General features: G+C 38.9%; 3 protein-coding genes and 1 long non-coding RNA gene across 4 annotated transcripts; all 4 read right to left on the minus strand.

The window, feature by feature from the left end:
- Window positions 1-19,572: 19,572 nt before the first annotated feature.
- On the minus strand, window positions 19,573-21,274 carry LOC124256996. The gene is made up of 2 exons (XR_006893156.1): window positions 21,110-21,274; window positions 19,573-19,624 (listed from the first exon to the last, which is right to left on the minus strand). It is a non-coding gene; the product is annotated as an uncharacterized LOC124256996 (long non-coding RNA).
- A 778-nt stretch (window positions 21,275-22,052) lies between these two features.
- Window positions 22,053-26,069, minus strand: LOC124257002 (sodium-dependent proline transporter-like). The gene is made up of 5 exons (XM_046690968.1): window positions 26,024-26,069; window positions 24,625-24,737; window positions 23,682-23,813; window positions 23,282-23,381; window positions 22,053-22,213 (listed from the first exon to the last, which is right to left on the minus strand). Exons 1-5 carry the CDS (start codon window positions 26,067-26,069, stop codon window positions 22,053-22,055), a joined length of 552 nt encoding a protein of 183 aa, XP_046546924.1.
- Window positions 26,070-31,006: 4,937 nt separating this feature from the next.
- Window positions 31,007-56,908, minus strand: LOC124257014 (sodium- and chloride-dependent creatine transporter 1-like). Its single transcript, XM_046690980.1, has 4 exons — window positions 56,868-56,908; window positions 34,964-35,172; window positions 34,142-34,273; window positions 31,007-31,317 (listed from the first exon to the last, which is right to left on the minus strand). The coding sequence occupies exons 2-4, from the start codon at window positions 35,157-35,159 to the stop codon at window positions 31,007-31,009; spliced, it is 639 nt and encodes a 212-aa protein (XP_046546936.1). The 5' UTR covers window positions 35,160-35,172; window positions 56,868-56,908.
- A 5,654-nt stretch (window positions 56,909-62,562) lies between these two features.
- LOC124257022 (sodium-dependent proline transporter-like) lies at window positions 62,563-112,322 on the minus strand. Its single transcript, XM_046690991.1, has 11 exons — window positions 112,083-112,322; window positions 110,045-110,177; window positions 109,123-109,257; window positions 108,286-108,389; window positions 67,557-67,681; window positions 65,683-65,795; window positions 64,884-65,015; window positions 64,224-64,323; window positions 63,320-63,420; window positions 62,879-63,052; window positions 62,563-62,661 (listed from the first exon to the last, which is right to left on the minus strand). The coding sequence occupies exons 1-11, from the start codon at window positions 112,316-112,318 to the stop codon at window positions 62,563-62,565; spliced, it is 1,452 nt and encodes a 483-aa protein (XP_046546947.1). The 5' UTR covers window positions 112,319-112,322.
- Between the last annotated feature and the right edge of the window lie 31,857 nt (window positions 112,323-144,179).

The following is a 144,179-nucleotide window of genomic DNA, read 5'->3' on the forward strand; positions in this document are numbered from 1 at the left end:
AATACTACTGATGTGACATATATTTAACTCACTCAGTCTTTTGGTCTTCTGTTTATCTCTAGTCGTTTGACCCTTAACTGTTCACTGTATCATTCTCGATAATCATCAGGGTATACGTTACGATCAATCTCCACTATACCCTGGATGCATCCACGGCTTGATTTCATTACCTCCCAATAAGGTGTCTACGCTGGTAAGTTGAGCGTACCAATCACGACTCACTTTCGCTTCTTAAATTATCCAACCGTTTAAACTTGGCAACACAATTGATGTAGAGGTACTCTGAAAGAGGTAGAAGGAGTTCTTTCATATAAGTTTCAGATCTGTCAATTTGTCAGTATGATTGCACCCAAAATCTGAGTGGCACTGCGAACAAACCTTCGCGACTGCGATCGCTATCTTTGTTGACACTGGCGTAACGGCGGCTTAGCTGATTGGATACTGTGAGAATGCAGAGCCAGCCAAGGGAGGTAATACAATTATCGGACCAAGCCGTGGATGCATCCAAGGTATAGTGGAGATTGATCGAAACGTATACCCTCGAGATTTTCGAGGATGTTCACTGTATGTGCTCTTAATGTTCCTAATACTGGTTTCCGCACCATATCATGGAATTCGTTCTGTCCATATATGTTTTTTTTATAAATTCAATGTTACTTTGCGAGTGTTATAATATTTGAGTCTGACTTTTGTTATTGAACGAGAAAATGTCATGGGAGCAGAGAAACAACGATTACGTGAAGGTGAGAGAGTGGGTGAGTTTAGTTTTACGCCGCACCCAGCAATATGCCAGCTATATGGCGGCGGTCTGTAAATAATCGAGTCTGGACCAGACAATCCAGTGATCAACGGCATGAGCATCGATCTGCGCAAATGAGAACCGATGACATTTGTCAACCAAGTAAGCGAGCCTGACCACCCGACCCTACCCTACATTCAATCCCCGCACCTGGTCAGTCTCCAACATTGCGGTTAGGACAAACAACTTTGTTGAAGGTATACATTTCTTTATAAATTATTATTAAATATATTAATAAAGATTATTATACTATTTTGGCATTTTCTAATTTCAATTTTTAAAATGTTTTGTAAAATGATGTGTTCTTCTGTTCAGGCTGGCGCAGGCGAATGACCAACAAGGTGGCAGAGCAGTCATTGGGGATTTACAGGCTCATCCCAGAGCTCCACTGTGAAGCCAGCCTCCTACCCTTCCAGACGAGGTTCATTTAAGAGGGACGTCTGAAGGCATACATCCGAAAGTCATCATCACAGCAAGACAGGATGAGGTCTTCCAACTGTTGAGTTTGTTCAAGGATGGTGACTTGTCTATGTCCAAAACTCCCTCTAGATGTTCTGTGATCCATGGGCCAATCATTCAATGAATGAATGAATATGACAATATGTGTAATGATGACGGTGCTGTTATAATCTTGTTGTTATCATCTTGCTAATGTGATTTTAATGAAATGAGTCAGTGAGTGAGTGAGTATGGTTTTACGCTGCTGTTAGCAATATTCCAGCAATATCACAGCGGGGAACGAAAAATAAATATATGAGTTGTTGTTATTATTATTATTATTATTATTGTTGTTGTTGTTGTTGTTATCTAGGTAATGTTATAAGGAAATGAAATATAAAACGCCATACTTTGTTTTATATATGTTGTTATAATTTTGCTATTGTTATAAGGAAATTAAATATAACATAAAAGTTCACGTCATACTTTGGTTTATATATGGTGCCGTTTTAGTCCAGAAATCAGTAGCCGTTTTCGCCAATATGGTGCCGTTTTCGCAAAATACAAATTTGGTGCCGTTCTGCTGTGGCACCGTTTTAGCTATTACTAATTAAGACACTGAAGCTGCATGAACACGTTCGTTCTACCCTTCAATGTTTTGGTGATACCAAATGTTTATGCTGCCTCATCTTATCTGTAGTGCATTGCTTTCAACTCTGTACCATATGTTTTCAGAGTGGAGTATGGCCACAGATACGGATAAAACCCAATAAGTGTGAATCAGGTGCACAGTTGGTTTGTCGACTTTCCTCGAACATCCGTGTCATCTCAGTTTTTGTTAGTGATTCATTCGTGAGAGAGATGATTATTGAAACGAATTTGTCGTCTTCGTTAACTGCGGAACACTAGACTGACTGACTGAGTTTAGTTTTACGCCGCTTTTAGCAATATTCCAGCAATATCACGGCGGGGGACACCAGAAATGGGCTTAACACATTGTGCCCATGTGGGGAATCGAACCCGGGCCTTCGGCGTGACGAGCCAACGCTTTAACCACTAGGCTACCCCACCGCCCCCTGAACACTAGAGGTACTGATAGTATAACTATAGTCACGTGACACAAAATTCGTGTCAGTTTTTCATCGCCCTGTCTTTGTGTAACCATACCCAACAAACCGCCTGCATAAGCAGCTTGGGAACTTTGATGACCAAAGAGTCACGCTATACGATTACTGTTTGGTGTGCACTATGTCTCGTACAGTAGTGTTTTATGATGAGAGCAGCAGGAGGCACAGACTAGCGAGCTCATATTTGTTTAGCCAATACGATTTTATTCATAACGTCACAGGCTCATGAACAACAATATAGACGACACAGATTCTATGGAAAACTCCCATGCCTGGTGTGTAACGAAAAACACAGACTTGCATAGTTAGACATGATGAATAATACACGGCTGAGAAATACAGGGCCAAATGTCAGCTCACATAAGGCTGCTGTAAGGGAATGAACATAAGATAATTGTTAAGGTATGTTCAGCACCCAGGTCTCAGCGGGGATGCTGAAAACATCTGAATGTTTACCACCGCATTTATGACAAATCGTACTTATCGTACGGTAAAACGCTGACTATAAATGCAGTCCATTTGGTAGGCTGATATGGCATTGAGTGATTCAGTGTCCATAATTTCATTCGGAAATAATCCATTTGTAATAGGCGGGGTTCTGAACAAACTCCTGTCGCCCAGTGACAGCTAAGTTAAATCAACCTCTTTGGACTTCTTGTTGTGTGCTTCTATTTTATAATGTGTTGCTCGCTACTCAAAACTCAGTGACCAGTTCATCATTATAAACCTTATTAAGCGTAAGCTTATTAACAGAGACAGACTGGAAGGTGATAATAGTTTATTACAAAAACCTGGTAGAAAAATAGAAGCAAAAACTAAACAACTTGTCAATGCCACAATGCTCTAACTCACATATACGAATCCCTTAAACTACTCTTAAAACACCATCCAAACCAACCCTTCTAACCCGAACATTACCCCACAACTACAGTCTAAAACTCATTTCGTTTCCTATGCTAATGCCTCCCCCCTTCAACACACACGCACGCACACACACACACACACACACACACACACACACACACACACCTGACCTAACGTTAGAATAAGATCACATGACACCCCCATATTGCGCTTAGCATCCTGCTTTATAACAGGGAGGGAATGATCCTGAAACATGACCTCGGGACATCAGTACTACTAGGAGACACCTCATATGATGTTCAAAGCTAGACACTGAATTCAGAAAGGCAGTTCACTTATACAGCGCTTATACAAAGGATGACCTTTGATGTGGGTCAAAGTTCATCTACTGACGTCTACGGACGTCTCCACCAATCAGCGCCTACCTAACATCCACGTGGCCTACCCATTGTATCCAGCACTTCGATGAACAGTAACACCAGACAGAAAGTAGTCCCTTAATTAGAGCAAGTGAAACAATGTTCTACAAGACTCTCCGATAAACAATTAATGTGTCAATCGTAATTACTATCTAAATATCCCTATATGAACCCCTGCCCCCTACATGTACTTACATTACTATTTAACAAAAAATGCGACACTGAATGCGACATGGAAAACGCGAATGCATACGCATGTGATAATGTTCAGTTGAATGCTAGGACTTTTGTTTAAACACATACACATAGCGCACATCATCTATTATCTAAAAGAGCGTGAATTTATTGTATCCTTTATATCGAGTTATCCCATTCCTTTCTAATGTAAACACGAAGAGAGACTAAATTGAAATCCCTGAAGTTACTTTGGAATTGACTGTTTTAAGTGGAGCTGACGGATGTGGGGTTTCCTATGAAGTGAATGCTGATGGAAATATATTGACATTAATCAATTATTTATACAAATCATATTTGCTTCATGCAAATGTACAGTCATAGGTTTACTTTAAGAATGGTTTCAATTTAACCTCGGTAGATATAAACGTGTTGGGGAGTGTACCCACAAGTTAAGCATTTTTACTCATTTTAAATACTACTATCATTATTTCAAATCACTTATATCACTATGTTCTCTTTTTTTTAGCAATTCAACACAATTCGTTGGCGAAGTTAACTAGTGCTCAGCCTACCCAGGACACTTGAAATGTTAAAGTGGGTCGTTTCCTTCACTGTGGTACCAATCGCCGTATGGTAAAGAGCCATTGCTGGCAAAACAAGGTAGCTACATGACCGCTGAAATACATGCTAATTTCTATGAACGCGGTAATAATCCATTTACCTATGATTGCTTGTTTCAGTTTAATTCTACGCCACTTTTATCAATATTCCAGCAATATCACGGCAGGGGACATAAGACATAGGCTTCACACATTGTACCCATTCGAACCCGGGTCTTCAGCGTGACGAACGAATGCTTTAACCAGTAGTAGGCTACCCCACCGCCCCGCAATTACCAATGACCATGCATTTTGGAGAGTATGATAAATAGGGTAAACCTGGTCATACAAGATTTGATTTCCAGGGTATATAAACCTGTGTCATAAACCACAACATTACAAATATTTCACACATTATAGATGAAACCGATGACCATATTTACACAACTCTGTCACATGAATTGTGTTCTGCCAACTGCACTTCTGTTTCGTGACCCGGATAAGAAATGTTTGACGGCCAAATGATACTGGCATTATAACGTTGGTCAATGACATATATTTCTCGCATGGTTGCATTAGGGAACTACTGTTCCTTCGTGTGGTGTTAGTCTCTTTACAGAAACCTCGTGGAAGTTTTAAAGACATGTAAATACACGATATGTAACAGCATTAGTTTTGCAACAAGGTCTTCCTGTTCGACGTCATATTGCATGCATAGCTGAAATCCAGCCATCTTGGCCTCTAAAGCCACTGCATCAAATGTCTTATGATCTCAAAGATGTCAAAACCCTTTTTCATTCCTTCGTAACATCCAAGCTTGATTACAGCAACAGGCTTGTATTTGGATACAGAAACAACAATTTGGACAAGCTCTAGCGAACACAAAAATCATCAGCTAGAGTAGTTACCCATACAAAGAAGTACGAGCATATAACACCTGTACACAATTAGCCAAGGAGGACATTACTATCTACGTCAACTCTCTTAGTTTCTCTCCCAGTCACACATACTGTCACACACGGTGATAGAACATTCTGCAAAGCAGGAGCTGTGTTGTGGAACACACTCCCAGCCTACTTACGTGATAATACCAACAAGTTTCCGACCTGAACTGAAAACCCTCATGTTCAAAAGAGCATACAACCTAGGGGCTTTGAGCATTTTTCTGGATTACGACGCTATAAAAATGCTCAACTTATTATCATTATAATCTATTTACCTTACACATTTCTATGCATTTCAGACGGATGAGCACCTACAAGTTCAGTGGCAGTGTCTCACATTTCCCCAGACAATGGTTACAATGACACAGGTAAAAATGGTCTACTTACCTGTATATCTAACTGTGCCACACGCTCTGTGTTCTGTGTACGTATGCAACGCTCAAGTCACCACAACTTGCCCTACTTAGATGAATTGCCGTTTGCATGAATGAACTGTCCTGTAACAAGCACGTTCTATCACCAATTGAATAGAATATGCAATAGAGCAATAAGCAGTCGTGCATGCAAATGTTTCTATGGTGCTTTTATGTAACTATATTCATACTGTATAAGCTAACAATTTAAAGAAACCTCTTTGTGCTGGAGTGGTGCTTTCAGTTAGCTCATCTATAGCCCGATTTTATATTATGTTGTTTTTAAATGATTTAACATTTTCCACTGAACTAGTTTTAATCAATTTGTGATATTCTAGTCGTTATACTGTCCTTCGCTGGCAGGTTTTTAAATAAGTATACATATGTTCATTTTTAGTACATAACTTTTTGCCGTCACAATATGGCTGAAATATTGCCGATGTGACGTTAATATGAACTCACTCACTCACCCATTCAGTTAACTCAAAATTGAAACTCAAGCGGATTAAGGGTAAAAGGAATTATAGCCTGTATCTGAACTGTGTTCACTTAGTGAAAGCTAACTCAAATAACTGAGTTCACCAGGTAAATAAAGTTTGATTTTGTGAACTGTGTTCACTTTGACTTTGATGGATTTTGATGAGATTTCTTACAAGGATTAAGAAGGCATTACCACAACGCAACAGAAATCACCTTCCAGTTGAAATTGTGCAGCAAAGAGCATGCACTGTCTGGTTATAAAATTCCAGATTACTTTTAGAAATCGGCATTCGTTTAGAAGGAGTTTCACTAGCCACGTCTTGACGCTGCGACACGGAAAATCGCCATTGAAAGAATGCACGCTGGAGATTACCAATCTTCTGTTGCCAGGCGTCTGAATGATAGTCTGAGCACGATATCACGGCTTACAAATCGTCACAACCAAACAGGCATAACAAATGACCTTCCCCATACAGGCAGACCTCGAGTCACCACTGTAGCCCAAGATCTCTACATCCGGGTACTACATTTACGTACTGCCACGGGTGAGAGGACAGCAGCCAAGGTGCCTGGACTTCGGAGGATATCCGGTCAAACTGTACGGAACAGGTTGAAAGAGATTAAACTGAGTGCCAGGAGATCCAGTCGGGCCCGTTCTACGTCGTCACCATGGCGCTCAGCGTCTTCGTTATCTAAAATTATCCACTTGGTTGTATAGACATTTCTTTCTTCTAAACCGATGCAAAAATTCATTTCTTAAAGTCTATTTCTGGACGAGTTATACGTATTTGAAAATACAACATTTTTGCAACAGATTTCCGAGTTATGCGTTTCTTTTGGGAATAGTATATATTATAAATAAGCAGTGTGTGTGTTTTATTTGTATTTTCGTTTTTTGTTGTTTTGGCTGTGTTTTTGGGGCAGTATTCTGAATCATTGAATTCTTCCATTTCAAGAGTCCTACATCATGGAAGTCATGCAGATTTGTAGATATTTACCCTTATATAAACAGGTTATGAATTCTGTCCTACTTTGATATGACTGAAGCATTTTCTGACTGTGTTGAGATATGCCAATTAAGCGTATTGTGTTATTACGGGATAAAACAGAGAACACGATAAATACCAGGGATGATACATGTCTGGACATTAATCACCAACACTATTATAAGTTATGCCGTGAGTTGGAACAAAAGGGAAAGGGAGTCAGTTATCCTTCAACCATCAGACCTGAAATCAATGCATGAAACGCCTATCCTTCCTTGTCAGTCAGCATCGTGTATACCTACAAGGATCATCAATACAGGCCCAAACACGAAAATGTAAAATGTCTGAACACAAAAAAAGGGATTCGACACTATTCTTTTTGTATAACCTGTTCAACTCATCTCCACAAGTAACTGAATCTGCACTTTACTGAGAACTGAATGTTTTATCCCATATATAACATATGATCTCTGTTTCAGTATATTTGTTGAAAAAAACGAGTATCAAAATCCATCTTCTAACAAACAGCTCTTTAGCAATTTGCTTTGCTTCACTTGAACGCCAGACCGCCTCCGTGGTGTAGTGGTTAGAGTGTCCGCCCGGAGAGCGGAAGGTCGCGGGTTCGATCCCGGAAAGCGTCATACCAAAAGACGTTAAAATATGGTACTTGTTGGTCCCTGCCTGGCGCTCGGCATTAGTAGGTACAACAAGGACTGGTCGGCTCGGAGTCAGTGTAATGAGTCTGAGTGGGGTATTGATGCTTGACTGCGGCATGGTTTCTCAGTGGGCTAACAATATAAAGCCAGCTTAAGTCTGGCCTAGTACAAGCAGCCGCACATACACATACACACGCATGCATGTCGTCATATGAGCGAAATATTCTCAAGCACGACGTTAAACCCAATTTCACCTCACTTTCACCTTACTTGAACGCCATCACGACTGTGACGAAATGCGCTAAATTTGTGTCACATTAAAGCGCAGTTTAATTTACAGGTGACCAAAGTGAACATTCACACCACATCACATTATTTTAACAACACTTAATCTTAAATATTTATATTCACCTTAACATCTTACCATCATGTATACCATTTCACACCACTGCGTCTTTTACCTCAACATTTCAATTTATCATATCCTACTCCTCACCCGTTTTAGTGCTCTTATCTATTTATTTGTTTACTGTCTCAGTGCTTACTGAAATGTGATATGTTGCAATTCCTATTTTTGTTCTGTCTTATGTGTTTTACGATGTAACCAAAATTTCCTTCGGGATAATAAAGTATTATGTTATCTTATCTTACTATAATCGTTTTTCCGTTGTTTTTTGTGTGCTCTCTCTTGAATTCTCATTGACTGAATTCAAACATACACACGTGTTTCCCCTCACAGTCAAACAAGCACAACACCCAAAAGATCATGTTAAACCAGCATGTGCGCACTGCATGCATTAGCCAACTGCACGTCCCAAACATATAAAGAGGTCACATATTTCAACACCATGTGAAGTTGTTTTCACTCTTCCCCGCAAAACAATATTTTAACAAATGCACCCTACCTTTTTGTTCAATATTTATTGTTCACCGAAATATACCCCGAAGATAATTAAAATGAACATAGCAAAGAGAACTCAAAATCGTATCACATAGTACATCAACGTGATCAACCAAAATAATTATTTCTTATCAATAAGTTTTCATATTATTTACAAAGAAGCAGTTATTTGTTACAGGTTGCATTTATCACAATAAGGCGTTTGAAGTTAATGTTTTGCCTAATTTGCCTCCACGAGGGTAGTCTTAGAGTTCGCCATTATGTTATCATGTTATTGAATTATTTGGTAATCCTGAGTTCACAGGACGCCATTCACCATCAGGTCCCAAGGCACCAAGTATACACTTTCAGCAAAATGTCTCTGTGGCTATTATAAAGTGAAAAGTCAACTCGCATTTGCGAGATATGTTCGTATATATATCAAAAGGATATATGGAAAAGTACCCGTGAAGATCCGGGGTAGAATAGGTCTTCAGCAACCCATTCTTGTCGTAAAAGACTTGTCGTAAAAGGCGACTAACGGGATCGGGTGGTCAGGCTCGCTGACTTGGTTGACACATGTCATCGGTTCCCAATTGCGCAGATCGATGCTCATGCTGTTGATCACTGGATTGTCTGGTCAAGACTCGATTATTTACAGACCGCCGCCATATAGCTGGAATATTGCTGAGTGCGGCGTAAAACTAAACTCACTCACTCACTCAATATTTGTAAAAGTAGCCTTTGTCTGGACGGTTTGCTTGGCCAAGCTGTCTTTGGAGAACATTCAAGAAACGTTTTGTGGTCCAAGGGAGATAACTATTTTTGTTTTAAACCAGCTGATCACATTCGTCACTACTCGTCCTTTTCCGTACCTTTGTCGACGAATGCTATGTGCGAAAATACGACAAACCAATCAGAACGCGCGTAATGAGTGCGGTACTTTGATAAAAAATAATCCTCAGTACATACTTAAATCGTTTATGGCATTATGTGATCATGAAAAATATGTATCAGCATATTAAAAATACAAAGATTATATCTAACAGAATTGTGTAGCCTGATGTGAAGTTATTAATAAAAGAAAGGGGCCATGGACGATGAGAGATTCACATACACGCGTTTAGTTACGTAGTGGTTGTCCTGGGCCCAGTTGAGTCTTTTTCTGACGAACTTGCAGGCTTGTTTTGGTGATTGTACGTGCGCTTTTCCGACATTTTTAGGAATCAAAATTTCATAAATTGCTAATTATAAATTGTTTCAAAACAATATGTTTATTTTATCATTAACTAGTAAACTTTAATCGTTACCACCGGACTTACATTTCACATCTTTGGGGATATTTTAGTCTGGCGTTTCCGGGGTCATATTTTTTCAGCTAATTCATTTGAAAATTCCACCAGGGATATGGCAGCAAGTTTACACGAATGTTTGGTTTGAGAAATATTTTAAAGTCATTTTTATGTATCTGTTTTGGAATTAAAGGTAGCTGAAAAATATTATTCTTTGACACAAATCCCATGTGTCATTCTTAAACCCTATTTAGCTGGTAATACTTACGTTAGAATATGTGTTTAACAAACATATTTCTCCTCTTAGTTGTATCCCTCCCGAGGGACACGAGTCGGTATTCAGATTGTCTCGGAATGACGCCAGTTAGTCACGAATGCGAACAACCATCTGAACTTAAATAAGCGCATGAAATTCCATATAAATCCTTCACAAAGTAACACCTGCGTCATTATCTTATATGCCGGCCTTTCCTCAACTGGACAAAGGATAGAAAATGTGAAACGTCTGATATCCGAAATGGGATTCGACACCATTCTTCTTAGAGAGGCTGACCCAACTGATCATTTGCTAAAAGTATGTATCTGTTGCATGCTGCCGAAACCAGTGACGTGGTGTTGCTCCTTCATGTATCATAACTTCTTTAAGTGGCATTTTTAGAAGTTGGAGAGTCAGAAAAGGATACACTTTATGGATGAACAACTTCTTTATTCAGGTGATTGAATGGTGCGCTATTCCTTTTATACCGATACATGTTGGCATGCTGCAAGTGCAGTAAACATTTAACTTTAACTGAAAACTCAACTTCCATGAATTGGTATAAGGTACTACGTCCATGCCATTACTTGTTTTGGTTGTTTAAGCGACATATTATCAACAATTTTGCAACACTATTTGGAGGTTAAACATGTCAAAGTCTTAGTTTGATAAATTCTTTAAAAAATGAATTATAGGTTTCGACTGGACCTTTGTTGCTGCTAGGTAAATATCATGTCACCGACTTCACTGTTTTTACCACTGCTATTATATTTTATACTTCTATTCTACTATGTACTACCATAGTTTAATGCAATTTTTTCTGATAAGTGTGAAGGGGTTTCTTGTGAAATGTTGCATTAAAGTGTGTATTATCCTTGTTGGAAAGTTGGATCTGAGTACAATAAAAACCAGGTTGAAACACCAGCGTTAGGCTTTATTGTTTGAACAGCAAAACGAAGATAGTCCTGCTAGTTGGTTGTTATCTTGCCGATTCATCCTGTAACCTTGCTGCTTCTGTAGTTCGCAGGTCGCCATTCATCATCAGGCATTAAGGCAAGACGTACACTCTGTCAATAAAAGCAATTTATAAGCAACAAATGTTTCATCCACACATACTTCAAGGCCAGTGCCGAACAGGACATTCTACAATATTTCTGTCTAAATTCTACTTCCCTGCTACCAAATCAAAGACCTTCAAATTCAAACGTGAAAAGCAGTGTAATGGATAACATAATCTGAAATGTCACCAGAATTCTTTAAGACGGAAGAAAAACAATGTATCATCTTCTTCAAGAAATTGGTCGCCATGTGCTTCCTGACAGTCAGGACCATGTAGAGGGGTATCGGTAGAAGGGGCAGCACTGCAATGAAGCAGCCGATTGTAGAGGCGTAGCTAGGATACACGTACGTGCCGTAGGTTGGTGGCTGGTAGCGGAGAAGTGTCAAGATGAAAGTGATCTGGATTTAAAACAAAGTGTCGTGAGGGTAACATGTATAATAAGTGTGTATTTGGCGCCGATACATTTCAGGAGACGTATTTATTTTTCGGTCTTTTGCGATGTTCTTAAACAAAATACCACTTTAATAATTGTCCTCGTCGGTGTAGGATACGCTCACCTTTTGGTGAGTGACTGAGGAAGTGAGGTTTTACGCCGCGTTTAGCAACATTCCTGCACTATCACGGCGGCGGACGCCTGAAATAGGCTTCACACATTGTGCCCATGTGGGGAATCGAACCCGGGTCTTCGGCGTGACGAGCGAACGCTTTAACCACTAGGCAAACCCCTCACCCCACACATATTTTAAACACATATACAAGGTATCATATGTCTATGTGAGACTTCAATGCCATCATTGTATCGTGCAGCTGCATTGTACTTACTATCAATATTGTCGGCGTTACCAGAGCCCAGAGGATCTTTACAGGCATCAGCAGTGGCTTGCCAATCATCATCTCAACGTCTTTACTAATTCGTGTTATACCTGACAGAACATATGGTCACACTGACAAACATTGTAAGGTAGCGTTCATAACTGAAATTGTATTAATATGTGTACTGTACCTACTTTCTGACAATGTTACGACTGGCTCTCTACCCCATGAATAAAAAGCAAGTAATCTATTTGTACAAAGTAAATACATTTTGAAGTTAAAATATACAGTGACAAACTATATATTGTCATCCATGATAAAGAAAGTTTAACTTTGAATACGTTTGAATACGTCTGTACCTTGAACATGTGTCTTGAAGACATACGTCTAGCAGCTGAAAAAAACTGAATAATAACTATGGCCATAAAATCCATTTGCCCATAAAATCGGCAGTTGACTTTACCCAAATTAAACGCTTGCTGAAGACCCACCTGTTTTCCTCTCATTACAACTAACTATGTATATCCTTGTGTGTTTAACAATGCGTGGTACAAATGCACATTTAATATCATTATGTAAACTACAAAGAACGAGTTTCGGGATTCCATCGACCCTTGCGGATCTTTCACTTCCAACACAATATATAGGGACAAAATTCAACTTGTTCATTGACAAGAAATGAGTTTTTTGGTAAATGTTTATAAGGAACTGTTGTATGCAAATGAAGTGAATAGAAAATCTTGGAGGAAAGAAAGTTTTCTGATGGTGACCTGTAAGTCCATTCTGGACCAGACAATCCGGTGACTGATATTGTGAGCAACGGCGACCACCAATTCACAAACAATTAATCATGAGCACATGATGGATTGAGTGAATTTTAAGAGTAAGCATACACACTTGATATCAATAAATAAATGTACGCACCATATATCCACGAAACGACAATACACTCCAGTGTACTTATCGCCATGGGCCCGAGAGACAATACATACCAGTCGACCAGCTGAAACATGTACGGCCCTCCCTGCAACAGGAAGTCAGCAAGTCCATATCGTCCTTCAGGCAATATATACTATTATGGTTAACAAATTTTACTCACTTTTACGTTTAGTACTGCCACTCTCGTCGCTGCCGCCTCTTCCTTGCTCTTATGTCTACCGGCACAGCAATAACTTCTACTGCTGCTCCTTTGACATTACTGCTATTACATCTTCAACTTGTACGACGGTTTCCACTCAAAATACCACTACCATTGCCACAGATGCCAATACAGTAACTCTCTCTACTACTACTACTTCTACTAGTACTGCTGCTGCTACTACTAACCTCTGACAAAACTACTACTGCTACGGTTGATGCTGCTTCTGCTAGTACTACTACATCTACTACTACACAACAGTCACTGATGCATGTTGTAATACATAACTCTTTGACTAATGACTCCCACTTTGATTTAATACCAGTATCACTCAGTGAGATCAGTGGTCCCGAACTTGGCAGGTATCTGCTGTGGTAATAAAGACCTGTGGACAAACAAAAGAATGATTCCATATTCATAATATTATTCAAAATAATCTTAGATGCATTGAAACCTTCACCAAAGCTATGAATATCTTTCCATTTGAAAGCTGAAAATTATGTTTCTGCCACAAGAAATATAATTTCTATTTATCCAAGCAAAGCAAAAGCTCTGGCTGACTGTCTTTTAAATTCAAAATCAATTTACCAGGATTTTTAAACATAGCATTCTTGTTATTTTAATTTTGGCTAACAGTTCTTACAATCGCCAACAGCTGAAGGGATGGTGTAAATGCAACTAGGCTCCATGCAGGTAGCAAAGGTACTGTAAGTCCCCATGGTCCCTAGTATGGTGATGTACCTTCAGTTGGTGGCAATCTATAGCCTGGTTTTATATTGTACTGGCGTGTATAGTTAAATGTTTTAGATTTGGTTACTAGTTTTAAATTTCAACCTGTGATAATCTAGATGTTTTAGTGTCCTTCGTTGACAGGTTTTTATAATGTACCTTTAATATCTATTAATCTGTAACTTGACTTAGTCACGATATGGCTGAAATATTGCCAAAGTGACTTTAAATTTTAACACACTCACTCAGTCACTGTCTTTTAAAGGGAGAAAACCTTTAAAAGTGACTAAAGCGTTTATAAAATATATCATGTTCCATAAGCTGCTTAAAGCTGTTTGAAATGTTTTCTTGCATTCTTTTGCACTATTCACTTTTGTGTAAAACCTTTTGTATAAAAAGGAGGTGTGTCAGAAAAACATGTACTTTGGGCTGGATGTCTGTTATACTGTAATTTAAAACTTGAATCTTGAATTAATCAAAACTCGATTCCTAATATAATTTATCTTTACTGGGATTTATCTAACAAAGTCATTCACATGAACAATTGAAAGAAATATCCCACTTCAATGCATCCATATGACTACGGGGATTATGTACGATAGCCGAATGGTTAAAGCGAAAGACCCGGGTTCGATTCCCTACATGGGTGCCCATCGTGATATTGCAGGAATGTAAATAAGGTGGTGAAAAGGCATATTCACTCACTTGTTCATTGGATTATGTCTTTACTATCTGTGTTGTGTAAATATCCGTTATCTTTAATATAGAAAACACTTGATTTACAAGCTAATAATTATATTAAAGCTTTCTAAATCCAGATCATATAGACGCCATGAAGGTCACAGCATGTCCAATAACTTGATCTGTCCCTCCCTGCAGGCTGTGTACGTGACTGCGCTGCTGCCGTACGTCCTCCTCATCTCCATCTGCATCACGACGCTGTTGCAACCAGGTGCTCTAGATGGCGTGTATTACTTTTTCATACCAGACTCTACAAACTACTTGATATACAGGTGTGTTTCAATTGACAGAATTCAAGTCTTTGCAATTCTATGTATTTCCTTACTACCCTCTTCTTCCAATCTTGATGAATACTGACCGAACACGCCTCACGTTCATTTATTTAGCAAATACAATAAAATATGTTACATTTGACCAATTTCTAAAATGGCATTGCGTATTCATTGATGAAAATAGTATTCAATTTCGAGTTTCTGAATTATGTAACATGCTTGTGAACATGATTCATGTCATAACTTCTGATGTTTTCCTTCTATAACATTCTGTGACTATGTTGAGAATATGCTGGGCTATTCCTGCTTCTTCGGATGCCTCCAGATAAATATCAACTCTCTGTTTAAATATATCATACATCAAGCGTGGTATATCTTTGCAGTGTTGATATATACACAAGCACGTCATTACCCTCTACTGAATCTAAACCCTCCACAAGTGATTACAACAGCAGGTCAAGTTTGATAACCAGTGATATTCACAAGAATGAAGGTCAAACCTAACATCGCCACACTTTTTGCTAGAGGAGATTTTAATGGAGAGTAACATATTGCCATCATCTGTTATATATCTACAAATGATATCATTGATTGTCATCAGCATAATTGGTCAGATAAAAAGGACTGTGTGGTCAGATGTTAATGACAGATCAGATACATATATAACGGGATACAAACCAGTGCATTTGTGACGGAAGCCAATAAGATCAAAGCAAAATCGATCAATTCTGTGTCCAAACAGGCTTGACATTCATTATGTAAGACAAAGCCTCGCAATGAAACGTTACATAATTGGCTAGTCCCATACCTTCCGCAAGATTAGAACAATTTAACAGTTGAAATGTGTGTGTTATGTTTACAGAGATAGTATCATACTGACGATTGTCTCAGAAGGAACCAGTATCATCTGTGGCCTGGTGACCTTTGCTGCTCTCGGAATCATGTCACAGAAAACGGGAGTTCCCATTGAAACTGTTGTCTCAGGGGGTAGGTAATCTGTTTTTATATGATAAAAACAAACTCCAGTTTTAAGAAAGAATAAAGGAAAGTGTTGGGTCTTCCTATGTAACTGATAGGTAGTACTCCAAAGCTACAAGGCTCGTATGATACTTTTTGATCCTGAAAAGTGTTTTAAAGGATTCCTCCTTGCTGAATACAATGTTTCATAACTAGTTATCAGAGTCCAGTGGTGTATTGTGTTTGGGACAGTTGCATCAGGGGGCACAGTATAAGGATACACGTTAAAACATGCAGAAGTATTTCCTCAAATGTCACTAAACATAACCTTCCAGAACGGCGGTAAATTTTAGATTTACAAAATGTTTGATTGTGCACTTACCTTGTGTTTACATGTAGATTATTTAAATAACAATATACAAAAGCGACCAAACCCGTTCCCTATCCATAATAAATCCCTGCTCAAGGCGCTTTTAGCTTATGAATCACTATGAAATAGTGATGATACTCGATGTTCGCGACAATGTGGGCATATCCTGCCCCTCCATGGGCACCCGTCATAAACAAATGCTAGGTTAGTTAATTGTTTACCTGAAAAAGCATGGTAGTGTATATACAGTAGCGTATGGTACCATTAACAACGGGAAGTGCATCAGACATTATTTGGTCATTGATGCATCAAACTGTAAAATGTTCTCAATAAATCTACCATAAAACACTTCCTGACATCTTGAATGTTGTAACCTTGACCCAAGAACTTCTGACCAAGAGGCACGTGAGACGGGATTGCACCTCAAAGGTTGTTAAATGTACACAGTAAAGGCTGGAGGTGTTGGAATATTGACAAAAAGGAAAATTTGTCATCCCTCTGAATATTTAACCATATTTTTGACACTGAACCTTTTTGAATGGATCTAAATGTAATGCAAATAAAGTGGTCTCACTGATACATATTATTGCAAGTTCAGGTGGGTTAATCAGTGGAAGGGAATTGGCTCTTTTCTTGCTATTGGCTGATAACAGATCATTTATATACCTGAAGTTTCAGTTAAACTTATTGTCAAAATTACCTACTTTCGATTAACAATAGACCCACGAAATGGCACGGCTGTGACATACAGGCGATGATACAGTGTTAATGATAACATATTGGGTAAGGTGCTTTCGTGTTAGGGCGTGTATTGATGTGCCTGGTAGGTATACTCGATACTGAGTGACACGTGTGACAGTCTGAAGGACTATTAGTGTTTAATGCGCTGATTTCAGGTCTGAAGGTTGAAAGATGACTGTTTCCCTTTCCCTTTCGTTCCAACTCAGGCCATAACTTGTAATAGTGTTGGTGATCAATGTCCTTTCCCTATACATGCATCATCCCTGGTATTGACAAGGAAAGACATTTCGTCCAAACCAAATAAGTATATTGCATATTAAAACGTATGGTAATTTCAACATATGCACGCATTTCCTAGATGCACACTTTCCACGGATATAATTGGCCTCTTACATGGAAGTCTAGTTTTATAACAAACTTTACAGTACTACCGTGTGATAAGAGGCCCTATGCATCACTCGAAACGTTTCATTTTTTTAAAGTGAGGCAAGATGTTTAAGTTCTCCTTTACATTTTTCGTGTATGGATGTTTTTCTTAACCTTTATTCTGTTTGTAGCATATAGTAAGCATATAAACGCTACACTATAGACGTCTCCATTAATCTTTATACGTTGGGCTGAGCATCACCAAAGCAATGTATTGTGCTGTATTGCTGAAGACCTCACACTACCCACCATGTAACAAAGCAATATAATTATATTTGTCAGTACATTCTTTGTCTTTGTAAGTTTGATGACGAACGGAGATTCTTCTGCGATCTTCTGAATGAACTTAATTTTATATGCAGAGATGATCCATAGGCTTGTCGTAATGGCCGTTCATATTGACTTGAATGGGTTTTTTTCACAATGAGTTTTCTTCTGCAATCATCTGTTAACCACAATAGATCAACCATTTATTTATTCCGAGGGATTTGATCAAAATAATAAATAATCATAGAAATGCTTTAAAACATGCTAATGCTTCCAGACTGTGGAATAAGGCACGATTGCTGACTAACATTGTTGCAAGGTGTTTTTCATAAATAAATATTTAGGCTCGAAATATCAAATGGTCGATCGCTGATGAAAACTATGAAATGGGCCAAATCGAATATGACTTTTTATTCGTTACAAATAAAGATTTTTGAAGAACTGAATAAATGTAACAAAACACAAACGTTCCAAAGTTAGACGTTACTAAATAATGCAGTTTGTTCAGAGAACTTGTAAACTGATCTGGGATTTACGCACGTCAAGAAAGGCCCGTGCTTCACTCACTTTTTAATACAAATACAGTACATGTATATAAAATTCAGTCATGATTGGGGAATATACTTCATCTTGATTTGACAATACGAGGTTGTTATCATGTGACCATTATCATGATCTGACGGCCATATCAACTCAGAAGTTAATGTTTACAGAACTCTCATGTCATGATATTTCAATTGCGCAGATGCTCATGTTATTGATCACTGGATTCTCTGGTCCAGACTTGACTATTTACAGACCATAGCTGGAATATTGTTGTGCGCAGCGTTAAGCAACACAGATTACAGTGTGTGTGTGTGTGTTATGGCAAAACAAGTCATAAATCGAATTGAAGGGCTATTTTGAGTGTCGTCTAGATGACACTTTTCTCTATCCAACAGTAAAATAATCTCTTCAGGGTCACATTGCCCCTTACTTGGTTTTAAACGTTGAACAAGGCTCAAATTTGTATTCTAAACAGCAAGCTGCCTTTTCAGTTGCAAATTCGACAATACAAAATTCGATTAAATCTTCATTTCTTCTGTTCTACGAATCACAGAATTCAACAACGCTCCTCCCAGAACCTAGTAAAGCGAGCGGGAAAACGCGGTGAAAAGAGATGACATGACAACCCCTAGGCTATTTAAGAAACTGCTCCTCGCTGCCTTTGTAGATCACTTCATACCATCTGTTGGGGCATTTGTGACTCAGGCTCCGCAATTAACAGTGCAGAGTTGCGTCCCTTGGGTATGCCATAAACCAATGACCATTCAGATACCAGGTCTCTCAGAAGCTTGATCGTGCCCGTGGTTTCACGAGCATTAACGTCTGAGACCTGCGTCAAGGCGTTGTTTAACTCACTCACTCATATATTTTGTATAACTCTGTATAGCTACAACAAAGGAAAGCGTATACGCAGAACATACATGTATAAACGCAACCAACAGAAAATGCCTCTTCATTTTCTGTGTATCAGCAAATGGTAATATGGGAATGATTGGCCGTTTTTTGAGAGGTGGCAATTATAGTATATTAACATTGTCGCGATGGACTGTTAGTGCACTTAGTCAATAATAAAGACGGCTTGAAACGTTAAGGTTCCATGTTTTTGTTTGAACAGCACCGTGAGCGTAGTCTTGAGAGGTGGTTGTTATGTTGTGGACTCATCAATGGAATCCTGCCGGCTTCTGGAGTTCGCAGGTCGCCATTCATCATCAGGTCTCAAGGCAAGACGTACACTCTGTCAACGAAAGCGAATTCCTATCACATATATCGTTTCATTAGTTCATATATGTAAATTGGCTTGTCGGTTTGATTTTTCATCTGTACTAAGTTTGCAAACTGGAAACATATATTGACGTTTCCGTTACCCTGCTGTTCAACGTATCCATTATAAATATTTTAAAGCATTGTACAGCTGTACACCAGTTGGTTAAAAGCAGAGTGGTACGGAAGCAGTAGCAAACTAATGACCTAAAGGACAGCCCAAGGATTGGATGACTTGGTGTGACGTCAAAGGGTCTTTGCAGTTAGTACATTTTTAAAAGAGAACACACAACACTGACAACTGTCATCACAGAAATCGAGCTCAATCGGGAATCAACTCATCAGTTTTGGGGTCTAGGGTAAAGCGCCCCATACTATCAGATCGTCGCCCTATCCACACTTTCGCAACTGTGCTAATAGTTCATACAACTGAGAGCTCAACAATATCATGTATATGTATAGCACTCTGTTTTATTGGCCATATCATAAAGGACAAGATCCGGCTTGGATGACCCTGGATACGACTGATGCTGTGTAAGGGTCTATTCAGAACAAAGTTATAGTGAGTGAGTTAGTTAAAACATTTATCGTCTCATCGGCAATATTTCAGCCATATCGGGGCGAGAACAATTAATTGTTATACATCCTATTTAATGGTAAATTATTAAAACATGTCAACAAAGGACTGTAAAATAACTAGAATATCACAGATATGAATCTAAAACTAGTAATACAAACTAAAACAGTTTTACTATAGATTACAGTAAAATATAAAAACAGGCTATAGAATGCCAACAACTGAAGGTAGATCACCATACAAGGGACCATAGGGACTTACAGTACATTTGCTTCCTGCATGGGCCACAAAGTTATAGTAATCAATTTCCATTCAGCACTCTTCATATTCTTGGTCTTACTGTGGACATTTGCCAATCAACAAGCACGGCGAAATAGGCCGTCGTGTCGCTTTAAATACTGTTTGGACCAAAACAGGAGTTAGTTGGTGAATGAATGAGAGAGTGGGTTAAAATTCCACATCGGCAGTATTTCAGCAATATCGAGACTACATATTAATAAAAGCCAACTTAAATACAATACATTCCTCCTTGACAGCGGTACAAGAATCTGTATCGAAACGTTGCACTCACGAAATAAACAAGTTGCTATCCATAAATGTTGTCTATATTGTACTCCCCAGCTTCTAAAAAGCCACTCAAAGAAGTTAATAAATATCTGAAAAACATAATGATCAGAGAATGTTTCTTAAAACTTGAACCTAACGATATGTTTACTCCAAAAACAACCACGGGGACCAGCGCAGGACATCCACTGACTAGGAGTAGGACAGTTCAGTTGAGCCTATAGCGTAGTCTACATTTCTTGTTAACATTGCGATGCAGGGTTGATGTTAATATCTTTATTTAATAGTCGATACAGTTTAAGAACAAGTGTGTGCTACCTTCTTCAGGGAATTGGTCGCCATGTGCTTCCTGACAGCCATGACCATGTAGACTGGTATCGGTAGTAGGGGCAGCACTGCAATAATCCAGCCGATTGTAGAAGCATAGCTAGGAAACTTGTACTTGCCGTAGGTTGGTGGTTGGTAGCGGAGAAGTGTCAAGATGAAAGTGATCTGGATATGAAACAATGATATCACAAGCAGACTTTGAAAAGGGTAACAAGTATAATTAGTGTGTATTTGGCGCCTGTATATTTTCAGACACGTGTTTATTGAGATAAAGTTTAATCTTAAAGTCGTGTTGTTAATGCGATGTTCTGAAACAAAATTAACTTTAAACTTGTTCCCGTTGGGGCAGAATAAGTTCACCTTTTAGTCAAGTCCCCATATGATTTTCTTTTCATATGATTAGTATATAATCTGATAAACGCACACAACGGATATACTCTAAATCGTGATTTATGGTGATTGAGTTTGGGAATGTTTTGTATTTTAACAACATCATGAAGAAGCCTGTAATGGCAACAGGTCCAAGAGTGAGTGTGTGAGTGAGTTAACATTTAAAGTCACTTTGGCAATATTTCAGCCATATCGTGACTAAATCAAGTTATAGATTAATATATATTAATTATTATAAAAACCTGTCAACGAAGGACAGTAAAACAACTAGATTATCACAGGGTGAAATTTAAAACAAGTAACCAAATCTAAAACATTTAACTATACACGACAGTACAATATAAAACCAGGCTATAGATTGCCAACAACTGGAGGTAGATCACCACACTAGGGACCATGGAACAGATCCAAGAGCACTTAATAACAGACTGTATATACAATATTCATACAACGAGCTGGCGGTGGTTGGAAAGCTGCTCAGACGAGTCATATGCTATCATAATATTGATGAACTTCTTTCACATACTTTGTAAGCAAGTATGTATCACATGTCTATTTGAGACGTCAATGCCATCATTGTACCGTGCAACTGCATTGTACTTACTATCAAGATTGTCGGCGTTACCAGAGCCCAGAGGATCTTTACGGGCATCGGCAGTGGCTTGCCAATCATCATCTCAACGTCTTTACTGATTCGTCTTATACCTGACAGAACATATGTTTACACATATGTTTACACATATGTTCACATTGTAAGTTCATGTGTGTTCATAACATATTATTTTGTGCAATTGTATTGATATTATACTCTATTAACATTATGACTATGCTACTACCGGTTTGCTCTCTACCCCATGGATACAATCCAAGTAATATGTTTACAATGTCCTTTTTCTTGTAAATAAATTTTGAAGTTTAAAGATACAGTGACGAACTATACTATTCACACTTTGCTAAGTATCAAATATTGATTCAACAGAAAAACTATGGTGTGGGGTCAAATGTGGTATATATATCTAAGCCTATTGTAATGGATCCAAGTTTTCAGTATGTCACTGCATCTTGTGGATCCCATACCTGCTATTGAAAGGTGTTGTGTACTTGTCAATGACCCGTGACGTGATTTGCAAAATGATTGGTTGGTGCCATGAAAACCATTTTATGGTTACTCATGTATCAAGTGCATACGGTTAGCTTAAAGTGGCTGTTTTCCTAAAGAAATGTTACCATATCATTATTTATCCAGTTTAAATGGATACAATTTCAAATTCTAAATCTACGTTGAAGTAAAGTTTCTTGTGATCCTTAGTAATGTGTGAGTAATAAATATATAGTGATCTACGATCAGGACATTTTATCTTCAGTTTGAATACGTCTCTGTCTTGAACATATGTCTAGAAGACATACTTGTAGCAAGGGAAAAAAAAACAAACTTGCTCAACGAATAAAAGCTACAGAGAACGCGTTTCAGGATTCCATCAACTTTGCGAGATCTTTTACATCTAAAACCTTTATTCTCTGTATGAAATGAGTGGTTTAGTAAATATTTTTAAGGAACTGTTGTATCCAAATGAAAGGAATAGAAAACCACGGGTGAAAGACATTTTCGTATGGTGACCTGTAAGTCCATTCTGGACCAGACAATCCAGTGATTTTTATTATGAGCAGCGATGACCGCTGACATACAAAAACTTAAATCATGACCATTTGATCCATTGAGTCAATTTTAACAGTTAGCATATATACTTGATACACATAAATTGATGTACGCACCATATATCCACGACACGACAAGACACTCCATTGTACTTATCACCATGGGTCCGAGAGACAACACATACCAGTCGACCAGCTGAAACATGTACGGCCCTCCCTGCAACAGGAAGTCCATATCGTCCTTCAAAAAATACCCAACGTCTACTGTCACAACAACAACAACAGCAACAACAATAACAACTACTACTACTACTACTACCACTACTGCTACTACTACTACTCTACTACTACTACTACTACTACTCCTGCTGCTGCTGCTGGAGAGCTGCTGCTTTTGCCCTTGACATTACAGCCGTCTACAGCTAGCACAATCGTTTCGTCTTCAAATACATGTACCACTGCCACAACAATGACCTTTTTGGACCTACTGAATTGTTCAGCAGGTAAGCATAGTGACCTGGGTACAGAAGATGAGTCCAATCAGAAATACTGTCAGGCAGCATCCTCCTGTTAGAAACATCCTCTTCTTGCTCAGCTGCCGCGGATACTGGTCAATCAGGGCAGTAATAATGACTTCAGTACTCAGGAACTGGAAGGACAACAGTGGACGGTGTAGCTCCATGCAAACCAGTAATATGTTCATAAACATCAGTGTCGTCCAGTCGTATTTTACTCTGAATGCCATTGTTAATATTGATATATTTAGCTGGAAATGTCGTTTAACATAACCTTCAGACATATTCCATAAATGGCATTGCTACTTGTAGATAATATACTGAACATGTAATCAGTCATTATTGTTTGTGCGTTTTCACTCCACGCTCAGCTTGAGATAGATCTTTGGAGAGAAATAAAAGTTTATGAACTTGTTCAGGATATGTGTACAAAAGTCTGTGATATCCGTTGTGAGTTTGGTGCTGTTTTACATCAGCACTGCCCAGGCCGCACACTATTCCACATGTGAATGTGCCATTTAAATGATCGAATCTGAGCCATACAAAGCATTGGTCTAGTTAATGCTTCAGAGAAGATGCTGTGCCCAAATGGTTACTACCAGAAAAAGCTGATGGAAACCTGGCTAGCTATTCTCGAAACGTTCGTAGACCTACGAACTACTTAAGCCATTCTTAACACATTGGCTACGATTAAAGTTAAGAATTCTTAGTGCTACGAACGTTTCGAGAATAAGGGCACTGATCTAAACTGGAATCCTTAATCCCCAGGCACTGACACTCACTCAATTTCGTTACTGCCAGAATAGGCTGTAGCCTGCTCTAATCTAGAATCCCTAATCCCAAATCAAAAAGGGCAGCAATATTCTGCCATGTTACATTTGGACCACATTTTTTCCCAGCTATCACGATGAATTAGAACATCGAATTGAACACTACATATTGTACCTGTGAATCCAAACCAACCATGAACAACATCAGAAAGAACATGAATGACCACAGCTGAGGGACCGGAAGTTGTGCGAGAGCGTCTGGATAGGTCACAAATCCCAATCCTGGACCTTCAATAGAGACGTAATATGCAGATATGGATCATATATAATTATGTATGGTATGGCCAGATATGGATCTATCGTTTGGGCAACAACGTTTAGTTTATAATCAAGATGGGACTGGTTCCATTTTACATACGGGCCTTGAGTACCTTACCCAGTATGTTATCATTAACACTGTATCATCGCCTGTTTGTCACAGTCGTGCCATTTCGTGGGTCTTTCGTTAATCGAAAGTAGGTAATTTTGCCAATAAGTTTAACTGAAACTTCAGGTATATTAATGATCCAAGAGCCAATTCCCTTCCACTGATTTTACGCACCTGAACTTGCGATAATATGTATCAGTGAGACCACTTTATTTGCATTACATTTAGATCCATTCAAAAAGGTTCAGTGTCAAAAATATGGTTAAATATTCAAAGGGATGACAATTTTTCCTCTTTGTCAATATTCCAACACCTCCAGACTTTACTGTGTACATTTAACAACCTTTGAGGTGCAATCCCGTCTCACATGCCTCTTGGTCAGAAGTTCTTGGGTCAAGGTTACAACATTCAAGATGTCAGTAGGGTTTTATGGTAGATTTATTGAGAACATGTTACAGTTTGATGCATCAATGACCAAATAATGTCTGATGCACTTCCCGTTGTTAATGGTACCATACGCTACTGTATATACACTACCATGTCTTTTGAGGTGAACAATTAACTAGCCTAGCATTTGTTTATGACGGGTGCCCATGGAGGGGCAGGGTATGCCCACATTGTCGCGAACATCGAGTATCATCACTATTTCATAGTGATTCATAAGCACATGCTCAGAAAATATTTGGAATTAGATAAAATCGACTCTGCCTTGAACAGGGATTTATTATGGATAGAGAACGGGTTTGGTCGCTTTTGTATAGTGTTATTTAAATAATCTACATGTAAACACAAGGTAAGTGCACAATCAAACATTTTGTAAATCTAAAATTTACCGCCGTTCTGCAAGGTTATGTTCAGTGACATTTGAGGAAATACTTCTGCATGTTTTAACGTGTATCCTTATACTGTGCCCCCTGATTCAACTATATCCCAAACACAATACGCCACTGGACTCTGATAACTAGTTATGAAACATTGTATTCAGCAAGGAGGAATCCTTTAAAACACTTTTCAGGATCAAAAAGTATCATACGAGCCTAGTAGCTTTGGAGTACTACCTATCAGTTACATAGGAAGACCCAATACTTTCCTTTATTCTTTCTTAAATCTGGAGTTTGTTTTACTCATACAAAAACAGATTACCTACCCCCTGTGACAACAGTTTCAATGGGAACTCCCGTTTTCTGTGACATGACTCCGAGAGCAGCAAAGGTCACCAGGCCACAGAAGATACTGGTTCCTTCTGAGACAATCGTCAGTATGATACTATCTCTGTAAATATAACACACATATTTCTACCATTAAATTGTTCTCATCTTGCGGAAGGTGTGGAGTTAGCCAATTATATAACGTTTCATTGCGAGACTTTGTCTTACGATTGCTCCGTCTCTGTGATTATAGAAATATAGATTCTCGAAGTTCAGTTTTATACCCATCTTTTGCTTATAATGCCACCGGAAGGTGACCTTCATACTTTGAGAAGGTTTCCTTGACATTGCAGTGATAGAACAAACGCCCATGTCCTAAGTGGTTGTTAGTAATGCACGCAAAAGTAATAACCAACCCTGTTGTGTTAATAAATTAATCATGTGAGATTTCAGTTTGATACTTTGTCATGTTACCGCACTGATGTGTTTGTAACTCACCGGAGACATGGTTCATGGAAGTTGTTGTAGCTCGCAGCAGTGCCAATCATCCCAAAGCCAACACCCAGTGAATAGAACACTTGCAAACATGCTTCCAGCCACACCTATATGAAGCGGTAGTGTAATTCATCGTCAGATAGTTCCATTGTTTCTATTAACAATCAGTAGATGGGAGAGGTCTGCTCGATACTATATTTAAACAGGGAGTTGATATTTAAATGAATAGTATTTTTTAGGATATAATGAATGTCAAGCCTGTTTGGACACAGAATTGATCGATTTCGCTTTGATCTTCTTGGCTTCCGTCATAAATGCACTGGTTTGTATCCCGTTATATATGTATCTGATCTGTCATTAACATCTGACCACACAGTCCTTTTTAACTGACCAATTATGCTGATGACAATCAATGATTCAGTTGTAGATATATAACAGATGATGGCAATATTTTACTGCACGTTGCTGTACCCGCAGCTAGGTGTTTGCACGTATTCACAATCTGGTCATATACCAACGGAATCGTGGGTTCTTTTAAGTGCACAGGGTTGTGTACTGTACACTAGCGGTTGTGACAACACTGAAAGAGTCTGCACACAAAGTTGACTCCAAGGTTTTTACACCCGGTCACAGGTGGGCTCGATCCCGGCACCTCAACCTCGCTGGATCACTAGCCTGACGCCTTAGCAAGCTCGCCCACCGCGCCATTTAACAGATGATGGCAATATTTTACTCTGCATTAAAATATCCTCTAGCAAAAAGTGTGGCGATGTTAGGTTTGACCTTCATTCTTGTGAATATCACTGGTTATCAAACTTGACCTGCTGTTCTAATCACTTGTAGAGGGTAAGATTCAGTAGAGGGTAATGACGTGCTTGTGTATATATCAAAACTGGAAGCCGAGGAAATACACACACTGCAAAGATATACCACGCTTGATGTATGATATATTTAAATAGAGACTTGATATTTATCTGGAAGCATCAGAAGAAGCAGGAATAGCCCAGCATATTCTCAACATAGTCACAGAATGTTATAGAAGGAAAACATCGGAAGTTATGACATGAATCATGTTCACAAGCATGTTACATAATTCAGAAACTCGAAATTGAATACTATTTTTATCAATGAATACGCAATGCCATTTTAGAAATTGGTCAAATGTAACATATCTTATTGTATTTGCTAAATAAATGAACGTGAGGCGTGTTCGGTCAGTATTCATCAAGATTGGAAGAAGAGGGTAGTAAGGAAATACATAGAATTGCAAAGACTTGAAATTTGTCAATTGAAACACACCTGTATATCAAGTAGTTTGTTGAAGTCTGGTATGAAAAAGTAATACACGCCATCTAGAGCACCTGGTTGCAGCAGCGTCGTGATGCAGATGGAGATGAGGAGTACGTACGGCAGCAGCGCAGTCACGTACACAGCCTGTAGGGAGGAACAGATCAAGTTATTGGACATATTGTGATCTTCATTGCGTCTGTATGATCTGGATTTAGAAAGCTTTAATTTAATTATTAGCTTGTAAATCAAGTGTTTTCTATATTAAAGATAACGGATATTTACACAACACAGCTAGTAAAGACATAATCCAATGAACAAGTGAGTGAATATGCCTTTTCACCACTTTATCTACATTCCTGCAATATCACGATGGGCACCCATGTAGGGAATCGAACCCGGGTCTTTCGCTTTAACCATTCGGCTATCGTACATAATCCCCGTAGTCATATGGATGCATTGATGTGGGATATTTCTTTCCATTGCTCATGTGAATGGCATTGTTAGATAAATCCCAGTAAAGATAAATTATATTAGGAATCGAGTTTTGATTAATTCAAGATTCAAGTTTTAAATTACAGTATAACAGACGTTCAGCCCAAAGTACATGTTTTTCTGACACACCTCCTTTATACAAAAGGTTTTACACAAAAGTGAATAGTACAAAAGAATGCAAGAAAACATTTCAAACAGCTTTAAGCAGCTTATTGAACATGATATATTTTATAAACGCTTTAGTCACTTTTCAAGTTTTTCTCCCTTTAAAGGACAGTGACTGAGTGAGTGTGTTAAAATATACTGAAAGGCAAAAGAAACGTCGTAATATTAGAAATGACATTTGAGTATCAATGGAGTATTTGAACCTATTTTTTTAAATATACACCAGAAGTCAAGTTTGAGGAAACATGAATCGTGGTCGTATAGCCTGCATTGCCCAATAAAGTATTGTTTGAGATTGAAGTTAGAAATGTTTTTGGTTTTTGGAGAGAGAAAAGTTCCCACAAATACAACATTGAAATCGAGATGCACGTGCATCATAAATGCATTCAGGCATAAATTGCCGGTTTGAATGGCAATCGTTCATTTGTTTTCTGAACACAGCAGCTATGACTAGGTTAACGAGAGATCAACCACAACCAGCTATTGGACGTCTGCACGCAGGTCAACATGCTCGAGTCATTGCTAATGACTTCAGTTGCAGCGTACGAACGATAGAACGTCTTAGAGTGCGATACAACGCCACCAGCAGCACTGAAGACCGTCCACGTAGTGGTCAACCCCGTGTAACAACACGTCGCCAGGACCGTCATATCGTCCATCAACACGTGCAAGACCTGTTCGCAAGGGCCAGAGAAACAGCTTGGGTGACCATAGGAAACCACCAGCGACCAGTCAGTGACATACCATTCGGCGACGTCTCCAAGCCAGGAACCTGTTTTGTCGATGTCCTGCCAGGAGACCCATATTCACCCAACGTCACCGCCGGGAACGTATCCAAGTGGACACAACAGCGGCAAAACTTTCGTGGGGGACAATGGAGAGGGGTTATCTTCTCTGATGAAAGTCGGTACTGCATTTCAGTGGCGTATTATTTTAAAAAAATAGGTTCAAATGTTCCATTGATACTTAAATGTCATCTCCAATATTACGACATTTCTTTTGCCTTTCAGTATATAAAGTCACTTTGGCAATATTTCAGCCATATCGTGACTAAATCAAGTTACAGATTAATAGATATTAAAGGTACATTATAAAAACCTGTCAACGAAGGACAGTAAAACAACTATATGTTCACAGGTTGAAATTTAAAACTAGTAACCAAATCTAAAACATATAACTATACACGACAATACAATATAAAACCAGGCTATAGATTGCCAACAACTGAAGGTTGATCACCATACTAGGGACCATGGGGACTTACAGTACCTTTGCTACCTGCATGGAGTCTAGTTGGATTTATACCATCCCTTCAGCTGTTGGCGATTGTAAGAAATGTTAGCCAAAATTAAAATAACAAGAATGCTATGTTTAAAAATCCTGGTAAGTTTAAATTGATTTTGAATTCAAAAGACAGTCAGCCAAAGCTTTTGTTTTGCTAAGATAAATAGAAATTATATTTCTTGTGGTAGATACATAATTTTCTGCTTTCAAATGGAAAGATATTCATAGCTTTGGTGAAGGTTTCAATGCATCTAAGATTATTTTGAATAATATAATGAATAAGGAATCATTCTTTTGTTTGTCCACAGGTGTCTATTACCACTGCAGATACTTGCCAAGATATTGCGATATAGACAAACATATTGGATGCCACTGATCTCACTGAGTGATACTTGTATTAAATCAAAGTGGGAGTCATTGGTCATTGAGCCTGACAACTCGATCCCGTCAGTGGCTTACGACAAGCATGACTGAACTCTGACTTGAAGTACTGTACTCCTTGTGAACATTGTACTTTGCTTCCTGTTGGTTCTAAAAGAACTCGTGCCCATTTTGTAACTTGTGAGATCTGAATTTGAAAGGATATATCCGTATCTGAGTGGATGTTCTGTTGAATAGTTGGCTCGTAATCAGTGTATTAAATATTGAAAGGGCATTGGTACAGATGTTGGCAGTGATATTTCAGTTCACATTGCTTACCAACAGACTTGACTCCACGAATGAGACATATAAAGATTACAACAACTGAAAACAAGAGACATCCAACTATGTGCCACTGCACAGACCCCACATCTTCCAAGCCAGTTGAGACACCCAAGACATTGTAGCTGAAAGAAAAATAGAGGGTAGGTGAGGTGAGAAGTGCAAGCAGTAGAGTATACATGAACTGCATTGGATTCTTACGTGACAAAGGGACGCAACTCTGTACAGCGAAGAGCAGCGGAAGAAACGAATCTTATAATTTGGGCAAATATATAAATCAATATCATGTACAAGCAAAAGGTCAACACGAGTCTACTACTCTGCGGACTTGTAAATCGATTGATGTTTTTATATGTCATGAATATGTAATTGATCATATATATCATTCGTCATGTGACTTTGACCGTCATGACAACAAAAACAACAACAGCGCCGACTCCGATGAATTTGTTGGTCTTTGGATAACTTTAATCAAACCTGACAGTTATGTACATTCATTTTAAACATGAACACCATGTATGTATACGGGAAACATATTTTGACAAAGCTTGTCCTTATAAAAATAACATGACAGATATATCGTACTGCCAAAACTCCTCCGCAGGTGTGTGAGCTAGAGTAACATTTTCCCACTTTTCGGATTTGATGATGGTATATGACGTATTCCCAGAAAGGGCTGTCTTGTTACTGCTATACGTTGTATTCCCGTAGTCAATACACAGGTCGGTGTTCCAGCTGTTGCCACAAGTTGTCCAGGGCAGGACGCTGGAGCAGGACTTCACCATGTAGTAGATGGGCCAGGCCAGATACAGGTTGTAATAGGGCATGTACGCGAATGCAACCACAACAGCGCCAACACCAACTCCTGCTTGGCAATACAAAAATATTTATACGCCTTAAGCCAATATGTAATAACCTGATCTGAACTTCGGTAGGGGATATACAAAAGACGAAACATGCACAATCATAATTTACGTTGCACTGGCCAGGTTTTTTTATTAACACCAAGGAATGTCATGTTGATGTGGGCCACAAACCGAGCTTTTGCAGGAGCTAAATGCTTCAAATTTGGTTACAATTACAGATTACGTAATGTAAGTGCGCTCATGCACTTACTGTAAAATATAGGAGCTCTCATTGACAGCCGCCTACAAGCACAAGCCGTCACCGCGAGCCATGGGACGTTCACGTCGTGAAAGAATGTCAGTACGAGGAAGGAAATATAATGCTTTTGTCAACTGTGGCTCTGACTGGTAATAAATTTGGCCAATTATGTTTATAAAATTTAACTAATGCATGAATGTGGTTCATGGAAGAGGATAGACATTCTCTTGACCGTCAAACAACAGTCGTTCACTCGGATGAAACTGGACCAAGTCCAACTACAAGTCTCGTTGCTGACACTTAAGAAAGCTGACAGAATAAACCATTTCATTGTTGAGAAAGATGTCCTTGGTTAGATCCGTTACGGTGTGTGACCCACAGTCTGTGGTAATTATGGCAAGAGCATCGGTAATATTAGTAGTATTAGTAGTATTGGTATTAGTATTAGTAGTAGTAGTAGTGAGTTTAGTTTTACGCCGCACTCAGCAGTATTCCAGCTTTATGGCGGCAGTCTGTAAATAATCGAGTCTGGATCAGACAATCCAGTGACCAACAGCATGAGCATCAATCTGCGCAACCGGGAACCGATGACATGTGTCTACCAGGCCAGCAGGCCTGAGCACCCAATCCCGTTAGTCGCCTCTTACGACAAGTATGGATTACTGAAGGCACATTCTAACCCGGACCTTCACGGGTAGTAGTAGTAGTAGTAGTAGTAGTAGTAGTAGTAGTAGTAGTAGTAGTAGTAGTAATAGTAGTAGTAGGAGTAGTAGTAGTAGTAGTAGTTGTTGTAGTTAAATCAAGTGAAATTTGGTTTTATGTTGCGTTCAAGAATATTGTGTTCAATTCATAGGTAGTTGTAGTTGCAATAGTTGTATGCCACCCCAACGCCCCAGTAGTAGTAGTACTTGTTGTGGTAGTAGCATTGGCACTGTTAGTAGATAGCGGTAAATGTAGCTGTTGTGGTAAATGTAGCTGTAGTGGTAAATGTAGCTGTAGTGGTAAATGTAGCTGTGGTGGTAAGTGTAGCTGTGGTGGTAAATGTAGCTGTGGTGGTAAATGTAGCTGTGGTTGTAGCTGTGGTGGTAAATGTAGCTGTGGTGGTAAATGTAGCTGTGGTGGTAAGTGTAGCTGTGGTGGTAAATGTAGCTGTTGTTGTAAATGTAGCTGTTGTGGTAAATGTAGCTGTGGTGGTAAATGTAGCTGTGGTGGTAAATGTAGCTGTAGTGGTAAATGTAGCTGTGGTTGTAGCTGTGGTAGTAAATGTAGCTGTGGTGGTAAATGTAGCTGTAGTGGTAAATGTAGCTGTGGTGGTAAATGTAGCTGTGGTGGTAAATGTAGCTGTAATGGTAAATGTAGCTGTAGTGGTAAATGTAGCTGTAGTATAAATGTAGCTGTAGTGGTAAATGTAGCTGTAGTGGTAAATGTAGCTGTGGTGGTAAATGTAGCTGTTGTGGTAAATGTAGCTGTGGTGGTAAATGTAGCTGTGGTGGTAAGTGTAGCTGTGGTGGTAAATGTAGCTGTTGTGGTAAATGTAGCTGTGGTGGTAAATGTAGCTGTGGTGGTAAGTGTAGCTGTGGTGGTAAATGTAGCTGTAGTGGGAGACGTAGTAGTTGCAGTATGTACGACGGTTCAACTGAATCAACAGAGTCAGTTCTGAACATACTCGGCGTCATTAATCAAGGGTCACACTATTGGTAACACTATTTCTTAAAAGTTGAAATAGATTCCACTGAATGTTTAGCAAACTTTCTGAACAGTATGTAAAATACGTCAGGCCATTCAAAGGTCATGCTTACGTTCTTTAACGTCCGATACATTCTGTTACAAATGGCTCATTGCTTATTCAAATTGTCAATATAGAAGGCCACCTGCCACTTAGTCGCAATGATTTGCACGTGCATGTCATTCTATCCATGGGAAGTGGAGAAAATGCACATGCATTGCAGCTTTTTTCACTGTTCAGTTACCTGTTTGAAATCTCAGGTTAAAATGAGACGTTTTTTGACACTTGCTGGAAGGGGTCTATAGACCTTTTGGAATCTGGTCAAACTGAGCGGCAGGTTGCTGACCGCTTTAATGTGAGTCAGAGTGCTATTGGTAGACTGTGGCAGAGATTTTGAACCAATGGGTCCGTGGAATATGCACGTCGACCAGGTCGTCCAAGAGTCACAAAAGTCCGACACAAAATACTGAATGACCGAGAGCTTCATGTTTGTCATTTTCATTTTGGTGGGTTGGTGTATACAATTACTGTTTGCTAGTGCTGTTTGAACATTTGTCTTTATATCACGATGGCACTCTTAGTTCTATTATTTCTGAAAAACTTTTCTTTACAAGTGCTGTATTTCATTTGACCCTTTAGTTATGACACCTAGTAGTATAAGCGTATCAATGTCAGTTTTGTTCTATATATAAAACCTGTCAGTGGACTGTAAACAACTGATAATAAGGGAACAAATCAGGCATACACATTTCAAACACGAAAATAACCCAACAGAAGTGATTATATAAAGCTCACATGTGAATCCCTGTCATTTGTATATAGTATATGCAATCGTATTGGTCAGAATATTGTCACTGACCTTTAAACATAGGACAGAAGCTCCAGACTTGTTTGGCAGCCTTTCCCGAGAACTGCGAGATGGTCGCCTCCACGAAGAATGAGGGGAACCCAGCGATGGCCAGGATCAAGACAAAGGGGATGAGGAAAGCTCCTGGGGGAATATGTAGTCATGTGTTCAGTAATGATTAAACTCGACCATGCTTCAAGGTTACGTATCTCGTCAGGCTTTTATTCCGCATCGAGTTGACACGTCGTGGTAGGAAGGGAACACGGTTCAAAGGGGCATCAAGCCAAATTAACTCACTCCATTCCATGTCAAGAATTCTCAACTGAATGGAACTATTTAAGGGGTAATTTTATGAGTATGTTACCTTCAAAGTCACCATGATATTTGACATATCCATGATATATACTAGGCGTAAACTTTCAGTTACTGGGTCAGTCTTGAATTATACACATCGATTATAATAATTAATGGAAATGTGTAAGAATATTCATAAATGATTTAATGTAACAATTTGTTATCTCCATTGACCCTAACATAAAATAGGATGCGTTGAGACCTCATCTTAGCGATCGCATTGATCACTGAGTTTAATCTGATGCCGTCCTTAAAGATGCAGACTAACCGTACAGCCATGTTGTTCTACAAACACATCCAAATCTTATTCCACAGAAATAACGTGGGAATGTAAGCCTTAAAACTATTCAGCTTTCTAAAAATGGTTATTTGCATATTTATTGGATCGTGTGTGTTTTTATGGAATCATGTCACAGATTATACAGGTATCGCAATTTGCTGTCTCCAAGAATCATAAGAAATAACTACATACAGTCTTACCTCCACCGTTCCTGTTGCAAATGTAGGGGAACCTCAGCAGGTTTCCTAATGCAACACAGTAGCCAATCATTGTCAGCATGTAGTCCAAATGTCTGCTCCATGATTCTCTCTGTGGTGTGGATTCACTTCTGTCACCTCCTTGACAATGTAACTCTGTCATTGGAACTCCTTCATCACTGTCCTCCTTGCTCGCCATGGCTAAAACTGATCTATCCGTAAAGCAAACATAATATATGTGTACTTAATGTTACTGATAAAGGATAAACATACACGGATTTATTTTGTTAGTAACATAATCTATGACCAATGGAAAATATTTGCAAGTAGGGAACTCCTACGTCACTGTCAGTACTTAATGTTGTGTCAACCGGTAAGGCAAATTGACAATATGGAAAGCAGTCTGCACAGTGACAGAAGGATAAAGATTAAAATACCACTATCACTCAACACCTAACCGTGGCTTTCCTGAAGATGTCCTGCATTTGTTACTTCCAATAAGGGTCTGTTTCATAACTCATGTTGCTATTATCTGATTTGACGATTTAAATAACAATATATGAAAACATTCTAAAATACTTCTGTCCTTATGATCTTCTCAAATGTCTGAAGGCATTAAGTCGGTCGAACATTGTGTCAAATACAAAGTGGGGAAGCAATCAGACAACTCTCCATCACTGTTATAGATTACTGGTTCGCACAAAATGGAACTATGGCTCCATTGCAAGAGTAATTTTAAAACAAAGAGACATGATCAAAGGTCTCAGATAATGATTGGATGCATTTCCAACATCTACTATTGTTCTTTAAAACAATGTCGCATTAAATTGTCCCTTCAGTACATTATTAAATTATGATCCAATCCTTCAAATCCTGCTTATAACCCTGTTTTTAATCCTGTCTGTGCGGAACACTTTCATAAGAAACCAAAGCTGGTTCCCTTCTTTGGATTCAGATTAAACCACATATTGAGGCTAAACGTTCGGCGTTTGATATCATCTCTCCATACCGACTTTTGTCGACTCTCTGGCGGTTGGTCAGTCCAGAAGTAGACATTTCCCTAACAAGTTTTAAAATGCCCGATACAAACCAATTAGTTTACATCAACAGGAATACCTACAACTACTAAGTAAATACAATCATCACCGTTCAATATTTACCAATGGATGCAAGTACGCTGGCAAAGCAGCTAGTACCCCGGTGTTGTGTTCAAAACAGCTATCATTCCGAGTTACAGAACTTTCCATTGTAGTATCTACAATGCACTGACCCTTAAACTGCCCATTGTAGTATCTGCAATGCGCTGACCCTTAAGCTACCCATTGTAGTATCTGCAATGCGCTGACCCTTAAGCTACCCATTGTAGTATCTGCAATGCGCTGACCCTTAAACTTTCAATTGTAGTATCTGCAAAGCTCTGACCCTTAAACTACCCATTGTAGTATCTGCAATGCGCGGACCCTTTAACTTTCCATTGTAGTATCTGCAATGCGCTGACATTAAACTACCCCATCGTAGTATCTGCAATCCCATGCTATTATTAACGCCTTGTTGTACGTCCATGTATGTCAACAGTTTTTAATATAATCTATTCCCTGTCTTTCTTTTTAACGATTTGTCTTCAACTCATCCAATTTAGAAATTGTAAAGCCATAAAAAGATCTTTCAACTGGCCAATACGACTTGTCATTTATTGGTTGCTCAGTCATGTCAGCAGAGCGGGTAACACAATGGCTGATGCTGCCGCAAGGGCAGCTCTAGAGAAGCCTGTGACACCAGTACAATGATTATAGAACTTTCATCAGATGCTACATTCGGGATCTTATGCAACTAATTGGGACACCCAAGTAGATATATATAAATTACACGCTATTACACCAACTACCGGGTGCACCAGTAAGGTTGTCAATCCAGATTTGAAGAGGTCATATTAAGACGATAGAGTATCTCTCGTCACGATATACTCATGACTATTTGTTGAAAGCTGACGATCCTCCATTTCCTTATCCAGTGAGATGAAAGAACAACGGTGAAGCATGTTCTGAATTTTCCATCAGAATTTTCCATTTCAAGGCTTCATCCATGAATGATCTTTTTCAGCATCAGCCCGTATTTAGTTTTAATTTGATATGGCATTGTTTGTTGTCGCATACTTTTGCGTTAGTGAAACAAATGTGGACAACTTAAAGCTGATGTATGGCGTTATTACAGCAAAGGCTGAGCGGGAGGAGAAATAACATGGTTTCGGCACTGTGAGACTATTAAGAAAGGTCACATGCAGCGCAATAATATTCCAATTATGTACTGCCCAAAAATAGTTTACAGTAGTGAGCTGAATAGACTTAAGAATTACGAGTTGGTACGTGTGGCATATTTGGCTGTGCTCTAAGAGAGACATCCTCGATAATCTCCAGGGTATACGTTACGATAACTCTCCACTATACCCTGGATGCATCCACGGCTTAGGGCGATGATTTTATTACCTCCCTTGGCTGGCTCCGCATTCTCACAGTAGCCAATCAGCTAAGCCGCCGTTACAACCGAGCATGCCAGTGTCAACAAGGATAGTGGTCGCAGTCGCGAAGGAAATAATAAAGACAAATTGACAGATCTGAAACTTTATAAAGTATATGAAAGAACTCCTTCTACCTCTTTCAGAGTACCTCTACATCAATTGTGTTGCCAAGTTTATATGGTTAGATAATTTAAGAAGCGAAAGTGAGTTGTGATTGGTACGCCCAACTTCCCAGCGTAGACACCTTATTGGGAGGTATATGAAAAATATATGAAAGAAATCCTTCTACTAACTCCAACTCCAAACAAATACTGTCTCCTCCGAGGTCCGCGCCTCCAGCCACCACCGATCCCCGCCACCACTCAAGCACCAACCATAAAAAACTCCACGGTCAAGGCCGCCCATAGCCCCTCAGTCAAGGCCAAGCTTACTACTGCCTCTCAATTACTACACTTGCTCAGCCTGCCTTGCCCCCTTCAATGCTCCCATACCACTCCCTCACCCCACCCCCGTTTAACCCCTTTTTCTTTCTTCACCCATTATTTAATTATAAACAGCTTAACTGTTTCCAAATCAAGCTCCCACTATGCTATACAATTCTCTCCCCCCCCTAACCAGCCCCACATTATATCCATCAGTTTAGTTCTATTCCTCATCTCTTCTCATCTAAATAAATACACATAATCCTGAAGAGGTACAAGTTACAAAGGGATATTAGTCCCAATTACGTGGATATAAATCAACAACAGCGAAATAATGGGTCCCTTCCGTCCTGTCACAAAACTATCTGCTGCTGTGTTAGGTTTAACAGTCGGGTTTTCGTTGGCGTCTATTTGTGTTGTGGTCTTTAAAATCCAACATTCTGACTTTCATTTCGTCTCATCTATTGTGAACACGGTAAATTCACAAGCTGTTCATGCAAGAGAGATGCAGAATCAATCGAAGGACCTACACGAAGAATTTCAGAAGTCTTTGGGACAATACTTGTCTGGAAATATCAAATTTGAGGACCTGCATCTCCATAAAGGTTAGTTCCAATTTGACAATGTAGTATTCCAGCCTAATCAGGTTTGCTTTAACACCAATGTGAACAGTTTTGCAAGCACATCAGGGTGTGTGGAATGAAACCTTGAAATAACGGTGGTCAAGTATGTTTCTGTCTTTTTGAAATTGGAGATGGTGTTGATCAACCCAGGATCTGACTGGGACTTCGAGGTAACGATCAGCGTCAAACGGAGGCAACTGTGAACAGTAAACTACCGTACGTTTTACCACTGTGTGCTCATTTTCGTGTTTCTCAATGCATCTGAAACATGAACATATGCATTTCTATTTATGCATATGATTCTCGGGCGAGTGGGTGAAAAAAATAGGTAGGCATAGAAAATGTATTTCAGTTATATCTAGAGTTGAAACGGGTAGTAACTGAAAGTACTCGAGTACTCGCCTTCAACTACTTGCGAGTACTCGAGTACTCGTCCTCGAGACTGTGACGTAGGTGAGCTGAGATCTGCTGGGGGGTCCTTGGATATGACTCATGGAAAATTGAGAAAATTAGAAGCTCTGAAACACGTTTTCCTTGTGTTTTGAACAGTAACTACGTCTTTGTTTCAGGTATGAATTTTAAGCTATTGAGGTACGTTCATTTAAAAAATAATGATTCCCATATAACAACGTTTTTACGTTATGCGTACATTATGCTATGCGTACGTTATATTTGAAGCTCATTGAAAAAGAAATAAACAATGGACCCATCCTTACGTACCGAACACCATGTACTATGTTGTGATATATTCTCAAACTGATAAGTAATTGCATGATCTACGGGTATGAGTAAATGACACAAGTTTAAATACAGCTCCAAACTATGGAGCGTGGTTGCTCAGCCATGTTGGGGCCGAAACGACTACACGTGGAGTGAGAGGGGAGATAACTCTTCTTGGACGAGTACTCGAGTAGTATTTTACTACTCGAGTAATGCTCCTACCCACCTCGTAGTCAAGTACCCAGGTTTCAGCCCGAGTTATATATACTATGTACACTTTGCTAAGGATCAAATCATGGATTCAACAGAAAACTACCATGTGGGGTCAAATTTGGTTTAAATATCTAAGCTTAAAGGTCACATGCAACGTAAAACACAACTTTGCAGATTCTGATACCTTTCGGTATGGACGTACCGAAACAAATCATCAAAAATGCAAACTCAAGTTGAAAAATAACGCGATGAAAAATACCGCGCGAAATCGGAGTTCAAACGATTCACTAATTTTCCCCCCGAAAATTTCGGGGGAAAACGGGTTTCAACAGCTGGGCTGCGCTCATAGCATGTGCGCAGTGAAATAGGTTCGCGCAACTTGGAAGAGGGCTGTCTGGTGAATACTCGGTGGAGGCTTTGGTGTGAGCTATTTTCATAATGTGTTGTTGATATCTCACAGGTCCGAGCTTTTTATATGTTATGACAGTAAATTAACTGTTTATATAATTTCATTTGTCTATTTCACCACACGTTCTTCTTACCGAGTCACATTTTCAGTTCGATACTTAAAAGCAATGTCATTATTTAGCGTTGACAGAATTTCTAACTGTGATATAGATATGTCGTTGTCACAGACAAAACTCAATGTCTTGTTTTATTGACACCTATGTGTCTGCCTGCCTGTCTGCTAATGACAATATTCAATACACAACTGCGATCACTGACCACATGCAATTTGAACTTAACACCAATCAGGCTATACACCATAAACAAAATGCATTGATTTATGGCCCGAGTTCGGTCTCTGTCACATTATGTAATTACACAGACAGGCAGGTGTGATACTTGAACACATGACATGTTATGATGTCTGTTGATTGCAAAATATTATACACAAAAAATGAGGATGTATTTACAAAACCCAACATCTCTATATATACACACACAATGAGCCGTGCATGAGGGCGGCATCTGCAAATGAACCAGCCGTTACACTTGAGTGCACACCCACCCGCTCTGACTGGGTTCGGTATCCCGGCTGCTTCGTTTCGAGGGAGGTAAACCCAAGTACAAAATATTGCACTTTTGATTTGCGATTATACGCTTATAATTTTGTTTAATTGTTTTTTCATAATCAGCAATGCATATTATATGTCATGAAGAAGTGATAATTGTGTTTTAATTATGTTTGATTTTTTGGTTGCATGTGACCTTTAATGTAAGCATGGATCCTAGATTTCAGTATGTCACTGCGTCTTGTGGATCCCATACCTGCTACTGACAGGTGTTGTGTAATTGTCAATGACTCTTCCATGATTTGCAAAATGGTTGATTGCTGCCATGAAAACCATTTTTATGGTTACTCATGTATCAAGTGCATAAGGTTAGATTAAAGTGACTGTTTGCTTAAAGAAAGGGTTACCATATTATTATTTATCCAGTTTTAAATGGATACAATTTCAATTTATAAACCTACGTTTAAGTAAAGCTGTGAATTTTTGTGATCCGTAACAAAGTGTGAGTAGTATATCATGGCGTATAGACTTTATGTGACAGAAAGTCCGGCAGTATTGCAAATCTTGGACGTGGAGTACAGCACACCGCGAGTGGACAATTGAATGCATGTTTCGTTTGGCAGTGAGCAATATTAGGGTAAGCCACAGCAGAGTGTTTTCGAGTCGTTACCAGGCAACCATTTTAAAAAAAAATATGGCATGTCAGAGCTCCAGATATGATTTAGCTCATGTGGGTACTGTACCCACTGTATTTTTTTGGAGTGGGTATTATGAATGTTGAGTGGGTATTTCATTTTCCGTTACCCACTGCTTTCAAATATGTGCGTATTTCAGTCATTTTACTCACCTAAGTATTATGTCATTGAGTAAGTTTGCTAAGCAGGTATGTTCTGCCTTATGTCATACCTAATCAAAACCAACTTAAATATAATGGAAATGATTTCATAAAAAAATCACTCGTCCTATACTGACAGTACAACACTTGTCCTATACTAACAGTACAACTTGATAGCAATCGATGTCTTTTTCATAACGCAAGCGATTTTTATAAATATATTCCGTACGCATTTGTTTTAAACTTTTTTGCGTATCTAACATTTTAAATGCGTAATTGGTACGCAAGAATTATGTTTCAATGCGTAATTGGAAATTTTCTATGCGTATTTTACCCGGATACGCAGCTTATCTGGGCCTCTGTGGCATGTTCATACAATCGGCACATGGTGACAGACAATAAGCAAAGTCATAGTGTCTGGTGACCCGATAAGTAGACACATCTTGGGGGTACCTTTGGGTCATTGTTACCCGGTATCCCACCCGGAAACGAAGAGTCCCACAAAGTAACGCAGTGTTAACGTGGTTTCACGTCGCTATTTCGGCAATGTCATGGCGTCTGAGACGGTCACAGTTATGATGTATTAACCGAGCATTGGCTAAATGACATGCCTAGATAAATAAGTGGGGTGTCAATATTTATATTTTACAAACAAAATGAATAAATAAGAAACCCTTTGTCAACGTAAGTTAAATATAATATTTTCCGTTTGTTTTATCAATGGTCATCTTCATGAAGCTTGACATTTGCTCAAGGCATAATTATTGATAGTGTAAATATATTTGAAGTAGAACTGATCTGACTCTTATACCATGATCAATTTATTCCAGACAAAAAAGTATCCACTTTAGTAAGACTGTTCATATTTTGCCGCCATGTGCTCTGTAAATTCAGATAAATCATTTTATAGCTAAAATACATGGAATTATTATGAAACGGCCCTCCCATTATCAGAAATGTGAGGGCCGCTGCAAATGACATTGGACCGCTCAACCTTAACGACGGGCCACTATCAGTTCTGTTGAGAAGTGACGTCATAGTGGGTGCGTGGGCTTACGGTTCATTCGACCTTGGCTTTGGACTGGCAGATATTCTGGGTCAAACAAGTCAAAGGAACCCGAATTCCCTCTTTAAATAGCGGTAATATTGGCTTCCTTGTTGGTGCTAACCTCAACAATTGCACTATTAACGTTGTTGGACCAAAACCGAACACTGACATAGTTTGACATGTTGCAGGCTATGGTCTTGTCAAAGGCCAAGGTCGAATATCGTCACTTTCTGTTGTGACGTCACTTGAATTGTTCGATGACGTTATTGCATTCGGTTAGTAAAAAACCCGTCAGAAGTTGGATTTGAGTAAACTTACAGTCAAATTCCTTCATGTTTCCTTTTTTTTTTCAACACATTAATTTGATATGGCATTGTTTGTTGTCGCATACTTTTGCGTTAGTGAAACAAATGTGGACAACTTAAAGCTGATGTATAGCGTTATTACAGCAAAGGCTGAGCGGAAGGAGAAATAACATGGTTTCGGCACTGTGAGACTATTAAGAAAGGTCACATGCAGCGCAATAATATTCCAATTATGTACTGCCCAAAAATAGTTTACAGTAGTGAGCTGAATAGACTTAAGAATTACGAGTTGGTACGTGTGGCATATTTGGCTGTGCTCTAAGAGAGACATCCTCGATAATCTCCAGGGTATACGTTACGATAACTCTCCACTATACCCTGGATGCATCCACGGCTTAGGGCGATGATTTTATTACCTCCCTTGGCTGGCTCCGCATTCTCACAGTAGCCAATCAGCTAAGCCGCCGTTACAACCGAGCATGCCAGTATCAACAAGGATAGCGCAGGTTTGTTCGCAGTACCACTCAGATTTTTTGGGAAATAATAAAGACAAATTGACAGATCTGAAACTTTAAAAAGTATATGAAAGAACTCCTTCTACCTCTTTCAGAGTACCTCGGCATCAATTGTGTTGCCAAGTTTTAACGGTTAGATAATTTAAGAAGCGAAAGTGAGTTGTGATTGGTACGCTCAACTTCCCAGCATAGGCACCTGATTGGATAAAAAAGCCAGCCAATTGAGGTAATAAAATCATCGCCCTAAGCCGTGGATGCATCCAGGGTATAGCGGAGAGTGATCGTAACGTATACCCTGGAGATTATCGAGGATGTAAGAGAGATAAAGTGCTATTCTATTGGGACAGCTAGGGACACTTGAGAGGACAAAGAGGCACCTCATCGCCCTTTGTTCACCACTGAACCTTTTAATCCCTCGAAACAAGCACCTCACAAGATCTGCCAACACCGCAGACATGACGTAACTGATACTGGTAGCAAGAGCAAGTGCAGCTTAATAAGGCGTGTTAGCTTGCGTAATACTGCTTTCTTTGTCAGGCTCTTTTGGTGATAAGAATAATGAGTTCACGTGGACGTGCAGCACATTGAATACTCGGATGATATACTCCAGTAGAAAAATCATATAACTATATATAACTATTTATAACTATATATATATGTCTGCGGATATATATATATCTATATCTATATCTATCTATATAGATATATCTATATCTATCTATCTATCTATCTATATGTCTGCGGATCTAAGTCGACCATATCAGATTAATGTCTATTAATATATCGCTCATCTCCTACGTATATACGAGATATTAAGTACTACGTAGGGGATAATTTGTCCTACGTTGGAGAAAATATGTCTTACGTAGGAAAATTAAGTCCTACGTAGGAGATAGTGAGACCAAACATTTTTTTCACCGTGGCCCTACTACGCTTCCGTAGTACTAAACCCTAACTTGAAACTCTACATATTACTGTAAGAGACAGTTATCATGAAGATAGAACCGTTCATAGAGAACCGTTCTCTGTCAAGTTTGTACAGGAGGTGGTGCGTGTGTAAACGTATGAAGTAATATCCGTTACATGTTCAACACGAATGGCGTTATGAATTAGCTTCACAATATCATCTGCGACTGAATATCTTCGATATTCAGTGCGCGATCAAAGGTAACAAGAGCTTTTAAAACTCCCAGCGTTATTGAGTGAGTGACTCAACATGGATTTATGCATAAACACCATACAGCGCATTGATTAGATTCATGTTCCCAAAGGAAAGACCAGCACGAACACAGGCGTTCACTACACGCTCTCGCTTTATGAGATATACGACGACAGATGGTTGTTGTCACAACATGTACTCAGTGAGTGTTCAATAGCAAAAAACAGTCAGTAGTTTACGAACTAAATTAAAAAAGCAAGGTTTCTCTTTATCCACTATTATGTATCATTTAGCATGTGTTAAGTTGTAGAAACGCTACACTTCAAAGAGTAAATAAGCACAAGAACTTCCATTTGTTTTCCGTTGTCAGATCACATAATCCCAATGTCATCGCTGGGCGTGGGACGTGGAGTGACTGAAAAGCAAATCAGCTCGGAATACTTTCTGTGTTTCAAAGACAGCTATGTAACATTAATGGCTGGTGTAAATCACATAATGCCAATGTCATCGCTGGGCGTGGGACGTGAAGTGACTGAAAAGCATATCAGCTCGGAATAGAAGCTGTGTTTCAAAGACAGGTATTTAACATGAAAGACTAGTGAATAATCTCTCCATATATGCCTGAGTATGAAGTCAAGTACATGTAATGCCTTGCAAATGGTATTATTGATAAATATAACTTGACAAACGTTCAGCCAGTATTTGGGCTGTGGGGTATCCAAGTGGTTAAAGCGTTCACTCGTCACGCCGAAGACCCGGGTTCGATTCCCCAAATGGTTACTATGTGTGAAGCCCATTTTAGGTGTCCCCCGCCGTGATATTGCCGGAATATTGCTAAAAGCGGGTAAAACTAAACTCACCCACTCACTTCATTATAACCGACACTGTCCATGTATTTCATGCAGCGCCGACTATTTTGCCGTCGCCCATGTCCGTGTATGAACCATACAGAGACACATACAAATTGCATGTTACAATAATGTCAGTAAAAGCTGATATCATCTAAATGCGTTTTCATGCAAGATTAAAGAGTTACAATGCCTTTAAGGAGATATGCAAATAAACGATAAGAAGGAATCTCGTAGCATGCTGTTACTCTGTAATCAACGAGTGAGCGAGTGAGTGTGGCTTGCGCCGCTCTTTGTCATATTCCAGCAATATCTCGGGGGTGGCCTCACACATTATGCAAATATGTGGAAAATTGAACCCGGATCCACGAGCGAACGCTTTAACCACCAGCCAAGCAAATCGACCCTCCATGATCAACGAGGACGAGTGACCAGAACATAATTTGTTAAACATCAAGCACATTCCTATGGTATGGACACAGCAGATAATTTCATATATGCTTTGATTCGGAAAGTGAAGTATGTGTATATATACAATTTTATTTTCTAGCATTGCCATTGAAAAACATAGTTTTATTACTTCCTTTTTAAAACTGTTTCTGAAGAAAGAATACAATGCAACCATTCTTAATAACACATATATGATTCAGATTTAAGATTCACAAATCGTAATCGAGACGGGAAGCTATATGAGGACCATAGGAGAACACATAACTTGTCAGTTGACACGATTTATCATCAATGAAGATCTTACCGGACTCGAGCAGCGCAAGCTCGAAGGGCCCGCCAACTGGTCTTGTATAAGAAAGTTGAGGCGTCATGGGTGACCAGCGGGGTCATGCATCCTCATTAAGATGGGGGACGGGCCGGCGAGAAAGGTGGCCAACAGCACTTCCATGAAGTGTGCTAGTCTACTAAACTCAAGGTGGTGATTAATCTGAGTCAAGACAAATGAATACTATTACAGTCATGAGATAACTTGTTTGAAATACCCATAATGCCCTTGCACGATCTCAGAACAGTTACTGTCGATAGTCATCATGACTCCATGCTTTACATATGTTAACATCATTATAACTGTGCATAAAACTGTGTTGTTTACAGTAACATTGCGCTTTTGCAGAGATTCACATATGATGTAAATGAACAATTTATATGATTTAGATAAATATGATAATATGCGCTCATGAAGTTGTCAATGCCTCCCTTCACGTCTTCAGTCAGTGACACGCACCGCCAGATGTTAACGGTGAACGCGCTGCGAATGTTGTGAAGCACGTGCACGTGAGTGTGTGGGATGCACGAGCAGTGTGTCCGTGCTCTACATGCTATGTTACGGGTCTGTCTACTACAGACAGACAACACGTACTTACAATCGATCGTCCATACAGGTAAACTGTTAGCTTCCTCCGATGATAACGAGTCCCAGTGTACCAACTTGATTTTTATGCATACTATGATTTTGCTTGCTTGGTTCCTCATTTCATTAAAATGCACATACGAATACACATTTGTTTGCATCTCTAACCAGGTGTAATCTTGAATACGAGTGGACGTTGCTTAGCATAGCATTGACTACATGTATACTACGTCGTGTAGTATATGTGCAACATATACAGTATTGCAGTATACATATTACAGTAAGGGCTGGACAGAAGGGCGAATAATATCGGTGTGTGACTGTGATACAGACTGGGACAAGGTATGGAAAACCAACAATTTGGACAACAGACCATTGTTTGGGTCTTTCAATTGTAAATATGATTCAAATAGCTTAACCTAGATTTCGATATCCTTCGAATGTACATTTGGTTGAAACTGGAAAATATACATTTATCTCGAGACAAGAACGAATGTTTACATATAATTCAAAAGTATGACAGCACGAGTATCCATTTTGTCTTTTGTCTTCTACCCGTCCCTACTAGACGAACAACTTGTCTCTGAAATGAACATATTTTACCGAAAAGAAGTTCATAGTAAAAAAGAGAAATATAATAAAAAGGAGCCCTGAGACATTCTCCTGAAGCTGTGGAAATCTAGACTTGCCACATTTTCTAAACTTGCGTGGACTTTTGATATATTTGCTTCAGGGTCTGTATGACAGACTACGTCCCTACATACGCTCAATCACAAGTGTCTCCAGGTCACGGAGAATCATTGGTGTAGGGGCTCGTATTGCAATTCTCGTGCGTTTGCATGTGTTGTTGACGCGGCATGGACGCCTTGTAACATCACTATTTGATTATGATTCAAAAACACATGCTCATGATATGATCGGAATCGTGCCACGGATTAGCAGATATTTATCATGAAAACAGGTTTTTATGTAGGTGGCTTGAAACTTGCTTTTACAAAGGCCAATAGATTCGATCACAATACTTTTCGTTTTACAACTTCTTTTCTCTTAACATGCTGACCTCAAAACTGATTTAAATTCTAATCGCTGCTTAAAGAGAAAGACAATAAATAGTATGCCAAATTATCGTTACCATGACAACCCTGTGATATTTCACCTTATGTAAGAGAGTAATAAATACGATGCTAGGTATGGCAGTACTACTGCAGTTGATAGTGTCTGTCGTAAATTTTATTAAGTTGCTTCAACACTATCACTAATCACTGGGTATGTATACAATTATATGTGTGATGGAGGAGATCTTGCGTCGCTAGTTTTCTCAATAATCGGAATACATGTATGTAGCGTGAAACCGGCAGATACCTATAGAAGAAAGTGTTTGCCCTACCTGTAACAACGATGTCCCTTGTATATAGAAGGCATATAATATGGGGATGAATGGCATGTACTTTTATCTTTATAAATACTGCGATCTTTCACAATAATCCCTTTTTAAACATAACTGGTATTTCAATTATTGTATTTATACAGTAATATTCTTCAAACGTTCTCCACATACGTCCGTCAGATACATCGCGCACTACCCCTTTCTCTTTTCGTCTCTCAAACGACTGTTACAAGTTCGGAGAATCCTGGTCAGAGTTGAAACGTCTTAAGACTATTCCCTACTATTCTGTAACATGCACATTGTACCTAAAATGGGTAGAGCTTCCGTTCGGGGGAATATCAGAAGGACAGCGATACACTTGTCTCCAATGTTGTAGAAGACACTCCAACTACTTAGGAAAACAATAACCCAATGAGATATTGCATTCATGTCGGATTCAATGTTTTCGGCCCCTATCAGATGTGAACTTGAACATGCAAGGTCTGCGTCTATGTCAGACTAAAGGTCTACGAGTTGTTTAGCAGCACTGGGGCGTAATAGTCATATGGGCCTGCTCCAAACAACGGAATATATATCTTTTGAGAAGGACTTCTCCGACGGGTAAAGGTACAGCAATGCAACATCACGAAAATATTTTTTTTCACTATTATTCATTTCATGTTTCACAGAATATTTAATTTGATGGGCGAGAGTTTTTAATATCGTTCTAATCTAATCGAATTAAGTCAAAATGAGCTGAAATTTGTGTCATGATGCTTATAAACATACACTCATTCATTTACAACCAAAACATGAATTCTGAGCGAAATTAAACATTCGCGCCCATGGGCCAACATAGTTTTCGCCCATGGGCGAGATTTTTTAATATCGCCCTAAGTTAGTCGAATTAAGTGAAAATGAGTTGAATTTTGTGTCATGATACTTATAAAACATACACTCATTCATTTACAACCTCCAAAACATGAATTCTGAGCAAACTTAAACATTCTCGCCCATGGGCCGGCCCATGGACGAGCGAGTTTAAATCTAAAATTTTTGTGTGCATTTTTTCATCCCTGGCATATATTCATGACAACTGCATGTTTAATTTGGCCAAATCATTTGTCAGAAAGTGCCCACAGTGCGGAGAGTTTCTGGACTTTTGTGAGTCCAGAATTAAATTGTGACGTGTTTTATAGTATTTTAAAGAAGAAATTGATGTAATCCATACATTTTTATAAGAATTTATATTGTAAATAGGTAAGTTACTATTTTAATTTTGACGAATGAAAAAATAATTTTGATTGTTAGTGGCTGTACCTTCAAAAGTGACTGAAGGGGCGTAAACTAATTGTCCCTCTGTGGTTTTAAGTGTATAAGTTCTGGTAGTTTTAACTGTTTGGTTCTCTGTCTACAAATGACCGGTACCCAGAGGGTTGGTATAAATCCAGCCGGGGCACCTTGCAGGTTGCAGAAATACATAACTTTGGCTCCTTGTGATCTGTAGCCCTGCTTTAGATTGTAATGTTCTATATAGTCACATTTTGATTCTAACGTACCAGTTTTAGGCCTATATCTGTGAACACCTAGATATATTACTGTGTTTTGATGACAGGTTTATTTTGAAATGTAATGTTTGAAAGTATCGTAAAACTGTTTTGTTTGATATTTGCCATAACATGGCTGAAATACTACTGATGTGACATCTATTTAACTCACTCAGTCTTTTGGTCTTCTGTTTATCTCTAGTCGTTTGACCCTTAACTGTTCACTGTATCATTCTCGATAATCATCAGGGTATACGTTACGATCAATCTCCACTATACCCTGGATGCATCCACGGCTTGATTTCATTACCTCCCAATAAGGTGTCTACGCTGGTAAGTTGAGCGTACCAATCACAACTCACTTTCGCTTCTTAAATTATCCAACCGTTTAAACTTGGCAACACAATTGATGTAGAGGTACTCTGGACGAGGTAGAAGGAGTTCTTTCATATATTTTTTTAAGGTTTCAGATCTGTCAATTTGTCAGTATGATTGCACCAAAAATCTGAGTGGCACTGCGAACAAACCTTCGCGACTGCGATCGCTATCTTTGTTGACACTGGCGTAACGGCGGCTTAGCTGATTGGCTACTGTGAGAATGCGGAGCCAGCCAAGGGAGGTAATACAATTATCGGGCCAAGCCGTGGCTGCATCCAAGGTATAGTGGAGATTGATCAAAACGTATACCCTGGAGATTATCGAGGATGTTCACTGTATGTGCTTTTAATGTTCCTAATGATGGTTTCCGCACCATATCATGGAATTCGTTCTGTCCATATATGTTTTTTTATAAATTCAATGTTACTTTGCGTGTGTTATAATATTTGAGTCTGACTTTTGTTATTGAACGAGAAAATGTCATGGGAGCAGAGAAAGAACGATTACGTGAAGGTGAGTGAGTGGGAGAGTTTAGTTTTACGCCGCACCCAGCAATATTCCAGCTATATGGCGGCGGTCTGTAAATAATCGAGTCTGGACCAGACAATCCAGTGATCAACAGCATGAGCATCGATCTGCGCAAATGAGAACCGATGACATTTGTCAACCAAGTAAGCGAGCCTGACCACCCGACCCTACCCTACATTCAATCCCCGCACCTGGTCAGTCTCCAACATCGCGGTTAGGACAAACAACTTTGTTGAAGGTATACATTTCTTTATAAATTATTATTAAATATATTAATAAAGATTATTATACTATTTTGGCATTTTGAAATTTCAATTTTTAAAATGATTTGTAAAATTATGGGTTCTTCTGTTCAGGCTGGCGCAGGCGAATGACCAACAAGGTGGCAGAGCAGTCATTGGGGATTTACAGGCTCACCCCAGAGCTCCACTGTGAAGCCAGCCTCCTACCCTTCCAGACCAGGTTCATTCAAGAGCTCCACTGTGAAGCCAGCCTCCTTCCCTTCCAGACCAGGTTCATTCAACAGGGACGTCTGAAGACATACATCCGAAAGTCATCATCAGCAAGACAGGATAAGGTCTTCCAACTGTTGCGTTTGTTCAAGGATGGTGACTTGTCTATGTCCCAACCTCCCTCTAGATGTTCTGTGATCTAAGGGCCAATCATTCAGTGAATGAATGAGTATGACAATATGTGTAATGATGACGCTGCTGTTATAATCTTTTTGTTATCATCTTGCTAATGTGATGTTAATGACATGAGTGAGTGAGTAAGTGAGTATTGTTTTACGCTGCTGTTAGCAATATTCCAGCAATATCACAGCGGGGAACTAAAAATAAATATATGAGTTGTTGTTATTATTATTATTGCTGTTGTTGTTATCTAGCTAATGTTATAAGGAAATGAAATATAAAACGTCATACTTTGTTTTATAAATGTTGTTATAATCTTGCTAATGTTAAAAGTAAATGAAATATAAAATTAAAGTTGACGTCATACTTTGTTTTAAATATGGTGCCGTTTTAGTCCAGAAATCAGTAGCTGTTTTCGCCAATATGGTGCCGTTTTCGCAAAATACAAATTTGGTGCCGTTCTGCTGTGGTACCGTTTTAGCTATTACTAATTAAGGCTTTAGCCCAAAAATATTCTGGTAAAAGGAGAGGTAGATTTTATTGCCTTTTTATTGATTTCTCAAAGGCTTTTGACACAATAAGACATGATGTTCTCTTGCAATCTTTAGCTGAAGTTGGTATTTCTGGTAAATTTTATAATATAATATCATCAATGTACAGCAGTTTATCTGCATGTGTTAGAACTTCAAAGGGGTTATCTAAGTGTTTTACATGTAATATTGGTACCCGTCAGGGTTGTGTGTTAAGCCCACAGCTGTTTATCATATTTATTAATAAGTTGTTTTCCCTAATGGAACAGGAAGGTGGTATAGGTGTTAATATTTCATCTGATTTTAACAATTTGTGTTCACTTATGTTTGCTGATGATGTTTCTGCACTTTCTGATACTTGTAATCAGTTACAAAAGAAGATAAATGCACTTGAATGTTTTTGTAAACAAACTGGAATGTCAATTAATCTTAGTAAAACAAAAGTTCTTGTCTTTAGAAATGGTGGGCTATTACGGGAATATGAAAAGTGGTCCTATAATGGCAATCCTATTGAAACTGTATCCTTTTATAAATATCTAGGACTTGTATTTACACCAAAGCTGGTATGGAGTAAAGCGCAAAGCTGTTTGGTATCTCAAGCTAACAAGGCGATATTTTCTGTAAATGGTTTTCAAAAAAAGATGGGAAGAGTAAATTGTAAAGACTTGTTTAAGATTTTTGACTGCATGGTTTCACCTATTTTGTGTTATGGGTCTGAGATTTGGGGTACTAACTATTGTAGCATCATTGAGTCTGTTCAGGTAAAATTTTGTAAATATTTCTTGAAAGTTGGTAAATCTACCTGTAATAACATGGCTCTTGGTGATTGTGGCAGACTTCCTCTACAAATTACTTATATGACTAAAGTAATTAAATACTGGTGTCACCTATTGTATATGCCTTATGATAGACTGCCAAAACATTGTTATATTATGCTCAAGTCCTTAGATGATGTTGGCCGCACTACTTGGGCAACTTGTGTCAAAAATATTTTATTTAAGTATGGTTTTGGCTATGCATGGATCAGTCAGGATGTTGGCAATGTTGATTATTTCATATCCTTGTTTAAGCAGAGACTTTCGGATAATCTTAAACAATGTTGGTCCACTTCAATTCAAAATTCAAATAAGTGTTTTATTATTCCCAATTTAAGACATTTTTAAATGTGGAAAGATATTTAAATTCTGATATTCCTTTACATCTCAGATCTGCACTCTCTAAATTTAGATGTGGAAATTTTAATTTAGCTGTTGAAACTGGTAGATACAATAAAGTTAATTACAACGAGAGACTATGTCTATTTTGTAAATTGGATGACAAAAATGTTATTGAAGATGAATTCCATGTACTCCTTAAGTGTGAACGTTTTTCTGATTTAAGGTTAAGATATATTCAGAAATATTTGACTGATTTTGATCCAAATGCCAATTTTATTAACATTATGAAAACACATAATGATTGTATCATAAGAGATGTCAGTATTTTCCTGTATCATGTACTTCAGCGCATTAGAAATGTTCCTCTTACGCAGCATGTGCACTAAACTATCTATATCATATGCAAATGACTGTATGATGGGCCTGTGGCCTTTTACTGAATAAACTTGTCTGTCTGTCTGTCTGTCTGTCTATTACTAATTAAGACACTGAAGCTGCATGGACACGTTCATTCTACTCTCCATTGTTTTTGTGTTACCAAATATTTATGCTGCCTCATCTTACCTGTATGGCATGTTTGTCGAAGTGCACTGCTTACAACTCTGTACTATATGTTTTCAGAGTGTAGTATGGCCACAGATACGGATAAAACACACATCATGTAAAACCTAACAAGTGTGAATCAGGCGCACAGTTGGTTTGTCGTTCGGCAGTGGGTCTGGGTGACCTCGACTTTCCTCGAACATCCGTGTCATCACAGCTTTTGTTAGTGATGCATTCCTGTCAGCTTTTCAAACGCCCTGTGTTTGCGTAACCATACCCAACAAACCGCGTAGCATAAGCAGCTTGGGGACTTTGATGAACAAAGGAGTCACGCTATACGATTACTGTTTGGTGTGCACTATGTCTCGTACAGTAGTGTTTTATGACGAGAGCAGCAGTAGGCACAGACTAGCGAGCTCATACACGTTTTAGCCAATAAGACGACGCTTTTAGCCGAGATGATTGCAACGATGTTATTCATAACGTCACAGGCTCATGAACAACAATATAGACGACACAGATTCTATGGAAAACTCCCATGCCTGGTGTGTAACGAAATACACAGACTTGCATAGTTAGACATGATGAATAACACACGGCTGAGAAATACAGGGCCAAATGTCAGCTCACATAAGGCTGCTGTAAGGGAATGAACATAAGATAATTGTTAATGTATGTTTACGAAACACACTTACGTCCTTGGTTAAAATCTTCAGCACCCAGGTCTCAGCGGGGATGCTGAATAAATCTGAATGTTTACCACCGCATATATGACAAAATCGTACTTATCGTACGGTAAAACGCTGACTATAAATGCAGTCCATTTGGTAGGCTGATATTTGGCATTGAGTGATTCAGTGTCCATAATTTCATTCGGAAATAATCCATTTGTAATAGGCGGGGTTCTGAACAAACTCCTGTCGCCCAGTGACAGCTAAGTTAAATCAACCTCTTTGGACTTCTTGTTGTGTGCTTTTATTTTATAATGTGTTGCTCGCTACTCAAAACTCAGTAACCAGTTCATCATCATAAACCTTATTAAGCGTAAGCTTATTAACTGAGACAGACTGAAAAGTAATAATAGTTTATTACAAAAACCTGGTAGAAAAATTGAAACAAACACTCAACAACTTGTCAATGTCACAATGCTCTAACTCACATAAGCATTCAGTCCTTCAGGTACTCGAATCCCTTAAACTACTCTTAAAACACCATCCAAACCAACCCTTCTAACCCGAACATTACCCCTTAACTACAGTCTAAAACCCATTTCTTTTCCTACGCTAATGCCTCCCCCCCCCCTCAAAACACACACACACACACACACACACACACACCTGACCTAACGTTAGAATAAGATCACATGACACCCCCATATTGCGCCTAGCATCCTGCTTTATAACAGGGAGGGAATGATCCTGAAACATGACCTCGAGACATCAGTACTACTAGGAGACACCTCATATGATGTTCAAAGCTAGACACTGAATTCAGAAAGGCAGCTCACTTATACAGCGCTCAAGGATGACCTTTGATGTGGGTCAAAGTTCATCTACTGACGTCTACGGACGTATCCACCAATCAGCGCCTACCTAACATCCACGTGGCCTACCCATTGTATCCAGCACTTCGATGAACAGTAACACCAGACAGAAAGTAGTCCCTTAATTAGAGCAAGTGAAACAATGTTCTACAAGACTCTCCGATAAACAATTAATGTGTCAATTGTAATTACTATCTAAATATCCCTATATGAACCCCTGCCCCCTACATGTACTTACATTACTATTTAACAAAAAATGCGACACTGAATGCGACATGGAAAACGCGAATGCATACGCATGTGATAATGTTCAGTTGAATGCTAGGACTTTTGTTTAAACACATACACATAGCGCACATCATCTATTATCTAAAAGAGCGTGAATTTATTGTATCCTTTATATCGAGTTATCCCATTCCTTTCTAATGTAAACACGAAGAGAGACTAAATTGAAATCCCTGAAGTTACTTTGGAATTGACTGTTTTAAGTGGAGCTGACGGATGTGGGGTTTCCTATGAAGTGAATGCTGATGGAAATATATTGACATTAATCAATTATTTATACAAATCATATTTGCTTCATGCAAATGTACAGTCATAGGTTTACTTTAAGAATGGTTTCAATTTAACCTCGGTAGATATAAACGTGTTGGGGAGTGTACCCACAAGTTAAGCATTTTTACTCATTTTAAATACTACTATCATTATTTCAAATCACTTATATCACTATGTTCTCTTTTTTTAGCAATTCAACACAATTCGTTGGCGAAGTTAACTAGTGCTCAGCCTACCCAGGACACTTGAAATGTTAAAGTGGGTCGTTTCCTTCACTGTGGTACCAATCGCCGTATGGTAAAGAGCCATTGCTGGCAAAACAAGGTAGCTACATGACCGCTGAAATACATGCTAATTTCTATGAACGCGGTAATAATCCATTTACCTATGATTACTTGTTTCAGTTTAATTCTACGCCACTTTTATCAATATTCCAGCAATATCACGGCAGGGGACATAAGACATAGGCTTCACACATTGTACCCATTCGAACCCGGGTCTTCAGCGTGACGAACGAATGCTTTAACCAGTAGTAGGCTACCCCACCGCCCCGCAATTACCAATGACCATGCATTTTGGAGAGTATGATTTGATTTCCAGGGTATATAAACCTGTGTCATAAACCACAACATTACAAATATTTCACACATTATAGATGAAACCGATGGCCATATTTACACAACTCTGTCACATGAATTGTGTTCTGCCAACTGCACTTCTGTTTCGTGACCCGGATAAGAAATGTTTGACGGCCAAATGATACTGGCATTATAACGTTGGTCAATGACATATATTTCTCGCATGGTTGCATTAGGGAACTACTGTTCCTTCGTGTGGTGTTAGTCTCTTTACAGAAACCTCGTGGAAGTTTTAAAGACATGTAAATACACGATATGTAACAGCATTAGTTTTGCAACAAGGTCTTCCTGTTCGACGTCATATTGCATGCATAGCTGAAATCCAGCCATCTTGGCCTCTAAAGCCACTGCATCAAATGTCTTATGATCTCAAAGATGTCAAAACCCTTTTTCATTCCTTCGTAACATCCAAGCTTGATTACAGCAACAGGCTTGTATTTGGATACAGAAACAGCAATTTGGACAAGCTCTAGCGAACACAAAACTCATCAGCTAGAGTAGTTACCCATACAAAGAAGTACGAGCATATAACACCTGTACACAATCAGACAAGGAGGACATTACTATCTACGTCAACTCTCTTAGTTTCTCTCCCAGTCACACATACTGTCACACACGGTGATAGAACATTCTGCAAAGAAGGAGCTGTGTTGTGGAACACACTCCCAGCCTACTTACGTGATAATACCAACAAGTTTCCGACCTGAACTGAAGAGCATACAACCTAGGGGCTTTGAGCATTTTTCTGGATTACGACGATATAAAAATGCTCAACTTATTATCATTATAATCTATTTACCTTACACATTTCTATGCATTTTAGACGGATGAGCACCTACAAGTTCAGTGGCAGTGTCTCACATTTCCCCAGACAATGGTTACAATGACACAGGTAAAAATGGTCTACTTACCTGTATATCTAACTGTGCCACACGCTCTGTGTTCTGTGTACGTATACAACGCTCAAGTCACCACAACTTGCCCTACTTAGATGAATTGCCGTTTGCATGAATGAACTGTCCTGTAACAAGCACGTTGGAATATACCCTCGTCTGAGAAAGCAATTCCTCCGTCCTATCACCAATTGAATAGAATATGCAATAGAGCAATAAGCAGTCGTGCATGCACATGTTTCTATGGTGCTTTTATGTAACTATATTCATACTGTATAAGCTAACAATTTAAAGAAACCTCTTTGTGCTGGAGTGGTGCTTTCAGTTAGCTCATCTATAGCCCGATTTTATATTATGTTGTTTTTAAATGATTTAACATTTTACACTGAACTAGTTTTAATCAATTTGTGATATTCTAGTCGTTATACTGTCCTTCGCTGGCAGGTTTTTAAATAAGTATACATATGTTCATTTTTAGTACATAACTTTTTGCCGTCACAATATGGCTGAAATATTGCCGATGTGACGTTAATATTAACTCACTCACTCACCCATTCAGTTAACTCAAAATTGAAACTCAAGCGGATTAAGGCTAAAAGGAATTATAGCCTGTATCTGAACTGTGTTCACTTAGTGAAAGCTAACTCAAATAACTGAGTTCACCAGGTAAATAAAGTTTGATTTTGTGAACTGTGTTCACTTTGACTTTGATGGATTTTGATGAGATTTCTTACAAGGATTAAGAAGGCATTACCACAACGCAACAGAAATCACCTTCCAGTTGAAATTGTGCAGCAAAGAGCATGCACTGTCTGGTTATAAAATTCCAGATTACTTTTAGAAATCGGCATTCGTTTAGAAGGAGTTTCACTAGCCACGTCTTGACGCTGCGACACGGAAAATCGCCATTGAAAGAATGCACGCTGGAGATTACCAATCTTCTGTTGCCAGGCGTCTGAATGATAGTCTGAGCACGATATCACGGCTTACAAATCGTCACAACCAAACAGGCATAACAAATGACCCTCCCCATACAGGCAGACCTCGAGTCACCACTGTAGCCCAAGATCGCTACATCCGGGTACTACATTTGCGTACTGCCACGGGTGAGAGGACAGCAGCCAAGGTGCCTGGACTTCGGAGGATATCCGGTCAAACTGTACCGAACAGGTTGAAAGAGATTAAACTGAGTGCCAGGAGATCCAGTCGCGCCCGTTCTACGTCGTCACCATGGCGCTCAGCGTCTTCGTTATCTAAAATTATCCACTTGGTTGTATAGACATTTCTTTCTTCTAAACTGATGCAAAAATTCATTTCTTAAAGTCTATTTCTGGACGAGTTATACGTATTTGAAAATACAACATTTTTGCAACAGATTTCCGAGTTATGCGTTTCTTTTGGGAATAGTATATATTATAAATAAGCAGTGTGTGTGTTTTATTTGTATTTTCGTTTTTTGTTGTTTTGGCTGGGTTTTTGGGGCAGTATTCTGAATCATTGAATTCTTCCATTTCAAGAGTCCTACATCATGGAAGTCATGCAGATTTGTAGATATGTACCCTTATATAACCAGGTTATGAATTCTGTCCTACTTTGATATGACTGAAGCATTTTCTGACTGTGTTGAGATATGCCAATTAGGCGTATTGTGTTATTACGGGATAAAACAGAGAACACGATAAATACCAGGGATGATACATGTATGGACATTAATCACCAACACTATTACAAGTTATGCCGTGAGTTGGAACAAAAGGGAAAGGGAGTCAGTTATCCTTCAACCATCAGACCTCAAATCAGTGCATGAAACGCCTATCCTTCCTTGTCAGTCAGTATCGTGTATACCTACAAGGATCACCAATACAGGCCCAAACACGAGAATGTAAAATGTCTGAACACAAAAAAGGGATTCGACACTATTCTTTTTGTGTAACCTGTTCAACTCATCTCCGCAAGTAACTGAATCTGCACTTTACTGAGAACTGAATGTTTTATCCCATATATAACATATGTTCTCTGTTTCAGTATATTTGTTGAAAAAAACCGAATGTCAAAATCCATCTTCTATGAAACAGCTCTTTAGCAATTTGCTAAATTTGTGTCACATTAAAAGGCAGTTTAATTTACAGGTGACCAAAGTGAACATTCACACCGCATCACATTATTTTAACAATAGTTAATCTTAAATATTTATATTCACCTTAACATCTTACCATCATGCATACCATTTCACACAACTGCGTCTTTTACCTCAACATTTCAATTTATCATATCCTACTCCTCACCCGTTTTAGTGCTCTTATCTATTTATTTGTTTACTGTCTCAGTGCTTACTGAAATGTGGTATGTTGCAATTCCTTTTTTTGTTCTGTCTTATGTGTTTTACGATGTAACCAACATTTCCTTCGGGATAATAAAGTATTATCTTATCTTATCTTACTATAATCGTTTTTTCGTTGTGTTTTTGTACTCTCTCTAGAATTCTCATTGACCGAATTCAAACATACAAACGTGTTTCCCCTCACAGTCAAACAAGCACAACACCCAAAACATCATGTAAAACCAGCATGTGCGCACTGCATGCATTAGCCAACTGCACGTCCCAAACATATAAAGAGGTCACATATGTCAACACCATGTGAAGTTGTTTTCACTCTCCCCCGCAAAACAATATCCTAACAAATGCACCCTACCTTTTTGTTCAATATTTATTTTTAACCGAAATATACCTCGAAGATAATTAAAATGAACATAGCAAAGAGAACTCAAAATCGTATCACATAGTATATCAACGTGATCAACCAAAATAATTATTTCTTATCAATAAGTTTTCATATTATTTACAAAGAAGCGGTTATTTTGTTACAGGTTGCATTTATCACAATAAGGCGTTTGAAGTTAATGTTTTGCCTAATTTGCCTCCACGAGGGTAGTCTTAGAGTTCGCCATTATGTTATCATGTTATTGAATTATTTGGTAATCCTGAGTTCACAGGACGCCATTCACAATCAGGTCCCAAGGCACCAAGTATACACTTTCAGCAAAATTTATCTGTGGCTATTATAAAGTGAAAAGTCAACTCGCATTTGCGAGATATGTTCGTATATATATCAAAAGGATATATGGAAAAGTACCCGTGAAGATCCGGGGTAGAATAGGTGTTCAGCAACCCATTCTTGTCGTAAAAGGCGACTATGCTTGTCGTAAAAGGCGACTAACGGGATCGGGTGGTCAGGCTCGCTGACTTGGTTGACACATGTCATCGGTTCCCAATTGCGCAGACCGATGCTCATGCTGTTGATCACTGGATTGTCTGGTCCAGACTCGATTATTTACAGACCGCCGCCATATAGCTGGAATATTGCTAAGTGCGGCGTAAAACTAAGCTCACTCACCCACTCAATATATGGAAAAGTAGCCTTTGTCTGGACTGTTTGCATGGCCAAGCTGTCTTTCGAGAACATTCAAGAAACGTTTTGTGGTCCAAGGGAGATAACTATTGTTGTTTTTTAACCAGCTGATCACATTCGTCACTACTCGACCTTTTCCGTACCTCTGTCGACGAATTTTATGTGCGAAAATACGACAAACCAATCAGAACGCGCGTAATGAGTGCGGTACTTTGATAAAAAATAATCCTCAGTACGTACTTAAATCGTTTATGGTATTATGTGTTTGTTACAATCATGAAAAATATGTATCAGCATATTAAAAATACAAAGATTATAGCTTACATAATTGTGTTGCCTGATGTGAAGTTATTAATAAAAGAAAGAGGCCATGGACGATGAGAGATTCACATACACGCGTATATTTACATAATGGTTGTCCTGGGCCCAGTTGAGTCTTTTTCTGACGAACTTGCAGGCTTGTTTTGGTGATTGTACGTGCGCTTTCCGACATTTTTAGGAATCATAATTTCATAAATTGCTAATTATAAATTGTTTCAAAACAATATATTTATTTTATTATTAATATTTAAAGTCATTTTTGTGTATCTGTTTGGAAGTAAAGGTAGCTGAAAAATATTATTCTATTAAACAAATCCCATGTGTCATTCTTAAACCCTATTTAGCTGGTAATACTTACGTTAGAATATGTGTTTAAGAAACATATTTCTCCTCTTAGTTGTATCCCTCCCGGGGCACACGAGTCGGTATTCAGCTTGTCTCGGAATAACAAGAGTTTGTCACGAATGCGAACAACCATCTGAACTTAAATAAGCGCATGAAATTCCATATAAATCCTTCACAAAGTAACACCTGCGTCATCATCTTATATGCCGGCCTTTCCTCAACTGGACAATGGATAGAAAATGTGAAACGTCTGATATCCGAAATGGGATTCGACACCATTCTTTTTAGAGAGGCTGACCTACCTGATCATTTGTTAAAAGTATGTATCAGTTGCATGCTGCCGAAACCAGCGACGTGGTGTTGCTCCTTCATGTATCATAACTTCTTTTGAGTGGCATTTTTAGAAGTTGGAGAGTCAGAAAAGGATACACTTTATGGATGAACAACTTCTTTATTCAGGTGATTGAATGGTGCGCTATTCCTTTTATACCGATACATGTTGGCATGCTGCAAGTGCAGTAAACATTTAACTTTAACTGAAAACTCAACTTCCATGAATTGGTATAAGGTACTACGTCAATTGCATGACTTGTTTTGGTTGTTTAAGCGACATATTATCAACACTTTTGCAACACTATTTGGAGGTTAAACATGTCAAAGTCTTAGTTTGATAAATTCTTTAAAAAATGAATTATAGGTTTCGATTGGACCTTTGTTCAAGATTCAAGATTCAAGATGTTTATTTGTAGAAGGGCCATATGACCCAAAATACAAATGTACAATATAACATAAGATTCTACAGATTTACTTACTTTAGTTTTATACATTCAAACACATGTTTAAGAAATTTAGCAAGATTTAACAGAAAGGTGTTATTATTTGATTGGCACAGGTTTGAAACATTATTATGGTTACCACTACTACAATTTGGGATGAATCGCTTTCTCTCTGTTACAAAATATACACAATCATACAGTACATGTCTTTCATTCAGCATTACATTACAGTGTTTACAAATGTAGGAGTTATTAGTAAAGACATTTTTCTTACTCAGATATCCACTTCTAAATATAGTTAATACACGTCTATGCTCATGGGAACTAATGTTTAACGAATATTTTTCACAATTAAGCAAAGACTTATGGGAATTATAAAATGCGAGAGAATCACTCTGAAGAGAATAGTGCCAGTTCTGATAAGCACATTCTGTAACACGTTGACTAAAGATATAAATGAAATGATCTGGATCCCCAACCTCTTGGCTTATCCAAACAAAACCATAGCCATAACGAAAAAGTAAATATTTTACTTGATTGGCCCAACTCGGCCTTTTTCTCTCAAGAATGGACAACAGCATATTATAACATTGGAAAGCATATTTGTTGCTGCTATGTAAATATCATTTCACCGACTTCACTGTTTTTACCACTGCTATTATATTTTATACTTCTATTCTACTATGTACTACCATAGTTTAATGCAAATTTTGCTGATAAGTGTGAAGGGGTTTCTTGTGAAATGTTGCATTAAAGTGTGTATTATCCTTGTTGGAAAGTTGTGTCTGAGTACAATAAAAACCAGGTTGAAACACCAGCGTTAGGCTTTATTGTTTGAACAGCAAAACGAAGATAGTCCTGCTAGTTGGTTGTTATCGTGTCGATTCCTCCTGTAACCTTGCTGCTTCTGTAGTTCGCAGGTCGCCATTCATCATCAGGCATTAAGGCAAGACGTACACTCTGTCAATAAAAGCAATTGATAAGGAACAAATGTTTCATCCGCACACACTTCAAGGCCAGTGCCGAACAGGACATTCTACAATAATCCTGTCTAAATTCTACTTCCCTGCTACCAAATCAAAGACCTTCAAATTCAAATGTGAAAAGCAGTGTAATGGATAACATAATCTGAAATGTCATCAGAATACTTTAAGACGGAAGAAAAACAATGTATCACCTTCTTCAGGGAATTGGTAGCCATGTGCTTCCTGACAGTCAGGACCATGTAGAGGGGTATCGGTAGAAGGGGCAGTACTGCAATGAACCAGCCGATTGCAGAGGCGTAGCTAGGAAACTCGTACTTGCCGTAGGTTGGTGGCTGGTAGCGGAGAAGTGTCAAGATGAAAGTGATCTGGATATAAAACAAAGTGTCGTGAGGGTAACATGTATAATTGGTGTGTATTTGGTGCCGATACATTTCAGGAGACGCCTGAAATGGGCTTCACACATTGTGCCCATGTGGGGAATCGAACCCGGGTCTTCGGCGTGACGAGCGAACGCATTAACCACTAGGCAACCCCACTCACCTCACACATATTTTAAACACATATACAAGGTATCATATGTCTATATGAGACTTCAATGCCATCATTGTATCGTGCAACTGCATTGTACTTACTATCAATATTGTCGGCGTTACCAGAGCCCAGAGGATCTTTACAGGCATCGGCAGTGGCTTGCCAATCATCATCTCAACGTCTTTACTAATTCGTGTTATACCTGACAGAACATATGGTCACACTGACAAACATTGTAAGGTAGCGTTCATAACTAAATGTTTATTAATATGTGTACTGTACCTACTTTCTGACAATGTTACGACCGGCTCTCTACCCCATGAATAAAAAGCAAGTAATCTATTTGTACAAAGTCCGCCTTCAAGTAAACACATTTTGAAGTTAAAACATACAGTGAGAAACTGTATATTGTCATCCACGATTAGAAAGTTTAAATTTGAATACGTTTGAATACGTCTGTACCTTGAACATGTGTCTTGAAGATATACTTCTAGCAGCTGAAAAAAGACTGAATAGAAACTATGGCCATAAAAATCCATTTGCCCATAAAGTCGGCAGTTGACTTTTCCCCATTCAAACGCTTGCTGAAGAACCACCTGTTTTCCTCTCATTACATCTAACTATGTATATCCTTGTGTGTTTAAAAATGCGTGTAACAAATGCACATTTAATATCATTATGTAAACTACAAAGAACGAGTTTCGGGATTCCAACGACCCTTACGGATCTTTTACTTCCAACACAATATATAGGGACAAAATTCAACTTGTTCATTGACAAGAAATGAGCTGTTTGATAAATGTTTATAAGGAACTGTTGTATGCAAATGAAGTGAATAGAAAATCTTGGAATAAAGAAAGTTTTCTGATGGTGACCTGTAAGTCCATTCTGGACCAGACAATCCGGTGACTAATATTGTGAGCAACGGCGACCACAAACCCACAAGCAATCATCACATGATGGATTGAGTTAACTTTAAGAGTAAGCATAAATAAATGTACGCACCATATATCCACGACACGACAATACACTCCATTGTACTTATCACCATGGGCCCGAGAGACAACACATACCAGTCGACCAGCTGAAACATGTACGGCCCTCCCTGCAACAGGAAGTCAGCAAGTCCATATCGTCCTTCAGGCAATATATACTATTATGGTTAACAGATTTTACTCACTTTTACGTTTAGTACTGCCACCCTCGTCGCTGCCGCCTCTTCCTTGCTCTTATGTCTACCGGCGCAGCAATAACTTCTACTGCTGCTCCTTGGACATTACTGCTATTACAACTTGTACGACGTTTTCCACTCAAAATACCACTACCATTGTCATAGATGCCAATACAGTAACTCCCTCTACTACTACTACTACTGCTACTTCTAGTAGTACTGCTTCTGCTAGTACTACTACATCTACTACTACACTACAGTCACTGATACATGTTGTAATACATAACTATTTGCTTTCATATTGCCATTAGGGTTCATTCTATATTGAATGACCTTGCTGGAATATTCATATCTGGCCACAGCCACTGTTTTATTAATTAAAAGTTCTCCATGTTCTTCAATATTGGTTTTCATGAGTCACTGAGTCGTAAGCATTGTTGAAAAACACTGGGTGTTTTGTCCTACTGGATTGTTCAACAGGTAAACATAGTCACCTGGGTACAGAAGATGAGTCCAATCAGAAATACTGTCAGGCAGCATCCTCCTGTTAGAAACATCCTCTTCTTGCTCAGCTGTCGTGGATACTGGTCAATCAGGGCAGTAATAATGACTTCAGTACTCAGGAACTGGAAGGACAACAGTGGACGGTATAGCTCGATGCAAACCAGTAATATGTTCATAAACATCAGTGTTGTCCAGTCGTATTTTACTCTGAATGCTATTGTTAATTTTGCGATATTGAGCTGTAAATGTCGTTTAACACGTCCTTCAGACATATTTCATCAATGGCATTGCTGCTTGTAGATAATACACTGAACATTAAAGCACGCGACCATCAGTAATTATTGTTTGTGTGTTTTGCCTCCACACTCAGTTTGATATTGGGTATTGAAAAAAGGAAAGGCGTATGACTTCTTCAGGATATGTGTAAAAATGTCTGCGATGGTCGAATCTGAACCAGACAAAGCATTGATCTAGTTCATGCTTCAAATATGATGTTTTAGTTACTACCAGAAACGGCTGATGGAGACCTGCGCTTACCAGGCAGCCTTAATGCCGGGGAATTGACACTATCTCCTTTTGGTTACTATCAGAATATGCTGATGGAGACTGCTATAAATTGAAATTGCGAATCCCCAGGCCCTGACACTCACTCAATCAATAGGCTGCTGGAGACTTGTTCTAAATTGGAAAACCAATCCCAAAGCAATTGCCATTTTATATTTGGACCACAGTACCGTTCTCAGCTATCACGATGAATTAGAACATTGAATTGAACGCAACATATTGTACCTGTGAATCCAAACCAACCATGAACAACATCAGAAAGAACATGAATGACCACAGCTGAGGGACCGGAAGTTGTGCGAGAGCGTCTGGATAGGTCACAAATCCCAAACCTGGACCTGCAATAGAAACGCGATATACAGCATGAACCAATATATTCAGAATGTTGCAACTAAACACTTTGCTTTGCAAGGATAATAGCGTCTTGAAGCTGTTAGTGGATGACTGTAGTCCGGGGTTGAACTTTATGTTTATATGGTTCATTTTGCATACAGGCCCTGAGTATCTTACCCAAAATATGATTATCATTAACACTGTAAAATTGTGAACTTCGCCTCTATTTCACATCCGTGTCAATCCGTGTGCATATTGTTAATCGAAACAAGGTAATTTTGACAACTTAAGCTTCTTACATATGTGTTATCGATCAATATCAAACAAATTGCCACTTCCCTTCCACAGATTTACCAACCTGAACTTGAACTACATGTAATGTATACCTGTGAGACCACTTCATGTGCATTAAGTTTAGATCCAATCATAAAGATTCAGAGTGTCAAAAACACTCCACAAGGTTGAACCATCAGATTACGGACTTCAGCTTTACATTTATGTCAATATTCTAACACCTCCAGCCTTTGGTGTGCACATTTAACACATTTTGAGGTACAATCGAGCCTCACATGACTCTTGTTCATTTGGATCAAGGTTGTAGCATTCAAGTTGTCAGTAAAGCTTTCAAAATGTTTTATTGGAGTTTTCTGTGAAGAATATGGCACAGTTTTAATTTACAACTCGCAAACCTGGCTGTTCTACCAGCAAGTGGTCCTCCCTCGTAAGAAGCAGCGAAAAGTGACAACAAAATAATGATCGTTTGTTGAACAACTTTTTTATTCGGGTGTCCAAAATTATGAGACAAATCGCCAGAGTTGGTCTGTCGATTTCACATGACTGTGCAAAGTTTGATTTTGTTGCATTTATTAGATTTTGTGTTAGTGAGCAATTCATCGGTCTCAAATGAAGTCAAACGGACTATGGTGTGTGACGAAAATACGTCGTAACCCTGGGATGATCGAGCAGGTTGCCGCCTGAGTAGTCTACCCTTTCTTACACTTGAGTGTGTGTACCACACCTGGAGAGGACCCAGCGACAGAGGCCTAGATGACGATGCATCTCTGACTCTTGTGACCTTTATGTGTGCGACATGAACGGACATTTACAGTACCATCTTTGAACTGAACATATTAATCAGTTTAATATTCATGTGTTGGCGCAGATTGTGAAGATGGTTGTACGAATCATGTAATCATGTATGATCTGTTGTCATGTTATTAAAGTGTAGGTATTAGTGCTTAATTTATTATAATATCAACGTGTGTGTGTGTGTGTGTGTGTGTGTGTGTGTGTGTGTGTAAACTAATTGCTTGTCCGTGTGATATAGGGTGTTAAGAAGCGAGTGTTGGGAAAGTGTTGTGAGAGTCGGGTGAGACTTAGACTGACGTATGAGTAAGTGAATGGGGTTTACCTGTAGGGAGTATGCAATGTGTGTACAGTGAGTGTGGAGATGGATGTTTCATGTGTGGAAGTGTGTGTGTTGTAATATCTATTTGAATAAACTTATGTTGTTAATTTTCATACTGTGTTGTGTTGTGATGTAGATGATGACGCTCTAGGGCTATTTCGTGACAGTATCCTTACACTGTGACCTCAAGCAGTGGCCTTATCACTTGCTCCGTAATTCAACTGTGTCCCAAACACAATATACCATTGAACTAGTTAATATGAAACCTCGTTTTCAGCAGTCCTCTAATCACTTTCCCTTACTGTTTCACAGAAATAGGTGTCTGTTTTTTAAAACGAAAACCCCTTAGATTACCTACCCCCTGTGACAACAGTTTCAATGGGAACGCCCGTTCTCTGTGACATGACTCCGAGAGCAGCAAACGTCACCAGGCCACAGAAGATACTGGTTCCTTCTGAGATAATCGTCAATATGACACTATCTCTGTGAATATAAACACACAGGTTATTAACTATTAAATTGTATCACTTTCTAATCCTTACATTGCTAGAGGTAAAGGTGGCACATCGACATCCGTACAATCACTTGAATAACCCAATGATGAAACAAATATTAAAACGTCTCTGTCCTCAAGAGGTTTGTACAGTGGAAGCCCTGTAAACCGGCATCCGTTGGGACCGAGACTAAATTGCCGATACTGAGTGCATGCCGGATTGGAGGACTGCCGGTTTAGAGGGCTTCCACTGTATATTACAACCAGCCTATTCGCCCCTAACACGGAACACCTAACTAAACTACCTCAAAGACCTCCAAACCTATTTTAATAATGATGATTTTCTGGGTTTAAAAAATGCAACTTTCTGGGATGTAATCACAGCTAATCATGTAACGTTTCATTGAGAGACTTTGCCACACGATTGCACTGGTTGCGCTGAGTCTATGATTATAGCTGAACACACCTTCAGACATTCAGTTTTATACACATCTGATCCATATGATGCTACGTGTAATTTGTAAATTGTCCTTGACATTGCAGTGATAGAACACACGTCTATATCCAAAGTGATTGTCAGTAATGCACGCAGAAGTAAGCACAGTCCTGTTGTCTTAAGTAATCATGTAAGGTTTCAGTTTGATATTTTGTCATGTTATCGCTCTGTTGTGTTTTAAACTCACCGGAGACATGGTTCATGGAAGTTGTTGTAGCTGGCAGCAGTGCCAATCATCCCGAATCCAACTCCCAGTGAATAGAACACTTGCAAACATGCTTCCAGCCACACCTATGTGAAGCGGTAATGTAATTCATCGTCAAACAGAATTATTTTTGCTTCATTGCTCCTATCAACATTCAGTAGATGGGAGGGGTATGCTAGTTACTATATCTAAACAGGGAGTTGATATTTGTCTGGAAGCATCAGAAGAAGCCGGAATATCCCAGCATAGTCTCAACATAGAATGCTATAGAGTGAGTGACTGAGGTAATACTCAACGTCACATCAGCAATATTTCAGCCATAAAGATTTATGTCCGTTACTTAACATGTCGTCAAAGGACAGTAAAACAAAAGAATTAGTGAGTTATTATTTACATCAACAATATCTCAGCGATAACGTGAAGAGATAAATTTGACATTGATAAGGACAACTTTTATACTAAAAAACCTGTCGTCAATAGACAGAAGTACTGATAATAAAGGATCACATCAGGTATACACATTCGTTGTCCGTGTTTCGTTAAGCCGCAACAGCATCTTCGCAGCTCTTCGCGGATAGCGTACATGTAGTCCAGCTCCAGCATGTTACAGACATAAACGCATGATGATGATATGCTGGGAAAAATACGATATACGACGCTATTAGCAGTGATTTATGATGACATTAGTGATATTACATAGTCACAGAATGTTATAGAAGGAAAACATCGGAAGTTATGGAATGAAACATAAAAGTGTTTTCAAGCATGTTACACGATTCAAGAACTCGAAATTGAATACTATTTTATCAATGAATACGCAATGCCATTTTAGAAATTGGTCAAATGTAACATATGTTATATTTGCAAAATAAATGTTAGTCGGGCCTGTTTGGTCAGTATTCATTAACACTGGAAGCCGAGGGTTGTAAGGAAATACATAGAACTGCAAAGATTTGAATTTCGTCAATTTAAACACACCTGTATATCAAGTAGTTTGTTGAAGTCAGGTATGAAAAAGTAATGCACGCCATTTAGAGCACCTGGTTGCAGCAGCGTTGTGATGCAGATGGAGATGAGGAGGACGTACGGCAGCAGCGCAGTCACGTACACAGCCTGCAGGAGGGACAGATCAAGTTATTGGACATGCTGTGACCTTCATGGCATCTATATTATCTGGATTACGAAAACTTTGAATTATGTATTAGCTTGTGAATCTAATATTATTTACATTAAATATAACGGATATTTACACACAACAGCTAGTAAGTAAGTGAGTGAATATGGTTTTATATATATTCCTGCAATATCACGGTAGGCACCAGAAATTGGCTTCACATATAGTACCCATATAGGGAATCGAATCCGGGTCTTTGGCCTTAACCACTTGGCTATCCTACATAACTCCCATAATCAAATGGATCATTGATGTGGGATAGTTCTTTCGATTGCTAATGCAAATGAATTTGTTTCGGTAGATAAATCCCAGTAAAAAACCATTGTATCATGATACATAATATTATGATACAGATACCTGCCAAGATATTGCGATAGGCACAAACAGTGACTTAATATTTAACGTCACATCGGCAATGTTTCAGCCATATCGTGACGAGAATAATTTTGACGTTGATAGAAAATATGTGTATGTTACAAAATCTGTCATCAAAGGACAGTGACAAACTAGATTATCACAGTTAGAATTGAAAGTAGTGTCTTTACTTATATCATTTTTTGGACAAAACAAACTAAAAACAGGCTATATATCGCCAACAACTGAAGGTAGATCACCATACTGGGGACCATGGGGACTTACAGTACCTTTGTTACCTGCATTGACCCTAGCTGGATTTACACCATCCCATCAGCCGCTGGCGATGGTAGGAAAACTGAGCCATAATTTAAAAAAGGAAATATTATACGATTAAAAAGCTTGGTAGACCTAAATTGACTTAAAAGTTTGGGGACCGGCACAGATAAATTGGACAGCTCGTTCGGGACCAACGATCTCACTGAGTGATACTGGTAGTAAATCAAAGTGGGAGTGATTGACATCAGGAGCATGGGTGTACACAGTGTCGTTGAGCCTGACAACCCGATCCTCCCTAGTGACTTCTTGCGACTAGCGAGTCAGCACAGTAAGCTTAGGGAACTTATGTCTTGTTTCCTGTTGAACAAAGAACTCGTGTACAGTTTGTAAATATTGAGATCTGAACTTTGAAAGGATCTACCCGTATCTGAGTGGATGTTGTGTGGAATAGTAGGCTCGGAATCAGTGTATTCAATACTAAAAGGGGAGGGTTACAGATGTTATCAGTGATATGAAGAATTTCTGTGAACATTACCTTACCAACAGACTTGACTCCACGAATAAGACATAAAAAGATTACGACAGTTGAAAACAAGAGACATCCAACTGTGTGCCACTGCAGAGACCCCACATCCTCCAAGCCTGTTGAGACACCAAGGACATTGTAGCTGAAAGCCAAACACAGGGTATGAAATGTGACAAGAATCCAATGGTATGATGAAGGGGAGAAACCTACTAATTACTTTTGCCATCTGGAGAATAGAAACTACACAAACAAACTTATTAATTCTTTTATTATTGATACTGGTTATGAAATAACAGACGGAGAAGCAATAATGAATGAACAGAATATTTTTTAAGAAACATTGTATAAATCAAGTAATGTAATCGATGACGAGAGTAAAGCTGTATTCCAAACTATTGCCACTCCTTCCTTAAACAAGACCGATCAGATGAATTAGAACGTGAAATACTTCTCGAGGAACTTTCACTTGCTGTTAATATGAAAAACAATAAAAACCCTGGCCTAAATGGTTTCCCCATAGAATTCTTTAAGCTCATTTTGAAAGTGATCACGTGTATAAAGAATCAATTTAATGCGAAAGACTCAGGATGGCTGATGTTAAAACTTTTATTGATTCATTAAAAAAATCCTGTTTGAAGAGATACGTTTTAAAATCAAACTGCTAGAGACTAGCCGTTTTTCTAATAGAACACATCCTTCGGTTAGGAGCGAAGTCATTCAAACAGCTGGACACCCAAGCATAACAAAAGTATTGCTATGTTCCCCTTGGAATGATCTTATTAAACTTACTAAAGGATCAAGAACATTTTACGATAGTCTCATATCTAAATCCAGTTTTCTAAACGTATGCGATAAATGGGAAAGTGAATTAAACGATCATATTTATTAGAAGACCATATTTGTGCAATATAGACCTTTCAAGACATGTACACAAAGCTTTTGGATTTCCAATACAAATTTACACATAAAGTTATTTATACAAAACGAGAGTTATTTAAAATCAACTTCAAACCATATATACATATATATATATACATTCTTTTTAAACAGGAGCACCATATTGTCGCAAAGAATCTTTATACGGGAAACGTATTTCGACAAAGCGTGTCCTGATAAAAATATCATGATAGATATATCGTACTGCCAAAACTCCTCCGCAGGTGTGTGAGCTAGAGTCACATTTTCCCATTTTTCAGATTTGGTGATGGTATATGACGTATTCCTTGCATGGGCTGTCTTGTTACTGCTGTACGTTGTATTCACGTAGTCAATACACAGGTCGGTGTTCCAGCTGTTGCCACAAGTTGTCCAGGGCAGGACGCTTGTGCAGGACTTCACCATGTAGTAGATGGGCCAGGCCAGATACAGGTTGTAATAGGGCATGTATGCAAATGCAACAACAACAGCGCCAACACCAACTCCTGGTTGTCGATACAACAAAACCCCAATTATACGCCTTCTTCAGGAACAAGAATACAGTATATATATATATATATATATATATATATATATATATATATATATGTGTGTGTGTGTGTGTGTGTAACAACATATGTTATATTTAGGATTAATCCCAAACAGAACATATGCTACATTTGACAACTTTCTAAAAGGCATTGTGTTTTCATTATATCTGCTGGAAAACGCAACATGTCGAAGGCATGCAAATTTAAAACGTCAACACAAGGTAATATCCTAACCATTTACTTTATTTGTCCCCCAAACTGATTGCATCAGGCGTTAAAGGCCACACAGTCGAGACAATTGTGGGAATGGATCACTGAGAATAAGGTGAGTGAGTGAGTTAAAACGTAACGTCACATCGACAATATTTCAGCCATATCGTGAAGAGAACACATTTGACATAGAAACGGACTACATTTATACTATAAAACATCCAGTGAGCTGCAAACAAGTGGTAATAAGGGATCACATCATGTATACACATTCAACACACAAAATATAATCCAAGATCATACGTGATTATCAAAAACATTATGAAATGTAACTTCAAAAGATGGAAATAAAAAATAATATATAAACATTATATATTTGTCTCAAATGTTAATTCCTTTCATTAGTATATAGTATACACGTTCATATTAAATAGAATTGTCACTGACCTTTAAACATGGGACAGAAGCTCCAGACTTGTTTGGCAGCCTTTCCCGAATACTGAGAGATGGTCGCCTCCACAAAGAATGATGGGAACCCGGTGGTGACCAGGATTAAGACGAAAGGGTATGAGGAATGCTCCTGGGGAATATGTAGTCACGTGTTCAAGTAATAACAGAGTTCCAAAGGATAATTTGTCATTGATTACAATCGTAAGTGACGAAAAGCAGAATGTGAAAAAAAGAAACACTTGATTAAAGTGCTATTTCACTGGGTGGGTGGGGTAGCCTAGTGGTTAAAGCTGAAGACCCAGATTCGATTCTCCACATGAGTACTAGCTGAGTTAATAAGACTCTTCCAGGTTATATGCATTACATCCATGAACTTAAGCTAGGCCTTCCAACTGAACATGCCTTGAGATTGAGAAGGTATGTTACAGATACGAAGTTTCCATAACAGCAGGGCACAATTCGTTTTGCAGTGTAGTCTACCTTGGTCATACCGGGTTCCCCCTTCAAGTTAACAATGTATCCAGGTATCTCCTGCGCCATTCCTGTATTCCACATCAAGCTGACACGTCGTTATATGAAGGGAACACTGTTTCATCAAGCATAACGTGGGAATTCAAGACCTGAGACAATACATTTTTTTTTCAAAATGACTTTATTTGCCTGTTTATTGGATAGTGTGTGTGTTTCCAAATTGTGTCACACATCATACAGGTCTAGCCATTTGCTGTCTCCAAGAATCATAAAACATAACTTACATATATTCTTACCTCCACCGTTCCTGTTGCAGATGTAGGGGAACCTCAGTAGCTACCATAAAATAGGATGTGTTTAAGGCCCCATTTTAGCGATCGCATACATTCAGTTTAATCAGGCCCCTCCCATAAGAGGGAGTCCATTAAGAAGTAGACTAACCTTGCGGCAATGTTGGTCTTCAAACACATCCACCTCTTATTCATCAGAAATAACGTGGGAATTCAAGACCTTACACTTTACAGCTTTTCCCAAATGGCTTCATGTACATGTTTATTGGATCGTGTGTGTGTGTGTGTGTGTGTGTGTGTGTGTGTGTGTGTGTGTTTGAAATATGTTATTGATTATACAGGTATTGCAATTTGCTGTCTTGCTAATCCTTTGCAATATCCTATAATAACCTACATATATTCTTACCTCCACCGTTCCTGTTACAGATGTAGGGGAACCTCAGTATATTCCCTAATGCAACACAGTAGCCAACCATTGTCAGCATGTAGTCCAGATGTCTGCTCCATGATTCTCTCTGTGGTGTGGGCTCACGTCTGTCTCCTCCTTGACAATGTAACTCTGTCATTGGAACTCCTGCATCACTGTCCTCCTTGCTCGCCATGGCTAAAACTGATATAAAGCAAACATGATATGTTTGTACTTAATGTTATTGAAAACAGATAACTATACGCAAGATTTATTTTGATAGTAACATAATCTATGGCCAGTGGAACATATATTGCAAGTAGTGATCACCGTTTATGACGTTTCTCTCACACAACTGTTTGTAGAATGAAATTCCCTTCTTTGACCTGTACCATCCGCTCCGGTGTGAGCAAATGACTAGAATTTGCAACCGGTTATGCCTGGCACAAGCGATTTATTGATATTCTACCATGACATTTAAGTATGTTCGTTTTTGATTGGCTGTGACTAACAATTAGAAGTGAAAAAGTTTCAAAAACCGCTTCTGAGAGCCGGTTCACTGCGCGTAGGAATATTTTGCACTCATTTACCCTTACAAAGGTAAACAAACATGTCGTCTGAAACTGTTACGTTTGACCTCGGCGATTTCTTTGATGTGTTTAGATCGGATATGGATGAAAATATTGATCCAGCCTGGTTCCAACATGAAATGACTGAACAGTCACACAAAGTAACTCTTAGTACCGAAGGTATGAGTATGTAAACGTCATAATGTCCAGTTTCTAAGAGTCGTAGTCTAGGCCAAAACACGACGCAAGGGTAATGAGCGCATATTTATAAAGAGTTTTATTCATGGTGCATATGTCAAGGTAGAATGGAGATAATTCTGTTGTTTTTACATTTTGGAAGTGATTATAGTTAGTTGAACGCTTTTAAATGACATTTAGCAGCGTTCAACCAACTACAATCACTTCCAAAATGTAAAAAACAATAGATTATCTCCTAAGTAATTCATAAACACATGCTAATGATAAACGTGTACAGTCGACTCTGTTTTTATCAGAGACATCGTATGGATGTGGGTTTTGTCGCTTTGTTTATTTGAGAATGGTTTATTGAGTGTTCTGTACTGCCACATACTTGTTATTTGAATTGTATTATTCCTGTAATGGCGTAGCAGCTGGTTAACGATAATTATAAAGTAGATAACCCTTAAGTCAGTATGCGATATATTTCAGAAATGTCGGTTATAGGTGACCTAAATGGCAACTGTATATAATATCTGCATTCCTTCATACATAATGGAAACTCGATGTCGCGTGTGTGTTATTTGTGCGTATTGTACTACTGCATGTGACATGTAGAGGTGTTTATAAATAAGTATAACATAACTATAACATACCCAAATGGTGGTCTTGGTGTTATTTTTCTTGTCAGATAAATGCTGATATGGAGGATGGAATGTACTGCTAAATGCTGGATTAGAGGTATTAGAGCGAAGTTTGGGGATATATTGTAAAGCCAGTTGTATTCGTCTTAAACTAAGACAGGGTCTCGACATACAGACTGTGAATTGGCGAGGTCCTAAATCCTCCAAGACACAACCGAAGTCTCTGGTGGTGAATGATTTACGAGCTGAACAATAAACGAAGCAACCATAATCGAGTTTTGATCTGATCAAAGTTATGTTGATATGCAGAAGCGTTTCTTCATCTTCACCCCATTTAGCATTTGATACCACCTTCAAGATATCCAGTGCTTTCAAACATCAAGCTTAAAGGTATTTAATATGAGGTATAAAGGACAACGTTTGATCAAAGGTAAGTTAAAAAAATGGCTTGGGTGGAATATTATTCAAAGCCAATTCTGGATCTTTATCTAGTTTCCGTTTTTGCAAAACTGAATACAGCCTGTTTTGGTTTTGGAAAACTTAAAACCGTTCTCCGAAGGCTATTTATGTATTGTATTAGGGCAAAGTTGCAATTATCTTCTAAAGGTCCAATGCTCGTATTGCTGAGCGGTGGTCCCGTCTGGAAGTACACAGACTGAAGCTGAATGAATCAAAGTGTGAAAGTCTTCTCGTTGGTTCTCAGGATAGAAGGGTTCAGGCAGGAATCCGTGAATTCCACTTTGTCGGCTGGGGTCAAGAATATCGGGTCACTCTCAACTCTGATCTTTCACTCGAGTGTCATGTCAACAAACGTACCAAAACCTGCTTTCTTGTCCTCAGGAATATTGGTAATGCTCGCAAGTGCCTGACAAAGAACTCTACTGCCACATTGGTCCTGGCGTTAATTGTGTCACGTAATTATTGTTATTGTAATTTCCGTCTGTATGGAGAAACTAAACAGCAGCTTAACAGCTTACAATGGGTTCAAAATGTTGCAGCAAGGATAGTTAGACTGACTGAGAAATCAGAGCACATCGCTCCTGTTCTCCATAGCCTTCACTGGGTCCGTATAAACACCGTATCACCTACACATTCCTTTGTCTTGTCTTCCAGTCTTTGTCCGGTCAGGCTCCTACCTACATAACTGATCTGATTAAACACCCACACGCCAGCAAGACCTCTACGTTCACAAACCAAAGCCCTGCTCCATGTCCCCATGATAAAAACATCCTGCTATGTGGAGAGAACATTTGCATATTCAACCACTGAAGCCTGGAGCTCTCTGCCCCAGTTCCTTTAAAGAATCATTGTCATCGTTTAAGACCGAACTCAAGACCTTTTTCTGTTCAGACTTGCCTTCTCTGTGTAACTTCTGTCATCTCCTCTCGGACATGTGCGCTTAGAGCATGTATTGTGCATGGATTCAGCGCGTTACAAGTGGACTATTATTGTAAAATCAGGCATACGACCTCGAAGACCCATATCATGGAGGTCTCTCAAAATACCACATGTCCATGTTATGTCATATGCCTCCTCTAAATAAAAAAAAGAATGGAACAAGATGGGGTTTTTTTATTTCTAAAACCAATGCGTACAAATGATTCCAATATAATGAGATTTTCAATGGTGCTCCTCTGATGCCTGAAACCAGACTGAATATCAGTTATCATTATTGGATTCCAGGTACCAGACAAGATGCCTGTCGATCAAGCTTTCCATGGTTTTACAGATGCATCTTGTTAAATAGAAGTGACAAAATACTTTCACACCCATTAAAAACCTCTGCTAAAATCAGTCTATTGTAGAATTGTGACTATCATAGGCATATATTACAGCTGTAGGGTGTTGACTGTAAACAAATCGAGTCTGGAATTGGAAGGATTTGTGTTATCCTTTCCTGGTTTAGGCACAGGAGCGATAGTTGCCTCCTGCAAAGAAAGGGGATAAGTATCCGTTTCTTAGATATCATTAAAAATGAATAAGAGCGCTAAAAGAGATCTTACAGGTAGATGTTTCAGCATTTTATGGTGGATCTGGTCCTGAAGATGCATCATGAGCTTTGTTTACAGCCTCTTGCAGTTAGCTCAAGGAAGACGACTCATTGTAATATTCTAAATTATCTGATTTGAAATTCAGAATCTGAATCTTCACTTCCTGTTGCTTTTGATACGTTTGAAACTTATGGTCATAATTGGCAGATGAGGAGTTTTTATTGATTTTATTGTAAAAGTGGAAGTGTTAATTTTTAGGTTTACTCTTAACCCGGGTTGTGGAGTGCTAGTAGTCAACATGGAAACACATGTCTCCAGCTGCTACGTCTTTTTTGTTTTATTGTTCTACGAGTCCTTGCTCTTGGTATCCTCAAGTGTGGCAAATTTTCCTGAGTAGGATGTTTATTAAAAAAACTGTTTCATCCTTTTTGTAGATAGCATGGGCGATTTTGTCAAGAGAGACAGAAGTGGGCATGGTGCTGTGTATTTTACGTGGTCCAGCTATGATGTTGATGTCGATTATGTTCCAGTCATCTCTACATCTGTTGCATAGTATGAATATGGGCTAAAATATCTGTTCAACTGGTAACACGACGCCAACTGCAATTACAGTGCAACTTTCACGGCATCAATAAATAACGATGCGGTTTCGAAAGCGGCCAAATATATCATATATACTGTTGAGTGATGTTTTCCTCTAACAATGAAAGTAACACATCTTGCAAACAAATCATTACATGCAAACATTAATACCAAGTACGGCAATGAATTACAATGCCTTTCAGAAAGCCATACATTGTAACATATGGTAAATGAGATTTAACATTCCTATATAAGTAAAAATTTCAGTACTAGTTGGGAGAGGGTGATCAATCAGATATTTAAGTTTGCGATGATGCAACAGAAAATAACCATTATTTCCACAAATCCTAACAAGAGCATAGTCGATGTGAATACATAGTCACCATCTTTTAGGGGAGTATGTCGCAGACAGTATAACATCAGACAAAAATGACATGAATTCTGGACGAAACAAACACGTGACTGAAAGATCCATTTTGTAGGGATACATTGCTACTCAGCCTGCAACATGCAAGTCTGTCCGTCCGCTTTCGACAAAATACAGTGAGTTAGGTTTTACGCCACTTTTAGTAATTATCCAGCAATGTCACAGCAGGGGACACCAGAAATGAGCTTCACAAATTGCACCCATGTGTGGAATCAAACCCGGGACTTCGGCGTGACGAGCGAACGCTTTAACTACTAAGCTACCCAACCGCCCCTACGAAATGCACATACATTTTTTTCCAGTAAAGACATACATGAGATTACAGATTAGAATTCACTCGGCACAACAGTTAAGTTGTTTGTCATTGAGTTTAGAAAGGGTGTACATATTGGTTGATATGTGTCCAATAGATTCGACATCACATGGGGCAACATATTATGGACAACGTTTAAGTTACTACGAATAAAATTCTTGGCGAACATTATTGTCTTAATCCTGCCAGTTATACCGTTTTCGCAAATCTCTTGGCTACAAAAAATGAAGCAATTTTGTCTGATCTTGCATGGTGTGTACATCACGCACTGAAACTAAGAAATTCTATTGTATCATTATTCTACCAGCATATTGAATGTTAATATCGATGTTTTGAATAATTGAATGACTGATTACAGCAGAAAGAATATGTTTACATATTGTATTTATGATTTCTATATAGGCCAATGGCCTTTAATGCAATAAACGCTTTGACTTGACATTCAGTTGTGAGTAAGTACCCATTTGCTGAAAAACTGTATCAGAAACCCCAGACTTAATGGTCCGGAAAATTAAACTGAATATCGCCATGCCAACTAGAAGCCATACCAGGTTATCAGACCTACACCTGCAATACTGAAGTCTGGTCTCACATCTGTCTAACGACACTACTTCTGGTTTGTGAAACACATGACCAAGGCATTGCAGTTCTAAACCAGTGAATTAATAGCCTCTAGCTACCATACAATAATTTCCATCACAAGGGATAAATACACTCACGTGCAAAAGAAACGTCCCCAAGTATTTTTCAACTACCAAACAACACAAGCACAAACACGAATAGATATGCACGTTTACTATGCATGACGAAGGTGTATATAAAGCATGTCTGACATAAAGAAAGAGAACGTGGTAAACCTAACAGTGGTACAGGGAATGTCGTCACATGGGGGTCGATTGTCCAGTATTCGAGCGCAAACCAAAACAACAAATGACAAAACAGAGGTTGAAATGGGAAGGCAGATCGTCAATACAGCGTATGTCCACCCCATACATCGGTGCACGTCAGAACACGTCGTCGGACCGAGTGTGTAAGTCTCCTGATCACGTGACTGGGGATCCGACGCAATTCTGTCTGCAATGCATGAGCTAGTGCATTTTTCAATTCAAGGGTTTGGGTTTGGAAGCTGTAGAAGCTGTAGAACCCGACGTCCAGGATGGCCCCACAAGTCGGAGACAGGGGACCTTTGTGTCCAAGGCTGTACGGGCACGTTGTTGAAGTTGAGAAAGGCCGTTGTGACAAAACCGGTGTGAGTTGTTCTATTGTCTTGTTGAAACAAGGTTCTTGGATATTGCTGGAGGAAAGGCAGGGTATTTGTCCGCAGAACTTCATCAATATACTGTCAGGCTGCCATTGATGATAACAAAGTCGGTCTTGGTGTTCCCACATGCCACCCCAAACTATCACACTCCCTCTACCATATGGTTCCGTTTCCTGAACGCAACAACGTCCCGTCTTTTCCCACGCCGGTGGTAGACACGTCTTTGGCAGTCAGTTCTGTTCAAATGGAACCTCCTCTCGACGCTGAAAAGGACCCGTTGCCGGTTCCGCTGCTGCCACTGACGCTCATTCTTGGCCAAAACCAATCCTCAACGTCGATATTCCGGCGGTAACGTCATGCCCCTCAACGGTCTAAAGGCTGCGATTTCCACGTTGACGTTGTTGTCTGGACACTGTCCACTTGCTGACGCGATGGCGTAGTCTCCAAATGCCTACAGTGACAAATGCCTACAGTGTAGAATAAACAAAGTAATGCACCAGTGATTTCAAGCAGCAGTATCTTCTCCCCATTACATAAATAGAACATTCCAACAGACAAGGTGGACAAATGCCTACACAATGAAAAAATGCTGGGGGTTTCATATATTTGTGAAATGGAACAATATTTCTGTGGAATCTCGGGAGCATCTTCCATGATCTCTACCCAGGCATCCTGACCCTGCCTCACAGGCAGAAAGGGTAGAGCTGCAGCACGCCTAATTCACGTATACATCTCAGGATCCTGGAGATAGACATCAGTGAACTTAAGTTCTTGCACCATCCTCCACAGAGCTTGTGAATAGTGAAAGAAGCAACCACGGACAGCACTATTTGGGAACACTGCTTCTTTGGCTCTGATGGCGGCGTTTTCAAAGTCTGTTTGGATGCTAGTTGGCTGAAGTGGATGTCCAGTTGTTTAATGTACTTTCTCACTCAAGAGTCTGAACAGACGTTCATACGTGCGGCGTTGTCGGTTTGGCAATAGACAAAACACTAACTGAGTCATCTTAGTGTCAATGAGGCCATGGATAACATACAGCTGGTCCCAGAATGCAGGGCTGGAGTAAAAAGTTCCATCCATGTAAAGTGTGCCACAACGTTGAGAAGCCTGAGCCGATCACTTGTTGCAAAACACAGGATTCTGTTTTCTTCGCCATCATCAACACATAGAAATGGCTGTCCATCTACTGTCTGCTTGAAGATGTCTGGAAGATTGACGTCAGCAAGAATCTTGGGAAGTGGAGGCATGGTCTTCCTTCTCTGCTTGTACAGGCCGCTCTTCATGGTGTGGAAGAAGGGAATGGCAGCAGCCTCTTGAACATCAAGCTGAGCTGATTCTTCGTAATAGATCATCTGGATGGGAGTTGTCTCGGCCTGGACTCTCTGACGAAGTGTGCTTGTAATCTTCAAGGCAACCTGGTCTTCTGGAGGATGCTTATGTGGCGACTGGTTACAGTCAAACTGTCCAACTGTGGTACATTTGCCTAGACAACCACCTTGTACACTTCCAGTGCACACATGTCAGGCGCCGGTTATGCAGCCTGTACCTGTAGCCATCTAACAGAACTTGCTGCCCATCTTTCTGCGACGTGTAGTACTCTACCTTCTTTTGATTCGCCATGATTTGAACCAAACTATGCAGAAGTCCCATTTTATTTCAACATGTTTCCTTCTCAAACTTTCTCAGTACAAAATCTATTGCATGCTAAACAGAAGTAATTAAATTGCTTTTACATATATAGTTCCTGTTGAGAAAGATAGACAAATTGTATTGAAAACAAGCAAAAAGGATACATAAGGCACTGCTTTTGCTGATATGATCAGATAATCTCTAGGAAGTTTTCATAGTTTAAACAGGTTAAACTCATTAGGGTGGAAGTGACCACTTGTGTGCAGGGAAGCGTATCACTGCTGCTCACCTAAAACAACATACTCCGTAGCTATTATTGCCTGTAGGCATTTGTCACTGTAGGCATTAAGAGACCTAACCGACGCGATGACCAAGGCTAGGCACTGATAATGACGTCATGGCGAGGAATCTGTTGCTTAAATGAAGCGTCAGTATATAACGGTTCCCTTGTGGGGTAGTGACTTCCGGTCGACCGCTCCTCGGCCTGTCTCCGGCCAGTTTGTCTGTAACGTGTGACCAATGTTGCGATCGTTCGTCTTGCACAACCCACGATTCTTCCAACATGGTCGTGCGTTGCCCAAAGCTGCAGCATGCCAATCGGTCTTTCTCTATTTTCTGCTGTTAATCGAGGCATGTTCTGTTGGTTTTTCAGGTGATTGTGATTGCAAAGAACAGTTTCAAACGTATGTTATAACCGACCTCAATACGGGTGTTTTCCTGACCGTCATTTTATCCGCTTCTGATATGCAACACGTGCATTTCCTTGGGGTGTCATACATTTGTGTGTTTGGGCAATGTGTTCCGAACTGTTTTTCATGTTTTGGGTCATATCCAGCAAATATAATTCTGGGGACGTTTCTTTTGCACGTGAGTGTATGTCAGTGTCAAAACAGTGACGATCTTTTTAATGTTAATTATCATTTAATCATTGAATTTTTAAAAGAAATAGAATTACCAGATAAATTTTGATACATGGTTTGTAAATAGATAAATATTTTATTATTGGTAGCTTTGATTAGTAACTGAGATTGTTAGTGGCTGTACCCTCAAAGGGGGTTGAAGTATTGTAACATTATTGTTCTCCTGGGAGGGTACGTAAGTCCCAAAGCATTCAAGGTAGATGTAAACATTTTATTATGTTTAAATCGTTGTATAAATGTTCTTTTAATTGATGGCTAGCTTGTCATTGCTGACTGCTGAAGGGATTATGTAAATCCAGCAAGGGTCTATGCAGGTAGCAAAAATAATGTAAGTCCCCGTCGTCCCTAGTATGGTGATCTACCTTCAGTTGTTGGCGATCAATAGCCCATTTTTACATTGTATTGTCTAAAATAGTTTTCTACTTTTAAAAATACATGCTAACTAGTTTTAACTCTTTTTGTGATACTATAGTTATTTTACAGTCCGTCGATGACTGGTAATTTAGCTACTTGCATTTTTTGTGTATGAACAACATTTTTCGTCAGTATATGGCTGAAATATTGCCGAGGTGACGTTAAAGATTCACTCACAACCATAAAAATATGGAGCCAGGTTCGGGTCAAAATCTCAGAAAAGCGAGTGCACAATCAGAATTAAGTTCAGAATCACGTTCAATCAGAATCACGTTTAATTAAAAAAAGTTGGCATTTAAGAAAGAGGACAAACCGTCCAATGCCTCATTATGCCACAGCAACATTGATAAAAACAACAACAACAAAACACGTACGGAAATTGGATTTTAAGGCTGTGGCCTTCCACTGCCGTTGAAAATGTTGCATATTCTTCCAGGTACAGGTTAGGGATGACTCCTAGGTTTCGTGAACACAATAATCATGTCATCTCGCCACAACGTGAACATAAAGAAAATAGCCATATGTCTTGCCCGATGTAGAACTGCTGTATCATACGACGGTGGCCGGGTGTTGACCGGTGAAATCTAGTGACACGATAGTGCATCGACTGTTTTAGTGAAATTATTAACTATTATAAGGTTAAGTATTATTTACATGCTAGTTTTAAGTGTAACTCTGTGATAGTCTAGCAATTTTACTGTCCTATGTCGACAAGTAATCGATTAATATACAACTCTGATTATGGCTGAAATACTGCCGATGTGACTTCAAATTTTAACTAACTAATCGTTTGTATATGATGTGAAGAAATGAAAGGTATCGGTGGAATATGTCAGAAAAACATGTTCTTTTCGCAACACAATGATCTACAGTTTTGATGTCTAGGTTTAAATGTCTATGGCAGTAAGGACGGACAACTTACCTATCTGCCTATGTGTCCTCCAGTTAGCTGTAACACACAGGGCACAACTCAGTTGTCAAACAATGCCGGTGTCAGATTTGGAATAACAGGTGGTTTAGTGGGTTCCCTCGTTGGCCTATAACCTGTGGATGTTTTCTTGAGATGTGGCCCCGGCAGAATCATCAGCTGTACATGTGTTGTGTCGCCCCTGGTATGTTCCTATTGTCCAAGCTGAGAATGGGCTCTATCATCGGACGATATAGCGTTACAATGGAACCTAATTGATTTCGAACTGCTTACATACATCTTGTTAGTATACAAGTATATCATACGCACATATAAATAGTTATTAACATCACAAAGCCACATAAATATTGTTTTTTACATCGGCATTTAAGAACTCTCATTGCAAGCAGTACCGTCCTTCGATGACAGGTTTTTATAATTTACATGTATTTATGGAGAATTCTAAACTGTTTTAGTCACGATACGGCTGACATATTGCTGATGTGACTGTAAATCTTCACTCACTCACTTATAACTAGCAAACTGAGTTATTGAGTACATGACAGTCAAATATAAAGTTATACCAAACGAGGCATGTGGTAAAAAATCGAAATAAACAGTAACACCTAAAAGTAGAAAATCAAACAGGTTTCCACTTGAGTTCTGGTTTGGAACATAAGGAACATGGCTGGTCGCGGATGTAAGTACCTGTGATAGAATCTGATAAACACATGGCTGGTCGGGTGCAGAATCAGAATCACGTTCAATAAAAAATCCTAACGCAAGCTTAAGGGACTTGCAATGTAAGAAAAAGGACAAACCGTCCAATGCCCCACGCCCACGTTTTGCCACAGCTACATTAACCAGAAACGTGCAAGGAAATAAGATTTCACGAATGTGATCCCCACAGCAACACGTTTGTTTATTGCCGATGGAAAAGTTGCAAATTCTTACACACATTGGGTGTTTTTTCAGTGGTCAAGTAACAAGTGATGACTCCAGGGTTTCGTGAATAAAATAAGCATGCCCTGCCTTGCCGTCGATCGCCACAACGTGAATGTAAAGACAATGGAGATATTTGTTTCCCGATGTAGAACAGCTGTACCATACGACGGTGGTCGGGTGTTGACCGGTCATATCTAGTGCCACGACAGTGCATCGATTGTTTTAGTGAAATTATCAATTATTATATGGTTAAGTATTATTTACATGCTAGTTGTAAGTTTAACTCTGTGATAGTCTAGCTATTTTACTGCCCTATGTCGACAAGTAATCGATTAATATACAACTCTGGTTATGGCTGAAATACTGCCGATGTGACTTCAAATTTTAACTAACTAATCGTTATTTGTATATGATGTGAAGAAATGAAAGGTATCGGTGGAAAATGTATGAGATACAGTTTTGATGTCTGGGTTTAAATGTCTATGGCAGTAAGGACGGACAACTATCAACTATTATTAGGTTGATTGTTATTTGAATGGTAACAAGCTAGTTTTAAGTCTAAATCTGTGATTGTCTAGTTATTTTACATTTAGAGATATCACGAAATATGTTCTTGATATCTCTATAACATTTTGAGATATCAGTAATTATATTTGGATATAATTGAACATGCCTGGTAGCATAATAACAAAATAAATCCGGACTAACAACTCAAGTAGGCATAACCAATAGTTTGGTTTAATTTCATGTATTTATACCCACATGACTGTCCGACTTCTTTTGCATTTGATCGCGAATGGAAGTTGTAATGATCGGTTTATAATCAATATAGGGAAGTAGAAGTGATGTCACAGATCTATTGAGTGCTGCTTTAGCTGCAGCATCAGCCATAGCGTTACAAGAAATTCCAATATGACTGGGTAACCAGCACACGATGTCTTATTGGCCAGAAGCAAGAACGTTAAATAATTCAATAATTTCAATGTAATGTGGATGTTAAGAGAGAGAGAGAGAGAGAGAGAGAGAGAGAGAGAGAGAGAGAGAGAGAGAGAGAGAGAGAGAGAGAGAGAGAGAGAGAGAGAGAGAGAGAGAGAGAGACAGAGAGACAGACAGACAGACAGACAGACAGACAGACAGACAGAGAGAGAGAGAGAGAGAGAGAGAGAGAGAGAGAGAGAGAGAGCAATGGGGTTATAATGAATGTTACTTTAGCCATTACTTTAGCAATGTTTTGAATGTTTATCATCAATATATGAGCGGCAAATCGTGAATCAAGCTGTCAAAATTATATCTGACCCAAGTCACTACTTAAATTCAGAATACAACCTCGTCCCTTCAGGCCGTCGCTACAAAGTTCCAACTGTGAAAACTAAGAGAGCCCGTACATCCTTTATTCCAAGTACCATATCTCTTTTAACAAATGTGAAGACGTAAATCAGTAAATTTATGTAAATATGTTTTGTATCTCTCTGGTGTGTCACTAGCTCTGTTGATGTAATATAAATTCCTGAAAAGGCATTAAAGTATTAGTCTATTCTATTCTATTCTACTCTATTCTAAAAGCAATGCAAGAGGGACTGCCATCCCCTTTAATAATGATTCTCAGTTTGATAATCTACAGACTGTAATAGACAAGAAGAAAGGTCATTACATTGCATTAAAACTAAAACTAAATGAAATTGTATACTCATTAGTGAATTTATATGGACCAAATACTGATGATCCAGATTTCTATAAACATATTAAAACAGCTGTCGAGAATATGGAAAGCAAAAATGCAATAATCTGCGGCGATTGGAACCTAGTATTAGATACTGAGAAGGATGCATATAATTATAAGCATATAAATAATCCCAAAGCTAGAACTGAACTTATGGAGATAATGGACTTGTTAGGTTTAAAGGACCCATGGCGTGAGATTCACCCAAATGAAAAGCGTTTTACTTGGCAACAACCATCTCCTTTAACGTAAGATTTCTTTTTGGTCTCCCATAATCTGATGTACTCAGTCTCGGACACAGATATTATTCCAAGTATTAATTCTGACCACACAATATTATCTATTACAATCAATTCATCACAACTGGAAAGAAGTAAAGGATTTTGGAAATTTAATAACTCATTATTGCACGATGCAGAATACATTAGAATGGTTACTCCGTGGTGTAGTGGTTAGAGCGTCCTCCCGGAGAGCGGAAGGTCGCGGGTTCGATCCCCGACCGCGTCATATACCAAAAGACGTTAAAATATGGTACTTGTTGGTCCCTGCCTGGCGCTCGGTATTAATGGGTACAACAAGGACTGGTCGGCTCGGAGTCAGTATAATGTGTCTGAGTGGGGTATTCATGCTTCACTGCGGCGTGGTATCTCAGTGGGCTAGCATTATAAAACCAGCTTAAGTCTGGGCTAGTACAAGCAGCCGCACATACACATACACACGCATGCACGTCGTCATATGAGCGAAATATTCTCAAGCACGACGTTAAACCCAATTTCACCTCACCTCATTAGAATGGTTAAGGAAACAATAAGAGCTACTTTACAGAACTGTGAGATCTCTAATCATGGAGAGGAATGTTTGCAGAATGAACTAAATGATCAGTTATTGTGGGAAACGATGCTACTTGAAATTAGATGTATGACTATTTATTATTCATCAACAAAAACAACAGAAAAAGAGAAACACACAATAGACAGAACTTGAGGGTAAACTACAAGAATTTGAAATTAAACTAGATACAGAGGAAAATATGACTGAGGAGGATATACTGAATAAGATAAACGAAATAAAAATTGAATTAGAAACAATAAATAAGGAAAAAAACCAAGGACTTGTCATTAGATCAAAAGCGACCTAGATAGAACATGGAGAAAAACAAGTAAATACTTTCTGTATCTCTAGTCAAGGAATTTATTAAATAAGTTTTTTTCAAAGCTTATTTAAAAACGATGGTTCTGTAATAGATAAGCAAAATGATATTCTAGAAGAGACAAAACGGTTTTATCAAAAGTTATACTCCAGTGAAGAATGCACATAAATTGATCTAGAGACGTTCCAAGATTATCTCCTAAGGAATCATCAAATCTAGAAGGTAAAACAACCTATGAAGAACGTCTGACGGTATTGAAAAAAATGAAAAATGAAAAATTACCAGGACCTGATGGATTCACTACTGAATTTTAAAAATTCTGTTGGAAGGATCTAAACACATATTTAATTAACTCTTGAACTATGCTTATGAGCATGGTTCCTTATCTGTAACCGAGAAACAAGGGTTAATTACATGTTTGCCTAAAGCAAATAAACCTAAACAGTTTCTCAAATCTTGGTGTCCTATTACTCTACTAAATACCTCATATAAAGTTGCATCTGCAGTAATCGCTAACAGAAGTAAACCAATACTTCCAACAGTCATTAATGAGAATCAAAAGGGATTTGTCACTGGTAGATATATAGGGGAGGTAACTACAGACTTATTTATGATATTATGGATTATACTGAAACATTTCAGGTCCCTGGATTGTTTTTATTATTATCGATTTTGATTTCTATCAATTGATAGAAAAATTATTATGAATGTGTTTACGTTCTTTAATTTTGGACCAGGTTTACAAAAATGGATTTCAATTCTGCTACATGACATAGAATGCAGACAAGGGGATCCGGTCTCGCCATATTTATTATCCTATGTGTAGAACTCTTAGCAATTATGATAAGAAAAGATAAGAAGATAAAGAGTATCAAGATGGGAAATATTGAATGTACTTTAGCTCAGTTTGCGGATGATACTTCACTAACGCTTCATGGTACTGAAAAAGGTATTTATGCAGTGCTTAATGTTTTAACTGTTTTTGCAAGATTTTCTGGATTTGAAGTAAATACTGAAAAGACAAGACTGATATGGATAGGATCCACAAAAGTTCAGGGTACAAGCTTTGCAAGGAGTATAATGTAGATTGGACGCAATCACAGTTTAATCTGTTAGGTATCAAATTTGATGTTGATCTAGAATCTATGGTGGATATCAACTGTTCTGACAAGCTTGGGAAAATTGAGAGAGAGATGAAAACTTGGGAATCAAGACTGCTAACATCAATGGGAAGAAATGTTGTGTTGAAATCATTATTATTGTCAACATTAAATCATCTCTTCTCATCTATACCAAGCCCACCAGATGATACAATTCAATCCTTAAAGAAGAAATGTTTAACTTTATTTGGAAGGGCAAGAAAGAAAAAATTAAGAGAAAGGTTACTACTGCCATTGTTGAATATGGAGGTTTCAATATTCCAACAGTAAAAAAATAGTATAAAATCACAAAAACTTTCATTGAGTAAAAGACTGTTGTGACAATTCTACATGCATAGAAAATTCCTTACTATGTATTCAAAATATTCAGAGTGGTTTGCTGATGGTGTTCATATTAACAAATGTAAGTTAGCCAATGTTTCAAATAGATTCTGGAGGGAGGTTGTGGAGACATGGTCTGACTATTTAACAATTTGTTATCAGAATGAAATTATTAGTTCAGAGTTCCTAAATCAATCACTTTGGCACAATAACAATATTTTGATTGGCGGTAGAACAGTCTATCACAGGAACTTGGAGGACAAGGGAATAACATACTTGAGAAATATAGTAAATGTGGATGGCAATATACTGTCTTTGGTAGAACTGATATTCCAAGGACTTAAAGGAGCAATCATTGGATATAACAAAGAGAAATTTCATTTCTATATATATGGAGAACATACTTGCCTATCCCTATTTTAACTTCTAATATCTCCAAAATAGCTAGTAGTAAACATTTCAGTAAAACACTATGTCAATTTTGTTTTAATAAAACAAATGGCCAATTAAAATGGGAAGAACTATTTGATAAAGATTTCCAACAGAAGGAATGGGAAAATATTAATTCGATGGCTAATCGATGAACTCAAATCGTTAATCTAAAATAGTTTTAGTACAAGATAACTCAGAATATTTTAACAACTAATCATTACTTGCATAAGATTGGTTACATTGATTCACCTATGTGTTCGTTTTGTAAACAGAGTATTATACATTTATTATGTAATTGTACTCATTCAAACAAAGTGTGGAAAGAGTTGGCTAAATGGTTAGGAAAGTTGGGTGAAGGATACATTGATCTAACACGAGAACATGCTATTCTTGTTTTCAAGGGGAGAAATAATAATCCACTTAATGCCATTTGTCTCATGGTGAAGCAAAATATCTACAATATGAGCAGAAAAGGGAAACAAAATTTTATTTAAAAGCATCCAGAAGAAATATTAAGTTACTATCAATCATGCAAATTTATTGCCTTTACAAATAACAATCAGTCCAAATTTTTCACATTTTGGTCCTCTTTCCACACACTATTTTTGGACTTGTAGTTCAATATTCAATTGTAAACTCCAAAGAGTACACCTTAATGTAAAAATCACTTATGCCTCGCAGGTTATTACAAACAATCAAACCTGTATTAGCTGTTTTTCATACACAACAATACTAAGTATACCTATGTACATGTAAACATCTGTTGGGAAATAATGGGTAATGTAAAAATGACTTATACCTTGCATGTTACCAGATCCAGTCAAACCTACATAAGCTGTATTTCACATACAATACGAAACAACACTATGTACCTTTTCCTACATATGTATATGCAGCATTTACAATGGAAAATGTAATATGGACTAAGGCCCTATGCCTATCAGATATAGTCAAACCTGTAAGTATCATCTATGTACTATGTACCCATGCCTACTTATGTATATGCAGAATCTGCAGAGAAATAATGAATAATGTAATATCGACTACTTATGTATATGTAACATTAAGTACAATAATATGTACACAATATGTACAATACAAAACAACACTATGTACCTATGCCTACTTATGTATATGCAGCATCTGCAGAAAATTAATGGATAATGTATTATCGACTTAGGCCCTACGCCTACCAGATATAGTCAAACTGTATTTATCATCTATGTACACAGTACAACCAGAAATTATTGAGAATTTAAAAATTGTAATTTTTTTATTGTTTTCACTCATTACTCATGTATTAAATGTGAATATTAGCAGAACATAACTCCAGATTCAAAGACAGGTGAACAGTTAGTATTGTGTCAAGTCACCATGGGCAGCAGTGCAGGCTTCAATGCGGAGGGGCATACTACTGATCAAAGAAGTTAGAAAGTCGTGGTCCATGCTGTCCCAATATCGGACCACCTCTTCTTTCATTTCAGCAATATTTGTCAGATTTTTCTTATTGACACTTTCCTTCATAAGTCCCCAAACATTTTCTATTGGATTTAGGTCAAGGCTATAGCTTGGCCAATCTAATAATGTCATATTTTGGGTCCGAAACAAGGCCTGTGAATGCTTTGAACGATGTTTTGGGTCGTTGTCCTGCTGGAAAATCCAAGCATGTCCATAGAACACGTGAGCAGATGGAAGTAAATGTCCCTCGATAATATCTGTGTACCGCTCACTGTTCATATTCCTGCAAATACACAGAGGGGCGTTGCCCCTAACAGAGATATGCCACCCCACACGTTAAATTTCGGACTGTACTTTGGGCGCTGATACAAAGGTTTTTCAGTTTGTTTGGTCCAGAATTTCAGTGTATTAGGAAACAGCCACACAGAACTTTCATCTGAGAAAATCACATTGTCCCAGTTAAAATTTCTATGCTGTAACCACCAGTTCAACCTTTGCTCCTTTTGTTCAGGTTTCATGATTGGTGATGGAATTCCTCTACTTTTCTGCCAACTCAATGCATGCAGCTCACTTCTAATTTTGGTTCCTTACAGACAGCCACAGTTCCTCTATCAATCATATCCAGCCTTAAGTTTTCTAAACTCCTTCGTTTGTTTTTAGAAACAAGAATACCAAGCCGCCTCCTGTCACCGACAGTCAATTTTCTGGGCCTACCTGCGCCTCCCTGGTTCTCAACGCCATATCCATTTGCAATATGTTTCAAAACACGATAAACAGTGGACAAAGGGATGCCTGTTCTACTTGAAATCACTTTAGCTGATCTGATGTCCTTGTTATAATACTCTAAAATCAACTTCCTCTTCTCTAAATCAGCCATACTGAGGATCACTGAAAATGTCGTTTGCTAGCAAGTAAACAAAGGGGGATAACTCTTCACAAACTAATGAAAAAGGATTAACGGAGTTGTCTCTCTTGAATGAAACCAAGCACTTGATAGCTGGTCAAGGTTGTTTATATTAAAATCCAATTACACATATTCCAAAATTATCCATAATTTCTGGTCATACTATACTATGCACGTATGCCTTTTTATGTATATGTAATATCTGCAGAGAAATAATGGATAGTGTAATACCGACCTACGCCCTATGCCTACCAGATGTAGTCAAACTATCTATTTATGTACACCTATGTATATGTGAACATCATTATATGTCATGTAAACATCTGCTGGGAAATACAAACATTAAAATAAAATAATAATTAAAAAAATAATAACAAAGTTCAGGCATAATGCTCAAATATAATGAAATTACTGCAAACATGACACCACTTCAGTTGACCTCATTGCTTGTTTTACGTATTTGGAAACGCCGGAGAAAGACGACATCGGTATGTTGAATAGTATATATATCACCTAATTTCTGTTCAAGGTATATAAATCACGGTTTGCCAGAGCATGGAGTGATCATTTTACCATTTGAATAATTTCCTGATTAGATAAATAATTGGATTTATGTATCTTAATCGGGACAACGCACACCTGTTTGGCATTGGTTTCACGTAAATCAAAGAGAATATTTCAAAACATAATATACTATTATATTCGAATATAATGCCAGAATCGGACTTTTGCTCGTTCATTATCACATGGCTATTTCTCTTCATAATTAATTAATTATACAATGAAATATGAACCTAAAATAATGTTTTGGTACGGAACTATCAGACGAATGGTTGCGGTTTGACCAAAGCAGGACATGTCATGTTTATTTTAGTTTTGGATGCATTCCTTGCAGAAATAAAGTTAACAGTTTTAATATCCTGTCATGATATTATGGTAACTAAAAAGTGAATATATTATGGAAAGCAAAACGAGTATATCGTTAAATGTTTGTGACAAACGCCGGGGTAGGTATCTGTGATAGCGATAATATCTGACGGAACATGACTGGTCGAGAGGGTAGGTATCGGTGGTAGTGATAGAATCTGATGGAACATGGCTGATCGAGGGGGTAAGTATCGGTGGTAGTGATAGAATCTGATGGAACATGGCTGATCGAGGGGGTAAGTATCCTTGATAGTGATAGAATCTGATGTAACATGGCTGGTCGCGAGGGTAGGTATCCATGATAGTGATAGAATCTGATGGAACATGGCTGGTCGAGGGGGTAAGTATCCGTGGTAGTGATATAATCTGATGTAACACGGCTGGTCGAGAGGGTAGGTATCCGTGATAGTGATAGCATCTGATGGAACATGGTTGGTCGAGGGGGTAAGTATCCGTGGTAGTGATAGAATCTGATGGAACATGGCTGGTCGCGAGGGGAGGTATCCGTGACAGCGATAGAATTTGTTTTGAACATGGCTGGCCGAGAGGGATCAGTAACCGTGATAGCGATACAAATCTGATGGAACATGGCTGGTCGTGGGGGTTGGTATCCGTGATAGCGATATAATTTGTTTGAAGATGGCTGGCTGAGAGGGATCAGTATCCGTGATAGCGATACAGATCTGATGGAACATGGCTGGTAGCGGGGGTAAGTATCCGTGGTAGCGATAGAATCTGATGGAACATGGCTGGTCGAGGGGGTGGTATCCGTTATCGTGACAGATTCGGGATCATTGTGGTCCACTTCTCTGAACGAAAAGTCCTTCATTAGCACAGTGTTCTATCGCCAAAACGATTTTGAAAGTGTCCCTTTCAAGAGATAAGACTATGTTCAAACAAAACTAGCCGATACATTGTAAACGCTACCTGTATTTTTGCACCCGTAATATCCTCGGCGTCATTAACGTAGGGTCAAGCTATTGGTAACACTATTTCTCAAAAGTTGTAAATTCTTCGAGTCAATTTGAAATATATCGTGTTGTGGGGCTATAAAATTTATATCAAATGGTTTGCTTGTCAGTACGGTTATCATCATGTCATGATGGAGGGCGACTGTTACAATGACTTGTCATGTATCGAGAGTGGTTATCTACTATCGCTTTCATGCCATTACCAAATGCCCGTCAGTCTCAAGTTTCAGAATTCTTCGTTTCGTTTGTTGAATTCAAGATGAACAATGTAACATGATCTGTACCACGTGTGATTGCGATCCCTGTGAGTAAAAATGTTTATACAAATAAATATACATGAAATCTACCTCGATTAAATTTGCTTTCTTTCATAGTGATATGTGATGATATGCTCTGGTCGGATGTCTCGAAGTTTGGATAACTCGATATTCTTTCTTGGTCCCATGAATATCGAGACAACAGTGCTCGACTGTATATTCAGCTGAATGCTCTACTAACTTTCTTAAAAGTATGGAAAATCACACCAGGCCGTTGAAATATCGTTATTACGTTCTTTAATGTCCGATTCATTCTGCTACAAACGGCCCACTTTTATTCAAATTGTCAATATTGAAATCAACCTGCCACTTAATGTCAATGGTTTGCACGTGCATGTCGCTCCATCCATGGAAAGTGGAGGGCAATATACATGCATTGGTGCTTTTTCTCTGTCGTTCACTGTTCATTTACATGTTTGAAATCGCAGCTTGAAATGAGACGTTTTTGACACTTGTTGAAAGGGATCAGGCTATAGGCCTTTTGGAATCTGGTCAAACTCAGCGATAGGTTGCTGTCCGCTTTAATGTGAGTCAGAGTGCTATTGGTAGACTGTGGCAGAGATTTCAAGCCAATAGCTCCGTGGAATATGCACGTCGACCAGGTCGCCCCAGAGTCACGACAGTCCGAGATGATAGGCACATGATTAACTCTGCGTTACGTAACAGATTCCTTAATGCAGCAGATCTTCAGACAGAACTCTTCAATGTTAACAATGTAAGGATATCCGGGAGCACCGTTCGTCGACGTTTATGGGCAGTTCGTCCACCTCGTCACAGGCAGACGGGTTTGAGATGGAGTGGACATCATGGGTGCTGGAATCAACGTCAATGGTCTCGTGTGCTCTTCACAGGTGGAAGCTGATTCAATTTGTCCTTCCATGATTGTCGGCAGAGGATGTATCGTCACAATGGAGAGCGAATCATAGATGCAACTGTTGCCACGCATAACCGATTTGGCATGGGGACAGTTATGGCTTGAGCAGGAATAGCTCCTACTGGGCGTACTCCACTGCACATGGTCGACGGTAATCTTACCGAAATCGTTATATGAACGAGATTTTTGCCCTATAGCAGTACCATTCCTGCAAGCTATACATGGCTTTTATGATTGACCTTTTTTACTGCCAGACGACAACGCTAGGCCTCACAGGGCCAGGATTGTCATGGAATTCTTTAGACAGCAGGGTGTAGAGCGGATGGAGTCGCCAGACCTCAACCCAATTGGACATGCCTGGGATGAACTCGGTCGACGTGTGTACACACGTCACCCAGCACCAGTGGATCTCCCAGGACCCCGGAGAGATCTATTAGAGGAATGGAATGCGATTCCGCAAGCTTTCTTTATGAACTTGATAATTAGCAGGAGAACAAGGAGCACATGTGTCCTGGACACGCGAGGAGGGTACACAAGATATTGAATGACCGAGTGCTTCATGTCTGTCATTTTCATTTAGGGCGGGGAGGGGTAGGGGGGGTGGTTGTTCTATACAACTGATGTCTGCTTGTGCTGTTTGAACTTTTTGTCTGTATGTCACGATGTGTCATGTTTGTCAACAGGTTAAACATTATGATAACACTATTAGTTCTCTTATTTCTGAGAAACCTTTCTTTACATCTGCTATATATCATTTGAACCGTTATTAATGTATTAATGACGCCTAGTATAGATCATGCCCGGAAAATAATCGATGCAAAATTACAAAATGTTAGACGTTACGTCCTTGAATATGTAAGTAACCAGTCTAGCCATACGAACTTATTTTTCAGACTCACTATCCTGCCTTCAGGCTATTCAAAACAATCCGTGTCAGCATCCAGTTTTACTTGACATCATTGAATGACATAATACACTTGCTACTGGCCAATATGACATCGTATTTTGTTGGTTACCCAGCCATGTTGGAATCAACGGTAATGCCTGATGGTGCAGCCAAATCAGCACCCATCAAATCTGTGACACCACTTCTCATACCATACACTGTTTATAGACCCATGATTAGATCCTACATCCGTGATCTAATGCTAAAGAAGTGGGACACTTAGGTGGGTATAGATAGATTACATGAAATTAAACCAAATAGCGGTTATACCCACTTGGGATGTCAGTCCAGAGTTGAAGAGGTAATTTTACGACGGTGAGGTGTTGGTCATTCACCATATACACATGAATATTTAATGAAAGGTGAGGATCCTCCGCGTTGTGTCCCTTGTGATGAGACAATTACAGTCAAACTTGTCCTGCTTGTATTAATGTTTACATGACAAGGGACACATGCTTTAGTGTCAAAACAATAAAGGATCTTTATTTTGATAACGTTCATTCGCATTTAATCTTGGATTTGTTAGAGAAAATAGAATTAATTCATAAATTTTGATGTACAAAGTGATGTCTTTTATAGCTTGGTAGGATATAATTATTATCAGAGATTGAGTGCGGCTGTACTCTCGACGGGGGTTGAAGTAGCGTAAAACTATTGTCCCCCATCCTCGATAATCTCCAGGGTATGCGTTACAATCACTCTCCACTATACTCTGGATGCATCCACGGCTTGGCCCAATAACTATATTACCTCCTTTTGCTGGCTCCGCATTCTCACAGCAGCCAATTAGCTAAGCCGCCGTTACATCCGAGCTTGCCAATGTCAACAAAGATAGCGATCGCAGTCGCGAAGGTTTGTTCTCAGTGCCACTCAGACTTTGTCGGAAATCATACAGACAAATTGACAGATCTAAAACGTTATAAAAATATATAAAAGAACTCTTTCTACATTTTTCAGAGTACCTCTGCATCAATTGTGTTGCCAAGTTTAAATGGTTAGATAATTTAAGAAGCGAAAGTGAGTTGTGATTGGTTCGCTCAACTTCACAGCGTAAACATCTGATTTGATAAAAAAACTAGCAAAGGGAGGTTATAAAATCATCGGGCCAAGCCGTGGATGCATCCAGGGTATAGAGGAGAGTGAATGTAACGTACATGTATACCCTGGAGATCATCGAGGATGATGTCCCCCTGAGAGTGTACATAAATCCCATTTCATTCAAAGTATGTTTATATCTACCATTGTTTTAATTGTAGAATATGTTCTTTTAATGATCGGTTAAATTTCCCAAATAGCGCCAACACCAGAAAGGATGGTGTAAATGGAGCAGGGGTCCATGCAGTAGCAAACGTATTGTAAGTCCCCATGTTCCCTAGTATGGTGATCCACCTTCAGTTGCTGTCGATCAGTAGCTTGTTTCTATTAACCCCCGCCGCGCGTTTAGCGCGAAGCGGGAGATATAGTACTAGGCTTCGTCCGTACGTACGAATTGGAATATCTTAAGAACCGTTGACTAGATTCTTTTCATATTTGATACCTAGGTGTATCACAGTATGCAAAAGATCCTATTCAGGCTTGGTGACCTTGACCTTCATTTCCAGGTCACAAGGGGACTTTAACGTTTTACCCTTGTCAGCAAGAACCCATCACTGGATTTTCTTCATATTTGACACCAAGCTCAATCTAGGGAAGACGCAGGGCCCAGTCGATGTTGGTGACCTTCACGTAGGTTCAAGGTCACAGCGACACTTTGAAAATATCTCAAAAACGATTCACTCTATTTTTTCATATTTGACACAAATCATCATCTTGGGAAGGTGCAGGTTGACTGGTCATGCTTTTTGTTGGCATTTAACTTCATCTTAATCTATAAAGTTCACTTTCATAACCTTTTAAGTTTGAGTTGATAATTTGCGGCTGGGGATTATGTCACCATAGTGACAATGTTTGTTTTATGTTGTGTTCAGTAGTAACATATTTTATTACAGCATACTAGTGTTAAACCAAATCTGCGATATTCTTATATTTTTATTGTCCTTCGACGACATGGTTTATATAGTATAGAATTATTTTGGTTTAATGTATAGATTTTTCTCGTCACGATATGGCTGAAATCCTGCCGATGTGATGTTAAATATTAACTCACTCCAATTGTTACATTTCCTTTTTACATTACCCGAGAGACACTTTCCATTGACGCGTCCTTTGAACAGGCGGGAATTGTATTTATTCTAGATTGGAAATTAATAAGGCTGTTACGTGATGATTCGTATTTCTCATAATGAAGATAAGGCCCGGTACGTATTATATTGTGTGTTCAGGGTGATTTGCAATGGTAATGTGAATTATTCGTAAAATCCCTTTGGCAGTGCTGGGATCTCAGGTTACAGGAATACTGTGTAACAACAGGACCAAACACTTTTTCCATCGATCAGAAATCTCTTGACTGAGCCGAATATACGATTCGTAAAAGCTTCTGTCAAACTGTTAAAAGTGCCCTTTCTGCTAATTCTAATCTTAGTGATTCTCCAGTTACGCCGCAAACATGGTTCTCTTAGTTTCAAAATCGTCTTAACCCAGACACAACTATTGAGTCAGACTTTGATAAGACAGTGAAAGACTTTATTAATTCTCATATATGTGACACCTGTTCACATTTTCCTGTAACTGAAGAGCTTCTTTCAAGGGAAATTATGATTGCAGAAATAGATGATGCTATAAACTACCTAAAGAGCGGAAAAGCTCCAGGAGAAGATGGAAATACCCCGGAGTTCCTGAACTGTTCCAGTGACGTGCTCATATATTATCTTCATGTTTTATTTAATAAAATATTTGAATCTGGAAACTTTCCTACAGCTTGCAATATAGGTATGATTGTTCCACTCCATACGTCAGGAGATAAGGCCGACCCTAATAATTACCGGGGGATTATATTGAACGTTATGGGGAAAATATTTTACAACAGTCTTAGAAAAACGTTTGAGGGCTTGGATAGATCTGAACGACTTAATATCCGAAGCCAAAGCTGGCTTTAGGTCTAGTTACTCTACCACTGACAATATATTCACCCTACAAGCATTGATCTCTAAATATTTGTGCACAGCACGTGGTAGGTTTTACTGTGTATTTATTGACTTTAAGAAGGTATTTGACTATGTAGACGGAAACAAGTTATTATTGAAATTATCACTAAAGGGTTGTCATGGGAAAATGTTTAATATACTTAAGAATATGTATTCATCAGTTAAATCATGTGTGAGACTAAAATAAAAAAGAACGAGTAACTTGACCACATCGGCAGGTGTTCGACAAGGATGAGTTCTTAGTCCTGTACTTTTCACCATTTTCATAAATGAGCTTGTGACTGAAATGTATGATAAATGTGATCACGGTATATTTGTTACACAAAAATATTTATGATATAATGCTACTTTCGTTTGCCGATGATGTTACACTGTTCTCTTATACTGTTTCGTGGTTGCAAAAGCAATTAAATGTGCTCCAATCTTTCTGTGAAAGATGGAGATTTCAAGGCAACTTAGATCAAACCAATGTTATTGTATTCAGAAACGGGGGCATTGTTGCTAAACGTGAAAGATGGGTTCTAAACAACATAAATCTAAAAATTATACCATATTATAAGTATCTAGGTATTCTATTTTTGTCTAGGTATTCTAAATCTAGGTATTCTAAATTGGGCAAAAGCATGCCAAACGCTAGCAGCTCAAGCTTCACGTGCAATGATGCATCTATTTACATTATTTCGAAAAAATAGTTGCATATCCTTTCTAGCGGCTTGTAAAATATTTGACAGCAGAGTGTCACCAATTTTACTGCATGGGTCTGAAATATGGGGGACAAAATACTTTGAAGTTATAGAAAAAGTTCACACACAGTATCTAAACAAATTCGCACCTAATAAGGCTATACTTGGCGAAACAGGGCGCCACACGATGTTTGTTTCAACACAGATAAGGGTTATAAAATACTGGATAAAAATATGAATTGTTCTAGATATCCATACCAATGCTATATAATGTTAACAAAATTAGATGATGCTGGAATGCAAAACTGGGTGTCAAATCTCCGAAATTTGCTATTTTACACAGGTTTTACCCACGTTTGGTTATCTCAAAGTGTGGGTGATTCTATATTGTTTACAACTATATTCAAACAACGGTTGAAAGACATTGATTGTCAAAATTGGCATAGTTTTATATCATCTTCGCACTTTTTATGTAATTATAGTAGCATTAAGACTTTGTTGCAGCTTGAAAAATATTTATTGTGTCTCTCGGATTTCTCTTTGCTAAGAGCCTTATGTAAATTTAGAATATCTCTTCATGATTTTAATATTACTCACCTACGTAGAAACAAAAATGAATATGTATATAAATCACTCTGTTTGCAATGTGATCTTCACGTTATAGAGGACGAGTTCCACGTCCTCTTTATTTGTAAAAAGTATCATGACCTGAGATTAAAATATCTCCCAAGCCTATCTAATATGAAGCACTATTCAGTGAAACTCTTTTGTAATATATTAAATACAAATAATGAGGATAATTTACGAGCACTCGCCATTTTTCTTAAAACTGTATTTCTATTGAGATGTAAATGGAAATAGAAATATTGCTGTATTGTTCACCACGTGACAAGTTCTATCAAATACAATTCTAGGCTATGAGTGAGTGAGTGAATATAGAATTTAACGTCACCTCGGCAATATTTCAGCCATATAGTGAAGAGAAATGTTTTACATAAACAATAAATTAAAGTTGCTAAATAATCAGTCATCGAAGGACTCTAGGCTATGAGGCCGAAATACTGAATAAATATATATCATATATCATACGATTCCGATTATATCACGTATATGTTTACGAATCACTATCTAATAGAGATGATACCAGGTGTCCGTGAAAAGGTGGGTGTGTCCTCGCCAAGCGGTGGCACGGGAAGATATGGTACAAGTCAAAATAATAAAATGCATCGGACATAATTTTTGTCACTTACGCGTCTAGTTTGGAAATGTACACAAAAACATTTTGAAAGCTATATTGAGATCTTGAATGTTGATAACTTTGATCGGACAACTTCATAAGAGTCATATGATGTTGGGAAATGTAAACACCAAAGGCTGTCAGTTCTAATCACCTTTATTACTAGACTTGACAGAGATTGTTTGGACCCAAAATACATCGAATGAGGATATCATCTCTCATTACTTGGTGATACTCCACAAATTTTATCGTTTCAGATAGTGCTATACCCACATCAAATAATGATGCGATCTGCTCCTTGACAGCGGCGGTAATAGCGTTCCCACTTCAGGCCGAATACTTGAGTTCGATTCTCCACGTGGTATAGTGTATGGCGCCCATTTCTGGTGCCTCCCGCAGTGATATTGCTGGAATATTGCTAAAACCGGCGTAAAACCATACTCACACTCTCTGTCAATTTGCTTTGATTCCACGTGCGATCCAAGCTTCAACTAAGCCCACACAAACTACATACATTTCAACATAATTCTAAATGATAATTTGACGACGCTCGAAGTTGTTACAACATATACTAGCGGTTTCATTCAAAATACACATTGCACCATATGTTAAGTGTACGTTTGGTGTTCATGTGTGCTCATGTTCGGCTCTATGGGCGTTTCCAAACAGGTTGTGAAGAGTTTAAACACCTACGCACTTATACAATCACACACATAACACGTTTATACTCAAACCTTTGCACTTTCCTTTTCTGTTCAGTGACATTACCTGACATTGTAACGAGTTCGAACTGGTAACCTATCATCATAAGATAATATAAAATAATATATAGCTTTAATATCCCGGAGGAAATTCTTTGTGTATCAAAAACGCTCGAAGTTGTTACAACATATACTTGCGGTTTCATTCAAAATATGCAAAATTCACAAAAATATACACAATAATTACATGCACAAAATGAATGCTGATGATTCTATACAATTAACCACATAGGTGAAGAGGCTGAGTTAGTAGTTATCGCATGCATGATGTCTATTCAAAAACATTCGTTGCATTAATAACACGAATACTGGATGGTATGAAGGACTGTCGAGCTCTGTTTGTTTTAAGCGAAGGTAATCGAAAGCGGCGTCCAGATGGAAGTAGTTGAAAATGGTGAGATAAAATATGTGAACTATCAATTCTAATTTTAGTTGCCTTTTTTCACAATCTGTGGCTCTTAGATAAAGGGAATATACTCGAAAGACACTCCAATAATTTTGCTGGCAGTATTAACAATTTTGAAAAGTTTGTTTTTTGTTGCGAGCAGACAGACCCCCGCCAACATAAAAATCATCCTTATGCGTTAAGTTGCAAGAACAAGGGTAAGAGTTTGGTGAGGTAGGGGTAGGGAGAACACAGATATATATATGATATATGACTTGTGTAAGTACCATGTGCATTGCTTTACTTGTTTTGGTTATCAACGTATATTATCAACAATTTTACAACAGTATTTAGAGTTTAAACATGTGAAAGTCTTATTTTTTTCAAAACAATTATAAGTTTTAACTGTATATGTTTCCTGTTCATTTGGGATTAGGAACCGGACATCCGATGTCCATTTTCGAAAAGCAAATTTTTGCAAATCTATCGGTCAAGATCAATGGTTTTCACTTTGTGTTTCTAACCTTGGCTTACTGTGGAAGCTGGGCCACTGTTGCTGATTGGTTAATATCATTTCGCCGACTTCACTGCTTTTACCACTGCTATTATATTTTATACGCCCGTTCTGCCATTGTGAATATCCTGCTCTAATTTGCATTAAACTGAAAATCTAGTTGTTTTTATGATTCAGTTGTTATTTGTATGATACAGATAGTTCTATATTCTGTGTTGGTTTCAATCTTGTGGGCCTCCTGAATTCTTGGTTCCCTTAGTGTTCAACGTGAAATCGACGACTAAATCACATAATAGCATAACAAAGACACTCGGACAAAATAGTGATTTCATATCAATGTATTTTCATATATTTGATGTATTTCTGATAACTGTGAAAGGGTTATTTGTGATAGTTTGTATTACAGTGTGTATTAATGGAATACTGCGTTTGAGTACAATAAAGGCCAGATTGAAACACCAATGTTAGGCCTTATTGTTTGAACAGCAAAACGAGGATAGTCTTGTTAGTTGGTTGTTATCTTGTCGATTCATCCTGTAATCTTGCTGGCTTCTGGAATTTGCAGGACGCCATTCATCATCAGGCCGCAAGGCAAGACGTACACTCTGTCAATGAAAGCAATTTAACTTTTACAAAGATTTCATCAGCACCCACTTCAAGATCAGTTCCGAACAGTACAGTCTACAATAATCCTGTCTAGATTCCATTTGCTAATGAATCGTAATGAATAACATCATCTGAAATGTCACCAAATTCAATGTCGCACAATTCTTAAGATGGAAGAAGCTCAATTACCTCCTTCAGGGAATTGGTCGCCATGTGTTTCCTGACAGTCATGACCATATAGACGGGTATCGGTAGAATGGGCAGCACTGCAATGAACCAACCGATTGTAGAGGCGTAGCTAGGAAACACGTACGTGCCGTATGTTGGTGGCTGGTAGCGGAGAAGTGTCAGGATGAAAGTGATCTGGATATGAAACAAGATATGATAAGGGTAACATATATACATATAGTGTTCATGGTGCTGTTATATTTCAGGATAAGTGTTCAATGCGTGATTCTTAAAGTAAATGTTACATCGACGTTTAAATTCATATTTCAACCATATTTTAAACTTCTTGAGTTCTACAATTATTATTAACAACTGACCCAGTTGGATGGAATTAAACTATAAGCGATAACCAAGATTAAAACTATGGCAAATGTGAAAGAATTTGTGTCGTTCCTTGATTTATGCGGTTACATTGATTTCACACGTCACTGCTGAAAATATTCATGGCGCACACATATTTCAGAACATCTCTGTTATGTTTTTGATGAAACGAGAAGAGCTTAACCACATCGGAAAGTTGTGATGTTCGGTCATGCTACTGTATACACTTTGGTTTTGGTGAACGTCTGGTGATTTCACTGATCCATCCAAATGTGTGGTGATTGTCATAGATATTTTCGTCTTTACTCCCATTTGAATCAGTTTCTGAGGATAGCCAAGACACCATGTTCTTTGGCACAAACGTTGTCTACATGTATGTCATGTCTTCAGTTTGGAGACCGATGTGTAGATTTGTCTTTGGAACATCGCACTGAAGACATCAAACTATACGACGGTGGGAAGGTAATATCATGTGCAGAATCGTGTACCAGAGAAATTATATGCCGTCATTAAATTATTGTACTCACGAGTAAGATTGCCAGTGTAACCAGAGCCCATAGGATTTTTACAGGCATCGGTAGTGGCTTGCCAATCATCATCTCAACGTCTCGACTGATCCGTCTCATTCCTGACAGAAATACATTGCGTGTTCACAAGTTATCCTGGGCTCTATGACCACTCCTACGGTTTTCAAAATTGGCTGTTGTCTAGCTACATGACAACAGCGTGTACATAATACACAATTAGGACCAGACACCTTCTTTGAGTGGCATATTTAGAAGTTGGTGAATCAGATCAGAAGAACCTTTGTTGATGACCAACTTCAATATTCAGGTGATGCGACGTTTCGATACAGATGCTTGACAACGATACAATAACCTGTATCGAAACGTGACATGACCTATTCCAACCTGCAATTCCCAGGAGGAGGCAGGAATTGGTTGCTAGTGACCCATTGGGACATGAATCCCACGGGGAGGTTTGCTGTGAGACATATTCGAACCAGGGATCCAAACGAAGAGGCAAGTATCGGTTACTAGACACCAATTATAGCACAGATTCCATGCCAATGTACATAACCTACATACACTGTCTGAAATAAATAATGGATGGAAACAACTCATGAATAATCGCGAATAAGGACAAGAAGCCGATTATTTACATTTGCAACAGAACTTTTACATATAGATTTGTTATTGTCATACACACCATAGATCCATGACACGGCGATACTCTCAAGTGTACATATCACCATTGGTCGAAGGGATAATACATACCAGTCTACCAGCTGAAACATGTACGGCCCTCCCTGCAATACACGACAGATCCATGGAGTTGTGAGGAAGTGTTATCTATTGTAGAAGAACATTGCCGATGTATAACTGTTTCTGTCTTTTGCAATTCAAGGTAAGCCTATTTCTAGCCTGAGTGAGTTTAGTTTTACGTCGCACTCAGCAACATTCCAGCTATATGGCAGCTATCTGTAAATAATCGAATCTGGACCATGCAATCCAGTGATCAACAGCATGGGCATCGATCTGCGCAATTGGGAACCGATGACATGGTCAACCAAGTCAGCGAGCCTGACCACCCGATCCCGTTAGTCGCCTCTTTCGACAAGCATGGGTTAATGAAGATCAATATTCTAACCCGGACCTTCACGGGTATTCTAGCTTGAAGGAATACGTGGTATTAAATACTACCACTGTTGCTATTACTACTGTCACTACTGCTTGCACTAATGTTATTGTACTACAATTTGATGTTTCACTTCCACAAATATACACTTTTGGTACAGGCTTCCATCCCGAACCCTCATAACACAAACTCACGATTTTCTCCAAACTGACTTTGCAAGGGAATGCTTTATCCAAACATTTCTTCTACTTTAGGACACATACGTTCTCCTCTGTGTTCTTTGGTATTGTTATTCATAACAGAACTAGTAAACATCATCCTGGTTCTACAGAGCTACATAGAGGTTCCATCAGACTCTTTAGAATACGATAATGACTTACTGTTTTGAGAATGAGAAGGATTGGGACAATATCACAAAATAGATTTTGTTTGTACTATGACATTCATGATCTGTACCTTACTTAGACAAGGATCTGTACAGGTCATCCTGAATATCAGAAAACTTCAGAGAATACGATCCGTACTTACTGGTTTGAAACAATATCACTAAATTGCAAATTTTGCTCTGCTTATTCTGATTGTGTCAGTAAATCTCATCACATTCTTTAACCACAAAAGTGTACTATGACACGATCTATGCCATTCTAAGACTATGATCTGTACAAGTCACCTGTGTGCAGAATATGATTCCCAGAAGAAACACCATCAGACAGTATCCTCCTGTAACCACCATCCTCCTCTTCCCTAACTGACGTGGATACTGATCAATAAGAGCAGTAATCACGACTTCAATTCCCAGGAACTGGAAAAAGAACATATTTAGCATGCTGATTACGAGAGAAATGCACAAGAAACAGAGCCATAATCTGGTTACATTGAAAATAAGATTCAGGGACAAGATCCGAATTGTGAACAGCGGTCCTGTGGAAGGTTAAAGGTACAAGATCAGTGTCACCTGCAATCAATGACGTGTATGTCCCGAACACTGAGAACTGCCTGGCACCTTCTGTCCGTCAAAGATTGAATTACGAGCTCGGACAATTGTCCACTAGGCTTGCAATGCTAACACCATCTGCAGGACATTCAGTTGTCTCCGTCATAATCATCTATCCAACTCGTCCAACAAATGTGCTTTTGGGTGTCTTGCAATCTTAAAGGCCGATGGAGGACAGTTGTGTTTCTATGCAGCCGTTACACTTGTGAGGCCTGTCTTAGTACTGGAATACATCGTTGGCGTTGGTCATGACAGGGGTGACGTTATGTTGCTGGATGTGATCGATGCAGCATTGACAATGGATCATGTTGGTTTTATCATTGTGAGGGCTGGCATCCCATAGCAGCATAGGTCCACCACCAATCCCGTCTACTTCTTGCATCCAGTTCTCCGTGACTCAGTCAAAATCTAGACTCGTCGATGAACCAGACGTGTCCCCATGTCTGTTTAGGACCACAGCATAACCCTCGAGGTTGCTACAGACGATGTTGTGGTGTCAAGAAGACACAAACAAAACCCTTGCCTCATACAGTTCAGTGCGTGTTTGGAGTGTTGCTGTTCTCCGGTGAAAAATGTTCTTTTGGACATGTTTGGTCGATTGCAACAAAGGGAATCTTATTGTCATCCAAATCCATATTTAATCCACCATACCAGATCAACCAGGTCCTTTACTCGGACTTCAATATCGGGTTTCGGTCATTTTGCTTTCCATAACTCGTCTCAAATCAAAATGACTTGATGTGATGTTGCTGACGTAATGTTCAAAGCGTCCAACTAATCTAATCTACTATTGAATATTGAGGCTTGAACACATTGTGAATTTCTTTGCGTATGTTTCTTTGATTTTTTTCCATAGGGAGATGGTATATTTTCAACTGACAACCTACACCTGCAAAACTGAAGTTGTCAAACTTTGCAGGTGTGTAACGTATCATGATTTCCGATTCTGGTTTAATGGACCGTGCACGACTGTCAAAGCATAGGTGAATATTGCGTTAAGAATGTACCAGATAATATTGACTTCGCAGTACCTGTGTGTCCAGTCCAACCATCAACAACATCAGAAAGAACAGGAATGACCACAGCTGAGGAAGTGGAAGTTTGGCCAGAGCTGCTGGATAGGTTACAAATCCCAAACCTGGACCTTCAATGGAAAGTGATATCCAAAGGCATATATAATATAACGTGAAATTGTCTAAATGACAAACATTTGTAGCATTTGGGTATTCAAAACCAGAAGAAATATTCATTAAAAAAAACAAAACTGATGCTGGTCTCCAGTTACCTACCATTTGACACAACAGTTTCGATGGAAACATCCACTTTCTGTGCCATAAATCCGAGGGTAGCAACTGTCACGAGGCCAGAGAAGATACTGGTTCCTTCCGAGACTACTGTCAATATGAGGCAATCTCTGTGAATACAATCATACACATTTTCAAAATTTGAAGTTCTACTTATCAGTATATCTCCAGGAAATGTAATTTGACATTATATCTTCCGATCACTAATTATCACTTCTTTGGTTTTTACATTAAACAGAGTATGACCCCAAAAAACGAATTTCTAATGCTTCTAGCAGTTGTTTTAGAAGTTTTGTAAATCCATGCTGAGTACAATAGGATTTCGAACAAGTAACCAGAAGTCTTTAAGTTTAAATCACAATCATGATCAAATTTGATTTTGGTCAAAAGAAATTCTGAAGCAGGATTCCATTCTTCGGCTGACAAATGTGTTTGGAGAAAAATTAGTAATATTTTCGAGAAAGAATAATCAAATGCAATTAAGTCATACTATTACCATCACGAGATTATTTGGAGCTACTTATATAGTTGCACGGATTTCTTTGATTACTCACCTGAGACATGGTTCATGGAAGTTGTTGTAGCTGGCAGCAGTGCCAATCATCCCACAACCAACACCCAGTGAATAGAACACTTGCAAACATGCTTCCAGCCACACCTGAATATATGAATTATACAGCTATTTATCATGGCATACTGATATGGCAAAAACTAGATTATAGAGGGTCATTTTAGAGTTAACAATGAAGGACGGATGACGTCCCCAATGATCGTTGTGTTATGCGTTACTGCGCCACTGTGATCACGAGTGTAAGTAAAATATGCCTGGATACGAATCTAAAATGATGCGTTTTAAGGATGTATCAGAATCAGATTACTGTATTCGGGTCCGTAGTGTACAATTGGTTTCGAAACTATTTAACTCGGTTTTGAACGTTATCACCACATTACAGTAACTATTTGCCGACGATGACGTTCCAGTAGTGTCCAGTGTCGTGACAATATATATGTTTAAGTGTATTGCACAGCTATTAAAAACCACGTTCATTGTCTCTTGACATATCCAAACAGATATCACCTAGAATTTGAATGTGGATACATGGTGATGGTCATGTGGAGGTTGTTAATGAAATTATCTTCTATAGTAATTAATCGTCATTGTGTTTTTCTCAGAGTCACGGGTAAGCATTCACCAAAAAAGACCTAGAATGTATGACCACGTACATAACATCTTCACTGTATGATTATTATTTATTGTAATTTAATGTGTCGGGACATTATGGGACCAAAATCTATGGTATACAGTTCCGTTACATCTGAACACTTCTTTATGAACCACTGTGATCCAGTAGTTGATAGTAGATGTGCTTGCTACACAACCGCTGGCACACCTGGACGTCAAGTAGTTTGTTAAAGTCAGGGATGACGTAGTGGTACAGGCCATCTAGAGCACCTGGCTCTTGCATTACTGTGATGAAGATGGAGAGGAGGAGGGCGTACGGCAGGAGTGCGGTCACATACACAGCCTGTTATCAGGAAAACAATATAATATTTTAGTCCTTAGATATTATAAAGGACGTCTTGTTACTATGGCTGTGGCATTTTTTGGTTGGATCCATACTTTAAAAAATCGTCACGTAAGTCAAAATTACAAAATGAAAGTGTATGTTCATTTGTTTCAGCCCACTGAAAATCGTACATATAACTGATACGGAGACATGAAAGTATTGTATCCGACTCGTGTTATTCCGGCACATGCCGAACAGTAACTCGTACCTCTTCCGGGAGGATTTCATGTTGGCACATGAACGTCAGAACTACTCTAAACAAGAACAATAATTCTATTCCTGGTTCATTCTAATGGTACTTACCATCACCGTATATACTGTTTTTGCTTTTATTTATTTTAAAGAAATAAACCTCTTTGATACAACTAAAAGAAGGAAAAATAGTTGTTAACCACATATTCTAACGTAATTATTAACTGCTGTTCACCCTATATTTCTAAATGTATATTTCTAAATAGTTTTTAAGAATCACGAATGGGATTTGTTTTATTGAATATGCAAATAAATACTCTTTTTCAGCTACAACAAATACCAGAGCAAATACTCAAGAATCACCTTGACATATTTTTTCAAACTGAACATTCGTGTCACCATCCAGAAGGTGTCAGACTTGGGTTTGCTGAGATGTCTGAATAGCAATAGTGAATAGAGAAAGGGGTGGTACTTGTTCATGTACAACTCATGGTGCATAGCGAACAGATTTGTGTCATGTCAAACTTCAGGAGACTTTTTACATTAGAATTACCTTACCAGAAGACTTGATTCCACGAATTAAACATAGAAAGATTATTACATAGGATGCACACAGACATCCAACTATGTGCCACTGTACAGCTCCCACGTCCTCCAATCCAGTTGAGACATTCAGCACATTGTACCTGAAAGTCAGATATTGGCTAAGTTAGTTTGACAAAAAGCCGTGCACGGGGCCGAGGCTATGCATGTGGTACTATGGATTCTGATGCGCCGTTTGGTTGCAACAGCGAATTTGCCCCATAAGATTTCTGGCCAACCATGTTCAACTTTGAACAAGTATGTATCTGAAATATCTAAAAAAACAAATATTAGTATAATGGCAAGTTTGTTATATATGCCCTGAGCAAAAATCATTTACATGTCATCCTGATTTAAATAATTTGTCAGTCAGATTCTTGCCTTTGAAAAAAAAAAGATTTTAAATACCGCTGAGATAAATGAGATTCATAGCAATATCAGCATGGGAAGAAAAGAAAAAAAGCTTGTGACGAGCTTGACATTGACCCGGGAATCACAATGACTCACCAAAGGAAGCTTATTATATGTACACAGTAAACCTTGGGACCATCAATTCTAGTTGGTTGTAACCAAGTGCAATATTGGCATTTCGACTAACAAAAAATACAGCAATTGGGCAGGACCCCCCCCCAAAAAAAAACAACAACAAACAAACAAACCCCAAAACCCCCAAAAACCAAAAACCAAAAATAAAAACCAAACAAACAAGAAAATGGAACCCCAAAAATGAGCAAAGAACAAAAACAAACAGAGAACAATATAAAAAAAAACATATAGAGACGGACTGACAGACATATTTATTCAGTAATGTGGGCCTAACGGTCATAATACAATTGTAAGATAAACTATGTTTATCGTGATAATTTCATGTATAATGTTTAATCAGATGTTTCAAAAACAAAGCAACTTATTTCATGACATTAGAATCTTTCGAGTGCAATACATTTATAATGCTTTGTTCACATTGAGGCATGGCATTCAGCCGAATTTCATTATATGTTGTACATTGCATATAAACATGGTATTCATCTTCAATCGCTCCAAAATTACAACTTATACAGATACAACTAGTTATACCATTGTCTTTATTTCTAGAAGATACAAGAGCAAGACAACACCAGTTCATAACCGTCGGTTTGTTCTACGCGTGTATACTAAGGCAGCTTACTGTGACACTGTCCTGAGTTATACCGTTGCAGGAGAAGGTATCGAAGCACGTACCATGTGTTCACTGCTCAATGAGAAAATAACCCACCGTCTCGATATTTTCTTATCTCAATGAAGACATTCAATTCATAATATCTTTCTCAAATTCAGACTTTGCATCTCCGTGTCATACTTTGCCAATTGTCAAAATCTGACAATGTAATATAATATAGTATTTTGGTAAATTGACTTAAACAAGTACCATGTAACTACTTGCGAGAGCTGCTAATTTTCTCAAGCCTAATCACCCAATTGAATCTTCAAAGCGGCTAATCTAGGCCATTTGTTTTCTGACTTTGACGTTTGTGACTGTATCTTTTCATTTATATGGTCTTCAAGGGACCTAATATGTCTTCCGTTTAAACGTGAGCATGTCAGTGATGTATATATAGCCCCCATACACGTGCATGGGGTGTCATTCATGATATTGACAGTTGTCAATAAGGTCGATAAATCGCTGAAGACCATTAATTTGGACAAGTAGTTAGTGTTTGGTTCTAGCTGGGAATTTTTTGCTTGAAAATGAAACTCGTACACGTGCAAATTTCACATCATACACTAATCTTCTTTCAAGACCGATGACTGTACAAACAACTATGGCCATAAGCTTAAGGAAGTGCAAGTGGTGATGCACTCTCAAAACATTCATTATTATCATATCAACATATATTGACTCAGATATCTCCCAATAGTGGCAATCGTAAATTAAAAATGAAGTCCCCCAACTTTTTTGAAAGGTATATATATCTTGAAGAATGTGTACGAAACGTTTGCTTTTAAGGAAAATATCATGTATATCTCACCGAAAAAATTCCTCAGCAGGCGTGCGAGCAGAAGTTCCATTTTCCCTACGCTCGGTTATGGTGATAGGTTCTGATGTGTTCCCTGCCATATTTGTCCCGTTACTGGTTGTATTCATGTCGTCAATACACAGGTCGGTGTTCCAGCTGTTGCCACAAGTTGTCCAGGGCAGGACGCTGGAGCAGGACTTCACCATGTAGTAGATGGACCAGGCCAGGAAGAGGGTGTAGTAGGGCATATACAAACAGTTTATGAGAACCAACACAAACCCCTAAATAGAGAAAAAAATGTTCGATCAGTCACCCAGTTGGACCACCTAGTGTCACTTGGTCACGTCGTACGACCAGAATATTTTGCTACTGATCATCTAGCCTGGAACAACTCATTTAAATAGCATCATCTTTATATTTTCTGTAAATTAGTTCCAATAGAAACTTGTGTTCAGACAGAGCCGTTTCTTGTCATTTAGTACCATTCAAAGAGCATGTATTAATGTCTCTAAAAATTGGTGACATAAGACAAAGAATCAGTAACGTTTGAACCATCACCTCTTCGCTCAGATACTGATCTTAAATAGACAATGAACATATGATGAGACACTGACCTTTAAGCAAAGGACAAAAGCTCCAAACATGCTTTGCGCCCTTTCAAGAGAACTCAGAGATCATCGACTCCAAGAAGAATGATGGGAAGCCAGTGATCAAAAGGAGCAAGATGAAGGGGATGAGGAAAGCTCCTGGAGAAAAGTGTAGTCCCATTTTTATGTAATGACGTAAGCTTCAAATTATTATATATATTCCTGAATGATTGTCAGCAATGTAGATAAAGTGTTGATGAAACTGTTTCTTTTCCTCTTTATTACACTCGTGTATGAATGATATAACAGAGTATGAAATAGCCAAAAGTCCAGCCAGACATCAGGCCCAACATGGATTGAACCAGACCAAATGTGGTGAATTTACTCACAAGTATGGAACATCTAAAGTTTTTACCAGACCATCCGGCTGGTTAGGTGTAAAGTTAGACCGCCTCGGGCGGTCGGACGGGCCTTATTTCATACACTGTTTAACATTGTTGTGTGAAAGATTAATCTGTATTTACCCTTGTATGGATCAAGATATCATGAGAAGCGTCGTACCAGGCGTACCAGAAATCATAAGAAATAGCCATCAATACAATACTGTTAAGATCCGATATATACATATAATATTCCTACCTCCACCGTTTCTGTTGCAGATATAGGGAAATCTCAGTATGTTGCCTAATGCAACACAGTAGCTAACAACTGTCAGCATGTAGTCCAGATGTCTGCTCCATGATTCTCTCTGTGGTGTGGGCTCACTTCTGTCTCCTCATTGACAATGCACCTCTGTCATGGGAACACCTGCATCACTCTCCTCCTTGCTCGCCATGGCTAAAACTGATCTATCCATAAAGCAAACATGATATATACTAGCCACATAAAGAAACTGTGCATTGTCAAAATATTATCCTAGTTGATAAGTACGATAACAATGTCAAAGGTACATATAAACTTCAATGGAAGGATCATGAGACCATAACAAGTCGGGAGAATTTCAATTGAAAAGTCAATCACAATGACGTCACGAGTCCACAAGGGGGACAGGGGTCAAACGACCATGTCACAAGCTTAATAACGGGTATGTCCACCATCGGCATTGAGAACAGCAGTGCATCGACGACGCATAGAGCCTATCAAACGTGCAAGGAAGGCTTGTGGGATGTCACGCCAGATTCTCTCAAGTTCGGTTGCAAGGTCAAGGACGTTATCTGTCGGATGAGGAAGACGGCGTCCCAAACATGCTCTATCGGGGAGAGATCCGGTGAATTTGCAGGCCAAGGCAGTAAGTCAACGTTGTGGTGTTGCAAGAAATCCATAGCAACCCTTGCCGTATGAGGGCGGGCATTGTCCTGTTGGAATGTTAACCCAGGGCCATGACGTTGCAGAAAAGGAATTGCCACAGGTCGAAGAATCTGATCCCTGTACCACACCAGTTAAGTTGCCCTGAACAATCACCAAAGGAGTTCTTTTGTTAGTAACATAATCTAAGACCAGTGGAATATATTTTGCAAGTAGTGATCCTCCGTCGTAGTAACTATTGCATCATTGCCTCTCTGGCTTGGTATGGTTAATACTGGTTGAATCTGTATGGCAAGATTAGAAAGTATGCACATTGATACTATTTTAACCCAAGAGATGTTACAGTTATTTGTGCAAACAAATGACTGCATCATTCTTGTCGTTCTGAATTACTGCAGATGAGAACTCACGTCTGTTTCTTACAGACAAGCAGTCTACTGCCTGCTTTTTGATGGCCATATGGCTCATAGTACAAACGACGAAGGACATCTTTGACTAAGTTTTATGTACGTGTTGAAAACCTATCGTTGCAAAAATACAGGGGGTACTTAATTAAGTTCTTTGTGTATATAATTGATCAGTTAATCAGTCGAGATAAGAATCGAATCTGCTTCATATTCAGATCCATGTTGGTAACATATTTCAATAGCTCAAGCCTTTGGTGTCTGCAGAAGTACAATGTTCTTTCTTTTTAGACCTAGTATGTGGAAACAACTGTTTGACAATAGTTAAAACTTGCACAACCTCAGTATAACCTTCCCCACATGGGTACAACGAGTGAAGCCCATTTCTGGTGTCCCCCGCCGTGATATTGCTGGAATACTGCTAAAAGCGGCGTAAAACCAAACTCAGTCAGTCAGTCAGTATAACCTTCAAACAGTGTTATGTTAGACGATGTACACGTTTTATGCATCCGTGTTGTTTGATGATGTAATCCAGCTAGTGTCCATGCAGGTAGCAAAAACACAAAACGTCTCTAATATGGTGACCAACCTTTGGTGATCTATAGCCCAATTATATAAAAATATTGTTCTAAAGTAGTCATATATGAATTCTTTCATACTAGTTCAGTATTTGCTAGTTATTGTTTTCTTCTTTTGTGAACAAGCTTTATAGTTTGAAAATTATGATTAATGCATAACTAGTTTTAGTTAAGTTAGGGCAGACATACTGCCGATGTGACTTACTATCAACGTAATCACCAAAGAAAAGAAATCATCAATGATTAGTTAATTTTCCTGACATTTCCCACCCTGGTTAGGGTTGTCACTGATTATATTATAAAATTTATACAAATATATAAATAAAAATACAAGCGTCAATATATTACTATTCAAAACAATACATTATATAACTGGACTATAGATAGGCATCACATTAGTTACTGGTGACAATTTCCTTACGTCAAGAATGTCAAGAGAAGTTCGGAAAGTGCGGACAGATCTTCTTTGATCTTTATGGTGGACAGCAATTTAAAGCTTGCAGATTCTACCTCATACGAAGGAGCCATAGTCAAATTTTGAACAGATAAGTAATTTGACTAAACATTGACTATTTCTTATATAATTATTTGTTTGGTATCGCCATATCATTCGGTTTGTCGCTTGCATTGTTTAAATGAACGAAGAACTTTGATATGCAATATTTTTCTTTACTTAAGTTGGCGGAAATATATATTTGCCTTTTCCATCGCTTTCCTAGCTTGTCTACAATTGATATCAAACCATGGCTTCTGCGCACGTAGAGTTGTAGATGAGTTTGGTACACATCCATTAGCTTTTGCTTCAAAACAGCCAGGAAATACCTGAACGGGATGAACTACTTAACTGTAACATTCGGGTCTTGATGTACACATAATGATATAATACACTTGGAAAATGGACTGGTATTACAACTCCTATTATTTGTAAACCCAGTATGTCCATTTATATTCATATCATAACAAGGTTTGCTTGTATGATTATTTATATCCTTCGGTCTCAACATACAGTCGAGCACCGTTGTCTCGATGTTCATGGGACCACGAAAAAATATCGAGTTATCCGGACTTCGAGACATCTGACCAGGGCATATCGTCACATATCACTATGAAAGAAAACAAAACGCTTCTCAGTATGTTTTGATTCGAAACTGTAATCGGTTATCAGTCGTGTTTAGTCGTAACAGTGAGTACTTCCTAATTATTTCCTTCTTAATTAATTAATTTCATAACAAACAAGTGACACCTAACTCAGTTAGCCCTGATTAGTTTAAACTACAGCATCCCTTTGATTCCTGCCGCACCGTGTGTAAACGTATGGAAACAATCTCAGTTCAAAGGGGTACTTTCCCATGGAAGGTAGGTGAATATCGAATGTCTTTGCAAATATCGAGTTAAATGGGTCATTTGCTTGTTTGGACCATGAAATTATATCGAGATATCCGAAATATCGAGACAACCGTATCGAGTTAAAAGAGCTTGAATAATGATAAATTATGAAGGATTTTGCCGGGACCGAGATGTTTTATCCAGACAGCCGAGATATCGAGTTATCAGAGTTAGACACAACGGTGCTCGATTGTACATTGATTTATATCAAGTTTCAGTAAACTATTCCTACAGCAGAATAACATGGAAAATCCATTGCTTTCTTTGTTGATAAGCAAATATGGAGAATCCCCAACTGCAACTGCTAAGAAAGGTCAGTTTGTGAACATGTGTGATGCTGGCATGCTATTGAGGGCCATTGCCATTCTCAAACATCGACTATCAGCCGATTGGCCAGTAAACATGAGCAAACTAATGACGTTATGGACCGTCAGAGTTAAGGTCGACCACGAGTAGCAACTACTATGGAGGACGAAGACCCGTCTCAGAATCACAAGACTTCATCCGTTCATGTCAAGTGGTGTGTCAAAACAGAGTGGCTTCTCCACATTGTCGTTTTCCAACAGAACGGGCCGACACAGCTTAAAATCGGTATCTAGCCAGACGATCTATAAGAGGTAGATGGATGTCAGAGGTACTTTGATCTCCCCAGAGCAAGCTCAACGATACTGGTATTTGACGTCATGGGGAACGGCATACTGTTCGGACGAAAGTCGATTTCTTTTGTTCATGACTGATGGCCGAGCTCATGTTTGCAGAAACACAGAATACCCACAACCGACCATCGTAGAGGGTGTACATTTTGGTGGGGGTTCATTGATGGTATTGACTGTTTCTCACATGACTGTAAACTCGACCTTGTGACGATCAGACAAAATCCAAATGGACAACAGTACATCACAGTACAACATTCTAGACAGGGTTGTTGTACCACATTTCGATGACAATCCTCTGAACACAGTGGGTCTTCATGGACGACAATGCTAGGCCATATCGTTCACGGTCCGTTGGTGACTTCGTAACGTCACGATGTGGTAGCATCTCTACCTTGCCCCGTCAGGAGTCAGATCTCAATCTCACGGAGCATATTCGGAACATAACTGGTCGCAGAATACGCCAGGGAGATCCTTGATTCAAATATTTGATGCATTGCAACGAGCCCTACCTCAGGAATGGAACGCGATGCGGCAACGTCAACGTCAACGTCTTATATAGTCAAGAGGAGGGTTAGGGTGTTATTTCAGATGGTGGAGGTTATTTTGATTGGATGTGGGATGTGCCAGAAAATGATTCTGCTGGTTGTGTGGATTATCCAGGTGTACATAACTCTCACCCATTCTAAATCTGTTTGACAGTTTATCGAAGAAGTCTTGATTGAATACTTTTTGACATCAGTCTATGAATAAATCGAGTCCAAGAGAGCGAGATCTGTTCTCAGTGTGTGTGGCAGGGATACAGATATTTGTATAGGTGAAGGACATGTAGTATGACCAAGGTTTATTTATGTCCTCTCAGGGAGTGTGAATCAGACTGACCGTATAACTTCACCGACCCATTACTGCGTTGATCATAGCTGATAATCTATATATGTTAGAAGTAGGCAATAGTGAGGCCTGTCAGCAAACTAGCGCACCTTTGGCAGTTTTGCTGGTTTCTGTTTGGACTTGATCATGCTCCCCATAGCCTACGCAGACTCTCTATGACCAACTCCCGAAATCCTGTATTAGGATGGGTAACTGAAACAGTCACAACCCAGTCTGGGCTAGTACAAACATGAACAGCAGCAAAAGTCGTGTTAGTCACCATGGTTCCTAGTATGGAGATCTACCTTCATTTGCTGGCGATGAATAGCCCGGTTTTATATCATGTCGCTTAGAAAGTATCATTTTATGGTAACGTTCTAGTTATAATCCAAATCTGTAATATTTGTGTCGTTTTACGGTACTCTGTTGCCAGGTATATACATCGTACATGTTTTTCATTTTCATGGTCACGATATGGCTGAATTATTGACGATGTAATTTGAGAGTTTAACTGACTAACTCACAAATATGAACTCTAAGTTCAGATACTTTAGGTTATCATCTCCAGTAATAACCTATGTATGTACAATGATGAGCAATACACTTATCTGCACCCTGCAACTTGAACCTAACCTTCTCGGTATATTTGATTAGTCTGTCCACAATGACCTCGCGAATCACTACACCCCCTACTTTTATTATGTCAGTATCTTACGAGTAACCATTGTAAATAAACTTATCCAAACCTCACTTCAACTTACTAACTGGATACACTGACCTTCAAAGAATAATCAAATGCGGAAAAAAAGAAAACTGTAGCTTATTCAGATATGTGAGAAAACACTGATTTCTGATAATTATGATCGTATGAAGCGATGGCTGAGAGGGTTAAATGGCTGACTTTGTGTGATTGCGATTAAGTACCTAACATAACGAACATAAGTATTGGTTCTTTCTGACAAAGAGTAATCCCAAATACATGTGATACATCAAGATTTTGCATGAAGGATGTTTCTGACGTATTCTGCGTCCCGAAAGGACTATTACTGGAAAGGGTAGAGCGGTACCACATGTTTGCGTAAGAGATCATCAACGGCACTTGCAGAGTGTGACCGAGCATTGTTGGCCATGAGGACTGACATTGTATTCAGAGGATGTTTATAGAATGTTTCCTGTGAAGTAGCTGGTGAATTTACACCAAAATGCTTTACAAATCGACACATGCCGAATCTATCAATGTGTTAATGGCAAATATCATGATTACTTTTCATGACAATTGATTCGCAGAATGCAATGAGGTAATGTATTTTTCTTTAAAAGTATATATTTTTAAAACATCCCAAGTAACACACAACTGTATCCACAACACCGACAAACATGCACAAGAAATTATGACTGAATAATAACACCATCTAGCACAAATAATTTTCTTTTAAATGTTTGTTTATGTGTTCACTTAAGAATTTAATTATATAGCAGAACCACGCGAACAGTGTGCACGTTTAAACATTTCAACAAACTAGCATTTAAATACGTGCTCAATCGATTAAACTCATGGAAGTGCGGATGAATTGCAGCACAAAGAAGCTTCTTCAAAATTGTTTATGTGTTTCTCTGAAATTATATAATACCGCATAATTGTGCAACATTTTTCACTTACGAATTTAATTGCACAAAATAGTTATGCAACAGCATTTCAATGTGCTTGTACACGACAGTTCACTCATCTAAACCAGCCGGCATAAATTCTCATCGGTCCATAGTGTGAAAAAGGTAATCATCTGAGCGGTGACCTGTGCTTTGCCAAGTACACAGAACAAGGAGCGTGTGGCACAGTTAGACATACAGGTAAGTAGACCATTCTTACCTGTGTAATCATTGACTAGGGAAATACTGTATCTGACACTGACACTGTACTTTGGGTAATCATTTACAAAATCTATGCTTTAAAATTAACAAATGTTATATTTGGGATCACACTTTCCCAGCAAAGTACAAATTCTACTACTTTTGTTGGGTTGAATCCCAGAGTCTCACCTAATGGAAAGCACACAAAGACAGCCATTTAACCCATTTGGGCCACCGCGGCTTCCACAAAAATGGTACTCGGAAAACTGACCTCGGATTCATGTATTGCCTATTAATGCTGAGATGTATGTGATGGAGAGAGATGGCTGGACATTGATGTAATCTGGACATATGGATTAAAGACGTGATAACTCACACATCGAGCCGTGTAACTGATCTACAATGTGACTAACAGTCAATATACAGTGATCTCGTCAAAAGCAATCACAATTTGCATAGCTTCATGTATGACATGAAGACCTATACCTACTCGTGAAGAATTGATCTTCAGTCATCCATGCTTGTGGTTAGAGGCAACGGGATCGTGTGGTCAGGCTGGCTGAATTTGTTGATGAATGTTATGGTCTCCCTATTTCGTACATGATGTCAGTCACTTGATTGTCTGGTGTAGATTCATAGAGGATATTATATGAGTGTCCATGTCATACTATGTTTACGACACGAGTGCCCAAATGTTGGTATTTCCCGAGCGAGAACGAGGGATATACCGATATTTAGGTACGAGTGTCGTAAACATAGTATGATATGGGCACGAATATAATATCCTGTTAATTACCGAAGTCGTCAAATTGAGGAAAATAAACTAAATCTACTTTCAAACAGAGGCTGTCTTCCCGCCGTCGCCGCATGTAGAACGCAACGTCACAGAAGAAACGTGACGTCATAGCATTGTTCATGACGTCACGTCACCATGACAAAGTGATATTTTGCCCTAGGGCATCGTATGAAAATATGAACCCCGATATGTTCGCCCTCGTAGGTAATAAAATTATTGACAGACCACTGTCATGCAGCTATTGATGAGTTTGGTTTTAAACAATCAATCACGAACTGTCCAATTCATGATACATGGTAACTTGCCTGTTGAGTTAATATTCATTCGGTCGCTCCCCCTGAGAGGGTGTACATTTTTTATTTACTATTTACAATATGTATGCATCTGAACAGTAATCAATTCATTCTATATGTTTTAAGAACGCAAAAACTATATGAGAACTGATATTAAAATGATCCTTCAAGGTTAAAACTTACAATAAAATAGTTATTCCTTGTGATGGAAAAACCAATACAGTCAAGCTGGACAAGGTTGACCGTGATTCTTTCATCACAAGGGACACAAAACGGAGGATCCGGCTCTTTTAACAAATATCCTTGTGTATATCTGCTGTGGCCAATACGGCATCGTGGCATGATGACCTCTTCAAATCTGGACAGTTTTATGCCGCACTGAGCAATATTCCAGCTATATGTCGGCGGTCGGTAAATAATCGAGTCTGGACCAGACAATCCAGTGATCAACAGCATGAGCATCGATCTGCGCAATTGGGAACCGATGACACGTGTCAACCAAGTCAGCGAGCCTGACAACCGGATCCCGTTAGTCGCCTCAGCCAACCCATGGAGGTGTAATCGATGGTTATGACTTTATATATATATTGAAGGGTGTGTACCCATACAAATGCATCGACGATTGGTCTAGATTCGCAGAAAAGAAATTGCCTCCCATCGAGTCAGTTTATAGTAACTTAATCCAATCAAACTAAATGATGACGATTACAAGCACGCCCTCAACGTATGGGGCAAACTAGGCCGTATGACTTTAGGTGACTACCACCATCTAAAATTGAAAAGTGACATACAGTGCCTCGCCAGTGTATTCGAGATATTCAGAAAAACATGTTTGAGTGAGTGAGTGAGTTAAGATTTTAAGTCACATCGGCAATATTTCCGCCATATCGTGACTAAAGCAAGTTATAAATATATCAACAATTTAAGTGAAATTAGAAAATTCTGCCGACGAAGGACAGTAAAATAACTAGATTATCACAGATATAGATATAAAACTAGTAACTAAATCTAAAACATTTGAACTACAAGACGATACAATATAAAAACAGGCTATTGATCGTCAACAACTGAAGGTAGATCACCATACTAGGGACCATGGGGACTTACAGTACATTTGCTTCCTGCATGGACCCTAGCTGGATTTACACCATCCCTTCAGCCATTGGCGACAGAAGAGAAACCTAGCCATAAATTAAAAGTACACATATTCTACGATTAAAAACCTGGTACACTTAAATTGACTAAATGTTTTGGGACTTACGTACCCTCTCAGGAGGACAATAATTTTACGCTACTTCAACCCCCTTTGAGGGTACAGCCACTAACAATATCAGTTACTAATTTAAACTACCAATAATAAAATATATATCTATTTACAAATCAGTTAGCAAGTCTAATTTGTTTAAAAAGGCAATAATTAAATGAGAATTTATATGACTAAAAAGATCCTTCATAGTTTTTACTTTGAAATAAATATCCCTTGTGATGGAATATTCAACACAGTCAAGCAAGACATGCTTGACCGTGATTCGTTCATCACAAGGGATACAAAACGGAGGATCCTCACCTTTCAATAGGTACTCATGCGTATATCTTGTGTGGCCAATACGACATCGTCGTATGATGACCTCTTCAAATCTGGACTGACAACCCAAGTAAGTGTAACCGATAGTTGGTTTTATTGCATGTAATTTATTAATACCTGCTTGGGTGTCCCACTTCTTTTGCATCAGATCACGGATGTAAGATCTAATGCAAGCTTTGTAATCAGAGTATGGGAGCAGAAGTGGTGTCACAGATTTGTTGAGTGCAGCCTTAGCAGCAATATCAGCCATCGTGTTCCCAGAAATGCCAACGTGCCTGGGTAACCAACAAAAGACGATGTCGCATTGGCCAGTAGCAAGCTCATTATACAATTCAATAATTTCTAATAAAAGTGGATGTTTACAAGAAAGATTTTTAATAGCCTGAAGACACGAAAGAGAATCTGAAAAGATGATATATTGTTTATATTTACGGTGTTTATTAATATATTTAAGAGCTGTTAGTATTGCGTTTGCTTCTGCTGTGAAAATTGAACTGTCATTGGGTAGTCTGGAAGATATTGTTTTGGACCCAATGACAGTGGCACAAGCAACCGCGCCACCATCCTTGGATCCATCTGTATATAAGGATTTATAGTTATTATATTTATTTCTTAATTGACTAAATTCTTGTTTATACTGTAAATCATTAGTTTCGGATTTTTTAAATGTGGTTAATGTTAAGTCAACGTCTGGCCTAACCAATTGCCAAGGAGGAGAAGAAAGAAGACGAGAAGGAGATATATTCTCCAGCTCAATGCCGGCAGCAGAAAGGAATGGTTTAATTCTGTGCCCAAGAGGCGGAACAAGAGAAGGCTTTTTGTTATACAAATCCTCATAAAGAGGAGTGAAGATGCAGTGAAACGCAGATTAGACTCGTTAGAATATAGCTTCGTAATATACTGTAATGATAATTTTATACGGCGTTGGGTAAGAGAAGGCTCATCTGCCTCGACGTAGAGACTGTCAACAGGAGATGTTCTGAAGGACCCAAGACAAAGTCTCAGACCTTGATGGTGGACTGAATCTAAGAGTTTTAGGTTGCTTTTGCAGGCTCCACCATAAACGATGGAGCCATAATCAAGCTTCGAGCGGACAAGTGATCTGTAAAGGTGTAGGAGCGTAGCTTGATCCCCTCCCCACCTTGAATTAGACACGACTTTCAATAAATCAAGTGCCTTCAGGCATTTAGTTTTGAGAGATTTGATATGCGGAAGAAAAGTTAAAGGGGAGTCGAAAATGAGACCTAAGAACTTGGCCTCTTTTACAACCTTGATGGGAGTGCCATTTAAAAACAGATCTGGGTCTTTATGTGGTTTATATTTTCGGCAGAAGTGTATGCAATTAGTTTTTGATTTAGAAAATTTAAAGCCGTTTTCAAGACACCATTTATGTATTTTATTTAAACACAACTGTAGTTGCCGTTCAATAGTATGCATATTCTTACCGCGACAAGAAATGTTAAAATCATCCCACAAAAAGTGATCCATTAATGGAATCGTTTAAAACCTTGGATAAACTGTTGATCTTAATGCTAAATAAAGTGACAGACAAAATACTGCCTTGTGGGACACCCTGATCCTGATTGTAATGGTCAGACAGGGTTGAACCCACTCGGACTTGAAATTGCCTGTTCTTTTAAAACTGTGATATAAAAAGAGGTAAACGATCCCTTAAACCAAAATGATGTAAATCCTTTAAAATGCCATGCTTCCAGGTGGTATCGTACGCTTTCTCGAGATCAAAGAATAGCGATACTGCATGTTGTTTATTGACTATTGCATTTTTGACAAAGGATTCTAAACGTACCAAATGATCAATGGTACTACGATTTTTCCTGAAACCACATTGAATATTTGTTATGAGATTATTGGTTTCAAGATACCATGTCAGTCTATTATTTACCATTCGTTCCATGGTTTTACAGACACAACTCGTTAAAGAGATTGGTCTGTAATTTGATGGATCAGTATGATCCCGGCCGGGTTTTGGAATGGGGACGACAATGGCATTACGCCATGAAGTTGGGAAATTCCCTGAAGTCCATATTGAATCAAAAATATTTAGCAATGCTTCCAAACATGGTTCGGGCAAATGCTTCAGGAGCTGATAGTGGATATCGTCAGCCCCTGTTGCTGTATCATGAGCTTGCTCAAGGGCGGTATGTAGCTCATGTATTGAAAATAATTCATTATAATCTTCACCATTGTCTGAGTTAAAATGTAACCTTTTCTTCTCCTGTTGTTTCTGAAAGTTTTGAAACTCAGGGACATAATTGGATGAAGATGAGTGCTTGGCGAGAGTTTCACCAAGTTTATTGGCAATATCAGTTTTATCAGTTAATAAATTATCACCATCCTTCAGATGGTGAACAGTAGATTTAGAACCTTTGCCCTTTATTCTCTGAATCATGTTCCACACCTTTGACATAGGTGTGCGTGAATTTATTTTAGAAACATAAGTTCGCCAAGACTGATGCTTATTTTGTTTAAAAGCACGTCTAGCCTTAGCATTTAAAATTTTAACTTTGTCTAGATTATGGACAGTAGGATGTCGGCGAAAATACTTTTCAGCTTTCTTCCTACACTTTCTGGCCTGTTTACAGTCATTATTGAACCATGGCTTACGAAGGTGTGGAATTGCAGAGGACTTTGGTACAGTTTGGTCAGCAATGTTGTTCAGTATATCTGAAAATAACTGTATAGGATCTCCGCTGTTCGCAAAAATGTCATGTTTTAAGTGATCAGTACATAGTGTCTGATACAATGACCAGTTAGCCCTGGCAAAATTCCGTCGTGATAAAGGTGGATCATCACCAGGGTTGACCGCTTTGAGAATGATGGGGAAGTGATCACTCCCACATAGGTCATCATGTACCCCCCATTCAAATTCATTATATACTTTGGAATCGGCGAGTGATAGATCCAGGGAAGAATATGTTCCCGTAGCTGGATGTAAATAAGTGGCTGAGTCATCATTAAAAATACATAAATTATTATCGGAAATGAATTCCTCAAGGATTTTACCTTTTGTATTAGTATGGTCACTTCCCCAAAGTGGGTTGTGACCGTTCAGATCGCCCATGATGATACATGGCTTCGGAAGCTGGTCATATAGGTTTTTAAGATCCGACTGTCTAATATCAGTAGAGGGAGGAATGTATAAACTGCACAGAGTCAATGCAATATGCAGGGTGATGCGAACAGCAACAGTTTGAAGATTTGTACTAAGAGGAACAGGGCTGTGTATTATCCCTTGCCGTACCAAAATGGAAGCACCTCCAGTTGCTTTGTCTCCTGGAGGAGAGAAAGAGTGATAATCACTATACCGTCTCAGAATAAAGTTATCTGTATGTTTTAGATATGTCTCTTGGAGACATATAGCTGACGGTTGAAAATCCTCTGTTAGTAATTGAATCTCGTTGAAATTATGTTTGAGTCCTCTGCAATTCCATTGAATTATAGTGGACAATTGAGTCATGGTGCCTCAATTGGTGATCGTCCGCGTGAATGTGAGGAAGTGGAGCTCCTCCGTGTGTCCTGAGTGGACGGTGACACCTCCGTATCTAGAGGTTCAAAGGGGTTCTCAAAAGGAACCTCTGAAGGTATTGGGACAGTTGGTAATTGTTGTTTCCTGTTGAATTTTTTTCCTTTCTTTTTGGGCAAATGACCAGTGTTTGACTGTTGAGCTGACGCTTGTGATGTCTCTGGCTGAGTCTTAGTCTGAGAGTCTGATAAAGACTGAGAGACAGATGAAGTCTGAGATCCAGATGAGGTCTGAGAGGCAGATGGAGATTGAGTGGCTCGGGATGTCGAGGGTAAGAGTGAAGAAGAATTCATGGGCTTCTCTGACTTGACCCAAGTCAGATCTGTTTGACAGGTAACAGAGGATGTCATTACAGACCGAGTTACTGCAGCAGAGTATGCGGATGTAATGGAGTCTGATTCTCACTTTTAAAGAGTTTTTTAGCGTCAAGGTATGGGATGTTCTTTTCGCACTTCAGCTTCATTATTTTTGATTCCGTTTGCCAAACGGTACAGGATTTGGATGAAGAGTCATGTGGGCCAGAACAGTTTGCACATTTAAACTCTTTGTCACAGTCTGCGTGTTCATGATTGTCACCACAGCGATGACACACCACAGAGCCACGACAAGAGTTGGATTCATGACCAAATTTCTGGCATTTATAACACCGGAGTGGACTGGGGACATACACATCCACTCCGATATTAAAGTATCCTGCCTTAATTGACTGTGGTAATGATGCACGGGCAAACGTCAAGAGATAGGTATTAGTTTTCACAAGGGTACCCTCTCTCTTGACGGTGAAACGTTTTACAGCGGTTACACCTTGATCTACAAGCTCTGCAGCAATATCATCCTCTGACATGTCGAATAGACAGCGAGCTCTGTCGCGAATGATTCCTCGACATGAATTTAGTGTTCTGTGCACAGACACAGCAACCTCAATATTGGCAAAAGTTTTGATGGACAAAAGATTGAGAGACTGCTGTCTCCGTGCACATTCCACCAGAAGTGAACCACTAAGGAGACGGGTGACGTTCTTAACATCTCCACAAATTCCAGAAACAGCCTTAGATATCGCAAAAGGATTTAGTTTTATAGGCAGAAAATCAGTTGCCTCAATCACAAGGAAACGAGCCCATGAGTCAGAATTCGAAGAAACAGTTTTTTGAAGGGTCATCAACATGTTCGAAACGTCGCTTTTTTTCGTTTCGCAATGAACCAGATGGAGTGGGATCCATGATAAGTGTAAATAGATTCAGCACCACTGCTCCCCACCCACCACGGAGTGTCAACAAGGACAGTGTCAAATAGCACCGGATCTCCTAGATGCTGACACCAGGGATACAGTGGCGTTATACTCCAGAGACAAAGACTTGAAAAGCTATGGAAAACTAAAAGAATAAATGCCAGGCTGGTTCGGCCCATGACACCATTCCCAAGAATCACAGATTCCAGAGGTCTATTATCACCAGATTGGCCCATGAGCCACCGCCTTCTGGCATAGGACTCTAGGCAATTTAAAGTAATAACATTTCAAACACATTAGATCCAAAAAATCCAAGACCCAATGATAATATAATGTGCAATATAGTCACCACGCACAGGGCTTGGCGTGACCAGCCGATTGATGGAACCGGGCCAGTTCCACCACCCGTCTAGGTGAAGTAAGGGCCGAAGTGGTGTGTTGGGCAACAGGAACACGGTTCCAGGATCCTATTGCCCTCAACCACCAGAATCCCGTCCTCCACCGACACAGGGGCGCAACCCACGGCAATCGGGTTGGTGGACCTAATATCCCCCCGGGTCCACAACGGGGGTTCGAAGGGCGCTTAGCGTTACCCAGCACCCACCACGAGGAGGTGGCCCTTCATGGGTGCCAAAAACATGTTTGAATTAATACAGCCTTGACCCAGCGTGGTATTTCTAGAGCCCAGATTTATCTTGGAATGCATTAAGAACGACCGATGAAGAATTGAAATTAGTGATATACTAATGCACCTGTTTATCGAAAAAGGTCTACGAGGTGGAATTTCAGTAGCTGCCAAACGTTAATCGAACAAAGGCTTCATATTCGAAATTGACCTGGAATACCTCAGAGAATTGCACGAATCACACAACAGATCCGTTTGTTCCCGAACGTTAAATAGTAAATTGGCCAACATGGAAAAGCTCGAACCAAAGTTGATGGATAAAACCAGGGGCGGACACAGCTTTTTTTTTTTTTTTTTTTTTTGTGTGTGTGTGTGTGTGTGTGTGTGTGTGTGTGTGTGTGTGTGTGTGTGTGTGTGTGTGTGTGTGTGTGTGTGTGTGTGTGTGTGTGTGTGTGTGTGTGTGTGTGTGTGTTAAAATGCATCTTTCATTACAATAACCTACAGCAGTACTTGCCGTTGGGTATGAAACTAAAGAAATTACAAGACTGCACATGGATTTAAGAAAGCTGGCCACCAGTGATATTGAAAAGAATCTATTTAAGCTCATGAACAAATCCACATTTGGTAAAACTATAGAGAATTTAAGGAAGCCCGTGAATGTTAAGTTAGCCAGATCAAACCAAGAAGAAAGACTTAGGAAATTGATAGCTCGCACAGCCTTCAACAGATGTAAAATATTTGACAACGACTTAGAGGCATTGCAAATCAAAAAGAGACAATAAAATTCAAGAGACCAGTGTACGTCGGTATGAGTATTCTCGACTTATCCAAACACTTGATGTATGACTTTTACTACAACGAACTCAATAAGCAATACGGCCATAGATGTGCAGTGTTGTATTCTGACACCAATTCATTGCTGATGGAAATTCAACCGAGGACGTGTACCTTGTCCTGTGGAAGAAACAAGAGGTCGGCCTGGTGTACCAAACTTCCTCCTCAAAATATTTCGTGGGGCAGGAAAGTATTATTGACCACTAGTTATCAACATCTTTGCCGCTGTATCGCTCATTTCACTTTCCAATATCCCCGTTGGCTGTAGTAAATTATATCCATTATTTATTAATGATATTTCCCTTTAATTCACGGTACCGTATGCATAAGTCATTATACCATCATGGCAATCGATCTTTTCGTGTCCATCGGCGACAATGATGTTTCGTTCAACCTTAAACCATATATCCTATGCTTGGCACTTTATTGTTAACTGTCATCACCGCACCTATCGTGCTCCGTATTGAAATAGCGTCAGGGGTCTTGGGGTTAACGTGAATAGCTCTTTAATTTATTTCACGCTGGTTGCAAAAGAAGGCATTAAAACACATCAGCATTCGCGTTCTGGCCAAAGAGAGGTTATATAGCATTGGTGATCATATCTCGGCAGCACTATCCGATAGTAAGATACCCGAAGAAGAATTTCATTTAGTAGTGTCAGAACTCACAAAATACAATTTGATGAAACAAGTGATTAGAACAAAGACACGTAAAACCAGTGGCATTAGTGAAGAGGAGAAAAAAGTTCATGGAACAGGGGGCAACATGCCCGTCAAACATTCCTTACCCAAACCAAACAAATAGTAGGAGATTAACGATGATTTTTTAGCGATAAAAATCTGTACTGACTTTAGGCATTTGTGGGGGATTTATGCAAGACGAATAACCCATAGTACCCAACGATATGGCATTATCACACCCACCATCATAGGTGGATTACGCAATGAGAGAACGCGAGTCAGTCACCTTTCACCCCAAGTCTGCTCAACAACCCTCCACCGAAAAAAAGATTAAATATTTAGCGGTGCATCATTTGGTCCGTTTTTTGTGGGGTGATTGTGAATGGCTCACGTTCTCTCATTGTGTATACTACTGCAGAAGACTACCTGTCTGTAATAAACTACGATGTGAGTTCTCATCTTAAGTATTTCCAAACGGCTTATCCGAAAGATGCAGTCATTTGTTTCCAGGGTGTTAGGGTTCCTCTCCCACACATAACCGATTCATCTCATCGGTTAAGATAGTGCCAATATACACATTTGTCCTTCGCACCTTTGAATCAGATTCAAACGTCGATCAGTGATTGTGGTGTTTTATTTTTCATAGTAAAGTCTCTGTGTTGAATTGCCTCAAAGGGTTGAAACAACATCCAGTACTGACCATGCCAAGCCAGGAGGACAGTGGTGCAGGAGTTCCTATGACGGAGGTTTCTGGTCAAGAAGAAAACAGAAGTGAACCCACACGGCAGAGAGAATCATGGAGCAGACATCTGGACTACATGCTGACAATGGTTGGCTTCTGTGTTGCGTTAGGAAATATTCTGAGGTTTCCCTATATCTGCAACAGAAACGGTGGAGGTAGGGGTGTTATATCTTTATATTGTTTTGTGGCAGTAGATCATTGATAGCTATTTCTGATGATTGCTATAACTGAATGAAAGGCACGTGATTTCTCATGAACTGCCCCACTTGTTTACACCAAGGGATTGACGCCTTAACTCCCATTCTGGGAAAGAATACCTTGTGTACAAATTTGATCTACCATCGGGACTTATTACCTATTGTAACATAGCTATCCAACAAAGGGTCACTTTACATTTTGATCCCCCACTTGAAACTAAAAACTTAACCGGGAATCACTCCGTAAAAGAACCAGGTGTGAAGCGATTGTATCCTAATACTGACTAAATCAATACAAATGTATGGCAGTACACATTAAAAAGGTAATAAATACAATACAAGAGCAGTCATTGTGGCAATAGGGAATGTATCTCGGCCTGTCAGTGTATAATGATCATCACACACAATGCTGATCTTCTAGTAACTTGATATGTAATGTGGGATGAAAGACAATAGTTAACTATCCTTATATTCCGTAGCAAAATATGCTGGAAAGTTCGACACAAGGTCAGATGATTCGGGAATATGCTCCCTATAGCCTTTACCAGATCGTCCTGTCTAAATCTGGTACAAGTGTTAATATAGCACACCACTGCCCCTCTCTGAATACCACATGTACAAGGTATTAAAGCAACATCATCAGCCACACAGTAGAAGGGTCCCCGAGCGAGAGCCGAAGTCAGTTGTACTCCCTTGAATAACTCATTGTTGCTCAATACCGAGCATGTACGGTTACACTAATTTGTTGCTACCACGTTGTCATCGTAATCCTTATCATGCGCGTTTCAGTATAATCTGTAAATAGGCCTGCATGCCTAAAAGGCAGGAGATCTATTGTATTCGTTAGATTTAGCTCTGTATGCCACCTTTGCATTGCAACCTGGGAATCGCCTGGTGACATCATCAACAAGTGGGGAAAACATTGCCCTAAACCCAAAGAGACAAACAAAACCGGTTAATATTGTGTTTCTACTTGATCAAATCATAGCTTCAACTGAAAGGAATAATATCGTAATGGTATGAGGTATATAAAGGTCAACGGCAGAAAATAAATAATTTCAATTATTCACAAAACAAGATTCCAAAATGACCCAGAACAATGCCTCATCTCCGCTCCAGTACGTTTTTTTAGTGTGGTACATATCTATTGTGCAATTAATTCACCTTTTCAGTTAGTTCGAATAAATTTGATATTGTAATTTACAATATATTCCACTTCACAACTTTATCAGATACATTTGAATTTGAGTCTCTACGGTACATTATGGGATAATGTTGACCTTGTTTGGGTGTCTTTCCAGGTAAATCAGTGAGCGCACTGTACGGGCCAATGACTCTATTTCAATAAATATTGTCTCATCTTCTGTATCAGTGCACACTAATCTCTGCTTTATAAACTTGACCTTGCAAGTGTGAAACGTATGGATGTAGAACCTTCATCGTTTTTATCCGGGTCATCCTGTTAGTCTGACATTGGACACTATGCTACCATCAACATGGTCTGTGCGCCAATAGCCACTGTCATTCACCTCCTTATGTCCAGGATACACTTCTTAGAAATAAAAAGTAACAAAACTGTCAGATATTGCTCGACACAAAGACATGTTCCTTATTCTGTACACCCTGCACTAACTTATATAATTTATGAAGTTTCATTCAGTGTGTATGACTCAACCATTCCGTGTCCAACAGATCATCTGTATAGTAATAGTAATAATAATAATAGTCTTGCATATTATTTATCGGATGATCCTCTGGTGATGCATGTCAAGACTCATGATCAAACCAAGGAATTCCACAGCTATGTTAAGTGTGCTAAGGTAGTTGCACAAAATCTGAAATTTAGGTTGATTTTATTGATGGCAATGTACTGGTGGACGATACAACGATGGGAGTAAACCAGGTGAACTTATTCACCAAGTCTGCCCAGAGTCGGTCATTTGTGCAGAAGCTTTCTGAGAAACCATTGTACCGTGAGTACATGCAGTGTGTGGAACAGAACAGTAATCCCACCGACCCATCCTTCGCCTTGATTAAGTCGTCTGGTCTTAAATGTGAAACTGAGGACTTTCTTTTTGCTGCCTAAGACCAGGCACTTCCTACTCGCAATCGCTAAAATTTGATTCTTAAAGAAAAGATCAATATGGAATGTCGAATGTGTAATGAATGTACAGAGACTTTACAACACCTTGTCAGTGGATGCCTTTCTTGGCACAAACAGCATGTCTTAAAATACCTCGTTGTTCCTACTACCGTTTCTGCAATGCCTGTGGCTTTGACTCTGAGGTCCATCCATGGTACGACCCTGAACATGTACAGGGCGTCATGGAAATGATGCTTTGGAATAGGCCCATATACAGCTTCAGAAGAATTCCAGCCAACAAACCTGATCCTTTTTTATAAACCTTTTTTTATAAAGCCAATGAATTTATTTATATCATTGAAGTTTTTGTCCCTTTGACAGAAATGTGATTGGCAAGATTCAGGGAAAGCATGATAAATATGCGGACGTCGTCTTTGAAATGTCTCGCTTGCATCCCAAGTACACTGTCGTCAGGCTCACCATTGTTCTCGGTGTCCTTGGTTTGATACCTCCTGATCTCTTGGCGCAGATCAGGAGAGTGCCCGGCTTTTCCACCGGGAGCACAGCCCCTCTGACACTCTGTGTAATGCAGAAGGCTGCAGTGTTGGGGAGCCTTCATATTCTGCAGAAAGTTTCTTGTGGGTTCGACTAGGCAGTGTTTCCTATGAGAAGTCCCATTCGCTGCATGGGCAGCGTGTACAGGGGCAAGGGTCCTGAGCTGATGATGAGCCTTACCAGCCTGATTTTGCCAGGATCACCCGCACCCTCTCAGTTGCACTTTTATCTCAATCTGTAAGATATAATAAGGTTGCTTATATGGCACTTAATTCCATATACATGTATGCTCAGAGCGCCACAGGAAGAGTAGAAAGTACATCTCAGAGAAGCACCGGTGGAAACAAAGTGCTAGTTGAATAACAATGTTTTGAGCTGACGTTTGAATTTGGTGACTGTCCAATGACAGGATTATGTTGTGAACACGATCCGAGTCTTCTGGCTTGATGATACCCGCTGACCAATTCGCACAAATAGCTTGGGGTTGTTCCGTTGACACATTGATAGGTGAGTCTCAAGACCTTGAACAGAATTCTCTTCTGGTCTGGAAGCCAGTGCAGGGACTTAAGAATCGGTTTGATGTGGCAGTGCTTTGGTGATCTAGTTACAATCCTAGCAGCTGTATTCTGGATCCTCTGTAGGCGATGAAGCTTATGCGATTACCTAAAACTGGAACTACATATTTTTTTCCAGGAGCTTTCCTCATCCCCTTCATCCTGCTCCTTTGTATCACTGGGTTCCCATCGTTCTTCGTAGAGGCGACCATCTGTCAGTTTTCTGGGAAAGGCGCAAAGCAAGTTTGGAGCTTCTGTCCTATGCTTAAAGGTCAGTGTCTAATTATATAATCATTGACTATACAGGATCAGTATCTGCGTGACGAAGTGATGGTTCTATAACTACTGATTATTCCTATATTGTCACCTTCATGACTGCTACAATGTGTAGAGATATCACTATATACTCTTTGAAAGATAGCAAAGGGCATGAAACGTTGTTATAGAATGAACACCATTGCAAGGTACAGTACGCTACCTATCTTAGCATTTCCAACAGTTAAGTAAGGTTTATTATCTGAAAACAGGATTGAATAGGAACTAAATTACCAAAAAGACAAAGGTAATCCCATTTATCCGAATGGATCCAGGTTACATTTAGTCAGTAGCAACGTATTCTGGTTGTGAGAAGTTGCCATTAGAGTGATGAAATTAGGTGGTCAGGATGTCTGATTGGAGTTTTGTTTTATGTTTAGGGGTTGGTGTTGGCTCTCTATTGATGAACTGTTTGTACATGCCCTACTACACCCTCTTCCTGGCCTGGTCCATCTACTACATGGTGAAGTCCTGCTCCAGCGTCCTGCCCTGGACAACTTGTGGCAACACCTGGAACACCGACCTGTGTGTGGAAGACGAGAATACAACCTACAATAGTAACGGGACAAATATGGCAGGGAATACATCAGAAACTATCACCTTATCGGAACATGGGGAAAATGGAACTTTGGCTCGCACACCTGCTGAGGAATTTTTTCGGTGAGATTAACTACCAACAAAAGGAAGGTATCACCGACTTCACTTGACCCTCAAATAGAAACAAAAACGTATGTGAGATCTATTATATTTATTTTACAAACAGAAATCGTTTTCCAATAATGCAACTGAAAATTCATTGTAATGCTGGTATTGCATTTGCCACAATTCATTAAGATAGAGTCAAGGGATCAAAGCACACAAATCAGAATCCATTCAAAAGCATAAAGAGTCAAATAATGAGACAGAAGTCAGGGGACACGGCATCAATATCGAACATGACCACCGTGGGCATCCATACTCGCCAACACACATCTCCTCATTGACGTCGTAAGTCGACGAATGACGACAGCAGGAATCCTTTTCAATAAGTCTGTTCAAGTTCCTTCCGGTAGCATTCGTACCTCCTATACTGTAACATAGGGGGTACGAATGCTACGACAAAAGTTACGAGATCTTAAGCTTACGAGAGCTTTGTGAAACGGGGCCCTGGTCCTGTTGGTCTCTGGCCACAAGTGTTGCCCATACCATCACACCTCCTCCATCGTACGGATGGACTTATTGAACGCAGTTTGGTGCCAGTCGCTTTTCTCTACGTTGAAAAACTCGAACTCTGACTTCGTTTCTGAAGAATGTGAAGCGACTTTCATCTGTATTGACCACTCTGCCAGTCTTGTCGCTGCAACCAACGAACAGTTCATGTCAATTGCAGTATGCGTTGACGGTGTAGACGGGTCAAGGTCATTAAACGGAAGGGGCGGTAGGCTCGTATAACTGCCATACCAAGTTGTCTAGGACTGTTCGTCTGCTGATGGTGCTGTCGCCGTCACGAAGCTGTTCCAGAGGTGGATCCTCAGGATGCAGCGGTCTTCGACCAGTGTCGTCATCCCTGGTCTTCCCGATCTTGGGCGGCACTGGGTCTGGCCTGTTTGCTGGTAGCAGTTTCTTAAATTGCAGTTGAAGGATCTTGTCAGCTGGCGTTGCAAAATCCCTATAGCGGCCATACCGATCGTTGTTCTAGCGTAAGTCTTTGCATATTGTGGTATTTCTTTCTGGTTACTGCATGCTTGCTCTGTCCAACAAACTCCGTTTAAAAATGATGTGATTAGACATAACATCCGTGATCTTATGCAGAAGAATTGGGACACCCAAGTAGGTATCAATATATTACATGCAATGAACATCTGCTTGGGTAATCAGACCAGAGGTTGAAGGTTGAAGTGCCATCAAGCTAATATCCCCCTGAGAGGCTATGCAAGTCCATCTGCCAGTTTTTAATCGTAGTATATGCGTTACTTCAATTTATGGCCAAATTAGTCTACAATTGCTGACATCTGAAGGGGTGGTTAGATCCAGCTAGGGTCCATGCAGGAAACAAATGTACGGTAAGTCCACATGGTCCCAAGTTTGGTGATATACTTTAGTTGTTGGCAATCTACAGCCTGTTTTTAGATTGTTTTGCCATCTATACTTACAATGTTTCATATTTAATTACTAGTTTTACATTTATACCTGCGTCTTCTAGCTGTTTTTACTGTCTTACTGGTAGGTTCATAGTATACCCTTACTTATTACGAAATTATTATTAAAATCACACACTCCTACCTTGTTGGGCTAAATATTTGTGGTTTACACATTGAGTTTTTACACTTCTCATTGTCATATATATACATGTCCTTAACTGACATGCTCACGTTTATCACGTTCAAACAGTTTTTCTCCAAACGTTGACAAATTTGTATACACAAATACAAAATCTGAATTGTGAAACAAATGTTTTTAATTGTGATTTTGAATTGTTTGATCGGCATTCTAGAAGTTAGAAATGGAGAATGGAACTTTATGGATGACAACTTATTGTTTATTGCACAGAGTGACGTTTGATGTAGATTCTTACACCGTTAATGTAGAAATAATAGAAGAATTCACTTGATGTTCCTGAAATTAGCTTCCCGTTTGAAAAATAGCAACCCAAAGTATATGCTTTGAATTTTGGAAGAGAGCAATTACGTATCAAAATCTAGAAGCGATTTATTTGGCATTGGCATAAATTAGCCTCTGAGGACAAATATTGGAAACCATCCCAGGTTATATATAACTGTGTTAACCACATACCTAACCGTACAAGTAAAATCCAAAAGTCAAGGAAGTCAACTGCTGATTCAAGTTCCAAGGGTGATTTTTGTTCATTCAAGTCCCAAGGGTGATTTATTTATGAATATTCCAAAACCCAACCAATCTGAGGAAAATAACGTCTTCTTTCAAAAAGCATACATTACCCAATTTTGAAGTTCAGAACAACTAGCCATAAATTTCCAATTGAGACAGGCCGATGGTTGAGAATTCCACGTGAAGACCGACAATGTCTTTACTAAGACTAGTCTAGTCTAGGCTAGACTAAGAGCAACAAGTAGCACTGATGATGAGTGAGCGAGTTAAACTTATAGTCACTCCGGCAATATTTCAGCCATATCGTGACTAAAACAATTCATTTATTGATAATAGATATAGTTATTTTATAAAATCTGTCTACAGAGGACTGTAAAACGTACTATATAACAACAGGTAGAGAATTGAAAGTAGCATAGAACCTCTATTATTTACAACAAAATATATAAGGGCTGGAGACCACCAGCAATAACTCGGTGCGCCTTGTGGCAGCAAGAGTTGTATGATCCCCAGGGAGTTGAGATTGATAATAAGATGTGCCGCTGAGATTGACATCCAATGATCGAAGGAAAAAATACCAGCGCCTTGAGCATGCACTAGTGCGTGGATATGTGCGCTATATAAATATCCAATAATAATAAATAAAACTAGGATTGCCTCCTGGGCAATACTGACGGTCTTCAGACTTCCCTCATACACCCCTCCGTGGCTACCTTCACTTGTACCGTTTCTTTGGACGCCAGCTGGACCGTCAATTTTAACTCTCGGAGTTACGGGTGTTTGAAGTGTATTGAAGGGCTAGAAAACGTCCAAAACCCAGGCAGAACACGTTTGCTGACACAAACTGCAGAAAACCAAACAGGAACGCACAGCCAAGCACAGCAAAGGACAGGCCGCTGGAGAGATTATATCCTTCCAATTCCAGAACACTAACTCTTTTGAATGTAGACCTAAGAACAATGGAGTTACTGTTAAAGAGGAAACTATTTCTGTGGGCACCGGTAAACCAGGACGTGGGCAGTGCTAGATTTTACTGGCGCTTCCTGTGAGATGAGATAACTAACTAACTGAAGGAAGCGCCAGTAAAATCTAGCAACACCCGCTGTTTCCTTCACTTAGTTATGTCACAACTGAAAAGAAATGCGAAGTCCTAATGTCCCTCCCTGTTTGTGGCGTAATTGTGGCGTAACTATTGACTTTTACATGATTATAATGTGAAGCAAAGATGATCCACATTCCATTATCTACAGTTTGGTACCTTGAAAAACGAAATTCATTGTGTTTGCGCAGAGCTGTGACATTTTTATGAACCCTTTGAAAATGCGTCTTAGAAAATTCTCCGATTTCCAAGGGTGATAACTCCACAACTATTCAAGATATCGACATGCCTTGAACAGGCTATGTAGTCCGGAGTGTGGGCTTTACAACGATATATCAAACACGATTGTACTATATGCCGTTGAGGAGGAGGAGATTTTGAAACACAGGCACTGTTAAAACGGACAAATCGACAAAAAATTCGGTTTTTCCATAATTGCGGAAAATTTCTTCTGCTGTCCGACTGATTTTATGCACTGAACCGATGGATAATGACGTTGTCTACATTGAGTGTAAACTTGGTTAACTTATCTCTTATAGTGTTGGAGATATTGAGGTTGAAAGATTTTGAAATATTTTGACATTTTGGTTTATCTGCCCTTACCGGAAGCCGGAAGTCGGGTTTTTTTCGACTATGTATCAATTTTAGCATACAGGCTATCGTCCCTGAAAGTTTCATGAAAATCGCCCAAGAGGTTAGGTCAGAGCAGTGACATTTTTATAAACTCTATAAAAATGCGTTTGACAAAATTGACCAACTTCCAAGGGTAATAACTCCGACACTATTTAAGATATCGATATGCCTTGAACAAATTTAGGTGTCCAGAGTATAGGCTTTCCAACGGTGTATCGAACGCGATTGTGCTATTTGCCGTTCAGGAGAAGAAGATTGTTAAACACAGGCACCATCAAAACGTGCAGAAATGTGCAAAATCGCCATGGTTGTGCTTGTGTCGTACTGGTGACGTAATTATTGATTTTTACATAGTCATAATGTGAAGCAAAAATGTTGCCCATTCAATTACCTACAGTTTGGTACTTTGGGAAATGATATCCCTTTATTTTTCGCAGAGTTGTGACATTTTTTGTAACCTTATGAAAATGCGTCTTAGAAATATGTGCCTACTTTCAAGGGCGATAACTCCAAAACCATTCAAGATATCGACATGCCTTGAACAAATTAAGGTGTCCAGAGTATCAGCTTTCCAAGGGTGTATCGAACGCGATTGTACTATATGCCGTTCTGGAGAAGAAGATTTTTAAAGACAGGCACCGTCAAAACGCGGAAATCGGCAAAAAATTCAGTTTTTCCAAAATTGTGGAAAATCTATCATGGCGGCCAACTTCCGCTATGCGTTAAATCGATGGAGAATGATGTTGTCTACATGGAGTGAAAATTTGGTTTATTTATCTCGTATAGTTTTTGAGTTATTCAGGTGTAAATATTTCGACATTTTGGGTTCTCTGCCCTTACCGGAAGCCGGAAGTCGGGATTTTTTCAACATTGTACCAATTTCAGCATACAGGCTATCATCCCTGAAAGTTTCATGCAAATCGACCCAGCGGTAAGGTCAGGGGAGCGGGTACAAAATCTGTACAAATAATAATAATAATAATAATAATATTCGGGTAATAACAGTAGGTCTTCCAGACTTTCGTCTGAAGACCTAATAAAATAATAACTGGGGGCGGTGGGGTAGCCTAGTGGTTAAAGCGTCCGCTCGTCACGCCGAAAACCCCGGGTTCCATTCCCAACATGGGTACATTGTGTGAAGCCCATTTCAAGTGTCCCACCATACCATACTCACTTACCAGCAAGTAAAGGAAGATCACCATACTAGGGACCATGGGAACTTACAGTACTTTTACTACCTGCATGGACCCTGGCTGGATTTATATCATCCCTTCAGCCGCTAGCGATTGTAGTCAAATTTCGCTATAATTTAAAATAACAAAATACTACGTTTAAAAAAAATCTGGTAAGTTTCAATTCCCTTTGCATGTTTCGGGACTTACGTACAGTCTCAGGAGGACAGTATTTTTACAATACTTTAACGCCCTTTAAGGGTAAAGCCACTAACAATATTAGTTACTTAGTTAAACTTCCAGTCATTGAAAAACATATCAATCAAAATTTATCAATCAAAATTTATCAATCAAGGCTATTTCTTTTACAAAATCAATAATTAAATTGCAGTAAACATTATTAAAGAGATTTCGCAGGAAGGCGACTTTTTAATTTTAGCTTTTCGCACGAAGGCGAAACACGGTACTGTTTGATGTTTAGTGTTGTTACAGCACTGTTTATGGAAGGGCTTACCGGGGATTAGCGTAAGGTTGGCGACTAAATTTGTACTAATTGCTACATGAACACAGTTCATGGGTCGTTCATGCTGACACTGATTTTGTGAACAGTTTTGCCGAACTGTTACTTACAATTGATTGGTTATCATAAGAATTGTGAGCTCGTATCAATCGCATAAAACAACAACGTCAACAGTTGTATATAAATATGCCGATACAAGAGTCATCATCACTCGATTTCTGAATAACCTTGAAGGTTGGCATGGACTCATGAAGAAGTTGGTTGGCAAGGCCCATCCAAACCTTTTCGAATTCCTGCTATTCCTTCTAAGAGAGCAGAAATCCACGGAAATATACTTGGTGCAATATGCCGCCGGTCAACGCCTCCCACCAAAGAAAAAGAAGTATAGAGATCTTCAGAGGAAGCTGGAGGAATTCAAGTGGAAGCTGGATTCCAACCAGATGACGGTGTATGAGTATGCAGACAATGCATCGTATGTTCTTAAATTGAGTTAGCATGTTAGATGATACAGTGGAAGTGAACTTTGTACATATATTTAAGTGAAATATAATATAAAATGATACGATGATTAGCATGTTAGATGATACTTTGTACATATTTTAAACATATTTTAATCATTAAGAAGGAAGGTTTTATTAGAATTAAGAAGTGAAATATTTTATAAATACATATGTATGAATAAAATGAACGTATTGTGCATAGGCGTAGGAACTGGGGGGGGGGCAGGGGGGTCAACTGCCCCCCCATAATTTCACAAGCTGGAAATTTTTTTAGGGACCATAATAGAGAATTAAACACAAATTCAAGCCTCTGGTAACGTTGAAAAAATAACATAATCACCAAAAAAAATTCCACTAATGATAGAATCCAAATATTTTAATTCATGTCACTCAAAAGTGAAAGTAGAGGCAGTCAGGCTGTTATTAACAGCCAACATGGATTCGAATCAGCAGTAAGTTGACAACATACATTGACATTACAGTGTAGTCTATACAGTAACATTTAGTTTACAGTAATAGCCATATTTTAAGTATAATAGGTGCTGTTTGATGTATTTATTGAAAATCTAAACAATAACAATAAGACACGATTTCAAACTGATACATTGGCAGTGAGAGAGCTGGTTTTATCTGAAAGCCGAATTCATGTATGAAATAAGAATGGCTGCATTATTATACCCCAGCTACGACGTAGTCGCTGGTATATAGCGCTCAGCCCGTCTGCCCGTGTGTCCGTGCGTCCGGAATGGTTTCTCTGAGCATAACTCAAAAACTATACCACTTACAAACTTCAAATTTGGCATGGAACTTACCCTTATGGTGCCATTGTGGGTTTTGGCTTTCAATTGCATGATGCCAAAATTGAAAGTTTTCATAAAATATTATTTTGGTATTCAATAATGGTATTGAAGGCGATCAGACTATAAGCGGGGGTATGTGAGCTGTGCTCACTTCTGCTGCCTTGTTATTGAATGTAATTATAAAATATTTATAGTGTAAAACTATTGCTTTTCAGTACCCTATTGTTCTATTTGTCAGCACCCAAATATGATTATCATAATGAAAAAATGACAGTGACTCCAATTTCTTATTTTTCAGATATTTAAGACCAAACATAAAGAGAATAAGTTATTATAAAGACCTTCTTGTGAAGTATTCTAAAGCTGCAGACAAGGGCTTGGACACTCTTTGTGGAGAAATTGCAAAGCAAGTGAACTCGTCTGTCCTTTTCATATACCTCCTCTCTCCACCCCACACCCCAACCCCCCGTTATCAATTTCGAAATCTTGCCCCCCCAACTTTTAAACTGTTCCTACGCCTATGTTGTGGTTGTCGCCTTCCTCTGGGATTAAGGGGATTATAAACACCCGAACTCATTGTTGCAAATGTCTAAATGTCGCACGAAGGCGAAAAAGAAAAACGGCCCATGTTTATACACGCCCAAAAAACTCGCCTTCCTGCGAGTGAACCGTTTTACACAGGTACTGATGATGAAGCTAATACACAAGGGGGGATATGTTGTAACAACAAGCTGATAATGATGCTTTGATAGAGTCTATAGTCTAATTACATATTCATAGGTCATTGGTGGTATGCAGTGGTATCCTTGGTCTCTGTTGATCCAAGGTTTTTGGCGGCGGATTTCGATAGCTTCCTCCTCTTTGTCAAAACAGACTATGTATATATACTTCATTTTTAAATTGTGATTTCAATTTCACATTGGGATAATACACCTGGACCCTCATTAAGCTTTGACCACATTGTATGTGCTTTGTTGCATTCTCCTACAGCATTGTTAGTCAGGATAATGTTACAGTAAGCTACCTAGAAACACAGGTGTATACCGAACCGAGGGAGATCATTTGGTCGATGCCATCTGCGCATTTACCTCAATGATACTTAAAATGAATGTCCTTTTTCAAAGGCATGAATCTGACCTACGGGATACCATAACAAGAATGACCTTTTATGCGTTTCGCTCACAGGTGTATATATAACAAGACTGCCTTTAGTAATAATTGTAATTGAGATATTTCAGATGTATACTTGTTCAATTTAGACATGCTTGACCAGCCGAATGTTGCATCCGATAGGCGCGTCAGAACACATAATATTACATACATCACCCATACGCTGCTCTATGTCAAACTAACATAGCCAATATGTGATTTTCAGGTACAATGTGCTGAATGTCTCATCTGGATTGGAGGACGTGGGAGCTGTACAGTGGCACATAGTTGGATGCCTGTGTGCATCCCATGTAATAATCTTTTTATGTGTAATTCGTGGAATCAAGTCTTCTGGTAAGGTAATTCTAATAAAAGACATATCCTGAATTGTGATATGAGACAAATCTGTTTTCGATGCATCGTGTGTTGTAAATGAATATGTGTAGGGTGAAAAACCCAGTTTTCCCCCACACCTGTTCCACTGACATCTTTGCAAGTCCAATTTTGATAACTCTGGTAGAGTGAGTGAGTTCAGATTTTAAGTCACATCCGCAATATTTCATCCATATCGTGACTAAATAAATATATTAGCAATTAAAGGTAATTTCTAAAATTCTGTCATCGAAGGACAGTAAAACAACTTGATATAAATATAAAACTAGTAATTAAATCTAAAATATTTGCTGTTGTGACTATTTTCTTAATCTATGATTCAACTTTCATTCCGTTATCATAACGTACATGACTACGAAATCAAATTTTCGTTCCAAATGTTGTGAACACGGACACCCACATCCAACGGAAGCGCATAAGTGAGATCATATCCGTTATAACAGGGCTTCGTACATTACAAGCTTGAACACGAAAACATGGTCACAACAAAATGGAGTTGAGGAAATACCATCTCCAACTTTCATGGAGACCTTGTACTCATCAGTAGATACTCGGTAAAGTGATGGTTTTGTGGCGTTAAATTCATAGTGTATGAATAAAACAAGAAATAGGACAACCGAAGTAAGAAAACATCCCTAATATTAGACAGGACAAACATGTGAGTATTTTTTCCTGACTACAGGCTGTGTATGTGACCGCACTCCTGCCGTACGTCCTCCTCGGCTCCATCTTCATCACAGTAATACAAGAGCCAGGTGCTCTAGATGGTCTGTACCACTACGTCATCCCGGACTTCAACAAACTTCTCGATATACAGGTGGGCAACCAGTTGGGTAGGATGTACACCAAGTAACCTTACTTACATCACTGGGTCATAACAACAGTATTACACAGATGGAATTGTACATATAAGGTATCTTACAAATCCCCAGACACTAGCATTTGGAGTCAGTCATTACCAGCAATGTAATGTACCGTCTTTGGAAGCCTATATTTCCCAACACAGGGGAGTAAAATTGGCATTATTTTAGAAATAAAAAAAAAACACAGAGAAAAGATGGTAACATATTCCCTGTCATATTGCTACTTGTCTGTGATTCTGAGGAAGACATACTGACTGTTGATTACTATTCAACTGAACTAAATCATACGTGTAGACCGGACTATGAATTTCATGCCTACAGGTGTGGCTTGAAGCATGTTTGCAAGTGTTCTATTCACTGGGAGTTGGCTTTGGGATGATTGGCACTGCTGCGAGCTACAACAGCTTCCATGAATCATGTCTGAAGTGAGTAATCAGCACATCCGTGCAATTGTTTAAGCAGCACCAACTTAACCAGTCACGTAATGCCCAA

The sequence above is a fragment of the Haliotis rubra genome, unplaced genomic scaffold (assembly GCF_003918875.1).
Source record: "Haliotis rubra isolate DU_JTF1 unplaced genomic scaffold, ASM391887v1 Scf1168, whole genome shotgun sequence".
Classification (NCBI taxonomy): domain Eukaryota; kingdom Metazoa; phylum Mollusca; class Gastropoda; order Lepetellida; family Haliotidae; genus Haliotis; species Haliotis rubra.

What these genes read in the sequence shown, in the direction of transcription:
- LOC124257022 (XM_046690991.1), bottom strand. Translation starts at nt 112,318, where the DNA reads ATGCCCTACTACACCCTCTTCCTGGCCTGGTCCATCTACTACATGGTG. An exon ending in TGGTTGGTTTGGATTCACAG is followed by an intron (nt 65,016 to 65,682) that starts GTACAATATGTT and finishes TTGTCCTTCCAG; the next exon opens with TTCCTGAGTACTGAAGTCAT. An exon ending in GACTCATCTTCTGTACCCAG is followed by an intron (nt 64,324 to 64,883) that starts GTGACTATGTTT and finishes TTCCTGTTGCAG; the next exon opens with GGAGGGCCGTACATGTTTCA.
- LOC124257014 (XM_046690980.1), bottom strand. Translation starts at nt 35,159, where the DNA reads ATGGCGAGCAAGGAGGACAGTGATGAAGGAGTTCCAATGACAGAGTTA. An exon ending in TTGCAACAGGAACGGTGGAG is followed by an intron (nt 34,274 to 34,963) that starts GTAAGACTGTAT and finishes ATATTCCCCCAG; the next exon opens with GAGCTTTCCTCATCCCCTTT. An exon ending in CTTCTGTCCTATGTTTAAAG is followed by an intron (nt 31,318 to 34,141) that starts GTCAGTGACAAT and finishes ATTGCCAAGCAG; the next exon opens with GAGTTGGTGTTGGCGCTGTT.
- LOC124257002 (XM_046690968.1), bottom strand. Translation starts at nt 26,069, where the DNA reads ATGTCACAGAAAACGGGAGTTCCCATTGAAACTGTTGTCACAGGGG. An exon ending in GACTCATCTTCTGTACCCAG is followed by an intron (nt 23,382 to 23,681) that starts GTCACTATGCTT and finishes TTCCTGTTGCAG; the next exon opens with GGAGGGCCGTACATGTTTCA. An exon ending in TGTCGTGTCGTGGATATATG is followed by an intron (nt 22,214 to 23,281) that starts GTGCGTACATCA and finishes ATGTTCTGTCAG; the next exon opens with GTATAAGACGAATCAGTAAA.